Here is a 135,986-nt window from a genome sequence, read left to right on the forward strand (position 1 = left end):
GAAAGTCGCTCAGTCATGTCCAACTTTTTATGACTCCTTGGACTATACCATCCATGGAATTCTCCAGGCCAGAATATGGGAGTGGGTAGCCTTTCCCTTCTCCAGGGGATCTGCCCAACCCAGGGATCGAACCCAGGTCCCCCACACTGCAGGCATATTCTTTACCAACTGAGCCACAAGGGAAGCCTGATTTAGATGTTAATCTCATCCAAAACACTGCCATGTTGACACATAAAACTAATTGTCATATAATGGATTCACAGATATAGAGAACAACCTAGTGGTTATCAGTGGGGAGAGGAAAAGGGAAAGTACAATATAGGGAATTAAGAGGTACAGACTACTATATATAAAATAATCTACAAGGATATATTGTACAACACAGGAAATATAGCCAATATTTTTAAAAATACTTTATTTATTTTGGGCTGTGCTAGGTCTGCAGGTTACAGAGATCAGGGACTAGTCTCTAGTTACACTGCGCAGGCTTCTCATTCTGGTGGCTTCTCTTCTTGCGGAGCAAGGCTCTTGGGCACACGGGCTTCAGCAGTTGCAGCTCATGAGCTTTGTAGTTGCGGCTCCAGGGCTCCAGAGCACAGGCTCAGCAGTTGTGGCACACAGGCTTAGTTGCTCCACCGCATGTGGGATCTTCCCAGTTCAGGGATCAAACTCCTGTCCGAATTTGATCAAACTCGTGTCGAATCCGCATTGCTAGGCAGATTCTATACCACTGAGCCACCGGGAAGGCCCCCGAATATTTCATAATAACTATAAATGAAGTATAACCTTCAAAAACTGTGAATCACTACATTGTATACCTGTAACTTACATGATGTTGTACACCAACTGTAGTTCAATAATAAATAAAAAAGCTAACCATCACATTATCCTTTGTTCGTTTTTCTCCTGTGTTTCTCTTTTGCTCACTGAACTCTGGGAGTTTCATATATAATCTGGATATTATATGCATTGCACACATCTCCTCCCAATCTATCATTTGTCTTTTATCTTTGTTTTTGGTGTCTCTTGTGGTCAGAAGTCATGTTGTTATGTCATCTGAAATCGAGCAATCGATCTTTTCCTTTGTGGCTTCTCCCTCCCCCCACCACCCCACTTGCTTAAGAAGTCAGAAATATGTTCTTCCTGCTGTGGTCCCACCTCAAATGCCAGCACTGGCCTGGATTGAGGTACCACAGGGACAGGAGATTCCTGTGGTCAGACACAGTCCTGGATGTGACTCTGGCTAAGAAGTCCCTCCCGGTCAGCCCCAAGGTTGCTTTCAGAGGTGGTGGTCTGGATACAGGGTCAGACAGCGCCCCTTTCTCTCCCTCCTTCTGCTACTCTCAGCCTCTCTCTAATTCTGCCCATCACTCCTTCAGGATTTTCTTCATTCAGACTTCCAGTTCTGCCCTCATAGAAGAGTCACAGCTGCCCCAGGGCAGGGGCCTTTCCCCGCAAGATTTTTTTTAATTTAATGTATTGATTTATTTACCTTTGGCTGTGCTGAGTCTTTGTTACTTCTCAGATGTTTCTCTAGTTGTGGTGAGCCGGAGCTAGTCTTTAGTTGTCATCTGTAGGTTTCTCATTACAGTGGCTTCTCTTATTGCAGAGTATGGGCTCTAGAGCGCGCTGGCTTCAATAGTTCTGGCTCCCGGGCTCCAGGGCACAGGCTCAATAGCTGTGGTGCACGGTTGTAATTGCTCCGCACCATGAGGGATCTTCCTGGATCCAGGATCAAACCTGTGTCTCCTGCATTAGCAAGCAGATTCTTTACCACTGAGCCACCAGGGAAGCCCCACACCAAGATCTTGAGTGGTGCAATGAAACATCAGATGCTTAGTTAAATTTGAATTTCAGATTAAAGACACATTTTTTAAGCATAAGTATGTCCCATGCAATATTTGACACGTGTGTGTGTTAGCTGCTCAGTCGTGTTTGACTCTTTGCAAGACCATGGACTGTAGCTCACCAGGCTCCTCTACCCATGGGATTCTCCAGGCAAGGATACTGGAATGGGTTGCCATTCCCTTCTCCAGGGGATCTTCCTGACCCAGGGATCGAACCCAGGTCTCCCACATTACCAGCAGATTCTTTACCGTCTGCAGAGAAGGCAATGGCAACCCATTCTAGTACTCTTGCCTGGAAAATCCCATGGCCGGAGGAGCCTGGTAGGCTGCAGTCCATGGGGTAGCTAAGAGTCGGAAACGACTGAGCGACTTCATTTTCACTTTTCACTTTCGTGCATTGGAAAAGGAAATGGCAACCCACTCCAGTATTCTTGCCTGGAGAGTCCCAGGGATGGGGGAGCCTGGTGGGCTGCCGTCTACGGGGTCACACAGAGTCAGACACAACTGAAGCGACTTAGCAGCAGTAGCAGCTTTACTGTCTGAGCCATCAGGGAAGCCTTATTCAACACATACTTACACTTAAAAATTATTCCTTGGGAGTTCTCTGGGTTCAATCCCTGGTCAGGGAGCTGAGATCCCACAAGTTGTTGTGGGGTGTGGCTATAAAACATTTTATCCCTGTGTTTCTGAAATGCAGATTTGACTGGGCATCTTATATTTTTATTTGCTAAATCTGGCAGCCCTGAACAGTGAGGCCTGGGTGAGGGCATAGACATGGCCTCTGCCTCACACACACCTACTCCTTCCTTCCCCTTCCTGCCTGAGTCACCTTAGGGTGAGCAATTGTTGCCCAGTTCCTGCGGCGCCGGCCCTCATCATGGGGCACCTGACTGGTGTCTGTGGGGCTCAGCTCAGCCCTCCAGCCTAGCTGAGTAGGTGTGGGGGAGGGGAGGCAGGAACTGGCCAGCGCCCAGGCCCGAGTCCGTGGCGGGATATTTGGCAATAGAGGCACCAGATCTGGACTCCTGCCCGAGCAGAGGCCCTGAACTTGCCCAGTGCCAGTGGGCAGGGTGCTTCCCTTGTTGTTTTTTAGTCAATGACTATCTTTTAACAAAGTATAACATGCAAATAAATTATAGTCAAGTTATAACACAAAGCAGCACTCTTTTTTCTTTTTCGGCTGTGCTGCACACCTGCAGGATCTTAGTTCCCCAACCCAGGCTCCCTGCAGTGGAAGCTCAGAGTCCTAATCACTAGACCACCAGGGAAGGCACAAAACAGCATTGCTATCCTCTCTTTTCCCACACCAGACTTTCAAATCCTCTAACAGTTTCTTCTGTGACTTTCCCTTGTGTGCTTGTACGTGAGTTCTTAATTTTTCTTTGGTCTCAGTGTGTTCATCTGGGCAGTGAGTGAGCACTGCCCTGCCCTCTGTCAGTTAGGAGATTCAGAGTCTACACAGAGTGGTGGCTGCTCCACCTGGCCCTGGGGTGGGGTGGGGTGAGGGTAGGGCTACTCCTCTGTGCAGGCAGACTGATACTGGATGGTACCTTTAAATCCGGCTCTCGGGGCGCAGGATGCAGGATAGGGATACAGAGAGAGAGAAGGGAAGGAAGCAGGAAAGGAAGGCAGCTATGGCAAGTCAATTACTTGGCTTTACAGAGGCCCTGGATGGAGGGAGCTTCAGGGATCCTCTGGCCCAGAGTTCGCAGCCCGAGCACCTGTCAGACTCACCTGGGGAGCTTCAGCAGCAGCAGAGGGCTGAGGTGCAGGTCTGAGAGCCCCTCATCTCGCCAGACCCCCTTTCTATGCAATGAAGAACCAGCGAGGACATTCCCTTCTAATCCCATTTCCTCTTATAAGCTGCGTGACTTGGCTTAACCTCTCTGCCTCAGCGTCATGGTCTGTATATTGAGGACATCGACCACTTCCCTCCGGATGAGATATTGTCCGAGGAGTCCTCAGCCTGGGGCCTGAGCCATGAATGTGCTCAGTTCACGAAGCTGCCACTGTAACTGAGATACTTCCCCTTGGACCCTCTCAGGCATCCCCCCCCACCAACACACACACACCTTAGCGTGGGCAACTGCCCACCATCCCTCAGCCCACCTCACCCTCTCCTTCCATGTATCTTTCTTCCCAGAAATTCACCTGGATCCCCCACGTGCCTGGCTGCACCCCATGGCATCCTCTTGGTCCAGGGTCCAGGACCCTGTCCAGTAGGAGCTCTTTGCACCTTGTCCATTTCAGACTCCTGAGAAGGGCACCCTTCGGGCTGAAACCATCAGGATCCCTCAGCCAGACCAGGATGGAGAGAACAGAGGAACTATCAACCCCTCAGGGACGGGGTCCGGGCAGAGAGACACGGGGTAGGGTGAGCTGGGCTGACTTCTCCCACCAAGATGTGGAGTCAGCACCTAGCTTCTGAGGAGAGAAGGGCACCTTCCCAGGTAAAGTTTGTTTCTAACGTGCTGAGAGCAGGGGGTGACCTGGAGAAGAACTTCCTGGTTGAGGCAAGGACTGTCCCCCACGACTCTCCAGGAAGCCAGAGTGGAGTCTGGGAGAGGCAGGTGCCTGGTGCCAGAAGATGGGAATTAGCTTTTTCGGGAGACCTGGGCAGTGGCCTGGGATCAGGGCAGCAAGACCTCATCTTTGCCTGTTGATCTCAAGTTCCAGCCCAGCCTCTTGCCAGCTGGGTGACTTTGGCTTATTTCTTTGACCCCAAATGCCTTCATCTGTGAAATGCAGTAATCGTAATTCTGCCAGGGCTTCAGGAGAATGGAACATGCTCACAGACCTATGAAAATTGCCAAGCACACAGTCGTCCTTTATAAGCTGTCATCTCTTTCTCCACAACTCCTATGCTTGAGAGAATTCTGATTAAAACACATTTATTCAGGACTAAAATTCATTTTCCAAACAAAATGTACAAAATCACCGAATTCCCTGGTGGTCCAGTGGTTAGGACTCCATGCTTTTACTGCTGAGGGCCCAGGTTCGATCCCTGGTCAGGGAACTATTATCTCATCAGCTGCTCAGCATGACCCAAACAAGAAACAAAATTAATTAATTATAAAAATAAAAATAATAAAAATTACAAAATCAACAATGTAAAAATCTGACGCCACTCAAGCGAAAAAGAAAACATCCAGCCAAACCCAAGACAGAGGCCTAGGTTCCTCCAAACCCTTCTGAAGCTCCTTCAGGGTGACTGCCCTGCACCCACGTCTAGGGACACCCCGTCCCTCCCCTGGAAGGCTTGGGAAAGGCTTGGCAACAGTGGTGGTCTTGCCAGAGTTATGCCTCCCTGTGGGTACAAGGAGAAACTTTCCCCACCTGGTGCCTTTTTCTGAACTTGAGAATGCCCTGGGGGCAGCTGTGCCCCTGAGTGGTTGCTTCATTGCCTGTGGACTCCCAGACTTAGCGCCTGGCTGTTGTCAAGGGCAGCAGGTGGACAGGTTGGGTCACGGAAGTGAAAGGACAACTTGGGTTGTGGGCACTGCTGACTCATTGACAATTAGGGCTGGAATGTTCATGAACTTGGGTGGGGGGAGTGGAGGGAAGAATCAGGACCACGTTTTGCCTGGCTCATCTCTTTCACATCACTGAGTCCTTCTAACAACACTGCAGAATATTAGCTCCATCTCACGGATGTATGAGACACTAAGGGTCTTGTCCAGGGTCATCCAGCTACTGAGCGGTGGTGACAGTATCCGAGTTCAAGCTGATCAGACCTCAGAGCTTTTGTTGGCATCTCCAGGCTCTCCTGGATGCTGACGCCAGTTCACCACCCATGGTCCCCCACCCCACCCCGCCCCGCGACCTTCCAGCCCACCTGAGTTCTCTGTCCCTTCTCCAGGCAGTCCCCCCTAGAGGTCAGGAGACACCCACTCCCAGTCACTTGGACAAGTCACTTCACTCCTCTGAGATTGTTTCCTCATCTGTAAGATGGGTACACAGTAACCCCCACATGCTCTCTTACACAGTCACGAGAGATTCACACGGGATGACAGATGTAAAGAAACCTTGTAAAGTGGCGCATTAAATGGGAGGAGGAGTTCTTTTTAGGACATCAAAGAGGTTTCTCTTGTTACTCTCATGATCTGCCTCTGAAGCATAGGACCAGGGCTTCAGTAAGGAAAACTGCCTTCCCCAGAAAACTCAGAGAAGTCAGGTCAGCATCATGTCCAGGAGCCCAAGGAGGAACAGAGAGAGGAGGTAGGACAGGAGGAAACTCCCGCCTCCTCAACCCGGGTCACCCTTTCCGGGTCACAAACCTCCTTCACACGCCTCATCTGTCATCTTAAACCTCTCAGCAGTCCTGAAAGGGAAGTAGGGCCGAGAGAATTATTGTTTCCATTTCAAAAATGACGAAAATGAAGCCCAGAAAAGAGACAAATTTCCCCAACAAGTTAGCAGAGAAATCTGTTCTCAAATACACATCAAGGGACTTGATAATTCAATTTCTTATGTTAGGATGGTCACTGATATACTGGATTTCCTGTTTTTAAAAAGTAGTTCTGGCTGATGTTTATGGAGACTCACATTGTGCTAGATCCCGTACTAAGCTCTCCTTTAATCTTTAACACAGCCTTGTGAGGGAGGTACAATTATCAGTCCCATCTTACAATGAAAGGAGAAAGACTCAGAGAGGTTAAGCAACTTTCCTGGGGCTCTGCAGTTGGGAAGGGGTGAAGCCAGAAACTGGACCCAGGTCTGGTCTGGAGCCTGTGTTTGTGACCATCATAGTTGTTCTTTCAGAGTAAGTTACTATGACATCCCAGCCCTCATCCGAGCACTGCCCTTCACCCCAGCCTGCCCCTCCCTCTCTTGGCCTTCACCATGGGTTAATCTCCATCGATGTTCCCTGACTGCCCACTTCTCCCTTTTTCTAGGCCATCTCAGGGCCTTTCCATCACATGACGTGTTTCAGTGTCTTCACTAAATTGCAGATGTCCTCCCAGTCTGCAATTGTCTTATCTACTTGTTTATGTGTGTCTCCTGCATTAAAAGTATGAGCAGGGACCCCAAATGGCTTGTTCCCTGCTATATCCCAGAGCCTACAACAGTACGCTCAAACTTTTTTTTGGCTGCACTCTGAGGCATATGGGATCTTGGTTCCCCAATGAGGAATCAAACCAACACTCCCTGCCTTGGAAGTATGGAGTGTTAAACACTGGGAAGTCCCAAATATTTTTAAAGAGAGAAAAAGACCAACACTGAAAAAAATCAAAGAGAGAGAGGGGGAGAGAGGGAGAGATGGATACAGGTCAGGCCTTTGGTTTGGGCCCAGCTGGGACAGCACTTTCTCTGTTTGGGTCGCTGAGACATGGGCTCAGCCCTGCCATGGCCACCCTGTTCTGGAGGCTGACATATTCCCGGCAGACTTGGTCACAGCGAGAAGCAGAGCCTGCAGCTCCCAGGAGGCAACGCCACTACATGGGACCACCGGTGCTTGGTTAGCTCCTGGTCCTTTCTGAGGTTCTCAACAAAGTCAGATCCAAAGTCTTCTTCTGGTAATATAGTTTTAAATCTCCTGCAGTAAATTTTCAGAAACGAAATGTACAGATAGTATAATTTCCTATGCACATTAAAAAAAAAATCTGTATGAAATACAAACTGTAATAGAGAGGAAAAATAAAAGAAAGTAATTTAGAATAAAATAATATGTATTTTCTGTGCGTGAAAGCTCAGGCTTGACTCCATGTAAGAAGAGAAAGTTGCAGATGCCCATGAATCTCTGGTGATGGACAACCGGAAATGGAGACTGGGCTGGAGTATTGTGTCAGCTTCTCAGCTCACACCGGCCAGGTGGCCAACAGACCAGACATTCTGAATGGTCAGTGATCTTTGGTAAAGTTCTAAGGAAGACAAAGACATGTCTTCCTGAAGACTGCATAATCGTTTTATTTCTGGGAAATTCAATATATTATAAAATCATTTAAGAAGATGTGGGTGAGGTGGTGCTAATGGTAAAGAACCCGCCTGCCAATGAAGGTTAGATGTAAGACATGCCAGTTCGATCCTGGGGTCTGGAAGATCCCCGGGAGAAGGGAATGGAAATCCACTCCAGTATTCTTGCCTGGAGAATCCCATGGACAGAGGAGCCTGGTGGGCTACAGTTCATAGGGTCGCATGGAGTTCTACACGAATGAAGCGACTTAGCACTTCACGGCACAGGTGAAATAGAGCTGGCTTCCAGGTCAGATAATTACCAACAGATTTTTTTGAATCCAAAGAGGTGAAACCCGCGGATACAAAGGGCCAGCTGTATTCACTCTCCTAGGCCATTTTATATAAGGAACTCGAGCATCCCTGGATTTTGGTATCTGCAGGGGCTCCTGGGACCAGTCTTCCATGAACATCGAGGGAAGAATATATGCAGTTGTCCAGAAAGACAGAGGAAACCTGAGAGGCGTATGGGGATAAATTCTTGTTATGTCAGTCTGTCCTATACTTTACAGGACATTGAGCATCCCTGCCCTGTGCTCTATCAAAATGCCAGAGCCTCGGGAACTTGCGAAAACCATAGACGGCCTCTTAAATTCCCCAAACTTCCCCTAGGGGGCGGTAGAGCTCCGATCGAGAACAACTGCCCGCTTTTCAATTTAACACTTACCTTTGAGGTTGTTTTACACTCGGAGGTGGAGATCAGCATCCGTTTCAGGGTGGTGTTTGTTATACGGGGATATTGTCAAGCAGTCCCTTTCCACGGCTTTCTGCTGTTATACATAGAGCTACGGTCAAGGAGAGTTGCTGTGCACAGCAGCAAGCCAATCAACAGAGGAAGGCTCACAAGTGGCCTAGCTGAGTCCATGGGATTCTCCAGGCAGGAATACTGGAGTGGATTGCCATTCCCCCTTCCAGAGCATCTTTCCCATCTTCTAACCTGCATTGGCAGGCGGATTCTTTACCTTTAGCGCCAGGCTTGGGTATGTGGAATTCTGATAGTTATGGCTCAAAACTGCCCTCCTCCGAGGTAGATTAATCCACATTCCTCCAGCAGAGTACAGAGAGCCTGTCCTGAGTTCCCAGCAGGATGGGGGAAGGCAATTCTACAGAGTCTTAGCTAGGACTATTCCCCGCTAGAGGTCACCCCCTCAGACCACACCCAGGTCCCCCACATTCAAGCCTTGGGTGTCCAGAAATTCCCCAGCCCACCTTCTCAGGCCAGGGAGGTCTGGAGTGGGGGTCAAATAGAGGACTCTCCGCAGGCGGGCTGATTCTAGCTATAACATTTATTTCTTATTTTTTTTAACCTTCAAAAAATGAAAGACAGTTTTGTTGTATGTTTTTTGTTTTTTCTTATGCACAGTTCCACAAACGGGGATTGAACCCAAGCCCTCCACAGTGAAAGCGGAGTCCTAACCTCTGGACCTCCAGGGAATTCCCAACTTCGTGGCCTTCTGATTCTGTACAGGTGTGCTAAGTCCCTTCAGTCACGTCTGACTCTTTGCGGCCCTATGGACTGCAGCCCACCAGGCTCCTCTGTCCATGGGATTCTTCAGGCAAGAAAACTGGAATCGGCTGCCATTTCATTCTCCAGGGGATCTTCCCGACCCAGGATCGAACCCAGGTCTGATGTTTACCTGCATTAGCAGGTGGGTTCTTTACCACTAGCACTATATATATATATGTGTGTGTGTGTGTATATACATATACCATACACATGTATTTCAGAGGGAGAAATCCTTTTCTCCACCAGCTTTTAATTTTGAAATCTTTTAAAACTTCAGAAAAATTTTGAGAATGGTACAGTGAGCAGCACATACCCTTCCCTTTGATCCACGGTTGTTCACATTTTGCTACATTGGCCTTATTTCTTTCTTTTTGCTGAATCATTTGAGACTAAGTTGCAGATATTGCGGAACATTTCCTGAGAACAAAGACATGCTCCTACAAACCCGCTGTATGGTATCACACTCAAGAAATTTAATGTTGATAAAATAATATTGACCATACAGGCCTTCTTCAGTTTTCTCTAGTTGTCACAATAAAGTCCTCTCTAACTTCCCTGGGCTTCCCTGGTGGCTCAGTAGTAAAGAATCCTCCTGCCAATGTAGGAGACGTGGGTTCAATCCCTGGAGAAGGAAATGACAACACACTCCGGTATTCCTGCCTGGGAAATCCCAAGGACAGAGGAGCCTGGTGGGCTACAGTCCATGGGGTTGCAAAAGAGTCAGGCTTGACTAAACAATACACAATACAATACTAACTTCCCCACCTGACTTGGCATTTAGCTGGGGGCCTAGAACTCGGCAGAGGAGCCGGGCAGGCTACAGTCCATGGGGTCACAAGAGTCAGACACAACTTAGCAGTTAAGCCACCACTACCAGAGTTTGGATCTCTCTTCTCTGGTTCTGTGATCCGGTAGCCTGGGGACTGGCCTCCGGCAAGGCACTTCTAGGCGGCAACAGTTCTGGCTCTAAACTCAGAGGTGCTGGTAGAGTCCGTGGGAGGCAACTGAGCCCTACTTCAGGGCCCTAAATGTCTTCCTAGGCTCTAGGGGTGCAAGCTGGGGCTTGCCCTGGAAGAACTGAGCCTCACAATAAACTATCTTCTGTTTATATCCCTTCCCAGTGCCAGGCAAGGACTTGTCCATCAGTCCCTAAGATAACGCCTGGCGCTGGCACTGTTTTCTCCCCTTTTACAGTTGAAAGGAGTATCTGTTTTTTCCATCTGACAAGGAGGCTGGTGATGGCCACATGGGGCCACATTCTGCCTCTAGAAGGACCTTTGGGTGCCTGGTCCGTGTGAACCATGGCTGAGTCAGCCAGGACAGTGGCTGTCTCCTCCTCAAGACTCTAGGCTTGCTTCTCAGGGCAGGCCAGTCTGGCCAGGGCCCCACAGTTATGAGCATCTCAAGCTGTGGCTCCACCCTGCAGTTGCTCTGATTGCCCTTGGATGGCACCTCCATCAGCTCCAGTGGTAGATAACTTCTCCTGGCTGCCCATACTGCTGTCAGTGTGGTGACTTTCGGTGCCCAAGGTTTTCTCAGCCTCGAAGCATTTACTTGTAGGGTATGGCAGGGGCTGTGATCTGCTCAGCTCTGAGTGGGGCCACAGAACTATTTGTCAGCTCTTTACTTAGCTTTTTATGGACCTGTCTTTAGCTAAGAGTCTGTAAATCAGCAGGCAGGTGACCTCATCTTTATTTTCAGTTGAGGAAACTGAGGTGTAGTGACAAACCTCAAAGGCATCCTTTTGCAAGAAGAAACTCAGAAATGCAAGGAGTGCAAGCCCCTCCTTTTACTGAGGAAACTGAGGCTCAGAGATCACCAGGTTTGATTCCTGGTTGAGCTACGTTGCTCTGGGGAAGAAGGCATGCGAGGAGGCATCACTATCTGCGCCTGCATTTAGAGGCAGAAGTAGGATCAGAATCTTGGTTGCTCTAAACACCCTTTCCAGAACTTTCTGTGCCAAGGGGGAGGGAGCAATGAATAATAATAGTGCTTTTCCCAGGTGGCTCAGTGGCAAAGAATTTGCCTGCTAATGCAGGAGACACAGGTTTGATTCCTGTGTCAGGAAGATCCCCTGGAGAAGGACATCAAAACCCGCTCCAGTATTCTTGGCTGGGAAATCCCATGGACAGAGAAGCCTGGTAGGCTACAGTCCACGGGGTTGCAAAGAGTCATACAGGACTTAGCAACTAAACAACAACAGTAATAGTAAGAGTCACTGACTGCTTGCCAAGTGCCAGACAGGGCTCTATGCACTTTAGAGCTATTAACTCATTAAATACAAAATTCCTGGGATGTGGGGGTATTTTGATCCCTATCAGCTCATTTTATAAATGGGTGACACTAAGGCTTAAAGACCCCTAGATATTTAAATGCTAGATGTCCCACAGCTGTTGCAGGAGGCAGCTCAGACTGGAACCAGGTCCTGGCCTCCCAGAACTCTGATCTTGAGGCAGGTAAGTGGTGCGCGCCTGCACATGCTGTATCTTAGAGTTCTTGGGACCTAAGGCCTGCGTAAACCTTTGCGGGGAGCAGAAAGCCCTGGTCGAGAATAGGCTGGGGTGGGAGGTCCTCTGGACAGAGGAAGGTGGGGGGTTGAACTCTAGCTCTTGCATTCATGTGATTTTGATGCAACTTGACCTCTAGGGTCCTCATTTTCTCACCGTAAAATGGGAACAGTGCATGGGAGAAGTCTGGGTTCTACTCCACACCAGGAGTCATTACACACAAGGACTTCAGTTTACTCCTCTGTAAAATGGGAAGAGATATCTCTTGGCCGTTGGCTGTGAAACTGTTCGTAAGCCATGTCTTTAAGGCGGTAAAGGACCTTAATTGGGGCTGGGCTGTCTCCCTGACAGTTTATAAAATGATTTTGTGTCGTTTCAAAATTCACTTGGTATAAGAGGGGAATGTAAATGGCGCCTTCTCTCGGGGCCCTTTAGACCAGTAGCACTTCACCGGTCACTCCCCGGCCCCCACTTCGGGCTTCCTAGCCTCGGAGAGCCGCAAAGCCTTTTCTCAGGGAAAGCGCATGGTTGGCCCCATGGAATCCACGTGCTAACCCGGCGTGCACCGGCTGGCTGGGTTACTACCGGCCAGGAAGCAACCGTTCTAGGGGTGAGGGGCGGAGAAGCAAGTGACGTCAGAGTCACGGCCTACCCTTCTTAAAGTGGCAGGCTCATAGCCCGTGTTCGTTTTTCTGTTAGAACAAATAGTCAGTGAGCAAACGAAAAGTTTTAAAGGCAAGGCAGTTGGTGGGGTCTCGGCTAACGGGGCTGGCCCGGGAGAAAAATGAGTCTCCTGAGAAGCGGGATCGGAGACGTCGTTACAGGATTTACACCAACCTGTCACCCCGGGGAGGCAGTTTGAGGGGAGGAGTTTGGTATTTGTCCGAATTCCGGGTTCTTAACTTTGACCCTTACTTTCGTCTTCCGTAAAATGGGGAAGGCGAATAATAATCTATTTCTAAAACTGTTGAGACGTAGAAATAGCTTTTGTGAGAGTAACCAATACAGAAATGTCGGCCCCCTTTCCCCCTACTCGATCCTATCTCAGTGCAAAGAAATCCGAGGCCCGGAGCGGCGTTGTAACTTGCCCAGGGTCACAAGGAGGTGGGACGAAGCCCAGGTTAAAACCCAGATCTCCCAGGGGCTCCCGGGCCAGCCGTTCCTCGGGCCAGCCTGTCTGGCTTCAGTTGCTTACTTGTTAACTCCATCGCCTACACCCGCATGGTACCCCGCAGTTTGTCAAGTGGTTTTGGCGTTGCAATCTCGGTGGATTGTCTGTTAAACGGGGACGACCCTGTTTGATACGGTCGTCATGAAGTTGTAAAAACCTCAACAAAGAGCCGAGCCGGGTGGGTTGATGTTTGCCATCACTATCTGATCGCCCTCGCGGTCCTGGAAGAATTGCTTCAAATCTCTTCCGGCCCGCGAATGAAGAAAACGGACAGAGTGCGTTACCCATGCTCGTCTGGAAAGTTTGCGTGGGGTGGTGTTGGGGACAATAAGTTGTCAAGTACAGCGCTGCCGCCAGGTCGAGCGCGGCATGGAGACACGCGACTTTGGCGCGCGGGCGGGGCTGGGCATCCGCCGCGCGGGTTCGGGCTAGCGCGGGACAGGGAGGAGGCCGCGAATGGGCGGGCCGGCGTCACTCCGGGCAAACGGTCGGTCGGCCCGCGGGGGCGGGGCCTCACAGGGCCAACCGGGGGCGGGGCGAGCTCGGCCACTTTCCGAGTCGGCCTCGGTGCCGAGTGAGCGCGCGCGGAGCCCGCACTGGCGGCGGAGCCGCTATGGGCCCGCCCGGCCCCGGGCACCGCGCCGCTCGATCACCGGCCTAGAGCCAGGTGGGCGGGACTGGACCAAGGCTGAGGGCCAAGCGGGAGGCAGAGGTGGGAGTTGGGTCCCTAGGGGTCCGAGGGAGCCTGAGCCGGGCGGGCCTGGGCCGGGGGCCGGGAATCGCGGGCCGACCTAGTCGGCCCCACCGGGCGCTCCCTGCACGAGGAGTCGGAACAGAATGTCTCTGAGGGGTGAAGAGCGATCTTGTCGTCCTATCCCTACTTCAAGCACTTTCGACCTAGCCTACCCCGCACCCCACCGCCCCCCTGCTCCCCCGCTCGCGCGCGAGAGAGAATTTAAGGGAGAGAGAGCAGAGCAATTTGTCTTTACCTTTCGGACTCGGGGCCTGGCCCTTCGGGCCTCGAGAGGACGTGTGCGTGGGAGGTCTGGGCGTCCTCACCTTCAGTCCCAGGAAAGAGGATGGACCCTTCGCCGCCCTCAGATTTGTTACCTTTTCCTCACCGCCCGGCCTCACCTCTCCACGCTGTGTGCCTCGAGGCTCGCATGCAGCCATCTCGGGCCTGGGCGCTGGAGTCAGGGGCGTAGGGGTGCGGCTCAGGCGCTTTGATCGTTGGTCCCCAGGCCTGCCAGAGTACCTGCACTGAACTGGAGCACAGTGAGCCGGTGTGGCGAGGGAGAGGGAATGGCGGTGGGCCGTTATTGTCCATTAACTAATGGGTGACTCTCCCAGTTTCCTTGCTGACTACTCCCAGTGTGACCTTGGGCCGGTCAACTCATCTCTCTCTGAGCCTGTTCCCCCACCCCCACGCCCCCACCAAGGTGAAGCTGAGAATAACTGCTTTAGAAAGTGGTTGTGAGAAATGCATACTCAGTGAGTGAATGGGGTGAGAGTGGCCCGTAGTGTCCCCAGGCACCCCTGCCTCCTTTCTTCCCCTTCCTGACTCTGGTTTTTGCTCCAGTTGACACTTGCTTTTCAGAACTGAAGCTACAAGATGGCTGACCAGGACCCAGGGGGCATCAGCCCTCTCCAACAAATGGTGGCATCCGGCGCAGGGGCTGTGGTCACCTCTCTCTTCAGTAAGACCTGGGGAGGTGGGGTGGGAGCAGCTGGGGGCTGGGGCAGACCAGACGTTGACAAGTGACCTGGCTCTGGATGAGGGGTCAGGGAGGGGTCCTGAAGGAGCCTCCAGTCCTGCCCTCCTCCCCTAGTGACCCCCTTGGACGTGGTGAAGGTACGCTTGCAGTCTCAGCGCCCCTCAGTGGCCAGTGGTGAGTGCCTGACCTTGGAGCCAATGGGGGTGCAGGGATCCCCAGGGATGGGGTGTCTGGGAGTAGGTGGGGGACACTTCTGACTTGAGGTACCATCTTGTATTTTAGAACCGATGCCTTCCTCCAGACTCTGGAGCCTCTCCTACGCCAAATGTGAGTGCCCCACACCACGGGGAGCCTGTAAGGGTTCAAGGGAGGGAGTGTCCCGGTCTCTCAGGGCACATGGGGGCCCCACAGCCATGGACTGGCACACACTCCCAGATCTTATCAGCCAGCCCTCTGTCCTACACTAGAACGTCCACCCAGGGACCCCAGGGTCTGCTGACCCTCCAGGGATGGAGCTCACCACCTCCCTGTGACGTCCCAGGGCCCTGTCTTTCTGATGCCGCCACCCCTTCCCCAGTGCCCTCCTCTCTCGGATCCACAGGGAAGTGCCTCCTGTACTGCAATGGTGTCCTAGAGCCCCTCTACCTGTGCCCAAATGGTGCCCGCTGTGCCACCTGGTTTCAGGACCCCACTCGCTTCACTGGTACCATGGTGAGGAGCAGCTGTGCCCCTGGGTGGGTCTGTAGGTATTTGGAGGGATACAGATTGGTCGGGCAGCAGACCCAGAAAACAGTGGGTAGCCTAAAGCACATAGAGATGGCCAGTTCATTTTGGGAAGGGCTCCCCTGAGGGGGTAGGGCCTTCACAAGGTTTTGAAAGGTGATTAGGAGTCTCCTGTTCCATGCTCAGTCGTGTCCAACTCTTTGAGACCCCATCAACTGTAGCCCACCAGGCTCCTCTGCTCATGGAATATTCAAGGCACCAGGACTGGATTGGGTTGCTTTTTCCTGTTCCAGGTTATCTTCCCAACCCAGGGCTCGAACCCATGTCTCTTATGTCTTCTGCATAGGCAGGCATATTCTTACCATTAGCACTCTCTGGGAAGCCCAAATAGGAGTCTGTTTGGAGTCAAGTAGGGAGTTACATATGTGGAGGCCTGAGGGGCTCCTGGGTAGAAGCGAGGGCCCAGCCTGGGCCAGCCCTGCCACAAGCCTTGTTCATGTTCATCCTTCCTCCTTCTGGGCTGGTGTCTGTGTGACCAGGATGCTTTTGTGAAGATCGTGCGACATGAGGGTACCAGGACCCTGTGGAGCGGCCTCCCAGCCACCCTGTGAGCACCACAGTTTTGCGGCTTACCTCCCCCAAATCCCCCCACTCCAATCTCTTACTCCCAATATTGGCTGGCTGAGTGGGGCCAGGGAACCTTGGGAGGTTTGGGAGCTTTGGAGAGTCTTGGCTAACCTATACACACCCCCAGGGTGATGACTGTGCCAGCCACTGCCGTCTACTTCACCGCCTATGACCAACTCAAGGCCTTCCTGTGTGGTCGAGCCCTCACCTCTGACCTCTACGCTCCCATGGTGGCTGGCGCACTGGCCCGCCGTGAGCACAGCCCTGAGCCCGCCATCTCCCTTTGACCACCCCACGTGCCAGAGCCCAGTCCGGACACCCAACCTCTGTCAGCCTTGGGTGGGGGGCATGTTCAAGGCCCCCAGACTCTGGGAGGGCTGCCACTGGGACCTGTGAGCTGACCCATCCTCCTGTTCCCCGCAGTGGGCACCGTGACTGTGATCAGCCCCCTGGAGCTGGTGCGGACAAAGCTGCAGGCTCAGCACCTGTCATACCGGGAGCTGGGCACCTGTGTCCGAGCAGCTGTGGCTCAGGGTGGCTGGCGTTCACTCTGGCTGGGCTGGGGTCCCACTGCCCTTCGAGATGTGCCCTTCTCAGGTAGGCATCCGGAGTGCAGGGGTTGGGGTGAGAGGGCCCAGGAGGTCTACAGCTAAGTCCCAGTTTTGCTACTACTAACCTATAAGTCACGTAGCTTATCTGAGCCGTGAGTATCCATCTCACGTGTGAAGTGGGCCCCATGTTTCCATGAGACGCTTCCTGCCCAGGGCCTGTTAAATCCACTGGCACATGGCGTGCAGGCTTCATAATTGGGAGGGAGTAGTTGTGATGTAGGTCCGTGGGAGATGGGAGGTCTGGGCCTACCCCACTGTCCTCCCAGTCTCTAACGAGTGCACCCCCCTGCCCCCAAGCTCTGTACTGGTTCAACTATGAGCTGGTGAAGAGCTGGCTGAGCAGGCTCAGGCCAAAGGACCAGACCTCCGTGGGCATCAGCTTTGTCGCTGGCGGCATCTCAGGGATGGTGAGTCAATCATGCTGGGAGTGAGGCCATTGATGTGTCCTTGAGGTGACCAGAAGGTTGTTGAAGATGCTCTGGAAAAGAATCTTTGCATACCTCCAGGGGTACACTCACCCCCTTCCCCTAGTGATGTTCTAGCTAAGGCCAGCAGGCCCTGGTTGGATGCAAGGGATGGGGGTCCTGGGAATGGAGACAGGCCTGTCCCCACCCCACCAGGTGGCAGCCACCCTGACTCTACCCTTCGACGTGGTGAAGACTCAACGCCAGGTCGCGCTAGGAGCAGTGGAGGCTGTGAGAGGTGAGGAGCCCTGGCTAGTGCGGGGCAGGGCAGACGGGGTTGGTGGTGCCCAGCAGGGTCTTACTGGGCCGCACCTGGATTTGCAGTGATGCCCCCGCACGCCGACTCCACTTGGTTGCTGCTACGGAGGATCCTGGCCGAGTCAGGCACCAGGGGCCTTTTTGCAGGTGGGCGTCTTTGTGTGTGTGTCCAGACCCTGGTGAAGCTGGTGCTCCCTGGGACTCGATCTCTGACCCTAGCCTCCCCCTCCCACCGCAGGCTTCCTCCCGAGGATCATCAAGGCCGCCCCCTCCTGCGCCATCATGATCAGCACTTATGAGTTCGGCAAAAGCTTCTTCCAGAGGCTCAACAGGGAACAGCTTCTGAGCCCTTGAAAGGAGCGAGGGGATGAGGACCCCACCTCTTCCATGGACAGGGTGGGGCAGGAGGAGACTGAGCCAAGTGCCTTTTCCTTCAGCACTGAGGGGAGGGGCCTCATTTCTCTTTCCTCCCCACTCAGCCCCAGGGGTAGGGAAATGCCCCTCTGCACCTACCCAGAGCCCCCCCCCAACCCCCTGACTACTTTCTTCCTGCTGTTCCCCATTCCCCGGCCCCGAGAATCATCACTCTCTCCCCTCAAGTTCGAGACCAAATCTGCTCACTTCTCCCCTCATTTCCCTGTGGGTTTGCTGTAAGTGAGCCTGTCTCTAGGAGCCACAAAACCCTGGGCCTGGCGTAGTCTGCACCCACCCCTGTTAATTTGTTGAGTCTAAAGATGATAAACTTTTTTCCAGTGCTTGTGACTGCAGGAGGTGTCTGGAGTGGGTGGGAAAGCAGGGCTTGGTGAGCGATTTGCACAGAAGAGGCCTAGAAGGGACCTTGACGTTGGCTTTGGCTGCCCAGGTGGCATCCCTGTAGAGGAGCCCTCCTATGATGTTATGAGAGCCGGTGGGGGTGAGACCTCTACCCAAGGGCCCACTTAGGTGACAACCCAGGAAGGAAGGTGGCTTCAATGCCAGGCTTTGGCCTAATGGAAGAGTCTGGACCTGTAGGCTAAAGCTGAATTGCTTAGGGTAATGGATGGGAAATGGGGCCCTGCCAGGGCTTGCCTTCTCCATCTCTGCCCCACCCCCCACTCCCTGCCCAGGATGTCCAACATCTTCTCTGCCTGGGGTAGATGAGTTATCCAAGGGGCTCTTAACACATTTTGGTGTTTCCCTGGGCTGACCTATCTCAGACACTTCATACCAAAGCCACCTGCTCTCTGAATTATTCCAGTCAGTCTGTTCCCAAGTTTTAGCCGGTCCAGCATCACCTGGTTATGGGCCCAGCACTAACTCCACCACGTTCTGCCAACCTCAGGGCCGGGCCCCCTGTCCCAGCCCCTCCACAGACAAGGCTGCCCTCAGTCCTCTGGTTTTTATTTGCCTGGTACCCTCATAGTTGCCCCCTGCCCCCAGCCAGGGGGCTGAGGAAGGAGTGACTCCAGGGCATACACAGGGGCAGACAGAAGAGGCATAGGATGTGGGGCTGCTGAGGCTGGGCCGCCAGCCCCTGAGGAGGGTGGGGTGATGAGCGAAGGAGAGTCCGGCTGGGAGCTAATCAGGCATCGGGGTCACCGGAAGAAGCAGCTTCCTGAGGGCTCCCTGTGGCCTCGGTGCCCCTGCCTCTCGGCCCCAGCAGCCTCCCTCGGCAGCTCCGGCCTCTGTGGGTGAGAAGCTGAACTGGGCTAGAAGCAAAGGGTGTCTCCAGAGAGACTCCTGGCTGAGTGGGCAGCGTTCTCTGGAGGGTGGCCTGGGTTGGGGAGGCTCTGAGGAAGGGCGGCAGGTGGGGCTGGCGCTGCCCACGCCGCTCCTCAGCTGGGGCTCAGTGCCGGGCTGCCCTCGGGACTGTCGCTCACCAGGCACTCGTTGGATTTGAAGCTCGCCAGGGACTTGCAGCTGGGGATGGAGGCCAGGGAGCCGCAGAGGCCCAGCATGGAGGGCGTGGGGTCCTTCCCTGGGGAGAGAGGGCGGGTGAGGCCGTGTGAGTGGTGGGCGGTGCTCGGGTGCAGGCAGTGAAGGGACAGCCCTCGGGTCACCTGCCAGGAGACCCTCCTCATTCCTGGAGCACTGGCCTTTTGCAGTGAAACCCGGGAAGAGCACCTGCTGCTGTCATGCACAGAGCTGGGGACAGACACTGTATTGTAATCGTCAGTTTATGTCTCTGTCTCCCCCTGAGGGTTCATCCTCTCTTTGTCCGTTTATTAAACACGTGGTGAGCACTTGTTCGGTTCCAAGCGCGGGGGATACAGAGAGGGGACGAGACACGGTCCCTGCCCTCACGGAGCTCACAGTCTGGTGGAGAGACAGACACACGGACAATCACAGACACAGTGTGGCGGGGTTCCACGGTCCATAGCCTGCCTCATCTCAAAGAAGTTCTAGGGTCATCCAGTGCGGTGTGGATTTTAGAAAGAAAAGACAGGCAGTCCAGGCAGGCACCAGGGAAACTAGGGTGGGAAAGCCAGGTGAAGCCAGGGAGGGAGGGCAACACAAAATGCATGCGTTGAAGTCCTGGACATTCGCTTGAAGGGAGCCACTAATTTGGTTCTGAGCTTCCTGGCAGCCAAAGAGAAGGGGGAAACAACGATCAGGCAATTGGTTCATAGAGCGCAGGAAATAAGAGCAAAATAGTTAGGCAAAGAACTCCCGAAGGATCTGTGGGGCCTCTGTGGGGCCTTTGAGGATGTCATGGAGCCCTCACCATTTGCCAACACTGGTGACTGTTCTAATCAGCACCCCCATTTTACAGATGAGAAGGGCTCAGCAAGGTGGACTTAATGACCAAGCTCCCACGACCAGAGATGGCGTGGCTGGGATTTGTGCCAGCATCTGCCTGACACCCCAAACCAAGCTCTCAGTTGCTGTGCTAAGCTCCCAGGCAGGGTTGAGTGAATGAGGGAAGTGGCCAGGGCCTGACTACAAGCCCCAAGGCCTGGGCTCAGCCTTTCTGAAGTGGGTACTGGGTGCTGGATTGGGGGGGCTCACCGATGGGGCCCCAGGGCTCCTCGTCCCGCTTGCCCTCTCCCAGGCGCTGGGAGTCGGAGCTTAGACTGGCTTCAGCAGACAGGGGCTCCGTGCTCATGAAACTGTGTCTGTGGCAAAGCAGAGAGAGAGCCAGTGGGTGGACAGAGGTCCACAGCCCCTAGCGCCCCTCTTCCGTAGGAGAGGAGGGACCAGCACTGAGGCCAGGCTGAGTCTGGCTGGGGCTTACCTCCGGTAGAGCTTGGGGTTGTTGGCACCCTCGGCCCCACTGAGTGTGCCCAGTGATGGCCATTGGTTGACCAGGCGTGTGGTGAGGTCCTTGGAACCCTGGGCCAGGGGAGCGTGGTCACCAGGGATCAGACCTGTCCTGGGATGGGGAGGGGGGGTCAGGCCTGGCTGGAAGAGGGAGCAGAAGTGGGGAAGAGGGGCTCAGAGAGAGGTGGGGGGAGGGGCTAGGATTGAAACCTGGCTGGCAGAAACGGTAGGAATGTTGAGAGTCAGTGGGGCAGATCCTGGGTCAGTGGAGTGTACTGGGGGGTCACAGGGGTGATAGGAATTAGTGCACTTATGTTGGGGTTTAGCGGAATAATGAGATGTCGGGGGAGTCAGGGTGGTGGGCAGGTCAGTGCCGAGCAGTGCGGGGATCATGAAGAGTAATGGGGTGTCGAGTAATGGGGTGTCGGGATCATGCTGGGAGGCCTCAGGGTGATGAAAACGTTTAAAGAGGAACTGTTAGAAGGATGGGTAGAGGTGAGGTCAGGGGTTACTGTGGGTGATGATGCTCAGTGGGCCTACATTGCTGTTCAGATGTGTTGAACAGAGGGAATGATGCAATCATGTTGAAGGGCGTTGAATACTATTAATTAGAGATGCTTGTGAGTAATATTGGGGCTCCTGTAGTGCCGGAATCCCAGGAGTACTGTTGAGTGGCCATTCTAGCTGGTGTCGGGTAGCTGAGGGTGAAGTGGGGAGCCGGCTTGGGGCAGGGGGTGGGGCGGGTCTTACGTTGAGAATAAAGTTAGGTCGCCCGGGGAGGGGCATCTCAGAGTGGCGGTACCGGGCTCAGTGGTCTGATGTTGATGGTTGATATCAGGAAAGGTGATGTTAGAGTCAGCGGGGGCGATGTGGTCTGGGTGGCGGGGGACCGGGGTCAGGGCCGCGGCGGCGGCACTCACAGCTGCTCCTGCAGCTCCAGGATCACGCCTTCCAGCTCCCTCTTCTCCCGTTGGTTCTGCGCCGACGCCTCCTCCAGCTGCAGTTGCAGCCGCCTGTTCTCCGCCTCCAGGTCCTTCAGCTGCGACTCGCGCAGACGCACCAGCTCCTCCAGGTAGCCCTGCGGGGCGCCGGCTCAGCCCGGGCGGCGAGTTGAGGGGGTCCCCGCGGCCGCCCGCCCCGCCTTCTGCCGGGCTCGCCCCGCCCACGCCCCGCCCACGCCGCGCGCCGCGCACCTTCTGCGCGTAGACAATGCGAAACTTCTGTTCCATCTTGTGCCACTTGCTGTACCAGCTGTCCTCGTCGGTGACGAGCGGCAGGTACGGGTGCTCGGGCGAGTTGTCCTCGCTCGTGCTGCTCTCGGCGCTGTGCCGCTCCTCCTCGTCAGTCAAGTAGTCGTAGCTTGAGGGAGGGAGCAGTTACATAGCCAAGATTACACAGTTACACAGACAAGCCCCTTGGGCCGGGGGCGGCGGGGGGTGGGGGGCGGCATGCTGCCCAGACCGCTTGCCTCCCGCCCGCCATCCCCACCCCTGAGGGCGGTCGTCTGTCCGCACCCACCCACCTCCGCAACAATCGAGGTGCTCACCTCTGAGTGAACTTTAGGTAGGGCGTGTAGTCGATGACCACGGGGGTCTTCCCGTCCAGCACTTCGCCCTTTAGGCAGAAGCTGGGGGCAGAGCAGCCACAGGGTGGGGGGCAGGTATGAGAGGATGGGAGTGTGGACTTTCGCAGAGAAACAACCCCAATCCCACCATCACGGCGACCGCCACCGCCACCCAGACCCCACCTGAAGTCTATGGCGCTCAGTCCGATCAGCATCCCAGTGAGGACCGTGGCTTCCTCCCGCATCATGATGGCTCCCGAGTCGTAGAAGCGTCTGTGGGGAGGGGGGAGGTACCGGCAATGTAGTCTTCCCGGGGAGCCCCACACCTCAGGGCTTCTCCTGTTGGCTTATCACAAACCTTGCCTGGAGGAAGGAGGTATCTTTTCTCCTGCTCACCACTCACTGTGGATCTTGTCTCCCCCTCAGCCTGGGGCCCACTGGGGATAGCGCCTGTGTCTGCCACCTATCAAAACGCGTGTTCCCTGAGATACGACCTCCATCCCTCTGAACTACCCCTTCTCCACCAAGTACAGAGTCACCCAGATCCTTAAAATCAGGAAACAAGTCATAAACAGTGCTTGGCGTACAGTGAAGTTAGTCTCTCAGTCGTGTCCAACTCTTTGCAACCCCATGGACTGTAGCCCACCAGGCTCCTCTGTCCATGGGATTCTCCAGGCAAGAATGCTGGTGTGGGTTGCCATTCCCTTCTCCAGGGGATCTTCCCGACCCAGGGATAGAACCCAGGTTTCCTGCATTGTAGGCAGATTCTCTACCGTCTGAGCTACCAGGGAAGTATTTTGGCATAGAGTCGATTTTTAAAAATATATGTTAATGTGAATCCTAAAATGTGAGGACGCACCAGAGATACAGTGCCGCTAAAAACATCAGTTTGGGTGTGACCACGTGAGGGGGGTAGCGAGGCACATGTCCCCACTGTACTCATTTTCCCCTTTGGCACATCTTGCCTTGACCCTGCCTCCCAGACCCAATATCTATGCAGACCCACAGTGTATGGACCGAAACTCTGTCCCCTGGGACTCTGTAGTCCGTGGGTAGCAAGTACAGACTGCTGCTATCGTTTGCAGAGCAGGTAGAGCTGTGTGCTATAGGTCATGGAACGAGGCCAACAAGTAAAATCATATATAGTTGAGGCTTGTCCAGAGCTGTGTGCATGAGACCAGCTCTGGGGGTCATGGAGGATAATGAATTTGACTTGGAAGAGATGGTGGTGGTGCTAAAAGTGTATTCTGGGACAGGCTGGCCCAGCTGGGAAACTAGCAGTGCATGCTGGTAGTTGTAGTCCAGGTACTGAAGGTTGCTGCTAAGGATCAAGTGTGTTTAGGCAATGAATGCACACCCTGGGACTTGTGGTCCACACTGATTGAGGGAGGCTGACCTGGTGGTCCGAGTGTCCCGCAGGGCTGTGGTGATGTATTCTGACATGCGCTTCTCCATCAGTGCCACCCGGATCCATGCCCGGCCCTGGAAAGCACGTTCACTTTTACTGGCTGCCCCAGAGGGACCCATGTGTGTGCCCCTGGGTCTGGACCTCCTGTGGCCCTTCTCCCCAGTGCCTGTGGGCTGGGGCGAGGACCAAGGAGCACGCAGCCCCTCTGTATCCAGAGGAGGGAGCAGCTGCCCTGGCCCTGCCCACTGCAGGCCCCTCACCTTGGCCCGGGCAGTGCTGATGTTTTCCATGTTCTCGATGCTGCTCACACAGTTGTTGGGCACTTTGCTGCAGGCCAGGCGGATGTAGTCCCAAAAACCTCGCTGCCCGTCTGAGCTGAACCAGCTCACCGGACCTGCTGGGGCACAGGCTGAGCCAGGGCAGGGAGCGGGCTCAGCAAGACCAGGGAGTTTGGAGAGGGTCTATGTAATGGGGCATGCACGTGCATCGTGCCTACCCCAAACAGACGTACCCACACATGCATGTACACACAAGGCTCACTGCTGGGACTTGTGGGTACCCCTTGTGTTGTACCCCCCCTTCCCAGCTCTGTGCTTGAGCTTCTGTGCATGATCTACAATTGGGATCAGGGTCAATGATGGGGTTCAGACAGCCACGGAGTAGATCAGAAGGGGGTAGCTGGGAGCAATAGGGGACAGGAACCTGGACCCACCTTTGAAACGGTGGCTGAGGATCTGCTCTAAGATGGCTGCAAAATTCACAAACTCCTCGGATGAGTCATCGATGGGCTCCGTTGTGTACTTCTCCAGCAGGGTTTTCACAGAGAACCTGGGTGAGAGGGAGGGAGAAGGGGCAGTGGGGTGTCAGGTGAGAAGACAGGGTAATGGGGGTAAAAGGCAGGGTAAGAAGAGATCACCAGGAGCATGGATGTAGTAGGGAGGCAGAGGGAAAGAGGGTGGGGGACAAGTGAGGCTGTAGTGACCAGAGAGGGGCTGTGATGTGGGCGAGTAGGGTGGCAGATGGGAGATTGACAGAGTGGGTGATGGAGAGGTGACAGGCAGAGAAGGGAAGCTTCAGGAACAAGGTATGAGAGGGGAATGAAACAACAGGTAGAAGGATGAGGCACCTAGAGCCAGGGGGCCAGCCTAGAGCCTCTTCCTGATCACCCACCCTTTGGAGTTGCATTCTCTCTGTCAGAGAAGGGTGGGGGTTGGCTCGGAGGTGGGAGCTGCTTTGTGCCCCTGTCCTGAGCTGCCTTCTGCTATTGCTAGAACATTCTCCAGTCCCTTCTGGGGTGAGGGTGGGGTCACCTGTGCCAGAGCATGTGAGTTGCACCAAGCACATGGAGCGTGGGCATGCATGGGTGGCCAGGTGGACCCCCAGCACACGGATGCCCCCCTTCCCCCTTTTCCTTCCTAGCTCGGCTACCCACACACCAGCTGCCCAGAACCAGGCAGTGCAGAGCTGGGCCGGGGGAGGTGCAGGGTGCGGGTCTGACACACACAGTGGGTGGGAGGGGGTCTTGGCAGCAGATCTCTGGAAGGCGGCTTGAGGGCCTGGACACCTGGCCTCTCAGAGAGGAAGGAAGCCAAGGGAAGCCAATGGGGCTGAAAGATTGGAGCCCAGCAGCCCTCACCCTCCCTCCAATCCACTCAGAGCCTGGGCTCCCTCTGCAGTCCCTATGCCTGCAGTCTCCACCTGCCATCGCTGCAGCGGGGTGGGGCAGGGATGAGGACATGGTTCCCAGCATCCCATCATGGCCCCTCTGTGGGTGGTACATCAGGGGGGATGTATCCAGGGATATGGGGGCTGCTTGGAACCATCCTTCTTTCTCTAACCCATCCAGTCCTGTAATGTGCCCAGCGCTATACTCTGTATGTGTCATCGCATCTATCCTGACAGCCTTGGGAGGAAGGTCCTCTTAGTATCACCATCACCCCGATTTTACAGATAAGATAACTGAAGGTCTAAGAGATTGACTGATCTGCTCAAAGTCACACCGCTTGTGAGGCGTCAACAGGTATGTCTGATCCCAACGCCCTTGCTCTTTCTGGGGCCTCCTGGTGGATGTCAGGATCACTAAGGCCCCAAGCAGCCCCTGCCTCCTCCACACTCTGTCCTCCACTCCGTGCTCCAGCCTTCGAACACTGGCCTCCAAGGCTCTAGGTCAATGGCACAGCTAAGCCCACAGACTTCACTCCCTTCCCTTTGAGTTGGTCTGGCCTGAGATAAGAGTCAGGCCAGTGCTGGGGTTGTACCAGGGGAGGAAGCCTGGGTGGACTCAAATCCTGTGTCCTTGTGGTACCTTTGTGGCCTTGGACAAATCACTTAATTTCTCCAAGGCTCATCTTCCCCAAGTGCAAACAAGAATAATAGTACTTGTCTCATCAAATTTTGGCTCAAAATCCAGGAAAAGTCTGGGAGGTGAGTGAGCAAGCCATGGGGCAGTGGTGGTAAGGAACTGGGCCATTAATGGCATGGCCAGAAGGAGTCTGTGTTTTGGGCATTATCTGGACTTTATTATACAGCCCTGCTCCTGTGATATCTTCTGGTCATTTGGGTCAGACCTCAGTGGGGGCCTGCGGCTGGTTTCAGCATGGCAGCCATCTGCCATCTGTCCTCAGGGGTGCTGTGGAGCTGGTCATCGCCCCCGGGAGCCCCATGGTGTGTGCCCTGCTCAGAGGTGCAGTGGCTGCTGCAGGTTACCATGGAGACAGGGCAGCCAGGGCCCAGGGGAGCCCTCGGCCTGCTAAAGGGAACTGTTCCCGGAGCTGGAGGCGAACCACGTGACTGTGATGAGGCGGCAGGGGCCAGAAGGGTTTCTGAGCCTCTGTCATGCTCCCAATCCCCCTGCCAACTCTATCCCTCACATTCCGGCTCTAACCCCACTTCCAGTCCCCCAGAATGTCTGCTTCTGCAGCTGAGGCCCAGGGGCGTTCGTCCCTTCCCTATACTTTCAGCAGTCCCAGCTGCCCTGGCAGGCAGGAGAAAGAAGAAGAACCTAGGAGGTCAAGAGAGATGAGAGGGACAGGAAGGATGGCATCAGGATGGGCTGTTTTCGTGTGCCAGGTGCTGGACTAGGCTCCAACATGCATCATGTCATTACCATTCCTTGGTGTGGCAGTTACATCTATGATGGAGATAGTGAGACACCCAAGGCCCAGAGGGGTTAGGAGACCTCCCCAAGGTGGTACAGCTAATAACTGAAGAAGAGCCTGAACCTAGGACCGTCTGTGTTTTACACCACACTGACAGGGCCTGGGAGGTGAGCGTGGAGGCAGAGGCCTGCATTTGGGCTGGGCCACTGCCACACTCATTCCTTCTCTAATGTTCCAGGCATTTTTACAGAGGCCATGTGTGCACAGCACCATGCTAGGCACTGGGAATATAATGGTATGAGACAGGCGTAGTAGAGCTGGGTGTGCACCCAGGAACCTGGAAGAGTTGTAGGAGACAGACCCAGGGCATCAGGTGGGCACTGATTTCTGGGGGAAGGAGCAAGGCTGGTATGCAGGCAGGTGTGGCTGGCCAGGGAAGACAGCTGAGCCCTCAGAGGTGGTGTGGGGCAGAGGGGAGATTGCAGGTGGAGAAGACACCTGGCAGGGGGCTCCGAGGGGGAGAGATGAGTGCAGGTGGGGGCTGAGGACTGGTCATTCCTGGCTTCAGGGCAGGGAGAGTGAGCCACTGCAGGGCTGGGGAGTGGGAAGGTTCACTTTCTGGGCCCCAAGAAAGCGGGCAAGTCTTCCCAACACTGCGACAACCCCACCCTTGGGAACCAAGTGCTTGGCCCTCCCAATCTCCTCCCCTTGAACCCAGGAGAACCTAGCTTCTGCAGTCAGGCCCTCAGTCCTTCCCACCACGGGGGCAGTGCTGTGCCTTCACTGGATGGATTCCAGGACTTCACCTACATGCCCGGTTGACCCTGCCATGGGTTGCAACTGCCCAGAGATGGAGGAGGGCACCACCCCTGCTCCAGGATTTGACCATTGGGAAATCTCCCAGAAAAGCCGTACCCCAGAGAGGCCAGGTTAGCAGGGGTGGGAGTGAGGACATGCTTGGAGGGCGTTCATTCCCCTCTCCCATCAGTTCTCCTCTGCCCACCCAGCTCCCGCCCCCAGCAAGGGAGCCAGCCCTCCCCACCCCTCCCCCTCACAGACAATGTCACTTCCTGGTTCTCACAGGAAGCTGCAGTGCCAATTAAACACCCCTCACCCTCCAGGCCCCAGGCTGGGCACAGGCCTTGCCTGGCCTGGCCTGGAAGGGTAGGGACCAGACCTCCAGACCCTCTGCAAGCCTGGGGCTGAGGATAGCGGACGCGCGCTCCTCTTAACCCTCTGTTGCCTCCCCTTTCTTCGCGTCTGCTGTGCATCCTCGCATCCAGCTGGCCCCGTCGCCTCTCCTTGACCACCCCACCCCCGCCCGCCGGCGGTGCCCACCTGCACACGGTAATCAGGTTCCTGCGCTCCACGGCCACATTGCGGGAAGACGCTTTCTTGGAGGACAACCCCAGAGCCATGGTGGTCTGGACAAAGCTCGCTTCCATCCAGATGTGTGGCCACTGCTGCCGCCGCCAGCTGCCCCTCGCCCTGCCCGGCGCCCCGGCCCGCCCCCCCTCGCCGGATCACCGCTGGGCCCTCTGCCCGCCGGGGCACGTCGATCCCTCCACGGCCATCCTCCAGCCTCTGCGCGTGTTGCCCGGCCCCCTGGCTCCCTCCCCCGGCGGTGATTCCGAAGCAAAACAAGGCCGGGGAGGGAACTCTCCGAGGTGCTGAGCCGGGGCCCGTCACCCCCTCCCCTAGCCGCCCGCCCCCCTCGGCCGGTGACGTCAAAGCCCTCGAGCCCCGCCCCCCGGCAGGCCGGGGACCAATCCGCAGAGGGTGCAGGATTTGGGGGGGAGGGGAGAGGGCAGGGGCCTCTGGGAGCGCCTAGAGGGTCCCAGGGAGAGGCAGCGATTGGAAGGAAGAAAGGGGGCTTCTGGCTTGCCTTCCACCCCCAGGCTCAGAGCCCAGGACCCCACGTCTCGCGTCTCGGCGTCCCGAAGCCTCTACTCCCTTGTTTCTGACCTCTGATCTGTGGTGTCTATCTCAGATGTCTTCTCATTTCTCCTCGCCTTTATCCGGGCCCCTTCCGCCCACCCATAGTCTATCGGCATTCCCAGCGAGGCCAGGCCAAGTCTGCGTCCAGAGCGCGCAGGTGGCCCTACCCTGTCGACCGTGGAGACCAAGGAGCAGTCGGAAACTGCGTATCTGTCTGCCCCCGGGCTTGGTTAGTCTGCACCAGCCGGCGGAGTCCACCGCTCTAGTGTGGGGGATGGGAATCCAGAATAAGCCGTAGGAGCCCTGCGCCTGGGACCCCCGGGACAATGAGTGGAGAGTAGACTGGCAGCCAAGGGCCTGGGCTCTGTGGAGGTTCCCAGCAGTAGAGCTGATGCCCACAGTGGTGCCAAGTAACTGCTTCTGAGTCCTACCTCCTCACACTACCCCAGAGGCAGCTGGTTTGAGGATTGGCTGCCAGAATTGCTGCAGGGTGCCATCAACCCTCTCTTCAAGGCCAGAAAAGCTGGTTGCATCCATTTTCCGTGTTTGTGTTTTTTAAATTGAAGTATAGCTGATTTACAGTGCTGGTTGCATCTTTTAGGTGGTTGCATCTTTTAGGGAAGGTGGGGGAAACAGAGGGACAGTCTGGCTCCATACTACCCATTGCTCTCTCACATCACTGCTCCACATGCTCCATTCCTCTATTTAACCTGTTCTCTTTCAACCACTGAAATCCCTAGCTCCCACAGAAAGGCTTTCTGTGTTGATCACAAAAGCTTCACCCAGTTTCTCCATCTGGCCTCAGGAATGTCCTTTCTCCAACTCTGCCCACTTTCTGGGTTGACTCTGCTCGATAGTGGCTGGTCAGTTTCTCCACATTGATCCAGATGGGCACCCACATCTGAAAATGACCAGCAGGCAGGGACCCTCCATTAGCACAAACAGAGGAGGGAGAGATGCAAGACCTATAGAAATTCCCAATCTTGGTCTGACTCCCTGAGATCTGACTCCAGCACAGATCTGCTCACTCAACCTCAGCCTCAATTCTTGGCTTCCAGGGCCTCAGACTTAGTCTTTTCAGTCCTTCCTCTCTGCTTTTTCCCTCTTGCCTCACGTTCGTCTTCCTTCCTCCAGATTCATTGCCAGGGGCAATCATGATGTTTGTTCTTTTGTTTTTCAATTGCAAGATATATCAGATGCGTGGAAGAGCACCTAAATCACATATGTGTAGCTTAAAGAATATTTACAAAGCACACAGCTATGTCATAGCCTCAATGATCAAGAAATAGGACATTATCAGCCCCACAGGGCCTCTCATAATGCTTTTCCCAGATCTCATCTTCATCCATCCCTGTGAGAGATAACCACTATCCAGACTTTTGCAATGAGCATTTTCTTTCTTTTCTTTATAGTTTTACCACCTACACATCCATCAGTAAAAAAAATACAGTTCAATGTTGCCAGTGGTTAGGCTTTGAAGAAATGGAGTCATACTGTATGAATTCAGTTGTAATTTGCTTCTTTCAGTATCACATTAGGGAGATTCATTTCCCCAGTATACTATCCCAGTGTATATCTCTACTATAATTTATCTGTTTTACCATTGAGGGTCACTTTGTGCACCAGACAGGGCCAGGTCAGAAAAACAGAAACCATATGATGTATTTGAAATAGACGAGATTTGGTCACAGTGGAAGACTAAAAAAGCGAAAAGAGAATGAGAGCACAGACAACATGGAAGCAGTGGAACTCATAACTAGAGAAAGCAGCAGGGCTGAGAGAACACAGGGGAAGAGGTGGGAGCCCACAGGTAGGGCTCAGATTCAGCCAGAGCCACCAGTGGTGTGCCGCATGCCACCTACAAAAAGAGCCATCTAGAAAGCTGGTTCTCAGAATACAGAAAAAAGCTGAAGTTCTCAGAATACAGAAAAAAGCTGAAGGCTGGAGCCAACTTCCAATGACAGAGTGACCCTGAACAAAACCTCTCAAACAGGAAGAGGTCTCTTCCCTTCTCCTCCTGCCTTCCATCTCCCTCTAGTGCCTCCCATTAGAACCTAACAGGAAGTCAGTTAGTAATGAAGTCTGGGCAACAAATTTGCAGAGTTTTTCTCTCCCCTACCAGCATCAGTGAAAAGAGAGTCATGAAGAATGAATTTGGAGCAGAAAAGTGTTAGTGTTAGTCATTCGGTCATGTCCGACTCTTTGCAACCCCATGATTTGTAGCCTGCCAGGCTCCTCTGTCCATGAAATTCTCTAGGCAAGAATACTGGAATTGCCATTCCCTTCTCCAGGGGATCTTCCCAACCCAGGGATCCAACCCGGGTCTCCCACATTGCAGGCAGATTCTCTACTGTCTGAGCCACCAGGGAAAGCAAGAAGTAAATAACCCGCACAGAAAAAGCAGGGACCTTCTGCTCAGCATGTGCTTTTCTATACATGTTTTCTATACCTTTTTTTCTATACCTTTTCTATACATGTTTGAACAATAACAACTTCATGCCTTTGCCCATTAAGATGCAATTGTCCAAAAAAAAAAAAAAGATGTAATTGTCTTTGGCCGTTGGTACAAAGGTCTGTGCTCTAGCACCCTCCCCACAAAGTGGAGTTGCAAAGCCTCTGCAGTAACGATATCCATCTCTGGGTGATGATAACACCTTTCTGAGTTCAGCCACATTTTCTCCTTTGTTGTTGTTTAGTCGCTGTCATGTCTGACCCCTTTGAGACCCCATGGACTGTAGCCCACCAGGCTTCGATATCCACGGGATTTCCCAGGCAAGAATACTGGAGTGAGTTGCCAATTCCTTCTCTAAGGGACTCTTCCTGGCCAGGGATCAAACCCACATCTCCTGCATTGGCAGGTGGATTCTTTACCACTGAGCCCCAGGGAAACATTTTTCTCTAAAGAGAAATATTTTTCTCTAAAGGAACCTAAAGGCTAAATAATAAAGCTCACTACAAACAACAATCCTTTTATAAGATAATAAAGGAAAGGAAGGAAGGAAAAATTATATATATATGTATATATATATATATATATACACACACACACACAGAGTATATAATATCAAACAAGCAAGCAAGAAAATACCCATAACTTATACAGTCCTTATTTCTGTAACTGGTTAGAAGTTGATATTTATAATTTCCTGTTCCATTACTCATTTCATTTTCACTTTGCCCTTAGCCAGCACCTCAGTTAGCTGTTGTTTTTTAAACCATGTCAGGTGACCACTTCATTCGTGAAGAATCAAGATCCTCAGAATTGGATTGCTGTCAGTTGAGTGGAACCATTGTTGTGTCTAGTGAAAGGATTCCTCCCCTTGGTGTAGCAGATGTTATCAGCATCCCTCCCATACTCCCTAAGCACTGGAGTACAGTGGACAAACTTCCAGCTGCCAGAAACTGCAACGCTACCCAAGGGCTCTCTCTGGTCACTGAAGCTGTACTACTCAGATGCTAGGCAGGCAGAACATTCTGAGGAATTCTACTCCCATCTTCAGCAACCCTCAGGCAATAACTGATGGTGACTGGTGGATAAATACCTCAGTTCTCTCAGCCATCTGGTGGGATAGTCCTGAGACTTCATCATTACTGGCTTCCTGAGTCCCCAGCAGGACTAAGTTCCAGTCCACATGCTTAATTTCCTTGATAGTGCAGCCTTTATCATCCTCCTTCTCTTTTCTGTGTCACTTTCTCACTTACTTGGAGGTAGTTCCTCATGTGTGTGCATGCTAAGTCACTTCAGTCATGTCTGACTCTTTGCGACCCTCTGAACCGTAGCCCACCAGGCTCCTCTGTCCATGGGATTCTCTAGGCAAGAATACTGGAATGGATTACCATGCCCTCCTCCAGGGGATCTTCCCAACCCAGGGATATTACCTCTCCTGCATTGGGAGGTGGGTTCTTTACCACTAGCATCAGTTCTCAAATGTGGGAATTCCCTGGTAGTCTAGTGGTTAGGACTCTGCACTTCCACTGCAGGGAACTTGGATTCTATCCCTCATCGGGGAACTAAATTTTTTATATGCCTCATGGCATGGCCAAAACAAAACAAAACCAAAAAAAAAAACTCAAAAAATGTACATGCCTTCAAATCTTCAACTGAGGTTTTATTCCTAGGGGGACCTCCCTCCCCTGCCAAACCCAGTTGGTATCTAAAGTGATCCTAAGAAGCAGATCCCCTGCATGGGATTCTGGAATTGGATCACTCACCATCCAAACGACAACAAGAATTCCATGGCTGGGGTAAGTAGAGTGCTGATACCCAGAGCACCAGCACGATTACTAAAGCTCTCACCCTGGTGAATATAGGGACACACCACCTGTGCATATCTCTAGTAATTGTGATATGGGAGGGAGATGGGAATTAGAAGGATTGTGGAGTCAGTCAGTCATTGGTAAATGCCATCGAATTGCTAAAAGAAAAAAACATAACAGACCCACAATGGCTATTAACTCAGGATACAGTGTAAAACCCAGGAGTCTTCTAGGGCAGCACTCAAGGAAGTTCTCATCTGTAGCCAGTGTGGCTACACTGTGCTGAAAATCAATCCCACGTTGCTGTGAAAGAAGCAAGAGGGAGGGAAGGGGTGGGACACTGAGACCTGGTATGGAAACATCTGTTCTAGAATCCCCACATTATACTGAACCAATAGGGCCAGCAGACGTGGCCTCTCTCCCTTGATAGAAGAGAGCAGTGCCTCCTTGCCAGATAAGATGCAAAGTCCTCACAAGATGATACTTGTTTTCTTCAAGATCTGGCCCTGATCCCACTCCAGGATTCTAGAGACATGACCATGGGCAAGTCTCAACCTGGAACAAGTGGGGAAGTACTATCCTAGCTAAAGGGAGAAAGGGATTATTCACCAAAAAGTGCTGCAGGCTCTGGCTAAGGTAGCAGCAGAAATTGGGAGAACATGCTTGAGAACAGTTCTTGAGGGTGTTGGCCTAGGGTCAGGGAGTGGAATAAAAGGCTGGAGAGTGGAGAGTTTATATTGGTCTGGGATACTCTACCATGACTAAGCATTTAATATTTTAAAGCCCTAGCAAGGACATCTGAAGCCAGTTGCAATATGATACTTGGATAGAGCCTCAAAGTTTGGAGGAAGCCATCAGTTCAGTTCAGTTCAGTTGCTCAGTCATGTCTGACTCTTTGCGACCCCATGAGCTGTAGCACACCAGGCCTCCCTGTCCAACACCAACTCCTGGAGCCCACCCAAACTCATGTCCATTGAGTCGGTGATGCCATCCAACCATCTCATCATCTGTCGTCCCCTTCTCCTCCTGCCCTCAATCCTTCCCAGCATCAGGGTCTTTTCCAATGCGTCAGCTCTTTGCATCAGGTGGTCAAAGTATTGGAGTTTCAGCTTCAACATCAGTCCCTCCAATGAACACCCAGGACTGATCTCCTTTAGGATGAACTTGTTGGATCTCCTTGCAGTCCAGGGGACTCTCAAGAGTCTTCTCCAACACCACAGTTCAAAAGCATCAATTCTTCGGTGCTCAGCTATCTTCACAGTCCAACTCTCACATCCATACATGACTACTGGGAAAACCACAGCCTTGATTAGACGGACCTTTGTCAGCAAAGTAATGTCTCTGCTTTTTAATATGCTGTCTAGGTTGGTCATAACTTTCCTTCCAAGGAGTAAGCTTCTTTTAATTTCATGGCTGCAATCACCATCTGCAGTGATTTTGGAGCCCCCAAAAATAAAGTCTCTCACTGTTTCCACTGTTTCTCCGTCTATTTGCCATGAAGTGATGGGACCAGATGCCATGATCTTAGTTTTCTGAATGTTGAGCTTTAAGCCAACTTTTTCACTCTCCTCTTTCACTTTCATCAAGAGGCTCTTTAGTTCCTCTTCACTTTATGCCATAAGGGTGGTGTCATCTGCATATCTGAGGTTATTGCGTGGCACAGGAGGAAACCATGTGTTACAGCAAGTGAGGTGGAGATGCTAGCATTTCCTTGACAGAGTACTGGGGAAAGGTCAAAAGGTTCAGAAAGATGAGCTCACCAGAATGAAATTATTATCATCATATATATAAGACTAGAGAGCCCTCCAGCTTCCTGTGTTCCTCATGAGGACCCAAAGACACTCCCTTAAATAAAGTGAGGAGATATGTGCTTTATTGGGACTTTCCTAGCAGTCCAGTGGTTAAGAATCTGCCTGTCAATGCAGGGTACACTGGTTCTATCCCTGGTGCAAAAGATTCCACATGCAGTGGGGCAATTAAGCCCATGCGCCGCAACTACTGAGTCCTTGTGCTGCAACTGCTGAGGCCCAAGAGCCTAGAGCCTGTGCTCCAAAACAAGGAAAGCCACTGCAAGAAGTCCACACCCCACAACTAGACAGTAGCCCCTGCTCACCGCAACTAGAGAAAGCCCACACACAGCAATAAAGGGCCTGTGTGCCACATCAAAGACTCAGTGCAGTCAATAATAAAATTTAACCAAAAAAAAAAAGAAACGTGCCAGTTGTTGGAGAGACACTGGCATCATTTGCCCCTCAGTAGGGGCTATTCTCTGCAGGTCAAAGTTGATAGTAGTGGACATGGCTGTGGAACAGGGCTTCATAAAGTCAATGGGTATGACAGGAACCCAGAACAGAGGCCAGGTGATGGCACTTAGTCATCAGAGTCAAGGTGGATGTAATTATCATATGTGCAAAAAACCAAAATGGAAAACTGCAATCTACTGTGATCGCTAATGGTCTTCACACGGAAGACTATGGTCTTCCTAGGTAGGTGGACAGCCAATGAGGGTATTTCTAGATTTATACAACCAAAAACAAGTTGAGATGTCTATGGTGGTCCAGTGGGTAAGACTACTTGCTCCCAATGCGGGGGCCCTGGGTTTAGTCCCTGGTCAGGGAACTAAATTCTACATGCCGTAATTTAGAGTTTGCATGCGTTAACTCAAGATTCCACATGCCTCAACGAAGATTGCAGATCCCGTGTGCCTCAACTGAGACTTGGCACAGCCAAATAAATAATTTTTTAATATAAAAAGCAAGAATGTGTAAACAGAAGGCTGATGTCAGCCACTGTGAAGGAAAAAACACAATCCACCACCCAGTTTCCAGACCCTAGCCATTTTTCAGCTACAGAATCCATTAATCAAAGGGGAGGACCGTGCCCTTCAGGAAGAATCTTGGAATGCCACAACAAGCTTATATCCTAATAATTATCTCACTCCTCCAAAGCCATTTCTCAGAGCAACTGTACACTAGTGAAAGACTCAGCTCTTTCAAGGCTTTTGGGTACAGGATCTGAGCTGACAGATATTAGGGGGATCAAAATGCCATCATGGGCATGTATTAGAGTGGGGGCATCCAGAGGCCAAGTGATGAAAGGAGACCTGGCAAAGTCATTCCCACAGTGGGTCCAATAGGCCCACAGACTCACCTGGTGGTTAGTTTCCTGGTCCCTGAATGTGTAACTGAAATAGATGTACTTGGGAGAAAGCAGAACCCCCATATTGGTTTCCTGAAACAAGAACCATCAAAGTAGAAAAGACCAAGTAGGAAGTACCCCCTACCCCTGCCAAGATATTAAATCAGAAGCACTACCACATCCCAGGTGGAATGACAATGATTACAGTCAGTCACAAAGGATGCAGCTTAAGCTGGGACACCGGCCACAGTGAAAGATCCCGTATGATGCAATAAAATCTCGCTTGCAGCAACCCAATGCAACCAAATAAATAAATATTTATTTTTTAAAAAAGAAGTCTTTCTTATTTTGAGGTTATGATATTTTTTTCTTAAACTATCTTACAAGAGTTTTGTAGTGTTGTTTTACTTCAAAGTCTGTAATTTACTTGGAGTACATTTTGTGTATGGTGTGAGGTGGGGATCCAATTTCAGTTTGATCCAGCTCCATTCATGATTTTTTTTTAAAGTACTTTCCCCACTGCTTTTCTGTCTCTAATCAAGTATCTGTATATGTGTGGGTCTGTTTCTCAGCTCTGTGTTCTGCTTTAGTGGTCTTTTTGTCTATCCTTCCACCAAATTATAATGTCTTACTTATCAAAACTTTATAATAAGTCTTAAGGGATGGTAGGGCAAGTCCTGCAGTCTTATTTATTCTTCTTTAAGTGTGTCTTGATTTTTCTTGGCCACTTGTGTTTCCCTTGTGTTTTGGTGCAACAAAAACAAGCTTTACTGAAGTATGACTGACAAATTAAAAACTGGGGATTAAAAACTAAACTTAATAGGATATATATTGGAATTGTAATTATACTGAATCTGTAGCTTAATTTGTATAAAACTGACATCTGTATAATTCTGAGTCTTCCAATCATTGGATACAGTATATTTCTCTTTTTACTTAGTTCATCTTAAAAATTTATCAATAAAATTTTCTCATTTTCTTCAAAGAAGACTTCTACATACTTTGTTAGGTTTATTATAGGTTATTCATAAGTTTTATGCTATTTTGAAAGGTACTTTGTCAAAATTTCATTTTTGAATTCTTGCTTGTGTAGATGAACAGTTGATGGGGTTTTTTTTATCGTGCGAAAATATATATATAACACAAAAGTTGCCATTTTAACTATTTTTCAGTGTACAATTCAGTGGCATTAATTACACTCACAATGTTATGCAAACCATCGCTACTATCTATTTCCAAAATATTTCCATCACCCTTCATCAGGCTGCTACGAACATTTGGGTACAAGTATCTGTTTGAGTCCCTGTTTTCAACTCTTTTGAATTGCTGTGTCATATGGTAATTCTATGTTTAACTTTTTGAGGAGCAGCCAAACTGTTTCCACAGTGGCTGAAACATTTTGCATTCTCAGTAACATAGGAGGGTTCCAATTTCTCTACAGCCTCACCAATACTTACTATCTTTCATTTTTCGTAATAGGCCTCCTGGAAGGTGTGAAGTGGCATCTCATTGTGGTTCAGATTTCTGTTTTATTAATACCTAATGATGTTGAGGATCTTTTCATATTTATTGGCCACCTGTGTATCTTCTTTGGAGAAATATCTGTTCGTGTATCTTGACCATTTTTAAATTGGGTTGTTTGTGCAATTAACTTTTAAGCTGATTCTTTTAATTTATTAAGCATTTTTATAAATTGAAATAATTTATCTGTAACAATTTTTCTTGTTACATGATCAGATTTTTTGCAAATAATAGGTTTCTCTTTCTCACCAAATAACAAGCATTCTTGTCCAGTTTCTGACCTCAGAGGGAAAGATTTCAATCTTAGATATGATGTTTGCTATGGATCATCGAAAAAGCAAGAGTTCCAGAAAAACGTCTATTTCTGCTTTATTGACTATGCCAAAGCCTTTGACTGTGTGGATCACAATAAACTGGGGAAAATTCTGAAAGAGATGGGAATACCAGATCATCTTACCTGTCTCTTGAGAAACCTGTATGCAGGTCAGGAAGCAACAGTTAGAAATGAACATGGAAAAACAGACTGGTTCCAAATAGGAAAAGGAGTACGTCAAGGCTGTATATTGTCACCCTGCTTATTTAACTTATATGCAGAGTACATCATGAGAAACGCTGGGCTGGAAGAAACACAAGCTGGAATCAAGACTGCCGGGAGAAATATCAATAACCTCAGATATGCAGATGACACCACCCTCATGGCAGAAAGTGAAGAAGAACTAAAGAGCCTCTTGATGAAAGTGAAAGAGGAGAGTGAAAAAGTTGGCTTAAAGCTCAACATTCAGAAAACTAAGATCATGGCATCCGGTCCCATCAGTTCATGAGAAATAGATGGGGAAACAGTGGCTGATTTTATTTTTTGGGGATCCAAAATCACTGCAGATAGTGATTGAAGCCATGAAATTAAAAGAAGCTTACTCCTTGGAAGGAAGGTTATGACCAACCTAGATAGCATATTTAAAAGCAGAGACATTACTCTGCCAACAAAGGTCCGTCTAGTTAAGGCTATGGTTTTTCCAGTGGTCATGTATGGATGTGAGAGTTGGACGGTAAAGAAAGCTGAGCACCGAAGAATTGATGCTTTTGAACTGTGGTGTTGGAGAAGACTCATGAGAGTCCCTTGGACTGCAAGGAGATCCAACTAGTCCATCCTAAAGGAGATCAGTCCTGGGTGTTCATTGGAGGGACTGATGTTGAAGCTGAAACTCCAATACTTTGGTCACCTCATGTGAAGAGTTGACTCATTGGAAAAGACCCTAAAGCTGGGAAGGATTGGGGGCAGGAGGAGAAGGGGCGACAGAGGATGAGGTGGTTGGATGGCATCACTGACTCGATGGACATGGGTTTGGGTAAACTCCAGGGGTTGGTGATGGACAGGGAGGCCTGGCGTGCCGCGATTCAGGGGGTCTCAAAGAGTCAGACACGACTGAGCGACTGAACTAAACTGAACTGATAGGCTTTTTATAAATATCTCTAATCGAGTTATAGAAGTTCCCTTCTATTCTTAATTTGCTCAAAATGTTAATCATTAATGGGTGGCAATATTATCAAATACTTTCTCTGTTTCTGAGATGAATATATGGTTTTAATTCTTTATTCCTGTTCACGTGGTTCAGTTCAGTTCAGTCGCTCAGTCGTGTCCGGCTCCTTGCGACCCCATGAATCGCGGCACACCAGGCCTCCCTGTCCATCACCAACCCCTGGAGTTTATCCAAACCCACGTCCATCGAGTCGGTGATGCCATCCAACCATCTCATCCTCTGTCGTCCCCTTCTCCTCCTGCCCCCAATCCTTCCCAGCATTAGGGTCTTTTCCAATGAGTCAGCTCTTCTCATCAGGTGGCCAAAGTATTGGAGTTTCAGCTTCAACATCAGTCCCTCCAAAGAACACTCAGGACTGATCTCCTTTAGGATGGACTGGTTGGATCTCCTTGCAGTCCAAGGGGCTCTCAAGAGTCTTGTCCAACACCACAGTTCAAAAGCATCAATTCTTCATGTGGAGGATTAGATTAATTGATTTTTCTAATGTTACTAAACTCTATATCTGGGATAACCCATTTGGTCATGATGTATTACCTTTTTCTTTTATTAGCAGTTTGTTAATGTTTTATTCATTTAGGACTTTTGAATTTATGTTCATGAGTAAGACTGACTTGTTATTTTTCTTCCTTGTACCTTCCATGCCAGGCTTAGGTACTAAGAATATGTTAAATGATATGTTTTCTATAATCTGGAGTCATTTGTGACTGTTTGGAAGTATTTCCTTCTTGACTATATGATTGAATTCAGTGATGAAGTTCTCTGATCATGAAATTTGCTTTGTGGGAATATTTTTGACTGCTTATTCAATTTATTTTATGATTGTAAACTATGTAGGTATTCTATTCTTTTTCAATCCTAGAAGGTTTTTGTCAGTTAATTTCTCCATTATAAAATGAGCATTACTGAAGTATAATTTACATACAATAAGTGCACCTAGGTTAACTGGACCAGTCAATGAGTTCTGACCAACACATATACCCACTGTTAAGACAGGGAATATTTCCATCACTGGGAAAGTCTATTTAGTGCCTCTTCCTAGTCAACCCTCTGCCCAACCCCAATCCCAGGCAACTATTTATCTACTCCCTGTTGCTGTAGATTCGGCTTTTTTAGAATTTCATCTAAAAGGAATCATGGATTTGCTACGTTGTGTGTGGCTTATCATACTCAGCACAACATTTTGGAAATTCATTCATGTTGTTAATTCATTACTTGTGTGCTAAGTTGCTTCAGTCATGTCTGACTCTTTGCGACCCTATGGACATTAGCCCACCAGGCTCCTCTGTCCATGGGATTCTCCAGGCAAGAAAACTTGAGTGGGTTGCCATGCTCTCCTCCAGGAGATCTTCCCCACCCAGGGATCGAACCTGCGTCTCTTACATCTCCTGCATTGGTGGGTTCTTTACCACTAGCACCTAGCACTATGTAATATTCTATTATATAAATGTACTGCAATTTAGTTGTCCATTCACTTGTTGCTGGACTTTAGGATTTTTTCAATTCTTTTTACTAGTATAAGTTTCTAAAAATGGCATTGTATAAAGTATTGTGTAATGAGGTGTTTTCATTCCAGTTGGGTAAATACCTAGAAGTGGAATCACCGGGTCACGTGAGAAGTACATATTTACATTTGTAAGAAACTCCCAGACTTGCAAAGTAGTTGTACCATTTTACATACTCATCATCAATGTAGGGGAGGTCTAGTTATTTCACATACTCCCCAATATCCAATATTTTTACTCTCTTTTTAAAATTTATTTTATTGAAGTCTAGTTGATTTATAATGTTGTATTAATTACTGCTGTACAGCCAAGTGATTCAATTACACATATATATACATTTTTTCATTACGATTTATCGTAGGCAATTGAATACAGCTCCCTGTGCTATACAGTAGGACTTTGTTATTTATCCATTCTATTTATTATTCTTTTTAATTTTAGTCATTTCAGTAGCTCAGTGTGGTTCTTCTTTATTGAAGTGCAATTTACATACAGCAAAATGTTTTGATTTTAATCACTGTCATTTAATCATTTAATAAATACATGCACTCATGTATCCCACACACCAATTAGGACACAAAACATTTCCATCACTCCCAGGAAGTTCTTCTCTGCCTCTTCCCAGTCAATCCCCACCATCACCAGAAGCAACCACTGATTTGATTTCTAGGACCACAGACTTGTTTTCCTTATTCTAGAACTTTCTACAAATGGAATCACATAATAAATACTCTTTGGCACTGGCTTTTTCCCTTCAGTATAAACTTTTTGAGATTCATTAATGCTGTAGTATGTATAAGTAATTTGTTTATTTTTATTGATGAGAAATGTACCACAGTTTGTCCATTCAGTCCCTTATTGAAGACATTTGAGCTGTTTCCAGCTTTTTGGCTACTGTGAAAAAAACTTCCATGAACATTCTCATTAAAGTTTTTTGTAGACATATATTTTATTTCTCTTAGATAAATACCAAGAGCGTGTGAATGAATCACAAGATAAGTATATGATTGACGTGATTAACTTTTAAGAAACTGCCAAACTGTTTTTCAAAGTGATTTTTCCATTTGTACAATGTACACACGTGTAAGATTGTTCCATCTCCTTTCTGACACTTGGTGTTCTCAATCTTTTTTTTGGCCATGCCATGTGGCTTGTGAGATCTTAGTTCCCCAACAAATGATTGAACCTGGACCCACAACAGTAATTAGTCATCATTAGATGTTTTTTCATGAGCTTATTAGCCCATTGTGCATTTTCTTTTGCAAAGTGTCCAGGTCTTTCATTAACATTTTGATTGACCTATTTACCTCTTTTTATAATTGAATTGCAGGGGTTCTTTATGTATTCTAGACGCAAATCTTTTGTCAGATAAAAGTATTGCAAACATTTTCACCCAGACCATGATTTGCTGTAAGGACTGCTGCTGCTGCTGCTAAGTCGCTTCAATTGTATCCGACTCTGTGCGACCCCATAGACGGCAGTCCACCAGGCTCCTCCACCCATGGGATTTTCCAGGCAAGAGTACTGGAGTGGGTTGCCATTTCCTTCTCCAATGCATGAAAATGAAAAGTAAAAGTGAAGTTGCTCAGTCATGTTCGACTCTTCGAGACCCCATGGACTGCAGCCTACCAGGCTCCTCAGTCCATGGGATTTTCCAGGCAAGAATACTGGAGTGGGTTGCCATTGCCTTCTCCGGCTGTAAGGACTGAGGTGTTGCATTTTGTTGTTTTCCAAGATACTGAACTTTGTTCTAACAGGCTAGTCTCGAAATTATCCATGATCAACTTAATTCATTTGAAGTTTATTTTTAATGTGTTAGGGAAGATCTAAACTTGCTGTTGTTGTTTAGTTGCTAAGTCATGTCTGACTCTGAGATCCCATGGACTACAGCATGCCAGGCTTCTCTGTCCTCCTCTAGCTCCCAGAGTTTGCTCAAATTCATGCCCATTGAGTCAGTGATGCCACCCAACCATCTCGTCCTCTGCTGCCCTCTTCTCCTTTTGCCTTCAATTTTTCTCAGCATCAGAGTCTTTGCCAATTAGTCAGCTCTTCACATCAGGTGGCCAAAGTATTGGAGTTTCAGCTTCAGTATCAGTCCTTCCAATGAATATTCAGGGTTGATTTCCTTTAGGTTTGACTGGTTGGATCTCCTTGCAGTCCAAGGACTCTCAAGAGTCTTCTCCAGCACCACCATTCAAAAGCATCAATTCTTCGGCACTCAGCTTTCCTTATGGTCCAACTCTCACATCCATACATGACTACTAGTGAAACCATAGCTTTGACTACACAGACCTTTGTCAGAGAAGTGAGGTCTCTGCTTTTTAACATGATGCCTGGGTTTATCATAGCTTTCCTTCCAAGGATCAAGCATCTTTTAATTTCATGGCTGCAGTCACTGTCCACAGTGATTTTGGAGCCCAAGAAAATAAAATCTGTCACTGCTTCCACTTTTTCTCCTTCCATTTGCCATGAAGTGATGGGACCAAATGCCATGATCTTAGTTTTTAAAATGTTGAATTTCAAGCCAGCTTTTTCACTCTTCTCTTTGACCCTCATCAAGAGGCTCTTTAGTTCCTCTTCACTTTCTGCCTTTAGAGTGGTATCATCTGCATATCTGAGGTTGTTGATATTTCTCCCAGCAATCTTGATTTCAACTTGTGATTCATCCAGCCTGGCATTTCTCATGATGTACTCAGAATATGAGTTAAATAAACAGGGTGACAATATACAATCCAAACTTAATAAAGCTGAAATAGCTCTCATTAACTACTGAAGTGTTAACTTTCTGGGGTCTCTGCTGAATGGCCTGGATATTTTAAGGAATATTCTCCACTCTGGGTGATCAAAACTTGATTATATCCTAGCCTTCTGTAAGCTCTGGGAATCCTGTAGCTCACAGCATGTCAACTCTCTGAGATATGCAGTTTGACCCTCACATGAGTGGTTTAGTTAATTTAAAGTCTCTCTCAAGGATGCTCATGCGTGTCACTGGAGCTCTCTCTCTACACAGCTCCCTTTTCTTTAATATTCTACTTCGTAAATTCCAAGTGTTACAGCCTCCTTAAACTGTGATCTCTCATCCCAACCCAGAAAACCCACTGCTTTGGGACCCCTTCCTGACACTGGGACCCCTTCCTGACACTGGGACCCCTTCCTGACATTGGGACCCTTTTCTGACACTGTGGTTTAGAGAGTGCCTTCAGGCAGAACTTGAGGCAATCATTGGGCTCACTTTGCTTGTTCCCTTTCTTTTAGATATCACAGCCATGTACTGCCTATCATCCAATGTCTAAAAGAGTTGTTTCATATATTTTATATAGTTTTCTTGTTTAAGCAAGACAGCAGTTCAGTTCAGCTCAGTTCAATTGTGTCTGACTCTTTGTGACGCCATGGACTGCAGCACGCCAGGCCTCCCTGTCCATCATCAACTCCCAGAGTTTACCCAAACTCATGTCCATTGAGTCAGTGATGCCACCCAACCATCTCATCCTCTGTTGTCCCCTTCTCCTCCTGCCCTCAATCTTACCCAGCATCAGGATCTTTTCACATGAGTCAGCTCTTCGCATCAGGTGGCCAAAGTATTGGAGCTTCAGCTTCAACATCAGTCCTTCCAATGAACACCCAGGACTGATCTCCTTTAGGATGGACTGGTTGGATCTCCTTGCAGTCCAAGGGACTCTCAAGAGTCTTCTCCAGCACCACAGTTCAAAAGCACCAATTCTTCGGCGCTCAGCTTTCTTTACAGTCCAACTCTTACATCCATACATGACTACTGGAAAAACCATAGCCTTGACTAGATGGATCTTTGTTGGCAAAGTAATGTCTCTGCTTTTTAATATGCTGTCTAGGTTGATCATAACTTTCCTTCCAAGGAGTAAGCTTCTTTTAATTTCATGGCTGCAGTCACCATCTGCAATGATTTTGGAGCCCAAATAAATAAAGTCTGCCACTGTTTCCACTTGCAAGACAGCAAGTCCCTATAATTCCATCATGATGAGATATAATTCCCTTATTTCTTCTTGAGTTGGTTGTGATATCATAACTTTCTAGGACTTTGTCTGTTGAAATTTTTAAATTCTTTGGTATAAGATAAATGTATCTGTGATATTCCCTTATTTTGTAAAATGTCCTTAAATTTGGTAATAAAACTCTTTTCATTTTTGATATTTGCAGTATGTGATCTTTTTCTTTCATGATAAATCACACTAGAGATTTTTATGTTTTATTAATCTACTTAAAGAACTACCTTTGTCTTTATTGATTCCCTTTATTGATATTTCATTCTGTATTTTATATATTTTTACTATTATTTTTCTTCTTTCTACTTTTAAGGGACTCATTTTGTTTTTCTGCTGAGTTACACGTGCATGCTAAGTCACTTCCCTTGTGTACGACTCTGTGCATCTATATGGACTGCAGTCTGCCAGGCTCCTCTGTCCATGGAATTCTCCAGGCAAGAATACTGGAGTGGGTTGCCATGCCCTCCACCAGAGGATCTTCCCAACCCGGGGATCAAATGCGTGTCCCTTATGTCTAACCTGCAATGGCAGGTGGGTTTTTTACCCCTAGCGCCACTTGGAAGCGCCTGCTAAATTATAGAAATGGGTAATTTAGGGAATTCCTCAGTCCAGTCATTAGGACTCTGCATCCCCATTGTAGGGGACACAGGTTTGACCCTTTGTCAGGGAACTAAGATCCTGCAAAAAAAAAAGAAAAGAAAGCCCCAAGAAGTAGGCTGAGGATACAAGAAAGAATAAGTCTGGTTCCTCCCAAGGATTAATTCCAAATAAATATCTAAAGTAATTTTTAAAAAAGAAATGGGTAACTTAGATTGTCCATTATATACTTATTTTCTAATATATACAATTAAGGCTATAAATTTTTCTGTGAATATTGCTTTAGCCATATCCCACAATTTTTTTTCATTCATTTCAAAACATTTTACAATTTCCTTATGGTTTCTTCTTTAACCCATGAGAGCCAGTAGAACAAACAGGTGGATACATATAGATATATAAACATCTCTCTCTATATATATATATTGACAGACATATATATGTAAATATAGATAGATATTTGTATGTAAATATAGATATATTTGTGTATTTCTAGATATATTTATAGATAAATATTTACAGAGAAAGAGAGAAGACTGATTGATTGATTTACTGTTTTATTGCCAAGGAATTGACTTAGTCAATTGTGAGGGCTGGTTAGACAAGTCTGAAATCTGCAGGGCAGCCACTGACATTGTAGTTCACAGAATTTCTCCTTCCTCAAGGAACCCTTAGTTTTTTTCTTATGGGCTTTCAGCTGATTGGATGAGGACCATCCAGAATATCCTTAAAGTCAACAGATTGTAGGTATTAATCCCATACCTTCATAGCGATCTCTAGATTAGTGGTTTGACGGAATAGCTGAGTACTGTGGACTAACCAAGTTGACACATGGAATTAAGCATCATGCTGTTGTCTGCCTGATATTTCTCTCATGATTAGACTCAGTTATGAATTTTGAGGAGGAAGATCACAGAGTCCCATTTTCCTCCCATCATCTCCAGTGTACATAATATCAGCATAATTTATGATTGATGATGTTGACCCTGTTGCTGACTGAGCTAGTGTTTGTCAAGTTATTCCACAGTAATTTGCAGGGTTTTTTTTTTATTCAAAGAAATCACTATGTGCAGCCCACACTTAAAGCAGGGGGAGTCATGGGACTTTCCTGGTCCAGTGATTAAGAATATACCTTCCAGTGCAGGTTCAATCTCTGGTCAGGAAGCTAAGACTCCACACACCTCAGGGCCAAAAAACCAAATCAGAAGCAGTATCATATTAATAACAAATTCAATAAAAACTTTTTTAAATGGTTTAAAAGGGGGATGAGGGGAGTCAAGCTTCCCATCCTTGAGAGAGGAGTATCATCAATATATTGATACATTATTTGGAATTCTTCCACATGGGAAATTTGTCTCCTGCTCCACTTATTAATTTATGCAATTACTTAGTTATATCAATACGGACTCATGGATATTTGTTCTATTTTGTTGTTCAAATTATTCTAGCTTTGGCCACTGGAAACTGCATGGTATATGTATTTCCCATTTTCTTATCTTCACCTTTCAGCATGCACATTCAACAAACATTTATTGAGTACCTACTGTGTGCCACAGCCTGTGCTAATCATATAGAATCTACATGTAGTTTAGTATATAAGTGGAGAGAGTGAAGAGGAAGAATGAAACTCAAGGTTATACAGAGCTACAGGATTTGAACATTAGCATTTTTTAAAAATATTTTTTGGCCAAGCCACAGGGTATGTAGGATCTTAGTTTCCCACCCCAGGAGCTAAAGCCCAGAGTCTTAACCTCTGGACCACGAGGGAAGTTCCTGAACATTAGTGGGTTTTTTTTAACTTTTTATTTGATTTTGGAGTATAGTTGATTAACAATGTTGCGACAATGTCAAGTGTACAGAAAAGTGATTCCATTTTACATATACATGTATCTCTCTTTTTTAATTCTTTCCCCATTTAGGTTATTACATAATATTGAGCAGAGTTCTCTGTGCTGTACAGTAGGTCCTTGTTGGTTATCCATTTTAAACACAGCAGTGTGTACATGTCAACCCCCAATTCCCTAACTATCCCTTCTCTTCTCTCCTCGACCCCCAACTGTGAGTTCTGAACATTAGCAAGGAGTGACAGGCTCCAAGTTGGGTTTTAAAAAAAAAGGTCATTAGTTATAGACAAGTCAATGGGCAGTTCCTTGGTAATTGGCCAGATAAGGTGGAGGCTTTGCAGTCACTTCCAGGTTTCTGGCTTGAGCATTGGGTAGACTGGGTTGTCACTGGCTGAGCTAGGTCACCTTGGATGAGGGCCAAGTTGCAAGAGCATGCAGAGTGGAGCGAGAAGATAGCCCAAGAAAGATGAACTTGGGGGAGCATCAACATGGGGGGAGGTGATAGGAGGAAGATGAGTCCGCCAAGAAGATAGAGGAGAAACCATCCAACAGATAGGAGGGGAAGTGAGAGCAGATATCTCTAAGAAGGGAGACGCTGCACATGTCAAATGCTACGAAGAAATCCAGCTGGGGAGCTGGGCAGTGTTCATGAGACTTGACAGCTTGCAGGTTATTAGTGGAAAGGAGAGAGAGAGGAGAAGCTGAGCTGTCTTGGGCAGAGGAGGGAATGAGAGGTGAGAGAATGAGGGGAGTACTACGCATTTGAAGGCAAGGAGAGCAACAGAGCAACCTCTCTAGGGTCAAGAGAAGCTTGTCTGGTTATTTCCACGGATAGACTTGAGCTCCTTTAGGGCTATGGGTAAGGAATACGTTGGGGAGGGAGAGTGGGGAGGACAGAGGGAGGAAGTCCAGAGTGGCCTGTGCCTCAGGGTGGGAGTGGAGTGCTCCAGAGAAATTGAGCGTCCCATGGAACAGCCTGAGCCCCCTAGAGGATCGGTGGTGTCACTGCAGACAAGTTTACAGGCATTGTGGGAGTTCAGTTCAGTTGTTCAGTCGCTCAGTCGTGTCCGACTCTTTGCGACCCCATGAACCGCAGCACGCCAGGCCTCCCTGTCCATCACCAACTCCCGGAGTCCACCCAAACCCATGTCCATTGAGTCGGGGATGCCATCCAACCATCTCATCCTCTGTCGTCCCCTTCTCCTGCCCTCAATCTTTCCCAGCATCGGGGTCTTTTCAAATGATTCAGCTCTTCGCATCAGGTGGTCAAAGAATTGGAGTTTCAGCTTCAACATCAGTCCTTCCAATGAACATCCAGGACTGAACTCCTTTAGGATGGGTTCGTTGGATCTCCTTGCAGTCAAGGTTGTTTATTAGAATCTTTAAGAATCTTTATGGATGGAGAGAAATCCTCACTATTACCTGAACTTTGTTTTGCATCCAGTTTATTAACCTTCTGTATCTACTAAGTAATTGACATCACTTTAAACAATCAAAAAATAGAATTAATAAAATAACAAAGGAAATTCCCTGGTGGGCCAATGGTTAGGACTTGGCACTTTCACTGCTGTGGCTCTGGGTTCAGTCCCTGGTCAGGGAACTAAGATCCCACAAGGCACACAGTGTAGTCAAAAAAATAAATAAGCAAATAAAAACAAACAACCAACCTCTCTGATACTCACCCAAGCACAAATTAACACCTAGGAATTTGACAAATTAAATTTCTCCTAACATTTTAAACATGAATTACCAATACAATGATGATAAAAATTGGTAACACTGAATATTGTCTTTATTATGCCCGAAGCACTGTTTGACGTGCCTTACACATATTACTTCATTAATCCTCACAACAGCCCTTCAAGGAAGGTAGTTATGGTGGCTCAGATGGTAAAGAATCTGCCTGCCATGCAGGAGACCCGGGTTCGATCCCTGGGTCAGGAAGATCCCCTGGAGAAGGAAAAGGCTACTCACTTCAGTATTCTTGCCTGGAGAATTCCATAGACAGAGGAGCCTGGTGGACTACAGCCCACGGGGTTGCAAAGAGTCAGATACGACTGAGCGACTAACTCATTCTATTTTGCAGCTGAGGCGACTGAAGCCCAGAGAGGTGAAGTCACTTGCCCAAGATCACAGAGTTGGTAAGTGTTAGATTTGTACTCAGTCACTTGAGCTATCGAGATGTTACTATTAATACAATTACACTATAATGAAAACATGGCTGACTTCTCTGAACACATAAACGATTTGCAAAACATACACAAATATGATTATTTCCAAAAGTATTACGTCTGGTTATCAGGCAAATTGAGGGTTCTGTTTGGAATGGTCATTTTCTGATGATCTAAACTCTGTGTTTTGTGGGCTTGGGGGCTGCACCATGTGGCTTGCAGGATTTTAGTTCCCTGACCAGGAGTCGAACCCGGGTCCCTGAAGTAAAAGTGCAAAGTCCTAACCTAACCATTGGATTACCAGGGAAGTCCCTAAACTCTGTTTTTAAAGTACAAAATGAAGAGAGGGAACTTATAGCCAGCAGATAGAGGCATCTTATGTCCATGCTCATTTTTTTAACTTCATTTTCTGCCCCCTTGGGCACAAAGAGGGCCATTTCTCCTGCACTGGCCTGTCCAGTGCCATAAGCACATTTTGACCCACAGGGCATCCTGTCTGTGGTGCCTGGCTGTGTTTCACACCTGGCTTATTTCAAGTTAGCCTAATTATATCTCTCTTTCTGATGCTCACACTGTCCTTACCCAACAGGACTTCTCAGTACAGCCCCTTGATATCCTTCAAAGTTTTCTGGCTACCCCAGGACATGGAAGCCACTATCACCCTGGGAATCATATCTCCTTTGGTCAAAGAACTTAAGTGGGCTTGCCAATGCGTGAGACGCAAGAGACTCAGGTTCAATCTCTGGGCCGGGAAGATCTCCTGGAGAAGAAAACGGCAACCCACTCTAGTCGTCTTGCCTAGAAAATTCCACAGACAGAGGAGCCTGGCAGGCTACAGTCCATGGGGTCCCAAAGAGTCGGACACAACTGAGTGACTGAGCTCACACACAAAGACTGAAGAGTTTATTTGAGAGCCAAATCCAGGAGTCGGGCCAAGTTTGGTCTGAACAATATCCTCCAGCACCAGAGCCTGGGGTGTGAGAGGACGCCCTCTGATCATGCAAGGCTTGGGATCTGTGGGCAGATGAGGCAGAAGGATGAGGGTGCCCATGCATTGCACGTACTGGCAGGCCTTCTTAGCATCCACCCTCTAGGGCTTCCTATCTAAGATAAAGAGACGGCAGATCCCCCCCGCTGTGGACTCATTCCTTCACAGACACACCTGCTCTATTGCTTTGAGCACATTTGTTTACCTCTCTGCTAAACCACAAGAGGGAATCCCTGCTCCCTCCTGGGGTTTACTGGCCAAAATGAAGTGATTTTTTTACACAGGAGGCTCCCATGGGTTCTGGGCTGTTGTCATTCTCCGCAGAGTCCCTGGACTGCAGTCTTTACTCTCCCCCAGACTCTGAGGTTACCAGGCCTGTCCGCCTGGCTTTCTGTATCCCCAAGCACCTAGCAGGGTGCCTGACACGTTAATAGATGCAAAATAAATGCTCCGGACCTGCTTCTTGGATGAATAAGTGAACTAACTTCCTCATCTTCTCAAAGTTGAGGCTTAGAAAACCCCATCTTCTCCAGTTATCCAAAGGAAAACTGAAGCACAGGGACTTCCCTGGTGGTCCAGTGGCTAAAACTCTGTGCTCCCAGTCCACGGGGCCCAGGTTCAATCCCTAGTCAGGGAACTAGATCCCACATGCCACAGCTAAGTGTTCACATGCCACAGCAGAAGCTCCCATGTGCCACAAATAAGAGCAGGCACAGCCAGATAAATTAAATTAAATTAAAAACTAAGGTGCAGACTGGAAACCCTTCTCCCATCCTTCCCTCCCCTCAGGTATCAGAGCCAGTGTTGTTTTCCTCCCAGACAAGATGAGTTAATGTGGTTCCCCTCCCAAATCGCCCAGCTGACAAAGCTGGATCCTGAGATAGGGGCCCAGGCCTGTTCAGACACTGCTTTGTACTCCCCACCCTGCCCCACCCAGGACTCTTCAGCACCACTGGTCAGGCCCCACTTGAAATTAACCAATGGAAGTGTAGAGCTAAGGCTCTGGTTCCTGATTGGCTGCTCCAGGTCTATTCAGAAATAAACAAGGCGGGAGTTTGGGATAAACATATACACACTGCTGCTGCTGCTGCTGCTGCTGCTGCTAAGTTGCTTCAGTCGTGTCCGACTCTGTGCGACCCCATGGACGGCAGCTCACCAGGCTCCGCTGTCCCTAGGATTCTCCAGGCAAGAATACTGGAGTGGGTTGCCATTTCCTTCTCCAGTGCATGAAAGGGAAAAGTGAAAGTGAAGTCGCTCAGTCGTGTCCGACTCTTAGCGACCCCATGGACTGTAGCCTACCAGGCTCCTCCATCCATGGGATTTTCCAGGCAAGAGTACTGGAGTGGGGTGCCATTGCCTTCTGCGATATACACACTACTATATATAAAATAGATAATCAACAAGGACCTATTGTATAGCACAGGAAACTCAATATTCTCTAATAACCTACATGGGAAAAGGATCAGAAGAAGAATGGATACATGTATAGGTATAACTGGATCACTTTGCTGTACACTTGAAACTAACACAACATTGTAAATCAACTTGAATGTAAAATAAAAATTAAAAAGTGCTACTTTAAAAAAAATGAAACAAGAAGCAGTTTGCGCTTTGGGGCTCCCTGCCCTCGTCCAGGCTCTCAGAGGGACAGTTGAGTTATTAAGCTAGGTCTGCTGAAGCCTACTGGCTTCCCCTCAAGGAAGACCAGGGGCTCATGGGGAGAACAGAGGTTTCCCTCCCAAGGTCTCCCCAGAGTTCAGCCTTCCTGCTGGGAGTGGGGGGTGGGCAGCTCAAGGTCCCCTGATAGGAATAGTTCCCGAAGGAGGAGAAGCAAGGGCCAGGGTTTGGGGGACCCAGCCAGGCCTTTGGGCATCTACCCTCACCTGCCAGGAGCATCAGACCTCAGGGTCCAACATATGGAAGGACTGTGTTGCTGACTGGGGTTTTCTCTTAACCACCAAACCTACCATTTATCAGACTTTACTATGGGACTGCAGCTGTGCTAAGCTTTTCCTGGACAACATCTAATTCCACCTGCACAGCCTCTCCAGGAGACTGGATGTTATGGATGAAGAGTCCGAGACTTCAAAGACATCTGGAAACTTACTCAAGGTCACACAGCTAGTAAGAGGCCAGACCCAGCTGGTTGGACTCGAAAGCCATTGGTTTAACTACAACTCCTCCCACCACCGCCCCCCTGCCCACACACATACACACAGAGACACATACCCAGTGGGAGACACACCCATGAGCCCAGGCCCCCGGAGAAAGACTCTGCCATCAGCCATCAGGCAGAGGCCCTACACATCTGGCTCAGCAGATGGGAGAGGCCAAGAAGGGGTGGAGCTGTTCGCTGAGGGAGGGGCAGTCCCCCAAGTCAGGCTGGGCTCTTTTCTTAAGAAGCCATCTGACCCCTCCTCCAGCAGGGATGGAGAGAGAAGCTTCCACGGACTGGGGTGCAGGGGAGGCCCAGACTGACAGGGAGACCCACCTGTCCGGAGGAGGGGTGGGTCCACCGTGGATCCCAGAGAACATAAGTGAGAGACGGGCCAAGGGCAAGACAGGGAGGGTGGAAGCTGATACCTTCCCACCTTCTTCCTCTCCCTCAGGGTCCACCAACACCTGTCTTGTCACACAGACACTCACTAGTGAACACAGATATGGCAGGCACAAATCCCCCCACCCCCTCCCACCCCTTCCCACCCGGCAAGAGTGGCTGCTCCATAGTTCTATTTCATTCCATTTTACTTTTTTAAATACACCACCTGCCACCCTTAGTCCTGAGCTCCTACTGGGTGCAGGCCCGTCCTGAAAGCAGAGGGTGACAATCATGGGGACCCCACAGGGAGGGGAGGAGATCCCCGCAGGAGGACTGGCGGTCATCTGTGCTAGGTCAATCGAAGGGTAGCTGCCTGGACAGGAGAAGGGACTGAGCTCAATTTTAACCTTTAACCAGGTCAAGGGAGAGCATGGAGGCTAGGACCAGTTGGACAAGGCCTGGGATCAGGCGCAAGTTCAGACAGGAAGACCAGGCCGGGAGGTCAGAAGGAAGAATTTGGACTTTATCCTTAGACGCCAGGAGCGGCTGGCAGGGTAGACGTGCGTGGTCAGCGGGTCCCTGGAGCATGTGGGAAGGAAGAGAGGACCCTCTCTACAGGCTCTCTGCCCACACAGGGCTCCCCACGCCCAGATCCCTGCTCCCATGCACAGAGGCCCCAGGACGTGTTGTCTCCCCCGTAGAGGCCCCCACTCCCTGGACTCCAGTAGGTTCTTCCCCAGCCCTCAGGCTCTCTGCACCTCCCCACAGGTCCTTCGGGTATAGAGCGCACCACTCAGGCCTGTGTCTGGGGTCACCTGGGCCCCCAGTGGTGAGAATGGGGTGTTGAGCCTCTCCCAGTGGATCCAAGGAACCCTGGCCAGCCTGCCCTGCAGGCCTGGGTCAGTCTAGTGGGCGGCAGTTTCCAGTCTGTTGCAGCCCCGCCCCTGCCCTGCTCCTGGGCCCTGTCCGGTGTGGCCTTGAACTCTCACTGACCCAGAAGAGCCATTTCCTTGAGAGTTTTCCCTCCCTGTCCCCATCCCAAGCTGTGGACCCTGGCTATCTGTGAGCGAATGCTGCTCCAGGTGGCTGGCGATGAGCTGTGTGACCTCTGGTTACATGACCTCTCTGTGCCCTCCCTTTTCTTCCAGTTTTGTGAGGATTAACAGTTGCACAGCCTGTGAGTAAAGATAGCTTACCTTATGAAAGGTGCTCTTTATGCCCTGCAATCAAATATTGCTGTCTGGATGAGGAAGCAGAAGGTCAGGGGTTGCTACTAACGGGAAAAAGATGAGGTGGAGAGATTTCAGTGTCCCACCCTGGGCTGGGGCTTATTCTAAGACTAAACTCTTCCTTTTTTTTTTTTTTTAAGATTTATAAAAATGTAGACCTGATACTGGGAAAGACTGAAGGCAAAAGGAAAAGAGGGCAGCAGAGGATGAAATGGTTAGATAACATCATGGACTCAATGGACATGAATTTGAGAAAACTCCGGGAGATACTGAAGGACAGGAAAGCCTGGTGTGCTGCAGTCCATGAGGTCGCAAAGAGTCAGATACGGCTTAGTGACTGAAAACAACAACGATTTTTAAAGTCTTTTTTTTTAAGTCTTTATTGAATTTATTACAATATTGCTTCTGTTTCATGTTTTGGTTTTTTTTGGGGGGGTGGCTGTGAAGCATGGGATCTTAGCTCCCCAGCCAGGGATCAAACCCACACCCCCTGCACTGGAAGGCAAAGTTCTAACTGCTGGACTGCCAGGGAAGTCCCCAGCTCTTCCTCATTTCGAAGCCCTGTGGTCTCTGGGGATGTGTGAGCACCCTAGAGCTGCTATCTCCACTTGTGGTTTGTGCTTTCACCCCTGGGGCTAGATGGTGGGATTAGAGATGGATGAGATAGTCCTGGCAAGGGTGGGAAGATGCAGGCTCCTGCGGACCAGGTTGGAAAAAGGTAGTGACCTCAGGGGTCAGCACACAGGGGACAGAGATAATACGGTGAAATGTTCTACACTAGAGTATCACCTTTCAAGATGCGTCCTCCTTGGGAATTCCCTGGCCATCCAGTGGTTAAGACTGTGCTTTACATTGACGAGGGCCCAGGTTCCACCCCTGGTCCGGGAACTAAGATCCCACAGGCCAGGCAGCACAAGGGGCTGGGGGTGGGGAGGAATGCTTCCTCCTTGAAGCCTTGCCTGACTGCTTCATTCTCTTACTAGAGAGTTCTTGGAGCCTAAGAAGCTGCAGCTTAGCCTCAGTGAGCTGTGTTCCATTTCTGCATGTAGTAGGGAATGACCACGGAGTCTTTTTTAAAGAGCTTTCCCATATGTTAGCTCATTTAATCCTCCTAACAGCCCTGGGAGGGAAGAATGAAATGTGCTTAATTCAAGGAGGCATTTATTTCATGGATCCTATGTAACAGCCTCACCTAGTGAGTAGTAGAAAGGTTACAGAAACTTATCCCAACCATTTCTTGTGTTCATCCCATTGAGGCTGAAGGCAGTGTAAGTGAGAGTTTGAGACAGAATTTCTCAGGGAAATGACATTTACAGACTCCAGGTGTTTGTGTCCTGGCTTCTATCTAATTCAGGATGGAGCTGAAGAATCAGAAAAGCCAGCATGTGAGTGAAAGTTGAAAGAACACTGGAACCCCAGAAAGCAAGGTTCAAATCTTGGCCCCATTACCTACTGTGTGACGTTAGGTGGGTTACTTAATCTCTCTGAGCCTCATTTTCACCATCTGTAAAATGGGAATGAGAATGCATCCCTCATGTAATTACTGTGGGGAGCCTTTCAATCTTTCATTTAATAAAAATTCAGAGCCTACCCTATGCCAGGTACAGTGATGGACAAGCCTAGCAAAGAATTTGTCTTCAACAAGCCACTATGTATAAAATAAATAGGCTACAAGGATATATTATACTCCACAGGGGATATAGCTAACATTTTATAATAACTATAAAGGGCATATATTCTTTAAAAATTGTAAATTACTATGTTGTACACCTAAAACTAAATATTATTGTAAGTCAACTATTATTACAGTAAGTTTTTAATAAGTATAAAAATAAAAAGAACTTATCTTCATGGATTTCATGGTCTAGTGGAGAGAGATAACAATAAACTGAGCGGGAAATTATCAGCTGATAAGAAAAAGCAGGTGATGTGATCCTGGCTAAGATTACTGGGTGTCCTCTCATTTTCATTCTCTTTTTTTGGTTGCAAGATCTTGATCCCCATCCAGGGAATGAATTGGGCCCTCAGCAGTGAAAGAGTAGAGTCCTAACCACTGGATCCCCAGGCAATTCCACTCCTCATTTTCCTGTGTAACTCTGGACAGATGGCTGGCTCCCTTGAAGCTCAGTGTAGCCCTGAGGTTAAGTCCTAACTGAAGGAATGTAAGCAGAAGCCACCGCTGGGAAATATCCTTAAAGAAAGGGGCATGTCTTCCTACCGGCTGGAATGCAGAAGTGATGGCTGAAGCTCACACAGCCATATTGGACCAGGAGGAGGGAAACACCCACTGATAATGCCACAGATGGAAGATACCTGGGTAGGGCTCCTGACACTATGGGGGACCAGCCTAGACTTCCTGCACTGTGCAGTGCTTAGTCGCTCAGTCGTGGTCGACTCTCTGTGACCCTGTGGACTGTAGCCCACCAGTCTCCTCTGTCCATGGAATTCTCTGGGTGAGGACACTAGAGTGGATTGCCTTGCTCTCCTCCAGGGGATCTTCCCAACCCAGGGATCAAACCCAGGTCTCCCGCATTGCAAGTGGATTCTTTACCATCTGAGCCACCAGGGAAGCCCAAGAATATGGAAGTAGGTAGCCTATCCCTTCTCCAGGGGAACTTCTTGACGCAGGAATCGAACCAGGGTCTCTTGCATTATAGGCAGATTCTTTACCAGTTGAGCTACTGGAGAAGCCCCTAGATCTACATCCAGACTTTCACATCAAAGAGAAATAAACTCTGGTCTTGCTTAAGCCAATACGATTTGAGATTTTCTCTCATACATGGCCCACCCCGATTTTCCTTGACATGGGATAGAGTGGTTGGAGTTTTTTCTAAGTGGGTGATAAAAGATGTAGGGGTAACATTTGATTTGAGACCTGAATAGGCAGGGGGAGGTTGGGGAGAAGCATCCAGGCAGGATGGGGAGACTCAGGCAGGAATGATGCTGGTGCCCTGACAGAGCAGAAAGGCAGAGGGGAGAGGAGGGCAGGAATAGCCCGGAGCAGGGAATGGGTGTGGGGAATTCATGAAGGATTTTACCCAGGGAAGTGATGTCTTCTGATTTCTGTTTCTTAAAGGTCACTCTGAATGCCAGGTGGCCCCTGCATTTTAAGGGTCCAGAATGAATCCAGGAGGCCAGGTTCCAGGCTCCTGGGGTGATAGAGGAGCAGGACGGTGGACCTGGGGAGAAACAATAGAGATGGAGAGAAGAGGACGGGACCGTGGAGGTGGAGCCAATAGAATGAGCTGTGGCTGGATGCGGGGTGAGGGAAAGAGAAGAATCAAGGAAGTGCCTTGATTTGGGGCATGAGGAACCAAGTGAAGACTGGACAAGGCCCAGAATTTGTTTCTTTACTTATTTGTGTTTAGGGGTAAAGGTTAGAATTAAACAATACTGTGAACGCGTATCACCCATATGGTCTTTTTCAAATAGTAATTGTCTCATCCATGCTTTCAGCAGTGGGCTAAGGGACTGATTTTTGCACTGATTCCATTCAAAGTCAACACATATGAACTACCAACTTCGGGCAGAGCTGTGGGCAAGGTTTAATGGACTGAGTGATGGTCTCTGTCCTTAGGGCTTACAGTCTGTGGAGGAGAAAGACAGGGCCATGGATCACCCCAGTAGAGCCCAGGTGGGCTGTGACATAGGTGGGCTTGGGCTGAGCCATTTCAAGCTGCCAGGGGTGAGGAGTGTGGGAGGAGGGAGGCTTCACAGAATCGGGGATGCAAGAGCTGAGCCCTGAAGCTTCGGTTCAGCAGATATAGAAAGGAAAGGAGTCTCAGGTCAAGGGAACAGCATGTGTAAAGACCCAGAAGTCTAGGGAGTTCCCTCATGGCCTAGTGGTTAGGATTTCAAGCTTTCACTGCCATGGTCTGTGTTTAACCTCTGGTCATAGAACTGAGATCCTGCAAGCCAAGCCATGTGGCCAAAAAAAAAAGACCTAGAAACCTAGAGAACACAGAACCTTCAGAGAAGAGCAAGTGTCAAAACTCTGAGAGAGCTCACAGCCCCAACTTGAGGTCCCTTGAACAGATTCTATTCCCTGGGCTACCCCCCATGCCGTCTTCTACCCCATGATCTCTGGAGAGCCAGGTGGGCCTCACAGCTCTCCAAGGCCCCCCTTTGACTGCCCTCCTCCTCTGTTCTTGGAGAAACCCCACCCATCCTTCAAGGCCCTGCTGGAACCCTCCTCCCCCTCTTCCTTGAGCACTCAGCTCTCAGGAGATCCTGTTGACTCCCAGTTCATATCTCTGAGTGTCTTATATTTGCAAGATCTGATCTGGCTGCCCCCAGACAGACAGAAGCTTCCTTGCAGGATGCCCACCCCCGCCCCAAGCCAGCCCAAGGTGTGAGGGATGCAAGTCAAGGGGTACAGGATTCCAGGAGAGGAGGGCTGGACCAGCTCATCTCTGAACACACCTTTCCAGTTCCAGTCCAATTCCCCTGCTTCCCCATCCCCTCACCCCTTTCTGTGAGGATGACTGGTCCATTCACAACTACAAGGATTACTGCTCCACTTCCATTCACCCCCACACTGCTCTCATCCTCAACCCGTGCTGTACCTTATACCTCTGTTCCTCCCACCTGAGAAGGCTTGCTTCCTTTTCTCCTGATGGATTTTTCTTTAAAACTTTATTTTTTCAGATTATTTTATTATTCTGATTGTTATTTTATCCATTTTAATTTTTTTGGTTATGCCATGAGGCATGAGTGAACTTAGTTCCCTGACCAGGAATTGAACCCGTGCCACCTACAGTGGAAGAGCATAGTCTTAACCACTGGACCACCAGGGAAGTCCCATGGACTTTCCTAAGACTCAGCTCAGAGGACTCCCTGCAGACATCTTCACTTCCTAAATTACTCCTCCCTCGGGCCCCCCATTCTTTGTTCACACCCCTTGTTGTCGTCACACTCTGGTTATGTGCTACCACCTGCTGTCTCCATTGAACTCCTTGAGGATGGATGCTGCGTGGCCCTGGTCACCTGAGCCACAGGTGACCTTCAGTTTCCATGGCTCATTTTCCTCATTCATGACTCAGTCCCTTACCTGCATCCAGAGCAGATTATGTTCTCAAGCCCCTTTCCATCTGTCATCCCATTTGGTCCACACAATGGCCCAGAGTGAAAACCAACATGGGAGAGAGGAGGTGATCAGCTCAAGGTCACCTAACCGAGGGCAGAGCCACCTGACACAGCCGTTCACACTGAACCTAAATGTCCTCCTAGCCATGGGGCATGTGCCTTTAGGGCAAAATCCCAGTGGTCTAAGTCCCCAGTCCGAGAAGGCACAGGAAGTCACGTCTTCACTAGGCAATACCCATGAGTCCAGTTCATCTGGTCAGAACTTGTCCCCTCTGCCAGTCCCCTTCAACAGTCACCCCATGCTATCTGAACATCCACTCACCTTAGCTGCCACTGCTCATCATGGCTGCTTTGCTCTAGACTTGGGCCCAGACCCTCCCTTCCGTTCCCACAGGGGAACTGTCCAGCAAGGCTTTCTTTGAGGGGTTTCTGGGGAGAGCATCAAAGGATCACCCGCTGGGCAGTGAAGAGCAGGTGTGAGATTATGAGGTGGGTATGCCTTTAGTGGTCAGTGGCCCATCTAACACCTCACTGCTGAGGAGGCAGGTCACCTAACCACGATGACCCCAACCCCACCCCCTCACAGTCTCAGCCTCTGTTCCTTCAGGCCAAGAGAAAGAAAGCAGCCTTCCCTTCCTCGGTCCCCTGCCAAATCCTCACTTCTCACTGAGGACTGACCATGTACCAAGCTGACTGAAAATAAGAAGGATTCCTCCCCTCAGGAGAATGTCACAGCCAGTCCACAGGGCCTCCCTCGGGGACAACCTGTGCCAACCCATGGATCTGGACTGCGTGGTCTGGAATAACATCAGATGGGTCTGCAACCAAGTTACCAGGTGACTTCCACAGACCTGGCTGGGGATCCATCCTCGGTTCACCTCATTCCTGCCACATTTGACCTTGGCGCTGACTTCGATGAGCCCAAACTTTGACAAAGGCATCCATGGACCTTGGAGAGGGACCAAGTAAGTGCCTCCCTTCACACTGTAGGAAATGGTGGGGTTGGGATGGCAAAAGGGGCTGTAAGTGATGAAGATGAGGAGGTTGCAGGGTGTGACCCTGTGGGGCCAGTCTGATGTCCTCTCAAGATGTCCTGGAGCTCTGCTCAGTTCCCCAGGGTCCAGGCCTCTGACTATCTCCATCCGGCCCAGGGGCATGGCCAAGGGGAGGGGGGCCTCTCTCTTGTCTTATTTCCCCAGTGCCTGGCACTGGAACCTTCAGATGAATTGAACTGACCCGAGTCCACACTGGAATGAAATGAGCGAGAAGAGCCATCACTTCTTCCTGGAAAATCTTTAAAACAAGAGAAATGTGACATTGGGCAGATTTGGGGGAAACATCTACCAAATTCAATCAAAGTGACAAGAATGACCAAGAGCATGTGGTGTGGGGAGGAAGGACCAGAGGCCCATCTGCTCTGATGCTGCCTGGGTGACTGGTGGGCTGCAGGGGGCTGGTACCTGCAGAACAGCTGGGTAGATTCTCCTCCTAAGCCAGATATCCCCATGTCATCCCCCATCTCCTCACCTCCCACCTAGCTAGCTGCCGGTCCTTTCTGGCCCTGGAAGAGGTGCTCTCTTGCTGCCTCCTTCACTTGGCTGCCTCTTGGCTTCTGGGACAGGCAGAGGGCTAGGCACCTGGGCCCCCTGTGCTGTGCGGGGAAGGCAGGGCCTTCAGCTGGCAACCATTCGCTGCCATGCACCACAGGAAATGGCCCAGTCTGGACTAGGCCTTGGGACACATGCCACCAGCTGGGAGACTGGGCACCAATGTGGAGCACTGGGAGGCATCCCCAGGCCCCTTCACCAGGACCTCTCTGCTTCTACTGGCACCAAGGCCAAGGTTGGCAGGAGGGAGCCCAGGGCTTGACATCAAGCAGAACACCAGTGGACGGGCCCGGGTGGAGTCATCCACCCAGCTTCCTCATCTGTAAGAGGGAAAGAACAATAATAAACAGCGCCTTCCTCGAAGGGGCTTGCAGAGCTCAGAGAGATGATGTATGTGAAGCCTCAGGCACAGGAACCTGAACAGATCGGGTGTCCATTCGTTGGTTGTTCTTTCTTTCTTTTTTTTTCACTGAGCAGTGTGACATGTGGGATCAAACCCATGACCCCTGCCTTGGGAGTGCAGAGTCTTAACCACTGAATCACCAGGGAAGTCCCGTCATGGGTTATTCTTTTTACTGGGAAGCCACTTTACCTCTCTGTCAAATGGAGGGTGGGGGGGTTGCTGTAAGGATTAAGTGTGACCACCAGGTGAAGGCCCGCAGGGCAGTGCCTGGAGCAGATTCCTCGGCAAACAGGATTCCCTTTCTCCCTCTGCCAGGGTTGGGCACGTGCGGGCTCGTGGTGAGACCCAGGAAATGGCTGTGGAATTGCTGGGTATGCCACCTCTCTGACCTGGTCTCTGGGTTGCTATTGTTCGAATCCCAAGCAGGAAATCCCCAAGCTGGCAGTCGCGGAACCGGCACTCTCCCTTTACAGATGAGGTCACAGAAGCCCAGAGAGGGGCAAGCACTTGTCCCACGTCCCACAACCAGGCTGGTTCCAAGGGGGCTGGGACACGGTTTCCTCCCTCTCTGCAGTGTCCACAAAACCCCCTTTCTGTCTGCTTTCAAACCTCTGTTCATCCTTGCCAATCTGAACTCATCTTTCAGCCCAGGAACAGGTGACCAGCTCCAGCAACACCCCCACTCCCCAAGAGCAGAGACTGCCCTGCTAGGGGGTGAGGGGAGGGCCACGGCGGGGGCCGAGAATGCGGCTGCTCTGGCCTGGGGGCCTGGGCCGGGCTGCCGACAGAGGAGCCAGTGTGCCCAGACATTGGAGCTTTGTGAGCTCAGAGCACCGTGTGGGGACGTTGTTTTTGTTGACCTGAGATTGTTTCAGGTTGACAGAGGGGCAGCGTCTTAGCGTCCAGGTGCCAGTTCTTTAGAGCCAGTCGCAGTCTTGAGGAGAGGGTGGCTGGGTTGCCCTAGCCTGGGGCAAGAAGAGGAAGGGGCTGCTTGAGCTGGTTCCCCTAGGGGTGGAGGGGAAGGCTACAGAGGAAGAGTGAGTGAGCCCCCAAGGGAGGGCACCAGGACAGAGGGAGGCGAAAGCAAGCACCCGTGCAGCTTGGGGCCTGAGCAGAGGGGCCTGGCCAGAGTGAGGATGGACAGAGGCAGGACAGGCGCATCCAGAGGTTGGGACGGACCTGCTGGGAGGCTGGGCGCTCCAAGAACCCGGCCATCAAAGGCTAGTCCACGAAGGAAGACCCAGGAGAATCGTAGGGGCCAGGAGGGCCTTGGGAGGCCTCGAGGGCTGGCCAGTGGGGTTGGGTGGGGTGGGCCAGACTCACAGCTGTCCAGATGTAGGTGAGAGATAACTCTGTTTACCAGGCACCCAGCGGGAGCGGGGCAGGAGGGGTGGAAGGGGCTCCCAGGGCCTGTGGGGCGGGCAGATTAGGAGGCGGGGGCATGAGTCAGGGGTTTGGGAGCTGCCCCTGGGGCCCGGGAGCCGGGACCTATTGCCGGCTGGAGCAGGTGTGAGCTCATCTGGGCGCAGAGGCCACTGGCAGCTGCAGGAGCTCGCCGAGGGACCCCTGAGGCTTGTGAGCAGGTGAGCAGGGCAGGGAGGGGCTGGGGTGGTCCTGAGGCACCGGTCCTGAAGATTTCTGCAGGTGCCCAACCTGAATATGGGCCCAAGCGGGCATGGGCGCCGGCAGGTGTTAGGGGAAAAAGGGCTGGCACGTGGCAGCAGAGGTGTGTGAGTGTGTGTGTGGAGGGGCGAACCTGATTCCCCTCCAGGTGTGGGTCCTTGTCAGGCCCCTATTTACCAGCCCCTTGAATCACACAGGCTAGGGTCTCCCAGCTGCCCAGCCCCCTCTTTCCTCCATGTATGGGGATCCCCAAGCCACTCTGTCTCCTACTTAGGAGGAAAATTGTCAGCTGACGCTGTTCATTTTGAAACATTTCCAGGGACTCTAGCCAAGGAGACCTGGAGCTGTCCCCATCTTCGGGGGTGTTGGGAGGGAAAGGAGGAGTCCCCCATCACCTGAAGGTCTCCAAACACAGGTTAATTCCATGGGAACTGCAGGAAAATCAGAAGGGAATGAAGACAGCAAGTCTGCCTTTCATCTCTAGGAGCAGAGCTAATGATAGCAAACATTCAAAGAGAGCTCTTTATGTGCCAGGCACTACTCTTTTTTCATTTTAACTTTTTATTTTATATTGGGATATAGCTGATTAACAATATTGTGACAGTTTCAAGCGAACAGCAAAGGGACTCAGCTATACATATATGCATGTATCCATTCTCCTCCAGTTCCCTTCCCATCCAGGCTGGCCAGGCACTATTCTGAGTGCTCTATATGCATGAACTTTCTTAATGCTGCAATAGGTCTATGGGGTAGATGGCATTATGGTGGTGGTGGCTTAGTCTCTAGGTCATGTCCTACTCTTGCGATCCTATGGACTGTAGCCTGCCAGGCTCCTCTGTCCATGGGACTCTCCAGGCAAGAATACTGGAGTGGGTTGTCATTTCCTTCTCCAGAGGATCTTCCCGACCCAGGAATTGAACCCGGGTCTCCTGCATTGCAAGCAGATTCTCTACCAACTGAGCTATGAAGTAGCGTTATGATTATCCCCATTTTACAGATGAGAAAACTGAGGCACAGAGAGGTTGAGTTACTTGCCCAAGGTCACACAGTGAGAGGCAGGGCTGGGATTTGAACCCAAGCAGCCTGACTGCAGAACCCACACTCTTAGTCACTAATACTAAACCAGCTAATAGATATTTTATCTTCTGGGAGGGAACTCAGCACCATGGTTAGAGCGGTAGCTGGAGCAAGATAGGCCAGGGTTTAATGTTGCCTCTGCTGTCTACCTGCTAGGCAACCAGGGCAGGTAAGCCTCTCTGAACCTCATCTTTCTCATCTGTAAAGTGTGGCTAATGACACTACCCACTTCACAGTGTGGTTTGCGGATCATCAGAGATAAGACAGCGCAGCTATGTATGGTGTCAGGGTGATTACACAAAGGTGGTGTCCTGTGCTACCAGGGAGCCTTCCCCGTCATCTGGTCCCCCCCACCAGCCCAGTCTCTTCCAGCTGTGTTCCACCTCCTGGGCCCCAGATGCCCTGCTCCCCTTTATCTGCCTGGCCCTGGCTGGTGGGCTGGCCAAGTGTTTGGTGCACTTTCAGACACAAGTCAGCCATCGAGGTCCAGGCTCTTATCAGTGCCCACAGAGCAAGGCCTGCAGCTGGGCGGTGGCTGGGCCTGGGGCAGGCAGCAATCTGGGTCACGAGTGCACCCTCTAAGGCCCCAGAGGGGCTCAAGGCACCTACGTTCTCCCCTCTTCTCTCTCACTGATGTCTCAGGGCCCCAGCAGGAGGGCCTCCCATTGTACAGACAGGGTGACTGAGCCTTAGAGAGAGTCTGGGTGATGCCAGTCAGTGGCAGAGAGGCAGCCTGGATGTTTCTGGGTGCTCTGGCTCTGGAGGGACCCTCTCCCCTCTCAGATGGGAAACTCAGATCACAGTGCCTGCCCAAGGACGGCGGTGTTTAGCACCTCAGGGTCGACTAGGTGGAAGCGGCTAGAGATCTGAGGCCCAGGTGGTGACAAGGCCAGAGAAGGAAGAGAGAGGTTAAAGATGGGAGAAGAGGAAGGAGAAGGGGACAGGGAAGGACAGAAGAGGGAGAGAAAAAAGGTGCATGAGGACTTCCCTGATAATCCAGTGGCTAAGACTCCGTGCTCCCAATGCAGGGGGCCCTGGTTTGATCCCTGGTCAGGGAACTAGAATTCATATGCTGCAACTAAGACCCAGTGCAGCCAAATAAATAAATATTTTAAAAATAATAATAATAATAAAATATAATTAAAAAAAAAAAGTTTTCTCTGCAATACCAGAGACCTCGAATGCCAAGTTCCCTGCAGTAGGGACACCCCATCCTCAGACTTTAGAATTCCCTGCCATGGCCATCACTTGCCCTACAACCACCCCAAGGCAGGGACCCTTGCCTTCCTCAGTTTGGGTCAGGGGCTCGCTCATGCACCTTCTCCATCTCTAAGGACTGCAGGACTATCCATTCCTCAGAAACAGAGCTTTGTGTACAGCTCTTTCTGTATATACTCCCTGTCTTATTCCCTTTCACAGTGCCCAGCCTTCTCTGACATGGTCTTCTCTCTGCCTCTTGCCACCATTCCTAACACCTGGACTAGCCCTTCCCATCTCTCAGCCCTTCAAATCCCACCAGTGCTCTGGGGCAACCACCAGTGTCCCCTCCTTCAGGGACACTCTGGCCCCCACCCCATCAGCAAGTCCTACTCTCCCTCCTGCCACAAACATCCTTGGCAACCAGCACAGTCCGCTCACTGCTTGCGTTTGTTTGGGGCACGTGTTTTCTCCTGAACCTCTTCACCTGTCACGTGTTCCTGGCTGGTCTCCCCAGCCAGGGCTGTGAGCTTCCGGAGAGCTGAACAGTGTCTCGTTCATCTCAGCTTCCCAGGCTCTATGCCAGGCATGGAGGGGCACAGTTGTCAATCTGACTCAAATCCGTGTCGCTACAACACGCTGTGCAGCCTGCCGTGGGTGAAGGGGTGAAGGATGTCCCTCCACACCCAGTCTGGGCCACAGCAGGGCACCCCCGTGTTCTCTTGGGCTGGTCCTCACAGTCCTGGGGTGGGCGTCCTTCCTCTCCACTAGAGACACAACTGAGGAAATGGAGGTGCAGGTCTCCATGGCCTCCTGGCTGGGTCCTAGTCATCCTGTCTCCCCAGCCCCAGAGCCCCAAGCCTGCAAGGGGGAGCCATTCTTCCACTCTTTCCACGTGCTTTTTTTTTTTTAATTTTTATTATAGTTGCTTTACCACATTGCATTAATTTCTGATTTACAGCAAAGTGAATCGGTTATACATATACATATAGCCTCTCTCTTTTGAATTCCCTTCCCACTCAGGTCAACTCAGATCATCGAGTAGAGTCCGCTGTGCTACACAATAGGTTCTCAGTAGTTATCTATTTTATAAACAGTAATCAACACGTGTTTATTGAGCACCTACTACGTGGCAACCATTCTGCTAGGAGTGGTGGATCTGGTGGGGATTGAGACATGCAGGATCTCAGTGCTCATGTCGCTTCCCTTTTAGAGGCATCCTCAGACCATACATGGGCTTCCCTAGTGGCTTAGACAGTAAAGAATTCACCTGCAATGCAGGAGACCTGAGTCAGAAAGATCCCCTGGAGAAGGCACTGGCTACCCACCCCAGTCTTCTTCCCTAGAGAACTCTATGGACAGAGGAAACTGGTGGGCTACAGTCCATGGGATCGCAAAGAGAATGACACAACTAAATGACTAATACTCACTCAGACCATATATACACAAATGAATCAAGAAACCAGAAAATGACAGACTGGGTTAAGTGATTGTTAGGGTGGTTAGAAAAGGAATCTGAAGAGCTGGCATGTGAGCTGAGGAATGGGAAGGGCTGAAGTCGGGGGAGGGACATCCAGGACATGGACAAAGCACGTGCAAAGGCCCTGGGGCAGGAAAGGGCTTGGTAAGCAGGCCAGTGGAATAGGTGGTGAGAGAGCAAGAGAAATGGAGTTCAAGATGGAGTAGGGGAGAGAAGCAAGGCCACATCATCCAGGGCCTGTGAGCCACTCCTAAGGATATCGCAGCCCTATGCCCAGCAGGAAGCAGCCATTTCTGGGAGAAGACGGTGTTTTGTGGAGACTCTCAGCTAAGCTCCCTAAAAGAGGGACAGGTCATCTCCTGAAGTTAGCTGATTTCTGGGGAGGGGCAGAAAAGGAAGTTAGGTGAGGACTGGTGGATGGAGGAAGGAGTTTATTTGAAGAACAATCCCCATCCTCCCAAACACCCTTAGGTTGATGCCAGCCAAGTTTCATCTTCCCTGCACTGTACTGTCTGCGGCCCCTGCACACCTGCCCTCACTCCTGCAAACCCAGCTCCTCCCCTCAACCCCCCCACTTATACTTCTTTCCTCTGACCCCCCACCTTGTCTCCTAATACTCAGGATCCCACTTTGATCAAATGCAGCCCCCTGGGGGGGATGAAGGGGAGACCCCAGCTTGCCCTGTGCCTCACCCAGCCTGTACCTTCCCCCCAACCCACCACAGGAACTCCCAGCGTGGGTTATGCTGGGGGCTCAGATCACCACAGACAATTGAACAATCGGGACAGCACCATGGGGGATCCAGAGGTGAGTCTTTGGTGGTGTCTGGAGGGCTCCCACCTGGGGGTTCTGGGAACCCAGCCCTGGACTCCCACCTGCAGAGCCCCCCACAGCCCAGCCCTGATGGCAGCTTCTCACAGGACTATGAAGATAAACTGCCGGAGAGTCTAGAGCAAGAGGAATATGAAGACCATGATCCCATCACGATCACAGTGGAAGACGCAGAAGGTGGCACAATTCAGGAGGAGGAGGCAGAAGGTGAGCCCATCTCCCACTCTCCTGTTGGGATGAGCCGCTGAACCCCATCACTGACAGGTGGGGAGCTTGTCCTCGCTTTCCTCCCCCTTTCCACCAGCCCAGCCCCAGGGCCAGTTCTCCCACAATCCTGGCTGATTGAAGGATAAACAGAGTTTTGTTTGAAATGATCACAGGAGGTGACTGGGTGTGGTGTGGGGGCAGGACCAGTCACCCGTTACTGTGCCCCGTAGATTTGTGAGCGGGCAGTCGGCCCTGTCTGGAATGAGGACATGAGCCCCCATGCCATTTGTGCCCATCCAGCTTCCGGGCCAGGTGCTGGGCCTGTTCTGAGAATATTGTTCTGTTTGGAAGTCCAGAAGCCCTGAGAAATGGGGGGCTGCGGGGACCCTCAGGGCAGAGAGACATGAGGAAACCTTCCTGGGCTTGTCCAAGGTCTTGGTTGGGGAGCCCTGGGAGGGGACCTGTTTACTGTCAACTGGACTTAAGTGCTGGCAATTGATATAGGAGATAAGAGGCCCCTCTGGGAAATGAGGGCTGGAGGGTGTGGGGGCCAATATAAAGGCAGCCCCCACCCTGGCTCCCAGAGCTCCGCGTGGAGGTGGTGAGAAGCTGCTGGGCCAGTAAGATTGTTGAGGCAGGTGGGAAAAAAGAAGGGAATCTGGTCCCGGAAGGTAGCAGGAGAGGGAAGAGAACTGCTGTGTAGGACTCCCCAATCCCCTTGGAGATGACCCTCCTGTCAGCACAGGGGGATGAGGCCCAGGGGTCCTCCACAGGGCTCAGATGGCGAGTGACAGCGCCAGGCATGGGGCAGGGTCCCAGCCAGGGGCAACGAGAAGGAGAGGCGTCATCCTGTGTGGTCTCCACATCTCGTGGGGATGGGGCAGGAGGGTCATGAGGGGACTGTCTGAGGGCATCCCTAACTGGCTTTGGGGTTTTCAGCTCGGGTCACCCAGCCGACAGACACAGACTACCACACCACATCACGACACCCAGAAATCCACAAGGTGAGCACCCCAGCCTCCCCCAACCTTCTTTCCTGTGCTGCCCTTGGGACCCATCATTCTACCAGGGGAGAGGAGGAACGGAGGGAGAGCTACAGCTTTGGGATGGGGAGACTCCACAAACAGAGAAAGAACGGGCATCCTGGGAAATAGGAAGAAGAGGACATCTCCTGGTGATGGGGGGAGACCTGGGCCTCCTTGTACTCATGGGGAGCTCCCTGAACAGAGGTAAACTGACCGCTGGAGGTCTGAGCCCCCAGGTCCGCTGGCCCGGGCCAGGCTGTCAGGTGCCCCCTGGAGAAGCACAGAATTACATGCATGCTCTCCTCAACCCAGATTTCCCTTCCCAGGCCTCCCATGTCATTGCTGGGCACCAGACTGTGTAGCCAGTTAGGAAATTGGGTCTGCCCTCAGCTAGGCCCCTGAGAGTGGGCACCTGGCCTCATGGAAACCCAAGGGCATGCCAAGCCCACGCAGAAATCTTAGAGGCAAGAGACGGACCCAGTGACTCCTAAGGCTTTCCTCTCCTCTCCCGTGCCCACTCTAGCGCCCCTTTTGAGTATCTTCAAATGCCTCTGAAATGGGTGGAGGGGCCTGGTCAGGAAGTTGGGGAACAGAGGCAGAGGTGGGGGGCCCTCAAGCATCTCCCCACATGTCACATCTCACTCTACACCCTCAGGTTGTAGCCCCTGATGGTCCCCTCTTAGCTCAGGCTCGGTCCTGAGTGCCCCAGGACCCTGGGCCTCTGAGAGACACCCCTCAGGGCCTGGAGTGCCCACCGTGCCCTGGGCTTCCAGTCCCCCCACAGCCCTGCCCTGGGCCTGAGGGACTAATTCAAGCCTGTGGGGCCGCAGGTGTGCGTGGAACTGCGGGAACTGGTGATGGATGAAAAGAACCAAGAGATGCAATGGATGGAAACAGCACGCTGGGTGGGGCTGGAGGAGAACCTGGGCAGAGATGGGATCTGGGGCCGCCCCCACCTGCCTTACCTCAACTTCTGGAGCCTCCTGAAGCTGCAGAAAGCCTTCGCCAAGGGTGGGTGAACCCTCTGCAGCCCTGCATGTAAAGCCTGCTGAGGGGAGGGGGCGGGGGCACGGCCAGCCAACTCACCCCTCCACTGCTTGCAGGTACTGTCCTTCTGGATCTGCCAGCGAAATCCCTGGCCGAGGTGGCCAACCAACTGCTGGACAGGTTTATCTTCGAGGGGCAGATCCAGCCAGACGACCGAGACAATCTGCTCCGGGTCCTGCTGCTGAAACACAGGTGCCCCTGCCTGCTGGGCCCTGGACCCACGCCTACAGGGCCTACCTCCCCAGCCCACCTGCCCCAAGCTCTCCCCAGGAGCCCCTCCCCACCAGGCTGGGTCCCACTTTGCTTGCACCATGGCTCCTGCCTCCGACACCTCTCAGGCTGTGACCATGTCTCCATGCTCAGTTTTGGGGGCCACTGGTCCCCAGGAGGGCAGACTCTCAAAGTCTCTCCATCCATCCATTCTTCTGGCTCTACCTAGTCAGTCCAGACTGAGGCCACCCGCTTACAACCACAGTGTCCTTCGGAGGAGGCCAATTCTCCTTCCACCCCTAGGCCTCTCTAGTCTGGCCGCTGGTGAGTCCCAGTCTCCACTCTGCTAACAGCCCAGCCTGAGCAGCCTACTCAGCCCATGTCCACTGTGTGTCCTGCAGCCACGCCAGCGACATGGAGGCCCTGGGGGGTGTGAAGCCTGTGGTCGTGACACATTCTGGGGACGCTTCAGAGCCTCTGATCCCACAGCATCCGTCACTGGAGACAGAGCTCTTCTGTGAACAGGTGAGGCTGTGCTGAGGCTGTGTGAGGAGAGCTGGAAGGCTCCCAGCCTGAATGTGGTTCTAAATGAGAGTGGGCGGGAGAAAGGGGGTGGGACACTCGGGTGTCCAGGGTCCGCAGTGGCCGAGGACTCCCCTCACCACCTCCTTCCAACAGGGAGAGGGTGGCACGGGAAGGTACTCATCTGAAATTTTGAGAAAGAGTCCCCAGGACTGGGAGGCCACCCTGGTGCTAGTGGGTAAGTGGCCAGTGGGCTCCTTCCCTCATCCCTGCATACTCCCTGCTTCCGCCTCCTGCCCTGGCACTGCCCCTGCTTAAGCCTGGACCCCACCAGCACTGCTCGCGCCCTGCCCCCGCACCCCCCACCTCCCCCACAGGCCTCAGCACCTCACTTCGTCCATCCACCAGGCCGTGCCATCTTCCTGAAGCAGCTGGTGCTGGGCTTCGTGAGGCTAAAGGAGCCGATGGAGCCGGAGCCAAAGCCAGAGGGGTCGGAGGAGCCGGCAGTGCCTGTGCGCTTCCTCATTGTGTTGCTGGGACCCGAGGGCCCCAACATCGACTACACCCAGCTGGGCCGAGCTGCCGCCACCCTCATGTCGGAGAGGGTGAGGAGGGGCCGGCAAGGGCCGGGGGAGCCGGGGGCCCTGGGTGGCAGGGGAGGTCTGGCTTACTTTAACGTCACTAGTTCGGCCCGTTCAGTTGGATCTATCCTGTCTGCCCAGGGGGTTCCGGGCCCATGTTCTGGCCTAGCCTGCCTGATCAGGCCTGATTTAGTCTGGCCCACTCTGGCCTGGTTCTACCTGGTTAGGTCTGGCCTGGTCTGCTCTCGTTCCATCTGGTCTGCTACAGGCCACTTGGTTCACTTTAGTTCTTTCTGCTTTCCCCACTCAGGGCCCTGACTGCCCTTTCTCAGTAGAGGGTGGGTGGGTGGAGGGACAGGGCAGGAAAAGCAGATCCTAGCTGGCAGGAGCTGGGTGAAAGGATTCTGATCCCCAGAGGCCTTGGCTGTGGACTCCTGGGTCCTTTAATCCAGCAGGTCCTAGTGGCTCTGACCTTCTCTCCTGCCCCCAGGTGTTCTGGAATGAGGCATACCTGGCCCAGAGCAAGCAGACGCTGGTCCAATCCCTGGAGGGCTTCCTCGACTGCAGCCTGGTGCTGCCTCCCTTGGACGCCCCCTCTGAGAAGGCCCTGCTCAGTCTGGTGCCCGTGCAGCAAGAGCTGCTGAAAAGACGCTACCTGCCCAGCACTGCCAAGCCCGACCCCAGTTTCTTCAAGGACCTAGGTACCTGCCCTGCCCTGCCCAGCCCAAGTTTTTTTTGAGCCCCCAGACCCCCAGCACGGCCCTGTGAGCCCCTGGCTCCCCTCTCCCTGTCCTCATCCCTCCCAGCCTCCCAGATGACCCCATTCCCATCAGGCATCTCCTCCTCGATTCCCCTCTCCCCTCACCTCCCCCTTCAATCCTCTGTGACCATGGTCCTGCCCTCCACTGCAGATATAAAGAAAGGTCCAAGGGACACCCCAGAAGACCCTCTGCGGCGGACAGGCAGGCTCTTCGGGGGACTGGTGCGTGACATCCGGCGCCGCTACCCCCACTACCTGAGTGACATCACAGACGCCTTGAACCCCCAGGTCCTGTCCGCCATCATCTTCATCTACTTTGCCGCCCTGACCCCTGCCATCACCTTTGGCGGCCTCCTGGGTCAGTGCCTCCATGTGTCCCACCAACCCTCACCTCTGACCCTCTGGCCTACGTATCAGCCCCGATTTTGCCCCGATCTGACACTCTGGACCCCTATGTCAGCTCACCTGTGAAATGATCTATCAGCCTCTGGAAATGATCTTGACCTTGACCACACCTCCACCCATAGGAGACAAGACCAAGAACATGATGGGGGTGTCGGAACTGCTCCTCTCCACCGCGTTGCAGGGCATCCTCTTCTCCCTGGTGGGGGCTCAGCCCCTGCTTGTGTTGGGCTTCTCAGGACCCCTGCTTGTGTTTGAGGAAGCCTTCTACTCGGTAACTCTATTCTGGCCCCACTGTGATCCTGTAACTGGCCCCCGGCCCCACTTGCTTAATGAATGGTGCCTGGGCCCGTGTATCTGACCCCAGCTCCCTCTGACCACCCTACAGTTCTGCCAGACTAACGACCTGGAGTACATTGTGGGCCGTGTGTGGATTGGCTTCTGGCTCATCCTGCTGGTGGTGCTGGTGGTGGCCTTTGAGGGCAGCTTTCTGGTCCGCTTCATCTCCCGCTACACCCAGGAGATTTTCTCCTTCCTCATCTCCCTCATCTTCATCTATGAGACCTTCTCCAAGCTGGTCATGGTGAGGGCTGCAGGAGTGTTAGAGGCGTGCGCATCCGTGTGTGTGTGTCCGTGTGTGTGTGTGACTGTGCACAAGCTATGTGACTGTGGGAGTCATTGCGCTAGTGTCTGTTTGGCATTTATGTGGCCATGTTTTCACGGAATGTGACTGTGACCACATACATGTTGACACCAGCTGTCTGTGGGCTGGTATTCTCACCATGACTGTGCATGAGAGGGCCCTTCTGCCTGCAAAGGCCCATGTGTATAATCACATACAGTGACTAATGGGCTTCCCTGGTGTCTCAGATGCTAAAGAATTTGCCTGCAATGCAGGAGACCCAGGTTTGATTCCTGGGTTGGGAAGATCCCCGGAGAAGGGAATGGCAACCCACTCTAGTATTCTTACCTAGAGAATTCCATGGACAGAGGAGCCTGGTGAGTTACAGTCCATGGGGTCACAAAGAGTTGGTCATGACTTAGCACTTTCACTTTCATGTGTGTGAGACTGAATGTGAGAATAAGTAAGCATGGCATGGTAGCAGAGGTCCTAGAGGCTCTGAAGCCCCACCCCGCCACTCCCTCTCCTGCTGTTGCCCTTAAGAACCACAGGGCCTACAGAGCATGTGCCCTGCCTCCTCAGCTCTGTCACCTTGAACTACACCTACCTCTGGGTCTGCATTTTATATGGAGGAAGGGTGAATACTATACGTCTACCCCTGATTCTGCTGGTTGATGGGTATTTCTGTTTTCAAGCCTTTGGAGCCCAAGTCTTTTTAGAAACTTCCTTGGCACTTGTTTCCTGCCCTCCAGCCTTCTCATGGCTCCCAGGCCCTGCATGCAGGTACACACACAGACTTATTTCCTCCATGGTCTGCCCCACCCAAGCCTAGCTTGGTCCTCAGTCCTGAAAACCAAGCTGTGGAATCCCATTGCCTCTCTGTTTCCATGACAATTGAGGAATAAGATAGGTAGATGGATGATGACTTGGTGAATGGATGCTGAATAGAGAGATAAATGGTGAATACAGAGATGCATGGATGGATGATGGACAGATAAATGATGGTTGGAGGATGGATGGATGGGAAGGAACAGGATGCCTTGGTTTTCTGCTGCAGATCTTCAAGGAACACCCACTGCAGAAGAACTATAACCACAGTGTGACAACACCCGAACCTCAGGCCGCCCTGCCCAACACAGCCCTCTTCTCGCTTGTGCTCATGGCTGGCACCTTCTTCCTCGCCATGATGCTGCGCAAGTTCAAGAACAGCTCCTACTTCCCTGGCAGGGTCAGCACACCCTCCCCACCTCTCCTTGCCTTTACTGCCCCATCCAATTCCAAGGCACTCGCCTCAGCTTTCCCAGTGCCATCATTTCCCCTTCTTACCCTAGATTCCCATTTCTAATTCCAATCTCTGCTGGCCCCCTCATCACTTAGGATTTTACCCTTGAGACAATCCCTTTCTCAGCACATCTAGGCTGAGGACCCAAGTGGGAAGCCAAGGGGGTGGAGAAGCTGTGGGGCCGGGGTGCAGCTGGGCCAGGGGGACAAGAAAGGAGGCAGGTATGCAGAGGCGCAGGACAGGTCATTAGATGTTGAGAGACCCCCCGAGAAGAGTGGGCGCCTCCTGGTGAAGATGGGGCAGGAGTGGGGCAACGTGGAAGGTGGGAGGTGGGAAGCCACTGGGCACTGACCGCTGGCCCCTCCACCTGCCCTCAGCTGCGACGGATCATTGGGGACTTCGGGGTTCCTATCTCTATCCTGATCATGGTCATGGTGGATGCCCTCGTCCACGACACCTACACCCAGGTGACCCTCTCTCTCCCCACCCCGCCACCTTATTTCATTCCCCCAGGACTCCCCCTCTCCCAAACCACCTTCCCACACCTGAAGCCAGCTAGAACTACCCCTCCCCCATCCCTGCCTCCCCTGGGAGCCCCGTGTTCTTCCCACAGCCCCTCAGGACCCCTCTGGCTGCAGAAAGGGCCTGGGTCAGGTGGCTTCCTTTTACTCCTTAGTCCAGGGAGATAGGAAAGAATCTGCTTTGGAGCCCAGGCTGACCTGAGTATGAATCTCATTTTTGCCACCAAATAGCTGTGCGATGCAGAGCCAGCTACATAACTTCTCTATCCTGTTTCCTCATCCATAAAGTAGGAAATAAGAAAATGTATGTCAAGGGCCTAGTGCAGTTATGGAGTACAAAGTAGATGCTCAATATAAGTAAGTTCCCAAGTGCCCAGGACCCTGGCTCCTTCGGCCCCACCTTTCCCCATCCTCCTGCCCCCAAGTGTTCTCACCAGCATTCTCCTCCCACAGAAACTCAATGTACCTGAAGGCCTCTCTGTATCTAACCCCGCCGAGCGAGACTGGCTTATCCACCCACTAGGCATACGTGTTGAATTTCCCATCTGGATGATGTTTGCCTCTGCCCTGCCTGCCCTGCTGGTCTTTATCCTCATCTTCCTTGAGTCCCAGATCACCACGTAAGAGCCAGGGTGGGATGGGGCCTGGGAGGGTCCAAGGCAGAGAAAGGGACAAGCTCCAAGCAGCAAGGGACTAAGCGCTCAGAGGAATGATGGGCGGGCAGGGGCAGGTCCAGATTTTGTGGGACCTGACATGACATTATTTGAGGGGTGCTTTTTAAGAAAAAGAGTATAAAATGAAAACTGTAAAATTAGGTGCTAGATCTTGGAAAGGGCCTTTACCGGTGAGGTTCTCTGAAGTGTATGCTTCTTTAGTTTCTGAGTAGAACTGCTGATGGGTGTTCTAGGCGATGATGAAGACATTTCTGTTCTTAGAGTCTCTACTCTCAAGATGGGGTGGGGGTTGAGGGGCGGAGCATGGAACTCCAAGGGAGAAGGGCAAAGAAGGACAAACTAAAGTAGAGGGACCCAAGTCTGGGGAAGAAAAGAGGGGTGAAGGGGGGTTGGGGTGAAGGAGAGCCCTGCTTACTCCTGACCTTCCACACCCCCAGGCTGATCATCAGCAAACCGGAGCGCAAGATGGTCAAGGGCTCTGGCTTCCACCTGGACTTGCTGCTGATCATGGGCATGGGTGGGGTGGCCGCCATCTTTGGAATGCCCTGGCTCAGCGCCACCACTGTGCGCACTGTCACCCACGCCAATGCCCTCACTGTCATGAGCAAGGACAGCACTCCAGGGGCTGCATCCCAGATTCAGGAAGTCAAGGAACAGCGGATCAGTGGACTTCTGGTCGCTGTGCTCGTGGGTGAGTGAAGACTGGCCACATTCTCCAAACTTTCCACTACCCGCTGACTCTTCCCCTTAGTATCTAGTGTCCCTCCAGCCCTGGCCCTGCAGCCAGGTCTCCCCAAACACCCACTGCCCACATCTCCCCAGCATCAATTATTCACATGAGGGAATTCTGGAGGAAATACCCCAGGCACTGAGATGGGCATCTGTGCAGGGCACGTGGGGGGACCACTTGCTGGAACCTTCTCTAGACAAGTCTCTGTAGTCAGAGCTTCTCCAACAGTTCAGTGAACTGTGATTCCAGCCCTGACTGGCTGCTGACCAGGCATCCCATCTCATCTCTGGGCCTCAAGTTCCCTGTCTGCACCATGAGAGGGTTCATTAGATGTCCAAGGTCACCCCAGCTCAGCCCCTCTGTGACTGATACAAAAAGCAGGGCTCCTGCAGCAAGGGATGGGTGAGGTGAAGACAGAGGGTCAGGGATCTGAGTTCTGGAGCAGCCCAGAGTCCAACGGGGTCCGTGTGCGGGCAGCGCCACAGTCACTGTTGGAAAGGCCAGGGAAGCTTCCTGAAGGAGGCAAAGTCGATGTCAGCTGGAGGAGAGCTGGGATTTGGGTAGGTGGAGGGTGATGAAGGCATTCTGGACTGGGGTAAGAGGAAAGGTGGGCTTCTCTGACCTCTGTGACTCCCTTGATTAAAGGAGTAGTCTATGACATCAGGCAGGCAGGCAGGAGTTTTGACTCCCCGCTCTGCACTTACTAGCTGTGTAGCCTTAGGTAAGTTGCTTCACCTCTCTGCGTCTGTTTCCTCACCTGTAAAATGGGGATAACATCTATCAAGAGGATCCAGGGAGTTCCCTGGCCGTCCGGCGATTAGGACTTGGCACTCTCCTGGCTGTGGGCTCGGGCTCAAGTCCCTGGTAGAGGAACTGAGATCTCACAAGCCATGTGGCACGGCCAAAAAAAAAAAAGAGGATCCACAGAAGGAGTTCCATATAGTCCCTGTGATTCGTTCCTCAGCCCCTGCTGGTGCCGATCCTTGATCCTTGGGGACTAAGAGTGCGTGGTTCTCCCTGCAGGCCTGTCCATCCTCATGGGATCCATCCTCCGCCACATCCCCCTGGCGGTGCTCTTTGGCATCTTTCTCTACATGGGGGTCACATCCCTCAGCGGCATCCAGTTGTTTGACCGCATCTTGCTTTTGTTGAAGCCGCGCAAGTACTACCCAGATGTGCCCTACGCCATGAGGGTACGCAGCCGTCTCGGATGCCCAGTTTGGGGTGGAGTGGGGGCTCTGGGTGCCCGGGCCGGGCAGGCGATGACCCCAGCCTCTGCCCGCAGGTGAAAACCTGGCGCATGCACATGTTCACGATCACCCAGATTGTCTGCCTGGTGGTGCTGTGGGTAGTGAGGAGCATCAAACAAGTCTCGCTGGCCCTCCCCTTCGTCCTCATCCTCACAGTGCCCTTACGCCGCTACCTGCTACCACTCGTCTTCCGAGACATGGAGCTCAAGTTTGTGAGTCTCTGCTCCCACCCCCATCCCCCTCACCCATTTCCTCTGACCAGAGGGCACAACTCCAGGGCAGGGGGCAGAGAGGGGTCATCAGTGGTGCTGGGAGAATGTGGGGGGGAGGGGTCTGGGAAGTCTGGGAACTAGAGAAGGCAGAAGAGCGCCATGATCAAGGTCTGGGTATCTGGGCCTGCCTCCTCATCCCGGCCCTGCCACGTCCAGATGGGTGACCTGGAGCAACTGGCCTCGTTGCTCTGTACCTCAGGCATCCTCGCCTGGAAAGAGAGGAACAGTGACAGGGCTGGTGAGAGGGCTAAGAGGCTCGCAGGATGTGTTGCTTGTGGGTTGTCCTGACCACTGAGCGGCTAGCCTTTGGTCTTTCAAACCATCTGGACAGTCACTCCTCCAACAGAATGCTTCCACGACGTGACACAGGTCACTGCGGCACTGCCCACATGAAGGGCTCTCCTGCCTGCCTTCTGGAGGCCCTCCCCCACTAGGGGCCAGATTCCCGGGCGTTCCTCACCCTGAGGAAACTCCTCATCTAGACCATCCCTAGGGGATGAAAGGACAGGATGGGAGATTTGACCCAGGTTCAGAGAGAGACAGGATCTGCTGATTCCAGAAGTGCCTCCGGGCCGTGGGGAGGGCTTACGTGGCCCCTCAGCCGCTCACCCTCTGTCCTTCCTTCTTCTCACAGCTGGATGCTGACGATGTCAAACCGAACTTAGATGAGAATGGTCAGGATGAATATGATGAGGTGCTCATGCCTGTGTGAGGGGAGAGCCCAGGCCCCAGAGACCCCCCCCACCATTCCACTTCCCTGTTCTCCCAGGAAAAGCAGAAGTTCCTGGGTACCCCATGGACTCCCAGGTGCCCACTGGACAGCAGTCGAAGTCCTGGGGACTTGGGTGGGGGGAGGAAGAGGTGTCTAGGAAGCTTTGCATGAAGGGTAGACTGGCTTTTCTGGATGGAGATGACCAGTGGGGCCCAAAGTAGGAGATTCGCTGTGCAGCCCATCCTGGGCCACACTGCTACCTGAAGATCCCAGTCTGGAAGACTGAAATCTAAGTCCTACCTCCTCAAGGCACAGCAGGGGCAGTAACAAGGTGGGAGTTGGCGGGGGGGGGGGGGGGGGGGGGGTTTCAAATTCCTGCTTGCTATATGACCTTAGGCAAGTCCCTGGATCTCTCCAGCCTCTGCTTCCTTATCTGTAAAATGGGTATATTGATAATCCTACCCACATTACAGGATGGTTTCTGAGGACCAAAGATAAATGTGAAAAAAGGGCTCTGTAAAATCTGAACAGACTATTAGACAATAGTCATCATTCTTCAAGCCTGCCCAAGGTTACCCAGCTCTTGAGCCATGCAGCTGGAATTTGACCTCTGAGGCCAGAGTCTACTTCAGTCACCCACCTTTCCAGGCTTAGAGATGTGCCTGCTGGTCCCTCTCTTCCCCTTCTCTGCTCGTACTGGGACCCTCTTCCTCTGGGTGGAGGAGATATCCTGGTAACAGCAAGGTCAGGTGAGGACAAAGTCAGGGCTAGGACTCAGGACTCCTAAGTGCTTGCTCTCTCTCCCATGCTCTCATTCATTCACTCATTCATTCATTCCACAAACATGTACCAAAGGCCCTGGACCCTGTGGCCACAGAGGTGACTGAGACAAGACCTTGCCCTGGGGTTGGGAGTGGGGGGCAGTGTACAGTCTTCTTGATTTGGAGGGGGCTGGGGGGGAGGATGGGAAGATAGGGAGGAGATGGGAAGGGGGAGGGAGGGAGGTTTGTAATTTATACCTTGTATATTCTCAGAGCTTTCATTGTACTTCACTTACGCACATGCACACGCATACACGCATACCCTGATTAAAGACCCACTGTCCTCAACTCCACTTGAACCAAATCTTGGGGAGAATCCCAATTCAACCAACTGGGGTAGGAGACAGTGGTGGCTGCAGAATATGGGCAAAATCTATTTTTTTTTAACAAAAGAAAAATATAAAAAGAGTTGAAAAAACTGGAAGCGGTGAGAGATGGTTGAAACTGGGGATTGGGGTGTGACAGAAAAGAAAGGAGGCTGAGAGAGGACTCTTGGGTACCTCTTGAAGGCTGACAGCTGCTTCCCACCACTTCATTGTTCTATGCCTCAGGTTTCTCATCTGTAAAATGGGGACGATAATGGTACCTACTTCGTAGGATCATTATAAGGATTAAAGGACACAGTGCCTGTAAAGTGATTGCTTAGCACAGACCCCTAAGCAAAAGTTCGGCAGAGTTAGCCACTGGTCTTGTTATTCTGAATGGGATGTCCCTGTCCCCACCCTCTGCTCCTTGATCACTGCCAACTGAAAAAAGTCACTCTGCTAGCATCCTTCCCTTTGATGGTGGGAAATAGGTTTTACTAATAAATGCATATATGGTAGAGTGAATGAGGGCTGTGCTGGAATTCCCCTCCCAGAGTTGGGAGGGTCCCAGGGGTCTGGGCTGGATGAGGCGGACAAGGAATGTATGGTGTGGAGCTGGGGTAGGGCTGTGGCCCTGGGAGGGGGGTGGGAGGGACAAGGCGGGCCGGGCTGGGGGAGGGGAGTGGCACTAGAGTTGGGGGAGAGGCAGGGCTGCTGAGGAGGGCCAGCACCCAGTGAGGGAGTGGGAGAGCAAAGGAAGACAAGTTTATGCCCTGATAGCCCGCCTCTGCAAAATAAGCAAGACTCATGGAGGTGGGGAGAGAGGGGCTTTCCGGGGGCCTTGTCCCCTGCCCCTTGAACAGTGAACCCCACATGCCTTTGGGCCAGTTAGCCTCCTAGCTGGGACTCATCAGGCTGGACAGCACCTCTAAGGGAAATTGCCAGAGAGGGACTTCCCTGGTGGTCCAGTGGCTAAGACTCCTCGTTCCCAACACAGGGGGTCCAGGTTTGATCCCTGGTCAGAGAACTAGATCCCACATGTCACAACTGAGACCCAGAGCATCCAAATAAATAAAAAGAAAAAGAAAAGAAAAAAAATTGCCAAAGAGAAAATGCAATTTGCCATGGGTCACAGAAGAACAGCATCTCTTGACCACCTTCTCACCAGCCCCGCACTATGATCCCCTTGGAGGCTCTGTCCCCTCCCCTCCCCCAGCCACTTCCAGCAATTCCAGGGGGCTGCTGGGTCAGGGGTTACCCATGCCCGGAAAGGAAGATGCCAAGACATAATCCCTCCCCACCCCCACCCCCACCCCCACAGCCCTCCAACCTTCCCAAGAGAGGTCAGGGTTGGGCTGCCTGGCTTCCTTCCCCGGATCTATATTTACATGCTGCCTATCCCCAGCTGACCCCTCCCAGGCTGGCCAGGGCGGCTGCCAAAGGGCCAGAGAGCTGCCCTGACCCCAGGGATAGTGGTCACAGGCATTCCCCGCCAACACACAGCAGCTTCAGGTCCCACAGGCCTGCCCAGTCCCTGGGGCTTGCCAGAGACCCATCCCTACCCCCACAGCGGGAAGACCACGAAAATCAATCAGGATCCAACTTCCTGCCTGGCCTGAGACCTCACCTCCCCACCCCCTACATTTCCTGCCTTCTCTCCTCACAGATGCCCTGCCCCCATGCCTGCACTTCCTCTCAGGAAAACTACCTCAACGTGAATTAACTGCCATAATGAGGTCTACTGTGTGAACACAAACTAACCTAACCCTCACCCACTCCTGGTAAGGGAATAATGCCACAGAATCCAGAAGCTTTATACCCAAAAATATGCTTTGCAGGACAGTTGATGAAAGTAAAAAAACTAGAAAGAGCCCAAACACTCAGCAATAGGAGGGCTGTTAGTAAATTACAGGGAGTTACATCAATATAACGGACTACTAGGCAGACCCTAGCAATAATGGGCTTCCCTGGTGGCTCAGATGGTAAAGTGCCTGTCTGCAATGCAGGAGACCCGGGTTCAGTCCCTGGGTTGGGAAGATCCCCTGGAGAAGGAAATGGCAGCCCACTCCAGTACTCTTGCCTGGAAAATCCCATGGATGGAGGAGCCTGGAAGGCTACAGTCCATGGGGTTGCAAACAGTCGGACACAACTAAGTGACTTCACATTCATTCATTCAAAAATAATGATGATGATGAAGAATCGATTGGATCAGCTTGGTACAGTCAAGGGATCCTGAGCATCTGAGACCAAGCTGTTTGAAATTCCAGCTAAGAACCACATTCCTGGGCTCAGTTTTCTGCATCTGTAAAATGGAGACCAGGACACGGGCCTGACCTCACTCACAATGTTACTGAGAGGATGAATTGAGATCACACACCAGTGAGTCCTAGCTCAGTGCTGGCGCTCAGTAAGCAGAAGGGCATTCCTGTTTCTAAGGAAAGCATATGGTGATGTGGCCGTCATGGTGACAGCCAGGTGGAAAAGTAAGATGGGCACAGGAAGGAAGGGGAGAGGCTTAGACAGAAATAATTAAAATGCCATAGCGGTAGAGGTATAGGGGGTATCAATTTCTTTCTGGTTTTTTTTTTAATTATTTTGTTTTTGGCTGTGTTGGGTCTTTGTTGCTGTGTGCAGGCTTTCTCTAGTTGCAGGGAGTGGAGGAGCTATTCTCTAGTTGTGGTGCGAGGGCTTCTCATTGTACTGGCTTCTCTTGTTTCAGAGCATGGGCTGTAGGACTCAGGGACCGAGTTGCCCCAAGGCATGTGGGACCATCCCAGACTGGGGATCTAGCAGGCAGATTGTTAACCACAGGACCACCAGGGAAGTCCTCCTCCTTCTGTTGGACTTTAGGTGCAAAAGGTTAAGTCAATTATCCCCCTGAGGACAAATGGGATTTTCATTGCTCACTCTTGTTTTCTTTCTTCTGTCTTTCCTTCCCCTTTGTCTTCATTTTCTACTTTAAAAAAAGAAAAAAAGGAAACCATGGCAGGTTTTTTAAAAAAATTAATAAATTTGTTTATTTTTATGGCTGTGTTGGGTTTTAGTTGCAGCACAAAGAATCTTCATTGCAGCACGTGGACTCTCTACTTGTGTGTGCTCAGGCTTAGTTGCCTTGGTGCATGTGGGATCTTGGTTCCCTGACCAGGGATTAAAACTGCGCCTCCTGCACTGGAAGCATGGCGTCGTAACCACTGAACTGTCAAGGACTATATGAACGTAGTCTTGAAAATATGTATCAAAATTGATGCTATTTTGTTTTACTATGAAATTTTTAATACATACACAAAAATAGAGACAACAGTACAACAACTCCCCATATATTCATCTCTCAGACTCAAAACTTATCAAGATTTTACCTTAAAATCTTGCTTAAATCTCTGCCTGAAACACATTTGTTTCATCTTTTTCCCCTCTGCTGAACCACTAGAAAGTAAATTTCATACAGTGTGCCATTTTACCCCTGTATTTTTCAGCTATGCATCCCCCCAACATTGTACATTTTCTTGCCTAACTGCACCACCATCATCTCTATCCAATCCAGAACCAAATTTCTCAGAATGTCTGTTTTCAGTTGGGTTGGGGTGTGTGTGTGTGTGTGTGTGTGTGTGTGTTGGGCTGCACCCTACTGGGCTACAAATGCTGTGCTTGCTCAGCTTCAAGTCTAAAGAGAGTCTGGAGTCAGCAATAGGCACATCAGTGGTTTAATGGATGGGGGAGCTTACATGTCTGAAGCAAAGTCCTAGAGCAACACCCTACCATGTATAGCGGACAGTAGGCAGGACTTGGCTGCAGTCTTTGTTCCGGTGGGGAAGAGGAGATTGCCAGTTGTGGAGGGAATTGACATCTGGTTTGTCATTAGTTACCAGGGAAACCAGCAGAGAGGCATGCCCCTCACCACCCCTTTGATAAGCTATCACTAGCTGGGCCCTGGGGCAAGTACATAGGAAGGTCAATCCTGTGAGGAGGGTGCAAGTGAAGCAGGCACTGGTCGGGCAGGGGATGTACACTAGGCAAGAGAACAGCCATCTTGAGTGGCCTGACCATACAGCATGTGTGTCTCTATCCATTACTGTTGATGGGGTTCTCAAGGCAAGAACACTGAAGTGGTTTGCCATTCCCTTTTCCAGTGGACCATTCCCAGTGGTTTGCCGTTCCCTTCTCCAGTGGACCATTGCCATTCCCCTGACTCCAGTGGTGTCAGAACGTTTTCTCAGAACTCTCCACCATGACCCGTCCATCTTGGGTGGCCCTATATGGCATGGCTCATAGTTTTATTGAGTTAAACAAGGCTATGATGGACAGGGAAGCCTAGTGTGCTGCAGTCCATGGGGTTGCAAAGAGTCAGACACGACTGAGCGACTGAACTGAACTGATCTCTATGCATTACCAGCACTGTGTTCTAGGCCTTGTTCTGTTGGTCCTCCTTTCACCCAGCACTATGGTTTTAAGATCCAGTCAGGTTGCCCTGTGAACACTGAGGTGTTTTCATTGCTGTGGGGGCAACCCCCCACTTTGGCCTCTCCACTATCCCAGGGAGGGACATCTGACTGCACCCAACCCCCCTCCAACAAGCAGTGCTGCAGTGCATACCCTCAGCCCTGTTCACCTATGGATTCAGTGAGAATCTCTCTGGGTTGTATACGTAGAAGCTAGGAGTGGACTTGCTAGGTCATAAGCTGTAAATATATGTCTCCCTTTGGCTAAGTACAGACATATTTTTCTCCTCAGTGTCTGGCCCAGTGCACACTCCCACACACAGAGCAGAAGGTTCCTATATTCCCATATGATTGATGTTATCCAGCTGTCTGATTTTTCCTACCCTTACTGCGGTATTATCTCATTGCTGTTTTATTTGCATTTGTCTGGTCACTCACTAAAGAGTTTGAGCATCTCTGCACTTGATGATTAGTCTTTCACATTTCCTCTTACATAAACAGTCTTTTTATATCATTGTGTTATATTTCTATTGATGCCGTTTTGGAGGTTGATTTGCAGGAGATCTGAAACAGTCTATCTTTTGTTAGTTTTGGATCTTGCAAATATATTTTCCCATTTTGTCATCTCTCTCTTAACTTTGTCCACCTCATTGAACAGAAGTCTTTAATTTTGATGTAATTAAATATACACAAGAGGAAGAGTTTGGATTTGATTCAGTAGGCACTAGGGAGTCATGGCAGGTTCTAGAACTGGGGATGACACGATTAAAGTGATTTACTTGGGAGCTATGTACAGGAGGGGTTGCCTCCAAAGAGGTAAATTGGGAATCTTTCCATGTAGGTGAGTCAGTAGCAGAGGCAGGTGGATGCCATCCCAACCCTCATAGGACTTCTAGTCCACATAGGAGTCAGGGTTCAAGAGTGATCTGTATTCTCAGGGAGTGCTGGGAGCAGAGGAGAATGGGGTTTGGCAAGGCTACCTGGAAACATTTACTCTGACTCCTGAGGAAAAGGAAGAGCTGGGCCAGAGATGAGAGAGGGGAAATATCTTGAGAGAATAAAAGTCTGGACAATGGAAAACTTTGAGACATAATCTGAAGATAAAGTGGGTGAAATTTGCTCAACAAAGTCAAGTCACATGGTGGAAAGCCTGCTGGGCTGGCAGGTCACATGGTGACCTCAAAAAACTGTTTCTTTCCCAGGCACCTGGGCCCAAAGCCAGGTGACAGGAGGTGAGGAAGGAAGGGCTGATAAGCAAGAGAAGCAGGAGGTAGAAGCCACGGTCTGGGAGCTTGGCAGGATGGGACAGGCAGAGAGCTCCCTTTTTTCTGAGATGGACCAGAGAATGCTTTGCAGGCTGGGAGAACACATTTGCGGGCACTTTTATATTTTCAAATTTCAAAAATAATACATGTGTTACAGGAAGGGGGACCCCTTCCAGGTCCCGAAACTGGGCTGTTGTCTAACACTCGGAAATGAATTGTCCGAGGAGACACATGTGCTGACAAAGCAAGAGATTTTATTGGGAAAGGGCGCCCAGGTGGAGAGCAGTAGGGTAAGGGAACCCAGGAGAACAGCTCTGTCACATGGCTTGAAGTCTTGGGTTTTATGGTGATGGGACTAGTTTCCAGGTTGTCTTTAGCCAATCATTCTGACTCAGAGTCCTTACTGGTGGTGCACACCTTGTTTGGCCAAGATGGATGCCAGAGAGAAGGATTCTGGGAGGTGGTCGGACATGTGGTGTCTCCTTTTGACCTTTCCTGAACTCTTCCAGTTGGTGGAGGCTTATTAATTCTGTGTTCCTTATCAGGACCTCCTGTTGTAAAACAACTCATGCAGATGGTTACTGTGGTGCCTGGCCAGGGTGGGCAGTTTTAATCAGTGTGCTTCTCCTAACACATGCATATCATAAAACACTTAAAATTACAGAACTATTTAACATTGAGAATAAAAGCCTCCAATACCCTCCTCCAGTAACCATTGTTAATAATTTAGACTATTTTCCTCCAGATTATTTATACCGGAACATTAGTTTCGTTGTTGTTCTTCAGTAGCTAAGTTCTGTCTGACTTTTTGTGACCTCAGAGATTGTAGCATGCTAGGCTCCTCTGTCCTTCATTATCTCCTGCAGTTTGCTTAAATTCATGTCCATTGAGTCGGTGATGCTACCTAATCATCCCATCTTCTGTTGCTCCCCTCTCCTTTTGCCTTCAATCTTTCCCAGCATCAGGGTCTCTTCTAGTGAGTCAGCTCTTTGCAACAGGTAGCCAAAGTATTGGAGCTTCAGCTTCAGCAACAGACCTTCCAATAGATATTCTGGGCTGATTTCCTTTAGGATTGACTGGTTTGATCTCCTTGCAGTCCAAGGGACTCACAAGAGTCTTCTCCAACACCACAGTTCAAAGACATCAATTCTTCAGCACTCAGTCCTCTTTATGGTCCAGCTCCCACATCCATAACACGACTACTGGAAAAACCATAGCTTTGACTAGACAGACCTTTGTCAGCAAGTGATATCTCTGCTTTTTAATATGCTGTCTAGGTTTTTGATAGCTTTCCTTCCAAGGAGCAAGCATCTTTTAATCTCATGGCTGCAATCACGATCTGCAGTGATTTTGGAGCCCAAGAAAATAAAGTCTGTCACTGTTTCCATTGTTTCCCCATCTATTTGCCATGAGTGATGGGACCAGATGCCATCATTCGTTTTTGAATGTTGAGTTTGAAGCCAACTTTTTCACTTACCTCTTTCACCCTCATCAAGAGGCTCTTCAGATCCTCTTCACTTACTATCATTAGAGTGCTAGCATCTGCATATCTGAAGTTGTTGATATTTCTTCCAGCCATCTTGATTTCAGCTTGTGATTCATCCAGCCCAGCATTCTGCATGTTGTACTCTGCATATAAGTTAAATAAGTGGGTGACAATATACAGCCTTGTACTCCTGTCCCAATTTTGAACCAGGCTGTTGTTCCATGTCTGGTTCTAACTGTTGCTTCTTGACGTACATACAGGTTTACATGCTTTAAAAAAAATCATAGAGGCTGAAAGTGGAATGGTGGTTGCCAGAAGCTGGAGGGAGACGGAATGAGGAGTAATTGTGGAATGGGTATAGAGTTTGTTTCATAAAATTGTTAGGGGAAGCACACTGACTGAAATCGCCCACCCTGGTCAGGCACCATAGTAACCATTCGCATGAGTTGTTTTATGACAGGAGAGCCTGTTAAAGAATACTAATAAGCCACCACCAACCGGAAGAGTTCGAGAAAGGTCAAAAGGAGACACCGCGTGTCCGTCCACTTCCCAGAATCCCTCTTGCTAGCATCCATATTGGCTGAGCGATGCGTGCGCCACCAGGAAAAGACTCTGAATTAGAATGATTGGCCAAAGATCACCCGGAAACTAATCCCATCACCATAAAACCCAAGACTGTGAGCCTTGCGGCAGAGCTGTTCTCTTGGGTTCCCTTACCCTATTGCTCTCCACCTGGGCGCCCTTTCCCAATAAAATCTCTTGCTTAGTCAGCACATATGTCTCCTCGGACAATTCATTTCCGAGTGTTAGACAACAGCCCAGTTTTGGGCCCTGGAAGGGGTCGCCCTTCCTGCAACAAAATGAAGAGTTATAAAGATGAATGGTAGTGATAGTACCGCAATATTATGAATGTATTTAATATCACTAAAGTGCACACTTACAGATGATTAAGACAGTAAACTTTATGTTATACATATTGGGGAAAATAACGAATTAAATAGTGTAGCAAAGGAGAAAACAAAAGAACAACAAAAAGAAGTACAGGACTTCTGCTTTCTGGTCCAGCATATAAAAAGACTAGAAATCTTCATCCTGTCCTAAAAACAAGTAAAGAGAAGAGCAAATGAAAAACCAACAATTCTCTGATCTGCCAGAGAAGTAAGGTCACAAGGCAAACCACTGTGGACCCCCCACCCCCAAAATTGGAAGGACAGACAGGTAGATACAGAGAATTGCAATTTACCTGAGCAGAAACCTGCAATGGAACCAACGCCATAAGGATAACCTGGACTGTGATTGACAAATTGCTGGAAGTTTAGTGTAAACATGCCCAGGAGTTAAAACTCCAAGGGAACCCAGTTATAGTGGGACCCAAACTTTTGTGAGTTTTATATCCAAGGGCTCTACCAGGTCCTCACAGTGAACATCAGAGAAAAATCCTCTCATGCTTCTGACACCGGGAGGGGAAAGGAACTATTCTGAAATATCCTAGAGCATTCCTTTCTTTTTAACAAGGCTTGCCCTTAGGAGAAACTATTTTGCAAGAGCCTAACCTGCTTGGAGAGGGGGAGGCAGTTGTTTTGTGTTTTAAAAATACTTCTGTATTTGGGTACGCTGGATCTTAGTTGCAACATGAGAACTCTGAATTGTAGTATGTGGGATCTATTATAGTTCCCAGACCAGGGATGGGACCCTGGACCCCCTGCACTTGGAGCAGAGTCTTAGCCACTGGACCACCAGGGAAGTCTCCCTGCTGGGATTTTACCAGGGACTAATTTAAGAGAGAATAGAACAATTCCAGCCCCCTGTAGTCATCCTGCCCACCCATGGGGAGGAAAAACCTGAAAAGGACTGGTGAGGTTCACAATCTAATAGGACCGGCTCACCAAAAGAGGAGACCTAATCACAGACCTACAGAATGCTTTCCCACGTTCCCACCACGTTACTAAAGGTCTATTTACCATAATTCCTTTTACCCAGCACTTCATATCTGCCTTGCAGCATATAACTACAAGCACACTAAAAGATAAAAAACACAGTTTGATGAGGCAGAACAAACCAGAATCTGCTATGGCATGAATGTTAGAATTAACAGCTTAGGATTTTTTAAAATTATGATTAATATGCTGAGGATTTAATAGAAAAAGTAGGTGCCATGCAAGAAAGATGGATAATATAAGCAGAGAGATGGAGAGTCTAAAAAAGAATAAAAAAGAAATGCTGGAGATCAAAGACACTGTAACAGAACTATAGAATGCCTCTGATGGGCTCCTTAGTAGACTGGACAGGGCTGAGGAACAATCTCGGAGCTTGAGAATATGACAACAGAAATTTCCGAAATTGAAAAGCAAAGAGAATGATGAGTAAAACAGAGAGAGAGAGAAAGAACAGGATATCCAAGAATTGAGTTTAACTACAAAAGCTGCAATATACACATAGAATACCAGAAGGAGAAGAAATAGAGAAAGAAACAATATTTGAAGTGATAATGATTAAGAATTCAGACTTCCTCGGTGGTCCAGTGGTTAAGAATCTGCCTTGCAATACAAGGGGCCACAGGTTTAAGGATTTGTTCCCATCCACCAAGGGGTCTGCCTCTTGAGAAACCTGTATGCAGGTCAGGAAGCAACAGTTAGAACTGGACATCGAACAACAGACTGATTCCAAATAGGGAAAGGAGTACATCAAGGCTGTATATTGTCACCCTGCTTATTTAACTTATATGCAGAGTACAAAATGAGAAATGCTGGGCTGGAAGAAGCACAAGCTGGAATCAAGATTGCCGGGAGAAGTATCAATAACCTCAGATATGCAGATGACACCACCCTTATGGCAGAAAGTGAAGAAGAACTAAAGAGCCTCTTGATGAAAGTGAAAGAGGAGAGTGAAAAAGTTGGCTTAAAGCTCAACATTCAGAAAACTAATGATGGGTATCCAGTCCCATCACTTCATGGCAAATAGATGGGGAAACAGTGGAAACAGTGGCTGACTTCATTTTTTTTGGCTCCAAAATCACTGCAGATGGTGATTGCCGCCATGAAATTAAAAGAAGCTTACTCCTTGGAAGGAAAGCTATGACCCACCCAGACAGCATATTAAAAGGCAGAGACATTACTTTATCAACAAAGGTCCATCTAGTCAAGGCTATGGTTTTTCTAGTAGTCATATATGGATGTGAAAGTTGGACCATAAAGAAAGATGAACACCGAAGAATTGATGCTTTTGAACTGTGGTGTTGGAGAAGACTCTTGAGAGTCCCTTGGACTGCAAGGAGATCCAACTAGTCCATTCTAAAGGAGATCAGTCCTGGGTGTTCATTGGAAGGACTGATGTTGAAGCTGAAGCTCCAATACTTTGGCCACCTGATGCAAAGAGCTGACTCATTTGAAAAGATCCTGATGCTGGGAAAGATTGAGGGCAGGAGGAGAAGGGGACGACAGAGGATGAGATGGTTGGATGGCATCACCGACTCAATGGATATGAGTTTGAGTAAACTCCAGGAGTTGGTGATAGACAGGGAAGCCTGATGTGCTGCAGTTCATGAGGTCGCAAAGAGTCGGACACGACTGAGCGACTGAACTGAACTGAACCAAGGGGCAACTAAATCGTGTGCTCTGGAGCTCAACGAAAGATCCCGTATGACAAAGATCCTGCATGCCGCAACTAAGACCCAGTGCAACTGCAGCAAGATAGTAAATACATACAGATATACATGTGTATGTACAGACTGAGAATTTCCCAAAATTAATGTCAGGCGACAAGTCTCAGATCCAGGAAACCCAGAGAACATCAAGCAAGATGTTGATGTTGCCAAAAAACAAACCCAACAGAACACACACACACATACATACACACAAAAGAACCCTGCAATAGGAACAGGTATATCCTATTCAAACTTCAGAAAATTAAAGCTAAAGAAAAAAATCTTGAAAGAAGCCAGAGGGGAAAAATCTCCTGATCTATAGAGGAACAAAGATAAGTGTTACATTTGATTTCTCAGAAGCCACGCAAGCAAGAAGAGAGGAAGTGTTTAAAGTGTTGAGAGGGAAAAAACACCAACTTAGAATTCTGTATTCTGCAAAATTACCCTTTAAAAGTGAATAAGAGGGCTTCCTTGGTGGCTCAGTGGTAAAGAATCCACCTGCCAATGCAGGAGACACGGGTTCAATCTCTGATCCAAAAAATTCCATGCGCCATGGAGCAACTAAGCCTGTGCACCACAACTATTGAGCCTGTGCTCCAAAACCCCAGGGAACCGCAACTACTGAGCCTACGCGCCCTAGAGTCTGTGCTCTGCAACAAAAGAAGCCACTGCAATGAGAAGCCTGCCCACTGCAACCAGAGAGTAGCCCCAACTTGCCACAACTACAGAAAAGCCTGAGCAGCAATGAAGACCCAGCACAGCCAAAATAAATAAATAAATAAAATTATTTTTTAAAAGTGAACAAGAAATAAAGATTTTTTTCAGACAAACAAAAATGGGGGGAATTTGTTGTTAGTAGACCTATCTTGTAAGAAGCGTTAAAAGAAGTTCAGCAGAGAAAAGGAAAATGGTAGCTCAAAAATTCAGATCTATATAAAGAAAGGAAGAGTACTGGAGAAGAAATAAGTGAATGTAAAAGGAAAACATTTATTCTTCTTAGTTTTTTTTTTTTTAATTATTTTTCTCATTCTTAAATAACCTAACATAACAGTTTGTTCAAAATAATAATAGAAACAGTGTATTTGACTATGTATGCTTGTGTGTGTGTGTGTTAGTTGCTAAGTTGTGTCTGACTCTTTGTGATTCCATGGACAATGGACAGTAGCCCACCAGGCTTCTCTGGCCGTGCAATTCTCTAGGCAAGAATACTGGTGTGGGTTGCCATTCTCTCCTTCAAGGGATCTTCCCGACCTGGAGATTGAACCCAGGTCGTATGCTTATGTACCTATATATGTATGCCTATGTATCAGTGAAATGAATGACAACTATCATAGGAGGGATAGGAGGAGGGAGGGAGGAATTAGGAATATTTTGTTATTATAAAGTATTTGTACAACCCATGAAGTGGTATAGTGGTTTTGAAAGTTGTAAATATATACTGCAAAGTGTAGGGCAACCAACTAAAAAACATAGGGGCAGAAAAGCATAATGATATGCCAAGAAAGGAGAGAAAATGAATTCATATAAAATACTTAAAACCACAAAAGGCAGAAAATGTGTGGAAGAAACAAAGGAACAGAGAACAAAGGTAACAAATAGAAGACAGTAACAAATATGAGTGCAACTATGTCAATAATCACCTTAAACATGTATGGTCCAAATACACCAATTAAAAGACAAAGATGGTCAGAGAGGGTAAAAAAACAAGACCCAATTATATATTATCTACAAGAATCTCACTTTAAATATTATAAGTACACATATAGATTCACAGCAAAGGGATGAGAAAGATATACCATGCTAACACTAATCAACGGAAAAGTGGAGGGAGTTCCTTGGTGGTCTAGTGGTTAGGATTCAGTGCTTTCACTTCTGTTGCCCAGGTTCAATCCTGGTTGGGGAACTAAGATCCCACATGCTGCAAAGCATAGCCAAAAAAAAAAGTGAGGATAGATATATTAATTTCAGACAAAGCCAACTTCAGAGCATGCAAAGTTACCAGGGATAAAAAGGGCATTACTAATTAATAAAAAGGTCACTACCCCAAGAAGATGTACCAATTCTTAAAAACAAAAACAAAAACTTATTTGGCTGTATCAGGTCTTTGTTGCCAAGTTGCCCCATGGCATATGGGATCTTAGTTCCCCAACCAGGGACTGAACCTGCGTCCCCTGCATTGCAAGGTAGATTCTTAACCACTGGACCACCAGGGAAGTACCCATCTTTCACTTGTATGGGCCTAGCAACAAACTGTCAAAATACGTGTGGCAAAAACTGATAGATCTGCAAGGAGAAATAGATGACTCCATTGTAACAGTTGGAGACTCTAAACACTTCTCTATCAGAAATGGACAGATCCAGCAGGCAGAAAATCAGTAAGGACATGGTTGAACTCAACCACACTACAAACAAACTATATATGATTGACATCTATAGACTACTTATCCAACAACACATTGGTCTCAAACTCACACATGGAACAATCACCAAGGTATACCATATTCGGGACCATAAAGCACATTTTAATAAGTTCAGAGGATTAGAAATCATACAATGTCTACCCTCAGACCACAATGGAATGAAACTCGAAATCAACAACAGAAAGATAGTTGGAAAATTCCCAAATACTTGGAGACAGAGCAGTATATTTCTAATAACACATGGGACAAAGGAGAAATTTCAAGAGAAATTTTAAAATATTTTGAAATAAATGAAAACAAAAACAACTTACCCAAATTTGTAGGATTTAGCAAAACCATTGCTCAAATTTATATCAACAAATGCAGATAGTATTAGAAAGAAGAAAGATCTAAAATCAATAATCTAAATTTCCACTTTAGGAAACAAGAACAAAAAGAGCAAACTAAATCCAAATTCAACAAAAGAAAAGAAAAAAAAAAAAATCAGAGCCGAAATCAATGAGGTTGAAAATAGGAAGTCAACAGAGAAAACCAACAAAACTGAAAACTGGTTCTTTGAAAAGATCCATAAAATTGATAAACTTCTAGCCAGGGTAGCTAAGGAAAAAAAGAGGAGAAGACACAAATTACTAATATCAGGACTTGTCTGGTGGTACAGTGGATAGGAGTCTGTCTGCCAATCCAGGGGACACAGAAGCTTCGATCTCTGGTCTGGGAAGATTCCACATGCCACAGAGAAACTAAAGCCCGTGGGCCACAAATACTGAGCCCACGTGCTGCAACTATGGAAACCCGGGCACCTAGAGCCTGTGCTTCGAAACAAGAGAAGCCACCAAAATGAGAAACCCATGTACCGCAACGAAGAGTAGCCCACACTCACCACAACCAGAGAATGCCCACATGCAGCAATGAAGACTCCACCAAAAATAAATAATTTTTTGGATAATCCAAGAATCTCATAAATAGCTTTATGCCCACAAATTTGATAACCTAGATGAAACAGACCAATTCCTTAAAAGATACAATCTGCCAAAATTCACACAAGAAGAAATCTGAATAGGTCTTTTGTCTATTAACGAAATTGAATCAATAGTTAGTAACCTTCCAAAACAACAAGGATCCAGATGGGTTCATTATTGATTTGTACCAAATGTTTAAAAAAGAAATTATAACAGTTCTCTAGTCTGGGCTGCCGTCTATGGGGTCGCACAGAGTTGGACACGACTGAAGCAACTTAGCAGCAGCAGCAGCAGTCTCTTCGAGAAGATAGAAGTAGAGGGAATACAGTCAGCTCTCTGTATCCCCAGGTTCCACACCTACAGATTCAATTAACCGTGAATTGAAAATAATCCAAAAAATAATTTCCCAGAAATCTCCAAAAATCAAAATTTGAATTTACTGTGTGCCAGCAACTATTTCTATAGCATTTACAATGCATTTTCAACCATTTCCATAGCATCTACATTGTATTAGGTATTATAAGCAATCTACAGGTGATTTCAAGTATGTTGTTATTTAGTCACTAAGTCATGTCCCACTCTTTTGTGACCCCATGGACTGTAGCCTGCCAGGCTCCTCTGTCCATGGGATTTCCCAAGCAAGAATACTGGAGTGGGTTGCTGTTTCCTTCTCCAGGGCATCTTCCCAACCCAGGGATTGAACTCACGTCTCCTGCATTGGCAGGTGAATTCTTTATCACCAAGCCATCAGGAAGCCCAATTTAAAGTAGATGGGAGGGTATATTCATACATAGGTTTTATACAAAAATACTCCATTTTATATAAGGGTCTCGGGCATCTGTGGATTTTTATATCTGGGGGGGTCTTGGAACCAATCCCCTGTGGATACCAAGGGACAACTGTACTTCCTAACTCAGTCTATGAGATCCTAATACCAAAACCAAAGACATTACAAGAAAGAAAAAAAAACCCTACAGATCAATATCTCTCACGAACATAGATGCAAAAATTCTCAACAAAATGTTAGCTAATCAAATTCAACAATGTATAGGGCTTCTCTGGTGGTTGAGTGGTAAAGAATCTGTCTGCCAATGCAGGGGACACAGGTTCGATCCCTGCTCCAGGAAGATCCCACCACATGCTGCAGAGCAACTAAGCCTATGCACCACAACCATGGAGCCTGTCTGTGCTCTAGAGTTTGGGAGCCACAGCTACTGAGCCCATGTGCCTCAACGACTGAATCTCAAGCGCCCTAGAGCCCGTGCTCCACAACAAGAGAAGCCACCACGACGGGGAGTCTGCGCACTGCAACTAGAGAGTAGCCTTCCACTTGCCGCAACTAGAGAAAAGCCTGTGTGGCAACAAAGACCCAGCACAGCCAAAAAATAAAAGAATTCAGCAATGTATAAAAAGAACTATACACCACAACCAAGTAGGATTTATTGGAGATATGCAAGGATGGTTCAACATTTGAAAATCAATTAATGTAATTCATCACATTAATGAGCAAAAATCACACAATAACATCAATAGAGGCTGAAAAAGCATTTGACAAAATTCAATACCCATTCATCATAAAAACTCTCAGCCTACTAGGAGTAGAGTATGCACCTCAATTTGATAAAGAACATCAACAAAAAATGGACAGCTAACATACTTAATGGTGAGTATCTTAAAGCTTTCCCATTTAGATTAGGAACAAGGTAGGTATGTCCTTTCTCACTACTGCCTTTCAACATCATACTAGAAATCCTAAATAAGGAGAAGAGAAAAAGAAAAGGAAAAGAAAGATTAGGAAGTAAGAAACACAGATTAGGAGGAAGGAAATAAAACTATCTCTGTTTGTAGATGACACAATCATCTATGTAAACAATCTGAAAGAGCCAACCAAAAAACACTCCTGGAATTAATAAATGATTATAGAAAGGTTGCAGGATACAAGGTTAATATACAGAAGTCAATTGCTTTCCTATATACCAGTAAGGAACAAGAGGAATTGTAAGTAAAAATCAGTGTTATTTACATTAGCACTCAAAAAGAATGAAACACATTAAGTATTCAGTATAAATCTAACAAAATATGTATAAGAACTATATGAGGAAAACTGCAAAACTCTGATGAAAGATATCAAAGAAGAACTAAAAAAATGGAGAAATATCCATGTTCGTGAATAGGAAAACTTAATATTGTCAAGATATCAGTTCTTGCTATTTTGATCTATAGATTCAAAGCAATCCAAACCAAAATCCCATCAAGTTATTTTGTGGATATGCGTGTGTGTGTGTGTGCTGTGCTGCTCTGAGTCGTGTTAGACCCTTTGCGACCCCATGGACTATAGCCTGCTAGGGTCCTCTGTCCACAGAATTTTCCAGGCAAGAATACTGGAATGGGTTGCCATTTCCTACTCCAGGATATCTTCCCGACCCAGGGATCGAACCCATGTCTCTTGCGTCTCCTGCATTGGCAGGCAGATCTTTACCACTGCACCACCTGGGCCAACAAACTATTCTAAAGTTTATATGGAGAGACAAAAGACCCAGAATAACCAATACAATATTGAAGGAGAAGAATAAAGTTCAAGGACAGATAGTACTCCAGTTCAAGATATATATAAAGTTACAGTAATCAAGACAGTGTGGTATGGTTGAAAGAATAGACAAATAGATCAATGGAATGTAATAGAGAGGCCAGAAATAGATCCACATATATATAATCAACTGATTTTAGACAAAGGAGCAAGGCAATACAAAGTGGCAAAGACTGTCTTTTCAACAAATGGTGTGTGGAATTCCCTGGTGGTCCAGTGGCGGTTAGGCTGGGTGCTTTCACTGCTGTGGGCAGGCGTTCAATCCCTGATCCGGGGACTAAGATCCCACAAGCCGCATGGCAAACCTCTCCCGCAAAAATATGGCACTGAAACAACTGGACATAAACATGCAAAAGCTTCAAAAATCAATCTAGATATGGATCTTATATCCTTTACAAAAAAAACTAACCCCAAATGGATCACAGACCTAAATCTAAATCACAAAACCATAAAACTGTACATCTTCTATGTGTAGAAGATAACACAGGAAAAAAACCTAGGTGACCCTTGGGTATACTGGTGTTTTTTTAGGTATTGTACAACACCAAGGGCATGAAAAGACATCATTAATAAACTGGAATTTATTAAAATAATAAACTTCTGTTCTGAGAAAGACAAGGTCAGAATGAGAAGACAAGCCACAAACTGGAAGAAAATACTTGTAAAAGACACATCTGATAAAGAACTGTTAGCCAAAATATATAAAGAACTCTTAAAACCCAACAATGAGAAAACAAACAGGGACTTCTCTGGCAGTTCAATCTCTGGTCAGGGAACTAAGGTCCCGCATGCCATGTGGCACGGTCAAAAAAAAAAAAATGAAAGGAAAACAACCTGATTTAAAAAATGGGCAAAAGATCTGAACAGACATCGCACCAAAAAAAGATATTCAGAGGGCAACTAGGCATATGAGAAGATACCCAACATCATGTCATTAAGGAATTGCAAATTAAAACAATGAGATTGAAACAAAGAACACACTTCTTCAAATGATCAAAATCCAAAAATACTGACATTATTTGGCAATATCTAATAATGTCCAATATATTTATACCTTATGATAAAGGAAATCTAGTCTTAGAAATCTACAGGAAAAATGAATTCATATATCTACCAAAAGATATGCACAAGAACGTTTGAAAGTTTTACTCATAGTAGTCAAAAACTGGAAATAACCTGTATGCCCATGAAAATTAGAAAGAATAAGTTGTGGTATATTTATATAATGGAATGGGCTTCCCAGGTGGCGCTAGGGGTAAAGAATCCATCTGCAAATACAGGTGACATAAGAGACAAGGGTTGGTCGGGGAGATCCCCTGGAGGAAGGCATGGCAACCCACTCCAGTATTCTTGCCTGGAGAATCCCATGGACAGAGGAGCTTGGTGGACCACAGCCCATGGGGTCACAAAGAATCCCACACAACAGAAGTGACTTAGCACACGCACATATGCGTACAATCCAATTTTCTGTTGACGGAGGGGGCTGTGTTCCCTCCCTGTTGTTTGACCCAAGGTCAAACTATGGTGGAGGTAATGAAGATAATGGCGACCTCCTTCAAAAGGTCCCAGGCCTGCACTGCCACATCCAGTGCCTCCGACCTTGTAGCAGGCCACCATCGACCCACGCCTCCGCCGGAGACTCCCGGACACTCACGGGCAAATCTGGGTCAGCCTCTTGTGGAGTCATTGCTCCTTTCTCTTGGGTCCTGGAGCGCACAAGTTTCTGTTTGTGCCCTCCCAACAGTCTGTTTCCTCAGTCCTGTGTAAGTTCTGGCAGCTCTATGGTGGGGTTAATGACCTCCCCCAAGAGGGCTTATGTCATACCCAGGTCTGCTGCACCCAGAGCCCCTGCCCTTGTGGTAGGCCACTGCTGACCCATACCTTCACAGGAGACACTCAAACACAGTTCTGGCTCAGTCTCTGTGGGGTCTCCGGGTCCTGGTACACGCACAAGGTTTGTTTAAGCCCCCTGAGCATCTCTGGCCGGTAAGGGGTCTGATTCCAAACGTGATTTTGCCCCTCCTACCATCTTGCTGGGGCTTCTCCTTTGCCCTTGGATGTGGGGTATCTTTTTTTGGTGGGATCCAACATTCTCCAGTTGACTGTTGTCCACCAGCGAGTTGTAGTTTTGGAGTTCTCGCAGGAGAAGATGAGCACACGTTCTCCTACTCCTCCATCTTATGCCACAAATGTACCTCGTTATCAGGAGTCACCTTCTCCTCACTCATCTTTCCCTCACTGCGACCCGATCTGGAGACAGAGGAGCAACAGCAGGCAGAGGAACAGCAGCAGCACTGAGGGGCAGGAAGCAGTGGCGGGGGCGGTGTGGGGGGGTGGTCACAGGGGCAGCGTCTCAGGGGCCTCACCATGGTAGATGCCTCACCCGGAATGGTTCCCCCCACAGCTGGAAACCCGGCTGAAACAAAATTCTCCAAGCCAGGCTTCAATAGTATGTGAACCGTGAACTTCCAGATGTTCAAGCTGGATTTAGAAAAGGCAGAGGAACCAGAGATCAAATTGCCAACATCCATCGGATCATCGAAAAAGCAAGAGAGTTCCAGAAAAACATCTACTTCTGCTTTATTGACTATGCCAAAGCCTTTGACTGTGTGGATCACAACAAACCGTGGAAAATTCTGAAAGAGATGGGAATACCAGCACACCTGACCTGCCTCTTGAGAAATCTGTATGCAGGTCAAGAAGCAACAGTTAGAACTGGACATCGAACAACAGACTGATTCCAAATCAGGAAAGGAGTACATCAAGGCTGTATATTGTCACCCTGCTTATTTAACTTATATGCAGAGTACAAAATGAGAAATGCCGGATTAGATGAAGCACAAGCTGGAATCAAGATTGCTGGGAGAAATATCAGTAACCTCAGATATGCAGATGACACCACCCTTATGGCAGAAAGAGAAGAACTAAAAAGCCTCTTGATGAAAATGAAAGAGGAGAGTGAAAAAGTTGGCTTAAAACTCAACATTCAGAAAACAAAGATGATGGCATCTGGTCCTATCACTTCATTGCAAATAGGTGGGGAGATGATGGAAACAGTGACAGACTTTATTTTGGGGGGCTCCAAAATCACTGCAAATGGTGAGTGCAGCCAGGAAATTAAAAGATGCTTGCTCCTTGGAAGAAAAGTTATGACCCACCTAGACAGCTTACTAAAAGGCAGAGACATTACTTTGCCAACAAAGGTCCATCTAGTCAAAGCTATGGTTTTTCCAGTAGTCATGTACAGATGTGAGAGTTGGACTATAAAGAAAACTGAGCGCCAAAGAATTGATGCTTTTGAACTGTGGTGTTGGAGAAGACTCATGAGAGTCCCTTGGACTGCAAGGAGATCCAACCTAAAGGAAATAAGTCCTGAATATTCGTTGGAAGGACTGATGCTGAAGCTGAAACTCCAATACTTTGGCCACCTAATGCAAAGAACTGACTCACTGGAAAAGACCCTGATATTGGGAAAGATTGAAGGCGGGAGGAGAAGGAGACGACAAAGGATGAGATAGTTGGATAGCATCACCGACTTGATGGACATGAGTTTGAGTAAGCTCCGGGAGTTGGTGATGGACAGGGAAGCCAGGCGCGCTGCAGTCCATGGGGTCACAAAGAGTTGGACACGACTGAGCGACTGAACTGACTGATGCATACAATGGAATACTACAGTATGGCAATGAAAAGGCATCAATCACTACTATGTGCAACATCATAAATTAATCTCAAACATAATGGTGAGTGAAAGAGGCCAGATGTAAAAATATATACACTGAATGACTCCATGTATATGAACTCCAAAAACAGACTAAACTTAGGCAATAGCTCAGAATATTAGTGACATTGGGAGGGAAATACTGACTTTGAGTGAGCTTGCTCAATGCTAGAAATATTCAATATCTTGATCTGGGTGGTAGTTACATTATATATATGTGTGTATGTATGTATAGATATGTATATGTGTGTATGTATGTGTATATATATATATATACGTTACATGTATACTATGTATACATGCGTAAAAACGCATCAAGTTGTATTCTTTAAGATGTGTGCAGTTTACTATCTGAAAGTTATACCTCAATTAAAAAAGAAAAAAATAAAAGAGGGACAGTAGCTTCCTCACACCCAAACAAGAAGCAGCAGCTTTATGTCACTGTCTTAAAAAACAACAACAAAAGAAAACAGAACATTTCCAAATACACATTATGATACATAACTTTGAAAACAGTATGTTCGTCTGTATACCATCTAAAATTACTCCATGTACACTAGGAATTGAAGTGCCACACTTTGGTTAATGCATTCCAGGCACAGCAGGGATTTTATATGAACTAGTGCTGGGATACTGGCAACCCAGGGAAAGCCTGGGGCCAAGTGGAGAATGTGTAGCTAGGATTATGCCTTGTCACCAGCCTGGCTGGGGTTGTGGAATGCTGAGGCTCTGCTTGGAGGCCCAGGGTAGAAAACTGGGAGCAAGGGGGGAACAAACTGGGAGAGGGGGCGTAGGTAGGTTCCCTTATGTTCTGGCCCATAGCCCAAGTCTAGACTCCTGACCTCACCAGAGACACAGTAGATGTAAAACAAGCCAGTCAGTTTCCAAGTGGGAAGAGTGCCAGCCATGATTTTTGCTGCCCAAGGAACGAAAAATCAATAATAATCATTTTTATGATTCTTGTTCACCCTGTTTTATTCCAAAGCACTTTACCGAAAGGCTCCTTGGCCCAGCCAAGAAGTTCGGGGCCAGGAGCCAGGACACCTGAACACTAGAGCTGTGTGTGGAAGACTTGGAACTTTCTTGGGATCTAAGTTTCTCCCATTGTAAATGCTGCAAGTGACATTGTGGAGTATTTTACAGTTTTATATACACCATCTTACTCAACCCTCCAACCCCTGGCGAGAAAAGCAGAGAACACAGGACTGCTATTCTAATTTTATAGGCAAGAAAACTGGGATCAGATGAAGTTAAGAGATTTAATCAAACTCACACTGTTCATGTGGGAAAGCCCAGAGGCTGGGAACCTGGGACTTCTGACTCCAAACCCTTTGCTGTTTCGAAGTCAAAACAAGAAAGTCATTCCCTGCAGGTTCTAGTTGGAGAAGGAAATGGCAACCCACTCCAGTATTCTTGCCTGGAGAATCCTGTGGACGGAGGACCCTGGTGGGCTGCCGTCTATGGGGTCACACAGAGTCGGACACAACTGAAGCGACTCAGCAGCGGCAGCAGCAGGTTCTAAGTACAGTGTGACATGGCTTGGTCCTTTACAAAATGCCCTCTGTAGGTTCCAAGGGCAGAACTGACTTTGTGGGGAAGGGGAGGGGGGAGTCAAAAATAATACCAACTGATGAATCAAAAGTAAAGAGAGGGCCTGCGATGAGGGGCCCTGAAGCTTAAGCTTCATTAGCATCAAGGTAAATCGGCCCCTCCTACCCACTAAAAAATCCAGACACACCAGATCTTGACAAGATTTTCCTCCCGGTTTGTGAAACGTGGCAGATGTGGGCTGTGGAAGTCCTGGGAAAGGACTCTCAGTTCTCCCAGGAGACAAGAGGAATTACAGCAGCTGCGAAGCCGTGGTGTGAGGATGGAGAAGGCTGCGTGACAGGGGAAGAGTCCAAAGGGGCCGGCGGCCCAGCTGGCAGTGCCGCTATGGTAGACTGGCATCCTGGGAGCCGGGGGCGATGGCGCCGCCCCGGAGCGACGGCCCAAACCGTAGGCTCGCCTGATGGAAGCAGGCATTCTTCAGACTGTCTTGTGGCTTCCTGCGTCCAGATAAACCTTCCTCGGTGGAGGAGAGGCAGAGACAGACAACCGCAGCCGACGGCAGCGGGAGGGTAGACGGTGGTCGCGCCTAGGCCTTTCGATCTCCGGCCCGCAGGATGGTGGAGAGCGGAGGCCTACGGGGAGGCTGACCCGCTGCGGCTCTGGCGGCGAGGCCGGGGTGCCAGGCTCCCCTCGCGGCTCCCCGCCGCCGCCGCCGCCGCCGGGGGGAGGAGGGGCAGGGGGGGCAGCGCTCGCGGCCTGCTTTCCCAGGGCTGGCCAAGCCTTTTTGACAAGCTGATAGCGTGCCGGGGATTGGCTGGCCCGGGCGTGACGCCGGTTAACAACAAAGGTGGAGTTGGAAGAAATTAGATTAAAGGAGGGGGGGGGGAATTAAAGGGGGAGCAGGCTGGGGACTGGAGGCAGATACCGAAGGGGAGATGCGCGAAGCGCGGTCTCGCGCTCCGCTTCGCCCCGGAATCCCCTTCGCCTAAACCCACCGGGATTTTTGCTCTCAACCCAGACTCCCGCGGCCCAGCTACCGAAGCCGGGGTGGGACGGACGGTTGCTGCTTCTTGAGAAATGCCCCCAACTCTCACCCTGACAACCCCTTGCTATGGCCTAGGGGGAGAACTCTTTGCTCGGACTCCTCGGATCCTAAACTCGGAGGAGGTGAGGGGCATTGAGAATAGCGAGAGGTTCGCTCTAAAACCCGGAAGGCCCTCGCAGGGCACCGAGAACGGACGAGGCGGGGCACTCGCCCGGTTTTCCAATGTGTTGCAAACCTAAGAGCTTTTCTTGCTGGCTTTTTTTTTTTTTTGGTAACACCCTTCCCCCCCTTTTTCTCTCCCCCCCATCCTGCTTTGGCTCCAGGGTTGCAAAAGCAAAGAGCAATAAAAAAAAAAAAAAAGAAAGAAACCCGCGCATACACTCAGACACACACCAGTGGCGACAGGGGAGAGTTGGAAAGACGCAGGAGAGAAGCAGGAGGCAGCGGGGAGGGAGCAATGGGAGCGGGAAGCCGGCAGGTTCCCTCGCAAATCCCCCTCCGGCCCCACGTCGCCTCGCCGGCCCCGGCAGGGGAGCGAGGAGCCGGGCGAGCAGATGGAGGAGTGGAGCTCGCTCTAGGCAGCAGGCTTGGCCGGAGAATGGAGGAGCCGCCAAGCGATCGGCTGATTGGAAGAGAAACGCAGAGCGATGGAGGCGGGGGTAGGAGGACGATTTCTCTGCGGGGACTGGCGGCGGCGTATACGCCCGGGTCGGGCGCTGCAGAGCTTGGCTAGCTTTCAACCCGCGCTCGCCGGCTCCAGCCCCGCGCGCCCCCACCCCCAGCCCTCCCGGCGGCTCCGCAGGTGAGTGCGAGCTAGGGGCAAAAAGACTCGAAAGTCTCAACACGCCCGCCCTGCCAAAGGGAGGGGAAAAAAAAAGAAAAGCATTTTTCCTTTTCTTTTTTTTATTTTCGTGCAGCCCCCAGCGCGGTGGGAGGGAAGGGGTGAGGCTGAGTCGCCCGGAGGAGGCGGAGGGGCCAGGCGAGGCCGGGGTGGCCCGGGAGGCGGCGGCGCCGAGGCGGCTCTGACGGGCGAGCGCTCGGAGCGGCGCTGCGCTGCGCCGAGGCGGGCGGGCGGGCGGGCGGAGCGGGGCGGGCGGAGCGCGGCGCGTGGGGCTCGCCATTAGCCGTCGCTCCGCTTCGCCATCTCGGGCTTTGTCTGGCGGCTTGCTGCCCCGGCGTCGGCTGCGGCGTAGCTGCGGCTCAGCTCTTCGGCCCGCCGCACCCGTAAGGTGCCCTTGGCCCGTGCTCCCATTCACACGCTCGGTAAGTGAGCCCCGGCGCCGCGGATTTCGGGGGAGAGGGGTTGCAGCGAGTGGCGGCGGCGCCGATCTCCATGCGCCCGGGCAGGCCTGGGGAGCCATGCCGGGCTGGATTGAACCAGCTCCCAGAGAGGCTCCTCCGCCGGGTCCCGTCGCTCTCTCGCCGTTTGCGGGAATTAAAGAGCAAGGGAGATTTTTTTGTTTGTTTTAATTTGCAAAGAGGACATTTTTTAGGGTTTTGTCTTTTTTTTTTTTTTAAAGTTTTGTGTGTGTGCTGCTTAGCAGCGAGAAAGGCTCCGAAGCCTGGCACGGCGATTGGCTTGCGTGCGCCCCAAGCCGGTGGCTACGCTCCGGGGATAAGGGTGGGCGCGAACCGCCCGCTCCAGGAGGCGAGCGAGTGAGCGGGTGAGGGCTGGAGTGGAAGCCCGAATCTGAGCTGGGGGAGAGAGCTCTGGAGCCGGGCTGCAGACACCCCCGGAGCCTCTCCAGCTGCCGGGGGGCCCTCCGGGCACCCTCTCTGCGGTCGCGCCTCGCGCCCTCCCTCCCGCGCCGGCCGAGCCTGCTAGTTCCCCCGCGGGTCTGGCGAGGTCGCTCTCGACGCCCGCCCGCCTCGGCTCCGAGCCCCGCCGCCATCCGGGCGGCTGCGTGTCTCCCTGCGCCGACCCCCCCCCCCCGCTCCGGCGGCGGCGGCAGCCCGCCGCCGCCGCCGCCACCACCACCACTACCTCCCTCCCCTCCTTCCTTCCCTCCGCCTCGGCCGCCCGGGTCCCCCCAGCTCCCGCCCCTCCTCCCAGCTGCCCCCCGCGGAGCCCGCCCGGGCAGGCTGTGGGAGGGAGCGGAGCCGGCGAGGCGGGCGGGCTGGCGCTCGCTCCCCGGGGGTCGGTGTGCGCTCTACGGGGAAGGACGCGCTCGCTGCCCCGCTTCTCCCGCCCCCCCTCCCGCTCCTCCTCCTCCCTTCTCCCTCCTCCTCCCCGCTCCGGCGGCGGAGGCTGCGGCGGCGGCGGGGGGTGTGCGAGCTGAGGCCGGGGCCGGCGGGCGGGCGGCGGGCGGGCTGCCTGCAGGCGGAGGGCGCTGTGCTTTGTGCTTTTCGCCGCGAGGAGCAGCAGGCAGCAGCCACAGCCGCAGCCGCCGCCGCCACAGCAGCAGCCGCCGCCCCAACGCCGCCGCCGCCGCGCCCGGAGGAGGAGCCGCTGCCGCCGCGGGAGGGAGCTGCGGCTGTGCCCGGCCGAGCGGGGGAGGGCGCCGCCGCTCAGAGCCGGGGAGGGAGCCGCCGGAGCGGGAAGCCCGGAGGCCGCGCTGCGCCGGGTAACCGAGGCGGCTGAGGACGCGCGCCGGGTCGGGGCCGGGGCCAGGCGGCGGGGAGCGAGGCGTGGGTGCGGTGGACGCCCGGAGGAGACCCGGAGCGACCTCCAGGCAGAAAACTGGGCGAGAGAGGACCAGGGCAAATGGAGAGGCCGCCGAGAGCCGGGGGAGGGGAGGGCAGGAAGCGAGGCCCAAGCCGAGCCCCGGCCGCGGGCGGAGGAGCCCGCGCTTCTCCGAGCCGGCAGGCGCAGTTCTCGCCGGCCGCCGGAGGGGGCGGCGGGGCCGGTGAGCGCTGCTCCCCCGCCTCCCGGCTGCCGTCCTCCCGCCCTCTCCTTGGCTCGGCTCCCCGGAGGCCCGGGCGGGGGCGCCGGCGGGGCTGGGCCGCAGGCTCGGGGGAGGAGGCGGCGGTTCCCGCCGTGGTCGCGCCTCTGTGCCGGGCTCCTCCGTGCGCGTCGGGGTGGCTGGGCGGTGGCGGCGTCTCTGGCCGGGGTGGGTGGCTCGGGGGCGGGGGGCAGGCCAGGCCGCTTCTCTCCGGCTGCTTGCCCGCCCAGGCGGGCGGGGACGGCGTCGGGAGCCCGAGGGGGAGGGCGGCGGGAATCCGGATCCGGTCCCCGGGGGCGGTGCGGCCGCTGCGCTCCGGGGCTGGCGGCGGCTGCGCTGCGTCCGGGTCCCCGCCGGGTTGCGGAGGCGGGGGGAACCGGCCGGGGGGAGCGGGAGGAGGAGACTGCGGCGCGTGCCCGCTTCCGCGGCCGCGCGCGCCCTTTACCCGCCCTTCCTCCTCCCCCGCCCTCCAGCCTGGGGCCTCCCCGGGGCGGGGCGCACATAAGAGGAGGAGTTTGTTTTTTTTTTTTTTTTTGGCCGGGGTGGGGGAAGGAGGGCGGAGGGCGGGCGCTCGCTGCGCGCTGGAGCGCGGAGCAGTGTCTCGCGTGGGCAGCGGAGGGCGCACGCCCAGGAGCGGGGCTGTAGAGGCTGTAGGGGCTGTAGGGGCTGGGGGTGGGGTTAGGAGGTAGAGGAGTACACTCTCACCCCCACCAACTTATCAAGTCTTCTGGAGTCTTGGCTGGGTCTCTCTGAGAGTGTGGGGTTATGTCGCCCTCCCCTTTCGGGGAGGGAGTGATAGACAGTCCCCCACCTCTCAGCCCGCCTGAGTGGGGACTGGTGTCTCTTCTAAAGGGTGAGGTGGCTTTGAGCCCGGCTTGCCTGGCCAGCACGACCGAGGAGGTGGCTGGACGGCTGGAGAATGAACGGAGAAGCCGACTGCCCCACAGACCTGGAAATGGCCGCCCCTAAAGGCCAAGGTAGGAGCCCCACCCTCAGCCCTCTTTAACTTAAACCCTCCATTCTCACGTAGGTCTGCAGGCCCACTCCCCTTCTGAAGGTTTTCTCCCATCTGGATTCTCTGAACTGAAATGGGAGGAAGCCGCTTGAGTGTCAAACACCCCTCACAGTGGGTGTTTGGCTAAACCCAAATTATTTGGCTTTGAACCTACAAACTGTATTTTTCACACTCCATTTCCCCCCCAGGTTAGAGAGGGAGGAGTAGGCCTGTTCAAGTCTTCCTTCTGGGGTTCCCAGGCACCCCGAGTGTGTCCTCAGCAGTGTCCTGGAATGGGAGGAGAGACGAGGGATGTGGGAGGAAGGGGGAGATGAGAGGGATTGGTGGTTGTTTTTTTTTTTTAATTGTTATTAAGAGGCCAGTTTTTGGTGAGGCAGATTGGAGAGAAAGGGTGTTTTGATGGCTGGAAATCTCAAACATACTTAACTATACTCTACCCCATCCAGTAGGGATCCAGTTGTAGGGTGGCGGGGGCGGGGGTGGGTGGGTAGGATGAATCTGAGCATATGGCAATGCCTTTGGGGCACTGAGAGGAGAGAGGATTATGGGTTCATGTGACCCTCCTGCAAAAACCCTGACCCAGGTGACCAGATGTAAATGCAAGTCAAGAGCCCTCTTGACTCCTAGCTGTGGATAGCTATCATCCCAGCTCACCTTCCCGGGTAGCCCCCTCCAGAGAGTCCTCAATGGAGCTGCCTTTCAGTGGCTGGAAATAGCTGGTCCAGACTCCTTTTTTATTTTGCTTGCATGGGGAGCTGGGCTAAGAAGACCACTCAGAATTCTAGGAGGTGGGGGGGTCCCTCCCTGGAGCAGGGCCCACCCTTTGCCCACCTGCCGGCTTTGCCTCATAGCTGCCGTGTATGGCTCTACCATTGTTTTACTTGCCCCAAAGTCTCCTTTGGTCGTTTTTGAGAGAGAGGGTAGGACGGTGGAATACTCACATCTCTAATGTTAGTCTCCAGCTATGCTGGAGCAAAACACTGGCGTGGGTACTCCTTACGGCCCACACCCCTTCCTCAGTCTGCACATTTAGGGTAGCCATCTAGAAATGGGACTGAATTTAGCTTCACATTTAGGTGTGTGGCCTCCTTGTTTCCCTTTCTTCTGCAGTAAGCTAGCAGTTCTCCAACAGGGTCCCAAATCACTGTGGCTTCCTTCCCCTCCCCCCTTCCCTACGATAACTTGTAACCCATGGCAGGCAGGCACGTTAGAAATGATAATAGCTTTGAAGTAAGCCAGACTTGAGTCCAAGTCTGGTTTTCTAGGTGTGATGTTGTCTGGACTGGAGTCCCTGCTCTAATCTGTATGGCCACAGCTTTTCCTTACGGCCAGGCCATGTGTTGTCTGTGCCTTCAGATGGGAGATAACCATCTGAAGGCTCTGAGATGCTCTGGGAAGGAAGGATTGAGTGCTTAAGGACTGGGAAACAGATGGGGGCTGGCATGAGCCAGGCATGATGGCCTTTCTTTTACCCTTCCCCAGACCGCTGGTCCCAGGAAGACATGCTGACTTTGCTGGAATGCATGAAGAACAACATTCCATCCAATGACAGCTCCAAGTTCAAAACCACCGAGTCACACATGGACTGGGAAAAAGTAGCATTTAAAGACTTTTCTGGAGACATGTGCAAGCTGAAATGGGTGGAGATTTCTAACGAGGTAATGGATTCCCCCTCCCTCCCCGACACATTCGAACACACATCTCCATATACCCTTGCTTCAACCTTCTTGGTGGGGGAGATGAAACAGAAGTCTATAAACAGGAAGGAAAGAGACCAGGCGAGGTGCTCGTGTGGTCGCCCTTGTGCATTTCGGGAGTTGGCACGGTTGACAGCACTGGCCAAGACTTCTCAGTTCTGCTACTTTCTAAGCTATGTGGCCTTGAATACTTACCGTCTTAGAGCATCTGTCACCTGAACTGTTCTGGGAATTGAATGAGGTGCTGACGTGGACAACCATCTCGAGGTCAGGTGGTCGCCTTGTTGCTGTCCTACGATGTGTACCAACTGCCCGGACCTCTGCAGTAAACACGGGCCAGTGCCTGGGTGTCAGCACAGCCTGAGTTGTGTCGCTCTTGGCCCCAGCCCTTCTCCTTTGATAACTTCAGTCTAGTGGAAAGTAGAGAAGGCCTGTTGGAAAACGAGGCTACGCTCCTGGGTGGCATTCCCCTCTTCAGCGCTTCCCCTTACCCTCACCTCCTTTCTTCCTCCAGGTGAGAAAGTTCCGTACATTGACAGAATTGATCCTTGATGCTCAGGAACATGTTAAAAATCCTTACAAAGGCAAAAAACTCAAGGTGAGTTTTCAGGTGGAGAAGCACGAGAGTTCAGAGAAGCAAGGCCCAAAGAACAGTGTCTCACCTAGACCATGTCCTTGTCCCTCCTTCCAGAAACACCCGGACTTCCCAAAGAAGCCTCTGACCCCTTATTTTCGCTTCTTCATGGAGAAGCGGGCCAAGTATGCTAAACTCCACCCGGAGATGAGTAACCTGGACCTGACCAAGATTCTGTCCAAGAAATACAAGGAACTGCCGGAGAAGAAGAAGGTGGGGGGCGGGAGGCTAAGGTGCGGAGGGAAGAGGTGGGGAGAAGCTGGTATGGTGTAGGTTATCTGTCCGGGGGGAGGGGGCAGCAAGGGTTTAGACCGAGGGACCTGGTGTCAGGGGCGTGGGTGGGTCAGCAGAGTAGAGTAGGGCCTCGGGGAGCCCACCTGATCATCACCTCACGGGCCCACACACCCTCAGGTGTGGGCACTGCTACAGATGTAACCATGACCAAAACAGACACCCGTAACATTCTTTCACACACATGTCCTCACTGTAAGGCCTGCACAGCTGTTCACTTCTGATGTTTTCCCACATGGTCTCATTTGATGCTCATAGAGGTAACTCCAGGAGACTGAGTGGTCCGGATTTTGCAGTCAGAGGAACTGGGGTGCAGGAGGGCGTCGTGTCCCAGGACCATGGCTTAGCGTGCAGGCTCCCTGCCTAGCCCTCTTCTCTAGGCAGGTAACGGGCGCGTCCCCAGGTTACATGGACTTCCTCCCCCTTACACACATTGTCCTTTGTGGCCCTGTGCTGTCCCAGATTGGCAAGCCCATGGGCAGAGGCTGCCCCAGCCTCCCAGGCAGGGGTGGACATGGTCAGCACAGTGAGGTCGTGTGGTCCCTGGGAGAAACAGGCAGCACAGCATCGGAGGAGCCTGCAGGTAGGACAAGAGTGAGAGGCGGTGGGCAGAGAGAGACGCACAGAGGAGACACTGCGCGGTGAGATGGAGCCAGGGCGAGATGGTAGCAAGGGGCAGCAGAAGAGACAAGAAGGCACACTTGCTGGAGAGGAGACGGTTGTAGGCAGCCGGCTCTCAGGAGGGCAGCAGCCCTGGGAGTAGCCCTTGTCCCAATCTGCACACCCTGGCTTCGGGCTCACATGGCCTGGTCCTGTACCCAAAAAAAGGAGCTCGCTTGACTGGGTTGATCCAGCAGTCTGCAGCTGCTGCCTGAACCAAGCCGGAGTACGAATTGCTGGAGCTATTCTTGACCCCTCCAATGGGGCCGTTGCAGAGCTGACTGTAGACACAACACCCAGATGTTCCCACAGGGTGAGAGGGAGAGGCAGGGGGTCTCAGGACCAGGGCGGAACAGAGGAAACTCTGAGGTACAGTGGACAGGGTGCCGGCCTAGGGGACACAGTGGGCCTGTTCCCCTGACTGCCACTGCATCACCATGTGTGTACCCTTCGGTAAGTCATTTCCATCCTCTGGGCCTGGTCTTGATCTGAGGTGTGGAGGGTGAGCCTGATCTGGGTGGTGCCTTCTGGCTCTGAAAGCTGCTGTTTCTGTGAGAGGAGAGCTGAGACTGGGGCGAAGGAGGCAGGGCTCTGCTCTTGGTTTTTTTGTGGAAACCTCAGAGGGAAGCAGAGCTGCCTCGCTTCTCGCACCTGATGAGAGGCAGAGGTTGGGCTCAAGCAGCATGTGTCCCTGGCCGCCTCCAGCGCTATTCTGGTTGTGAATCTGGGAAGAAGAGGGAGAAAGGAAAGAGCGACTTTGAGCTGGGGCCAGGAGGGGAAGTAGACAAGGAAGGGAAAAAGACAGGCTGGAAAAGAAGTCCAAGAGGGAGGGGTGCGGGGAGGCAGGAAGGATGCAGGGATGGAGATAGGATGGTGGGAAGGGAGGACCAGGGTGAGAGAAGGAAGGGAAGCCAGGCTGTAGAGGAGAAGGACTAGGCTCGGGGAGGGAGGGCGCAGGGAGCCAAGAACCTGGAAGAAGGGATTGGAGGCAGGGAAAGTGGTCATGACTGAGGGTTGTGGCAGGCATGGTGTCAGGGTTGCCAAGGACAACCAGGGACCCAAAGGTAGCAGATGGGGGAGAAAAAAATCCAGATTCAGGAGACAAGAATTCACTCTGGGCTGCGGTCAGTTAAGTCTCCTCAGTGCCTTAGAAATGGGACTCAGCCTGCCCCTGGCCCTGTGGGCCACCTGAGGGCCCATTAGTATTAGCTGCCAAAGACAGAGAAGGAGCAAGCGACAGACAAGGCCTACACCCTCCCCTGACTCCCTCACTGGGGGTTTCCTTGGTGTTGGGGAAAGGCAGAGGGGGAGTATCTCGAGGAATCCCAGCGCTGTCACTGCTTGCCGTGTGTTCACTCCCCCTCCACCCCCATCCTGGGACTCTCCCTTTCTTAAAGGGAGGGGATGGGATGTGTTCTGGGAGACCCCTGTAGCTCCTAGTGTCTGGGCTACAGAGCCCCCCCCCAACCCACTGGAAGGCAGGCCACCATCTCCCACCACCCCCTCCCACTCATGACATTCTCCATACACATCACCGACAGGGAGGCAAAATAGCTAGCAAGGAGGACTTGGTGGGGTTTGTGGCTCAGCTCTTGGGTCATGGATGACCCCATCGCCTCCTCCCCCCAGATGAAATATATTCAGGACTTCCAGAGGGAGAAACAGGAGTTCGAGCGAAACCTCGCCCGATTCAGGTAAGGCAGTGGAGCCCAGAGGAGGCCACAGGGTGCTGGGTGTGGCAGGAGAAGGGGATCAGAGCCTGGCGCTCACCGCCCATGAGGCATGGAAGATGGATGGGTCACCTGTCGACCGTAGTGGTTCAGGCTCAGGGGCAGGGACTGGCAGCTAACCGCTGGTCCACTAGGCCCCAGCTGATGGGCTGTGGAGCCTTAGCGAGTGGGGCAGCTAGCCGGGGTCTGCCCTGGCAGGACCCCACCACCGCCACCACCACCACTGATTGTCGCTCCCTGCGCCCTGGCTAGGGAGGATCACCCAGACCTAATCCAGAATGCCAAGAAGTCGGACATCCCTGAGAAGCCCAAAACCCCCCAGCAGCTGTGGTACACTCACGAGAAGAAGGTGTATCTCAAAGTGCGGCCAGATGTGAGTGTCCGGCCAAGGGGTGGGGGGGAGGGCGCACGGTGGTGGCAAGGGGGGAGCCGCGCCAGGTCGGCCGGGCACGGTGCAGGGGAGCAGGAGAGGAGGCCCCTCCCCAGGGGTGGGCTGCATGGACAGGGCCTGGGCCAGCTGGCGTGTGAGTGCGTGTGTGTGCGTGTGTGAGCCTGTCCCCTCGCACCCAGGCGGGACCCTCCGTCTCTCTGCCTTCCCCTCCTGGCCTGTGGGGGACACTCTCGTGACCTCCTGTGGCCTGAGGGGGCGGGGGCCTCTGTGTCCCCCCTCCCCTCCCCCTCCCCCCTCCCCCTGGCTGCCTGTGTGTGTCTGACGGCTTTTGGTTTGCAGGCCACTACGAAGGAGGTGAAGGACTCCCTGGGGAAGCAGTGGTCTCAGCTCTCGGACAAAAAGAGGCTGAAATGGATTCATAAGGCCCTGGAGCAGCGGAAGGAGTACGAGGTTAGGCTTCCGCTGCGCTCCTCCCCATCCGGCTCTTCACGAGCCTCTGCCCTCTGACTCTGCGGCCTCCGCACTCTGCGGGAGGCAGTCACTGCCCCTCCCGTCACTGAGGGAGGGGCCTTCTGGGCCCCTCACCTCTGCCCCTACCTTCCCCGTCCCACCCACCCCCCCATGAGATCTCAGGCTAGGGCAGGGCAGGGCACCACGTCTCGTGTGACAGCAGATGCACGGCCACCCCCCAGCTTGGCTCCCTGCCTCCCTTCCCCAGCGGCTCTCCCCCACCCCCCCGGCCCCGGCTAACCCCAAACCCCGTTGCCCTCCATCCCCCCCCACCTCACTCTGCAGGAAATTATGCGTGACTATATCCAGAAGCACCCCGAGCTCAACATCAGTGAGGAGGGCATCACCAAGTCCACCCTCACCAAGGCCGAACGCCAGCTCAAGGACAAGTTTGATGGGCGACCCACCAAGCCACCTCCGTGAGCGCTGCCCTGGGGTTGGGCTGGGGGGTGAGCTGGCAGGCAGCTAGGGAGCCAGGCTGATGAAGGACCTCGGCCCAGGCTCTGGAAGTAAGGAGGCCACTGCCCTGGGCCTCCCCAGTCACTCACAGGCATGCTCTTCCCTTGCTGCCGGTTGTGACAGGAACAGCTACTCGCTGTACTGTGCAGAGCTGATGGCCAACATGAAGGACGTGCCCAGCACAGAGCGCATGGTGCTATGCAGCCAGCAGTGGAAGCTGCTCTCCCAGAAGGAGAAGGACGCCTATCACAAGAAGTGCGACCAGGTGCGCCAGGGCAGGAGCCAGCCCTGGAGTGGCAGGACTCCCGGAGAACCTTGGGGTTTTGAAGCATGAAGTCTGACCCTGGGCCCTCGCTTTACACGTGGTGGTGTGCTCGGTTTAGTGTCTGTGCTGATTAAGGCAGGGTCTTGGGCCTTGTGCTTACCAGCTGTGGAGGGAGACTGGGCCCTGGCTGGGCTCTGGACGGTTTGCTGAGAGGCTACTGTTTATCCCTGGAGCATAGGAGGTCTCCAGCAAGGCTGCCCCTTGACTGACCATGATTCCCCTTCCTTTCCCAGAAAAAGAAGGATTATGAGGTAGACCTGCTCCGTTTTCTAGAGGTGAGTGTTCCTTCAGGGAGGGCAGTGGGCAGTGAGAGTCCAGGGAGTGGTTGGTGAGCAAGGCCCCTAGGACAACACAAACACAGCCTGGGGACTACACATTCAACCCCGTGCTGCCCCCCTTTTTTCTGCAACCAGAGCCTGCCTGAAGAGGAGCAGCAGCGGGTCCTAGGGGAAGAGAAGATGTTGAACATCAACAAGAAGCAAGCCACCAGCCCAGCCTCCAAGAAGCCCTCCCAGGAAGCGGGGAAGGTGGGCAGGGGGCATGACCAAGCAGCAGGTGGGGTGGAGGGGAAGAGGCGGGGCTCCCCATGAGCATCCCGTGGACCCCAGCCCTCTTTGCACATCTACAAGGGCGGCTCGGAGAAGCCCAAGAGGCCCGTGTCAGCCATGTTCATCTTCTCGGAAGAGAAGCGGCGGCAGCTGCAGGAGGAGCGGCCCGAGCTCTCAGAGAGCGAGCTGACCCGCCTGCTGGCCCGCATGTGGAATGACCTGTCGGAGAAGAAAAAGGTCAGGCTTGCCAGACCTGAAGGGGCTGCCAGGCAGAGTCTGGGACGCCTCTCCCCCCAGGGGCTAGGTGCACTTCCTCACCCTGCCCCGGGTGTGTGTGTGAGGTGTGAGCCACACAGCGGCCTGAGCGCAGATGGTGGGGCTGGGAACCCAGCGAGCCGGAAGGCGGGAAGCTGTCAGCTGTGGGCTGTGGGCTCCCTGGGGAGCAGGGCCGCTGGGCGGCTTGAGCCCCTGGCTGGAGACATCTGCACCAGCCCACGCCTCCGCTCGCCCCACCCCACCCCACCCCACCCCACCCTTGCCTTTGGTGGTGGTGGGGAGAACCTTCCATTGCAGGACGGGCCGTGCGCGCCCCCTGGGGGTGGCCGGAAGGCTGACGCCTCTGCTGTCCCTCCGCAGGCCAAGTACAAGGCCCGGGAGGCGGCGCTGAAGGCCCAGTCGGAGAGGAAGCCAGGCAAGTTGCCGGAGTCGCCCAAGAGAGCAGAGGAGATCTGGCAACAGAGTGTCATCGGCGACTACCTGGCCCGTTTCAAGGTAGCAGGCAGTGGGAAAGGGGCCTTTTTCCTTTTCTTTCTTTCTGGATAAGTAGTTGCTTTATCATTAATCTCTTCGGAAAGGGGTTCTGCCACTGCCCACACAGTGGGCAGCCCCAGGTGACCCCTCCCACTTCTGACACCCTTCTCTGTCCCCAGAATGACCGGGAGAAGGCCTTGAAAGCCATGGAGATGACTTGGAACAACATGGAAAAGAAGGAGAAACTGATGTGGATTAAGAAGGCAGCTGAAGACCAAAAGCGATACGAGGTGGGAAAGGGGCTTCTGGTTAGCTCGGTGGGGCAGGATGGAGCTGGGGCCACCTCCTCCCACTTAAAACTCAGGAGCATCCTCTCGGGTGGGCGGCTTTCCTTACTGCATGGGACTTGGAGCCAGAAGTCCCGGCTTGGGTTGTGTGACCCTGAGTAAGTCTCTTAACTTCCTTCTCTGAGCCTCAGTCATGCATCAGTAAAATGAGGGTGAGGATACCAATCATGTGAGTGCAATTATGAAAGCACTTTCAGACAGGAGGACCTACCCGACGAAGGCGTGAGTTGTTAGGAAGTTGCTCCCTAGCTGTGCCTCAGTTTCTCCTCCTTCCTAGCACTTAAAAGGAGAGTCAGCTAGGGACTGCTGGTATGGGGCAGGAGAGAAGATAAGTGACCTTTCTGGGTGTCCTCATAGAGAGAGCTGAGTGAGAGGCGGGCACCCCCGGCTGCTGCAAACTCTTCCAAGAAGATGAAATTCCAGGGAGAACCCAAGAAACCTCCCATGTGAGTCTGGGGGCTAGAGTCCATCCTCGGGGGTGGGGAGGGTCAGGGTGGTGGGGCTGCTTGGTTGATGTCCTGACCTCCCTGTGACACCCACACCTCCCAGGAACGGTTATCAGAAGTTCTCCCAGGAGCTGCTGTCCAACGGGCAACTGAACCACCTGCCACTGAAGGAGCGCATGGTGGAGATTGGCAGCCGCTGGCACCGCATCTCCCAGAGCCAGAAGGAGCACTACAAGAAGCAGGCCGAGGAACAGCAGAAACAGTACAAAGTGAACCTGGACCTCTGGATCAAGGTGAGAGGGCAGGGGACACTAGGAAGCATCATGCTGGCTGGTCTGCATTCATGATTTCATTCAGCGTCCCAGCAGTCCTTCAGGGTAATGGTTACTATCAGAGATAAGGAAACTGAGGCTCAGAGAGGTGAAGTAACTTAACCCCAGGTCACACAGCCAGGGAATAGGAAGATCTAAATCAGACTGCCTTTTCCTCCCTCCAGCTGGGATCAGGGGATGTCTCCAAGACTCTGGCTCAGCCCCTAGCCTCTGAGCTCCCCTTCTGTGCCTTGCCTGAGCAGTCAGATCTGTAAAGTGGGGAGAGTCACCGATGTCCTCCCCAGCCACCCAGGTGGGTTGGCCAAGGACCCAGGGGGAATAGTAGGGTTTAAGGGTTCCAGACATTTGGTGAGCCCCAGATTGCCTTGGCAGTGGCTCTGGGCTTGGCTTCAGGGGAGAAGTGATTAAGCCACGCTATGGCAGTCATCCGGGGGTGCTTCTCTGAGTTGAGGAAGGCCCTGACTCTGGACCCTCTATTTGGGTAGAGCACAGGACAGACATGAAAGCAAATAATCTTAGGACGGGGTAGCTTAGAAAAGGCTTTGGAACATCTTAAGCAGAAATACTGAGCTGTGTTCTCAGGTCCTTAGGGTTCTCTGCAGAGACCCAAGGAGACTGGGACGGGCACAAGTGGCATGATGGTCAGAGCTGAGCCCACTGCCTGGTGCTTGACCAGTGTGCTCAGTCAGCAGTAGTTTGGGTCATGTTCCTGCCCTCACCTCCTCCTCTGTCTCCCCCAGAGTCTGTCTCCCCAGGAACGTGCAGCATATAAAGAATACATCTCTAATGTGAGTCCGGGAGCAGGGTGCTGTTGGGATAAGGAGGGAACTTGTGGTGGGGGTGGGGACTAAGGGGTTGCTCCCTGGTGGCTCAGATGGTAAAGAATCTGCCTGCAGTGCTCCACCTGCAATTCGGGAGATCTGGGTTTGATCCCTGGATTGGGAAGATCCCCTGGAGAAGGCAATGGCTACCCACTCCATTATTCTGGACTGGAGAATCCCATGGACAGAGGAGCCCGAGTCCATGCGGTCACAAAGAGTGGGACACGACTTTCACTTTCTTGGGGGAGCAGTACAGAACTCCTGGCTACTCCCTTTGCCCATGTCCTCATCCCCTCCTACAGAAACGTAAGAACATGACCAAGCTGCGAGGCCCGAACCCCAAGTCCAGCCGGACTGCCCTGCAGTCTAAGTCGGTAAGGAGCCCTCCCAGAAGGGGGGGCTGGCATGAGGGGGTTCGAGGTGCCTGGAGTGGCATGGCAGGGACCACTGATGTGCTTCCATCCCTCCCAGGAGTCTGAGGATGACGATGAAGAGGATGAGGATGAAGACGACGAGGATGATGAGGAGGAAGACGATGAGAATGGGGACTCCTCTGAGGATGGCGGGGACTCCTCCGAGTCCAGCAGCGAGGATGAGAGCGAGGATGGGGATGAGGTGGGGTGGATGGGGCATGGTTGGGGGGGGGGCTGGCAGGACGGCCCCCTGGTGACTGCACTCTCCTTGTCTCCCAGAACGAGGAGGATGATGAGGACGAGGACGACGACGAGGATGATGATGAGGATGAGGACAACGAATCTGAGGGCAGCAGCTCCAGCTCCTCCTCCTCGGGGGACTCCTCGGACTCTGACTCCAACTGAGGCTCAGCCCCACCTGGGGCTCCCCTCCCCGACTGATCACCTTTGTTTCTCCCCCATGTTCTGTCCCCTGCCCCTTGGCCTCCCCCACTTTCTTTCTTTCTTTTTTTTTTAAAAACAAAACAAAACACGGTGGGGGGTAGGCCCTGGAGGCGCCCAGGCCAGAACTCTGCGGCCTCAGAGACATCAGCCCTGGGGGGCCCTCCAGGGAGCTTACCCATCAGACTGAGCCACCACCGGACTGGCCCAGCCCACCCCCTCTTCTGCACTTGCGGTTTCCGGCATGGACAATGGACCTGGGAGTGGGACGGGGGTCCCAAAGAGTTCAGTGAGGCCCCCTACACCTGCAGCCCGACCCAAAGGAGGGTGGAAGCTTGAGGAAGACCCCTTTCTTTCCAGAGGGGCTTGCAGCCTGGACCCCTACATTGGAACTGGAGGCAGGGAACATGGGAGAGGAGGGCGGGCGCCTATGAAGAAATAGGCCTTGCCCAATGGCCCTCTTCTTCCCTGCCCCCTGCGGGAAGGAGCTGCCTGGACCCACTCACGGGGGCGGGGGGGAGGGGGCAGAAGTGTTTTTTATATATGTGTATATATTTTTTTTTTAAGCTCTGAGCTGTCAACGAGACGTTTCCTACCGATCTCGGCTGCCGTCTCTGTTGTCATTTCTGGGAGAGGGAGGGTTTAGAGGGTAGGTTTGGGGCTTTTTTAAAACGGTCTTGACGTGTATGGAAAAGTGTGCGTGTGCGTGCGTGCATGTGTGTATGCGTGTGGCCTGTACATAGCATGGGTGCACCTGTGGATGTGTGCAAAGGCACGTGTATTTGTGCGTGTAAGAGAAGGTAAAAGGGTTGTGAGGGCTGTGGAGACACTGACCCTGGTGGGGATAGGTTGGGGTGGCCCTTTTCTCCGTATCTTCTGCTTTGCCTGATCTCTGATTCAGTTCGGGTGTACTGAAGCCACTCTGGTGCTTCCTCTGCTGGTTTCCCTCAGCCAGGGCCATTGGCGCTACTGCTAGTCTCCAGTATCCATCAGGACAGTGGGGAGGGGGACAGACCAGGTGAACCTTAAATATTTGATTTGGCGGGAAAGGCCTCTCCAGCACATCTGAGGGGTCACCCAGCCACCATCGGCTCTGAACCTGGGCTTCAAGAGATGTGTTGGAAGCTCTTAACTTATATACCCCTCCTGCCTCCCCCCCATATCCTCCAGCTACCCCACCCCCATTTCCTTTGATTTCTCAGGTCAGCTCCCTTCCCCACCCCATCTCCCCAAACCCACAGCTGAGAGAGAGGTCTGCAAAAGCTGCTTTGACAGCTGTCCTAACCCTTCCCAGCCATCCCCCAGATTTTGGAACCCCTATTCCTAGACTCTCAAAAAGCCAAGCCACCTAGTCTCTCTGGGTTTAATTTTTGTTGTTGCTTTTGGTCAAATTTTTTTTAAACAATCATGTCAGTGACCTATTTAATTGGGGGTTTGTGCTTTTCCACTCTCCCCCTCTGAATGAAAGGCAAGAGGAAGAACTCTTGTCTAGGAGGTGTGGTGGGAAAGGTGGGTCCTGCTCACAGAGGAAGGCAGATAGATAAATCTGCCTTGCCTCAGATGTGGTGCTGGGGGTGGGAGGACCTAGGGGACACTCCCTACTCCCCACTCCCCTTTCTTTGTCCTGCTCCTGGAATTAGGTACAGGGGTTCATAGGTTCTATTTCTTCCCAAGAGCGCCTGCAGAGAGCCCCATTTCCCTGTTCGTGTGCCCCTGCGCTGTTGTGTTTTAGTGGAATGTGTTTTTCATTTAAAAACAACTTTGAATGGGGCACTTTTTTTCCTGTTTTAAAAATTGAAAAATTCTTACAGTACAAACAGGGCTGTGGGGGTGGGGTTGTGGGTGCTGTAAGAGGTCACTCTGAGTGCATTTTGGCACTGGGATGGGATGACTGGGGTGGGAGGACCCCTGCTCTTCCCCCCCACCCCGTTTTTTTCTAATATTTAAGAAGTGTTTTTGTAGGTTTCAACAACAACCACAACTTGAATTTGTATCATGGGAGGTGGGAGGGAATGGCTTAGAGGTGTCTGCCTAAGCTTAAGGCCAACTGTGGAAGTTTTGTTTTCCCTTTTTTTGTACAATAAAGTAAAAAAACAAAGATTTGACTGCTGTCTGATCACTGGACTCAGTGAATTGGGAGTGGTGGCAGAGGTGACCCAACAGGCTCAGTGTAGTAAGACCCTTGAAGGCAACTTACTTGCCTCTTTCTTTCAGAGCTCCTCTTACCATCTTCCTCATTCCTGAAGGCTCCATAGCAACCTACTTTCACATTGTTGTGCTACTGTTCTTGCACTTTCTCAATTCAGTTTGTTAACTTAGGTGGTCAGACCACTAAGGACTGAGAAATTTGGAAAACAAATTTTTTCCCAGCATGCACTGCCTTGAAAAATGGAGATGATGAACCTCCATTTTAGGTTCAGGGGTTCACCCTGGTCATGCATGGGCTTATCATTGGGAGTTAGGGTAACCTTGAGCCCTCAGCCTCACCAGGGTGAGGAAAGACTTTCCTAAATGACCCAGACCTCTGATGGGAAGTGGGCTGGGCCAAGATGACTCACTCTCTGAGGTTAAGGAAGACAGCCTTCCCTCCACAGGCACTGGCTGGGTTCCCAGAACCACCAAGGGCTAAAGACCCAGGCCCACTGAAGACCTCTCCATTCACCCCACACCCCTCTCTCACTCTGAAAAGCTCCTTGCCCCTCATGGTCTTCTATTTCCTCACCTTCCATTCACTATTTCCCTGAGGGGACTATGTTCATCATTACACCCAGTGGACAATTCTGTGTCTCTTGACTTCTTGGTCTACTCTGCTGGCATTGGCTCCGCCTCCTCATTCTATCATAGGTATTCACGTCACTCTATGAACTTCCAGTTATCACCCATAGTAACCATTCCAAAAAGTGGCCTCTACAGAGATGTCTCTTGGAAGCTGCAGACCAGTACAGACTTCAGTGTATCCTCTGGGATATCTTGCAGGGCAGATATCCTCTGGGATATCTTACAGGTACCTCAAGACCCCAGATGAGCACTAAACATCTGCTCATTCAATCTAGAAACCAAGAGTATCAGCCTTAACTCTTCTCCCTATTTCATCTCTCAGTGAAGGGAGGTGAAATTTGCTCACCGAGACCTGTTGGTTCCACTTCTTGTATCTATCAAATCTGTCAACCTGTTTACATCCCCAACCTATTCAAGGCCATCACCATTGCTCATCCTCTGCAAAAACCTAAAACTTATCTTCCTGCTTGCACTCTTGCCCCCTACAGTCGCACACAGCAACCAGAGCTATCATTTAAAAACAAATCTGGTAACTTCTGCACTTACAACCTGCCTTGTCTTACCATGACCCTACAAGGCCTGGCCTCTATTTTCCCTTTCCTTTCTCTCACTCCACTCTCCCTAATCACTCACAAGGATCCAACCAAGGGATATATCTTTCGCTCCTCAAACATACCTACCACAGGACCTTTGCACTTGTTCTCTCTGCCCAAAATGCCATTCCCCCAACACTACAGATAGCTTTTTTTCATCCTTCAGACTTAGGCTCAAATGTCACCTCACAAGCCTTGCCTGACCAACCTCTCTAGAGAGGCCTTATCCTACATCCCCTTGTTTCTGTATTCATTTACCTGTTCATTGTCTATCTCCCCAGACCAAAAACATGTTCAGATTGAGATATGTTGGAGTTACGGTGGGATTAGCTGGTAGAGACAACTTATGTGTTCATTCATTATAGTAATCCCAGCACCTATCCCAGGTGCTGCTGCTGCTGCTAAGTCGCTTCAGTCGTGTCCGACTCTGTGTGACCCCATAGACGGCAGCCCACCAGGCTCTCCCGTCCCTGGGATTCTCTAGGCAAGAACACTGGAGTGGGTTGCCATTTCCTTCTCTAGTGCATTAAAGTGAAAGTGAAGTTGCTCAGTCATGTCCGACTCTTAGCGACCCCATGGACTGTAGCCTTCCAGGCTTCTCCGTCCATGGGATTTTCCAGGCAAGAGTACTGGAGTGGGTGCCATTGCCTTCTCCATTCCCAGGTGACTCAGTGGTTAAAAAAAAAACAAAAAAAAAAACCACCTGCCAATACAAGAGATGCAGCAGATACAGGTTTGATCCTTGGGTCAGGATGATCCCCTGGAGGAGGAAATGGCAACCCACTCCAGTATTCTTGCCTGGACAGAGGACCACGGCGGGCTACAGTCTGTGGGGTCACAAAGAGTGGGACACGACTGAGCGACTGAGCATACATAGCATACATTTGACAATCAAGAAATATTCATTAAGGGACTTTCCTAGAGGTCTAGTGGTTAAGACTTCCAACACAGGGGGCCTGGTTCAATCCTTGATCAGCGAACTAGATCCCACATGCTGCAACAAAGATTTCAAATGCTGCAACTAAAAGGTCCCACATGCCACAACTAAGACCTAGTGTAGGCAAATAAATCAAAATACTTAAAAAAAAAAAAAGATCCCGCATGCTGTGCAACACAGCCAAGGGAATAAGAATGGCCCATAATAATGTCATATATATATAATATTATATATTATACATAGCCTCTCTCTGCCCAACTCCAACTGCACAAACCATCGCAGACTCAAACACACCACACTCTCTTCTCAGGCCTCTACACATTCTGCCTATATACATAACTGTTCCCTAGAATGCTCCTCTTAACCTCTCTTTCTAGTTAATTCAAGGCTCCACTTGAAAGATCACTTCCCCCAGGGAGCCTGCCCTGACATCCTGACCAAAAGATTTCTACCCATTTGTTTCTTTGGCTGCCTGAATGCCTCCACATTCAACCTTCTTTTCCACATCAGGCTTTGCTGGGCGGTAAGCTCCACTAAGACAAGGTCTGTGTGTCTCTCTGGCTCACTGCTGTAACCCCAAGGCCTCACCCAGAGCCTGGACCAGTGTAGTGCTTACTGTTTATTGACTGGTGCTAACTGTGGAGGCCGGGCACGTGCCCAAAGAGGTCACCACCACAGAGCCGCTCAGGCCAAGTGCCAAAGGAAGAGTACAATCCAGTTTTAAAGGAGTTTGTTGTGAGGGTGGCCTGGGTGGAGAAGTGAGGAAGGATTTAGGTAAACAGGGAGGAGACAGGAAGGCTTCCTGGGCATATGTAAATTCCTTACGGCAGGGTATACTGGACACATTCTGAGACCAAGAAGCAGATCAGCATTGTCGGAGTGGAGGATTTCTGATTCACACTAAGACACTTGAAGTACTGGCCTCCTACTTGACTCTATGCTATGCTATGCTATGCTAAGTCGCTTCAGTCGTGTCCGACTCTGTGCGACCCCATAGACGGCAGTTCACCAGGCTCCGCCATCCCTAGGATTCTCCAGGCAAGAATACTGGAGTGGGTTGCCATTTCTTTCTCCAGTGCCTGAAAGGGAAAAGTGAAAGTGAAGTCGCTCAGTCGTGTCCGACTCTTAGCGACCCCATGGACTGTAGCCTACCAGGCTCCTCTGTCCATGGGATTTTCCAGGCAAGAGTACTTGACTCTAGACTCATTCAAACACCTTCTGAGAGTCTCCACCAGCTAATCCCACAGTATAACTCCCAAAGAATCTCAAACTGAACTCATCATTCTCCTGTATCCTCACATCGCCTTTCCAGAGTTCCCCATCTTGGTTAACAATGTCTTCAGGCTGTCTCTCTCCTTCACCCCACACATCTCAAGCTATGACAAAAACCTACTACTTTTAAGCTATTCAGACTCCCCACTCCAGAACATCTGCTTAAGTCTGGTCAAGTCTGGTCAAACAGTTCCCCTTGAGGACTACTGACAGCCTGTAGGGTTAAATCCCATTAACTTCTCAGCATACCCTTAGTCCTGTGTGGTCTGTTCTGCTTACTTCATGCGACTTCCTCACCAATTCCTATGTTTCAGCCAGTGCAAGAAAACTTTTCTGAGAAACTCTTTTACATCATTTGATTCCTCCTCCTAGCCACCTCTGTCCGCTATGGTTAGTTTTTTTTTTTTGGCCATGCCACACAGTGTATTTGATCTCAGTTCCCCAACCAGGGAGGGATCAAACCTGTGGCCCCTGCAGTGGAAGCACAGTCTTAACCACTGGTTGGCCAGGAAAGTCCCTCACTCTCTTATTTTTATCACACTGTTGGGCAATTACTTTCCTACAGGTTTGTCTACCCCACAAATGGTGAACTTCTTGAGGAAGTGTGTCTTATCTTTGCGTTAACACAAAAAAACAGCTAAGATTCACCGAACACTTACATTGAACTAAGTTTTTCATGTACTGACTTGTCAACTCCCACAACCTAATGAGATAAGTACTGTCATCATACTCAGTGACAAGAGAGGAAACCGAGGCAACAGAGAGCTCATTTGCTCAAGTTCATTTGTCAAGTCCACAGATTTGAATTCAGACGATTCCTGGGCTTAACCACTTAGGACTAGGGCCTCAATAAATGCCTGCCAAAGATTAAAGAGTCAATGATGGTCCCAAAGTATATGATTTAACGCTTTCTTCGTTTAAACTCATCTTCTGCGGGAAGAGGGCTGTCATACACCCGTTCCAGGACTCCAGACATAGAGTAACCAAGACGGCAGAGCCAGTCTAGGCATCTGCTGCGGCTGGGAAAGGTCCTTTGCTCCAGAAGAGGGACTGTGAGAGCGCGCGAATGTGGGTCCACACAGGGGAGAAGAACTGGGTCGGAGGAAGGGTCTGGCCATTGCCTGCCAGGCTGCGGAGAGGAGAGGTGGGGGGTCCAGCGTGGGTTCCGGAAGCAGGAAAGGCGAGCAGGTGTGGGATCTAAATTAGGATGAGGGCGGGGAGGGCGCTCCGCTCAGAATGGCACAGCTCAGCCTCCGCCCTCAGCTGAGGACCCTCATCTAGGGCGTCTGTTGGTTCTGAGGCCCGGAGTGGGCTGAAACCAGCCCAGAAACACGGGAAACCGAGGCTCGGATGAGGGCCCTCGGTTTTCTGCCCTGAGGTGATAACTGCGTCCCACTTCAACTCTGGCTTCTTCACATAAGTAAACTCCGGGTGGTGGCGCTGGGGGGAAAAGAGCCGGGAGCCCGGAGGGAAGGGCGGGGGAGCCTGGGCCGGAAGGCGTCCCAGGCGCGGCTGGAAGCCGGCGCTCTCTTTCGACGCCACCCGCTGCCCCCGCCCCGGAGCCGGCCGGGACGGCACAACGTCTCCGCCCCCAGCGCACCGCGCACCTCACCTTGAACGCCGCTCCACCCACCGAAATCCTATTGGGCCGGTCGGGCCGAGGAGAGACGGCGATTGGCCGAGGTGGCTCCTGGAGGCCCCGCCCATCTCTCCGCCCCCGTCCCCGTCCGCCGGTACTTTGGACGGCGGCGTGGCGCCCCTCCTCCCCGCCCGGTCCCCGCCCCCTGGAGCAAATGCTGCCGAGCTGCGGCCGCCGGGCAGATGCACGCGCTCGGGCCCTTCTAGCAGGCGCGAGCAGTCGCTGGGCGCGCGAAAGCGAAAGAAGGAAGAGGAAGGGAGGGCGGGGGCGGGGTGTTGAGGAGGGGCGGGAGGAGGAAGAGGAGGAGGTTGGAGCGCGCTCGCGCTTGGCCTCGCGCCCGCGCGAAGGGAGGGGGACAGGGGCGCGCGCGCGCACGCTCGCGTTCTCGCTCGCTCCATCCATCCATCCTCCGGTCGCGGCACGCGCGCGCGCTCCGGGCTCGCGCCGCACCCCCCGCCCGGGAGAGGCGGGCTGGAGTGGGGGGCGGGGGGAGGGGCGCGCGGACGGCGCGCGGACTGCGCGCGGGCGGGGTGAGGTGAGGAGGAGGAGGCGGCGACGGGACGAGAAGGGAGGGGAAGGGGCCATGGCCGCCCGGTGAGGCGGCGAGGCGGGGGGGCGGCCCGACCCCCCGGCCCCGGGCCCCGGGCCCTGGGCCCCGGGGAGAGGCGAGGACGGACCGACGGACATGGGGCTCCGGAGCAGCCGCCGCCGCCGCCGCCGCCGGAGGACGCGGCCCTGAGAGGCCGCCGGGCCCCGGCGCGGCCCCCCGGGCGGGGTGAGTACGGGACGGAGACGGGGACGGGGGAGGGGCCTGCGGGGGGCGGGGGGCGGGGCCCGAGGCGGGGCTTGGGCCCCCTCCCCCCAGGTCTGGGTCAGCGCCCCTTCCCCTCCCCCCGGGCCGACGCGGAAACGCCCGGCTTCCCCCGGCTTCCCGGCCCGGTCGGGGCCCCCAGCTCTCCCCCTGTCTGGGTCCCCCCTGGGCGGGGCAGGGCCGGCCGGGGAGGGGGCGCGGGGCCTTTGTTAGGGAGCCAGGCCCCAGCCCCCGGGACAATAGAGACACCCTCCCGGACTCCTCTCCCCGGCCGGCCGGGGCTGTCGGCGGGCGGGGAAGAAGAGGGGCCGGGACGTGTCCCACTCTGCCCACTCTCTAGGGGTCGGTCTGTCCCGGACCGGCGCCGGCCTCCGGCGGCTCGGCTTTCCTCCCCCCAGTCGGTATGATGCAGCAGCAGTGCCGCAGGGACGGGGGAAGAGCCGAGGCCCGGCCTCCTACCCTCCTCAGTGCCCCCGGCTCATTTGTCAGTCCCCACCCCACTCTAGGCCGGCAGCTCCTTAAACTCGTACCCACCGTTCAGAGGGGCCCCGGACTGTGTGCTCTGTTTCTGAATCCTTTGGTGGGGATTCCTGGACTTTGGGGCTCTTGGAGAGACTTCCGGGCTGGTCCTGAGGGAGGGAGGGTGGTTATCTCAAAGAAGAACAGGTAAGGGGAGTGCCCACTCCTGGCATGCCATCCCACCGGATTCTACCTCCTCTTTCTTGCTCATGGTGGCTAGGATGCCCTTTTAGCTCTAGGTTTCTGCGGACTCTGCTCCCCGTCTGTAGTGGCAGGCTTATTTCAAGGGAAGACAGAGTGGGGTGAAGGTTGTAGGGTCCTAGGGCCATTCCTACTTCTGGTAGCAGTACCCCCCCAAGTGGACATCCTGGCTGAAAGCAGAGGTGACTCTGAGGAGAGCCTGAACGGGGGGAGAGTGTATTTAGGAGTCTGTGCAGTTCTTTGCCACACCCTGTGGGTTTGCTTTGAGGCCTTAGAGTTTCTTCTCCTCCCCCTGCTGCATTGCACCATGGGTATGGAAGAGGGGTTTGAGTTTTGGGAACCTGGGGTGAGCTGCTGCCTCCTGTAGACCCAGACTCTGATTGGCAGTAAGAGTCCAGGGCCTGAGTTCAGGCCTGGGAAGGACTAGGCCGCCCTTGGGTTTCAGGCCCTGCAGGACCATCCAGACTTAGCCGAGGCCTTAGGGAGAGGTAGATCCTGATGCCACCATTAACCTCTGGGCAGTGAGGTGTGGAGGGGAGGTGGGAGTCATCGGAGGTGCCTTGGACTCACACCAACATCCCCCCCCCATGTGTGCAGCCGTGTTGCCGCCCGCTGTGCTATGAGCAGTCAGAGCACCGTCTCCACAAGAGTTCACAAATGAAAATGGAGGAAATGTCTTTGTCTGGCCTGGATAACAGCAAACTAGAGGTGAGGGCTCCCCCACGTGTGCCTCCAGTTCTTTCTCTTGATGTCTCTCCTTCGCTATATCTGGCATCCACACCAGAGAGGAATTTGGGTAGTCAGCCTTGTTCCTTAAAGGGAAGAGCCAGCTAAGAAGGCCCAAGGATCCGGAAGAAGAAAGAACTCAAAGTCAAGATGGGGAAAAAAGGCAAAGGAAGCTTCATTTTTGGCCGGGGCAAATTGGCAGGAGATTTGGTTGGTGAGAGTTGCCCTCAGTCCATGGGACTGTGACTCTCGTGACCCTGGACATTCTCCCCTGGGCCCAGGCCATCGCTCAGGAGATATATGCGGACCTGGTCGAGGATTCTTGTTTGGGATTCTGCTTTGAGGTACACCGGGCTGTCAAGTGTGGCTACTTCTTCCTGGATGACACGGACCCTGAGAGCATGAAGGATTTTGGTGAGCGTCAGGGTTGAAGGAGAGCAGCCTAGCTCTGCCCTGGGAGTCCTTGGAGGGTCCTCCTCCAGCAACCACACCAGAGGTAGAACCTGGAGCCCCTGGGAGCTTAGGCAGGGGCTCTGAAGAGGCCACAGGGCCGTGGGTGGGAACGAGAGGCAAGGGTACCTTGCCTGCCCTGATCGCTACGTCTCTCCTGTCCCCAGAGATCGTGGACCAGCCGGGGTTGGACATCTTTGGACAGGTTTTCAACCAGTGGAAGAGCAAGGAGTGTGTTTGCCCCAATTGCAACCGTAGCATTGCTGCCTCCCGTTTTGCTCCCCACCTGGAGAAGTGCCTAGGAATGGGTCGGAACAGCAGCCGAATTGCCAACCGCCGGTGAGGGCTTCTCCCCCTGCTAGAACCAGAGTGCCCATCTTTTGCAGCCTGTCCCATGGTGGAGTTCCCCTCCCCCTCAAGGGACATTTGGAGGGCATAGAGGTTGGGTCGTGCCTGGCCCCAGACGCTCCCCTCTACGTGTGAAGTCAGGGGCAGAGAGAGATGGCAACCTTGACCCTTCCTCTTCCCTCCCCTCGGCAGGATTGCCAACAGCAACAATATGAACAAGTCAGAGAGCGACCAAGAGGATAATGATGACATCAATGACAACGACTGGTCCTATGGCTCAGAGAAGAAAGGTGTTTGGGCATCTGGGGAATTGGGAGGGCCATCGGGGTGAGGCAGGCAGGCAGGAATTGGGTGTGTAACAGTCACAAGTTGTTATCCTGAATGAGGGAGGAGAGTGTAGCTTTGTAACTTTTCTTTAGGTGCCCTTAGATTGGGAACTTAAAAGTGACCCTGCCCTTTACCCTTTTGTCCTACACAGCCAAGAAGAGAAAATCAGACAAGGTGAGAGCTGGGGCAAGCATGAGGGAGATTTGGGCCAAGGACAGATACCCTCCCCTTTGGGCAGGGAGTCCTCGGGTGTCTTGACTCAAGTCTGAGGTCACTGGGTACCTCTCTGGGTTCAGGGCTGAGGGTGTCTGGTGGGCAGGAGGGCAGCAGAGGCCTGGGGGGGGAAGGTGGGAGGAGGGAGTGTGGGTGAAGGGCCTCTTACTGGTGGGGAAGAGTAGGAATTTGAGGATGTTTCTTTGTCAAATCTTTTTTCCTTCCCTGGGTTCTCGGCTCCCCCTTATCGTTACCCTTTCCCCAAAGCTATGGTATCTCCCATTCCAGAACCCCAATTCCCCTCGAAGATCCAAGTCTTTAAAACACAAAAATGGTAAGTGGGGCTGGAACAACGGGAGTGATTCTAACTGTCTTCTGGGACTTGTTGCTGGAGGGTGGAGGTGGAGGGGTAGGGGTATCGAGGGAGGGCCTGTGATCCTTCTATCACCCCCACTTCCTCTCTGGTTATTTTCAGGGTTCTCTGTCTGTACCTCTGCATCAAACACCCTTCCCCTTCTTTTTTCTTCTTCAGGGGAACTTAGCAATTCGGATCCTTTTAAGGTGAGTGGGGGCTACTCCTCATAGGTTCCCTCTCAATATTTGCCTCGTTGTGAGTCGGGTGGACTTGGACAAGTGGGGATCAGAACGCTAACTAGATGGGGTGTTTAGATCTTGGGTATTCATGTTCTTTGTGGGTCCTAATTCCTTACCCTGGTGCAGCTGGGGTGGAAGAACTGTTGGAAAACTGCAGGCAATGTTAAGGCCTTGTGACTGAGGGAGGGGCTAGAAGGACCGATTCCACACCCCCACCCTCCCTTCTTTGGTCGTCTCTCCTCTAACCTCTATCTCTGGTTCTCACCCAGTATAACAACTCAACTGGGATCAGCTACGAGACCCTGGGGCCGGAGGAGCTGCGCAGCCTGCTCACCACGGTGAGGGATCAGAGAAGGGGGGAAGCCCTTGGGAGCGGGCAGAGCCACAGGCAGTGGTCGAGGCCATGGAAGAGGCTGGTTACACAGCAGTGAGGGCATCTAGGTCTCTTTCTTGAATTAGGTTTCCTGGCTAGTGTGGTCTGGGACCGTCTGCGATGGACACCCTGGGCCATTTCTGAGTGCACAGTCTAGCATTTGTACAGAAGAGAGTGTCTAGTGGCTATAGAATAGGCTTCCCCCGTCCCTCCTTTCAGCTTATATTCCTCTTCCAGCAATGTGGGGTGATTTCTGAACACACCAAGAAGATGTGCACAAGGTGAGCTCAGAACCTAGGAAGGGGGTCAGGGGGCCCTCCGGCGCCCTCACCCTGGGCACGGGTCGGGAGTACCTTGGACTTGAGCAACGGGACTCCCACCCTCCCCCTCCCCTCCTCTAGGCCTTAGGCCACAATCTGGGGCCTCTTCGTTCATCCCTTCCCTGTCGGTCCATCCCTCCCGCCTCTGCTGAGGGGAGGGGCTTCGCCTGGGTTCCTCAGACCCTCCCTGCCTTGTCAGGATCTGATCATTCTCTCCCCACCAGGTCCCTACGCTGCCCCCAGCATACAGATGAGCAGCGGCGAGGCGTGCGGATTTATTTCCTTGGACCCTCAGCGTGAGTGACCCTCCAGGAAGGGCAGTGGGTTGGGGAAGATGAGGGTGATGGCTAGCATCCCTGAAGCCCTTCTCTGACTTCTTCCTCCCCAGTGTTCTTCCAGAGGTCGAGAGTTCCCTGGATAACGACAGCTTCGACATGACTGACAGCCAGGCCCTGATCAGCCGGCTTCAGTGGGACGGCTCCTCTGATCTCTCACCCTCTGATTCAGGCTCCTCCAAGACGAGTGAGAGTCAGGCGTGGGGTCTAGGTAGGTGAGACAGCCGGGCCCCAGGGGCTCTCTGCCTTGCGTTCCCCTGCCACAACCCTCCCCTCAATCCTCTTGCCTCTTTCCTCTTCAGGTACCAACAGTTCCGAGTCACGGAAAACCAAGAAAAAGAAATCCCATCTGAGCCTGGTAGGGACTGCCTCTGGCCTGGGCTCCAACAAGAAGAAAAAGCCAAAGCCACCGGCGCCCCCAACGCCCAGCATCTACGATGACATCAACTGACTTGGGTACAAGGGGATAGCCTTTGGCTGAGCAGAGCCGTCTCTCCCGACCCCCACCCAGGCGGCACAGCCTGGCAAATGGACGGCTGCTGGGGGTTTGGGCTTGGGAAGCTTGGTGGGCCAGGCAGGCAGAGGATCCGATTATGCACCCCTGGGGGGTGTCAGGGTCTTCTGTGATGGAGCACAAGCCCTCAGCGTGCAGGACTCAGACCTGGACATATTATGCCTTGGACATAAGTTTGGTGGGGAGGCGGTTTTCCTATTTATTCTGTGAGTTACTGGATGTCCAGCTAGGCCAGGGGCCTGACCTGGGCACTGTGCCAGGGCACTGCCGCCTCCCCCCCATCCCAGGAACTGGACTAAGCCCTGCCGAGGAGCATCGTGGCTACCCGGGAGGCCGTGGGTTGGAAGCTGAGCCTGGAGAGGGCCTCCCCCAGCTGCCCTCAGCAATGTGAATGGGTCCGGTGCTTGGAGCTGAGGGGCAGGGCTGGGCGTGTCCTATCTGTGTGCAGAATCCTATCAAATGCCCCCATCCCAGGGGGAGGCAGGCATGGCGAGCGGCATGTCTGCTGAGGTAGGCGTCCCGAACTAGCGCCGCCTTCCCTGCCCCTCAGAGGGGCAGCCCTTTCCCCTCAGTCCCCGGGGGCCTCCTTGGCAGCAGGAGCTGTCCTTTTGTTGTTGGGTGCCAGGAAAGGGCCTCCAGCCTCTACAGCTTCAAGGAACGGGCACGGGGAGGGTAGGAAGAGGGAGCTGTGTATCAGGATGACTCCCCCCCTACCTCTCCTCCCTGACCCAGGGCTGGCGAGGAGTGGGGCCCCAAGGTGAGGTGCTGCTTTATTTGAAATGTTTTCTTACCTCATTCCCTGCCCCAGGAAGGGGCCCAGCCTCACCCTCCTGGGGTGGCCCCATGTTCCTCCTGCCTACCCTGCCCTCCCGGGGCAGCCCAAGTTCCCAACTGCTGCTTGCCACCCCCCCCTTTCACTTTGACCAGCTCCAGTTCCTCTCTCGATGCTCCTGCCTCCAAAGCCTGCCCTGTCTCCCCTTCCTTTTGCCGCTTTTAAGTTATTTATTCTGTACTTGTGGTTTGGGGCTCTGAGGAAAATCCTGATCTTTTACCTCTCCCCCCTTGCTAGGAGTGGGGCGGGAAGAGAGGGTGGTCTCTGTGTTCTGGGCTGTCAGCAGAGGGGGCGGGGTGCCATGCCTGGGCAGTGCCCCCCTGCGGGACTGTCATGCCAGTGTGCCCACCTGCCTGGTCTACATCCTGAAGAGATGTATCATTCAACTTCCACGCGGGCACCATCGCTCCCAGGAACCGAGCTGGAGGACTTCAGTCTGGGCTGGGAGCAGAACTGACGGCCCCAGGGATGGAGCTGACCCTGAACCATGTTCTCTGGCACTCGCTGGACGTGACCCCTGCCCCCCTCCCAGGAGGAGCCATCCCACATTTGGGTAGTTAGTACCCAGGACTGGTCGGACTGATCTGGGTTAGGGACCCTAGAGGGTTAAGGGAACAACAGAGATGGGGCTGCAGTACCCTGTCTGGAACCCCAATCTCCCCCTGGGGTGGCTCTGATTGTGGCTGACACCTGGTTACAAATTGATTTTTAACCCAAGAATTACGCTTATTTTTTAAAAAGCCAAACAGATTTTGGCAGGAGTTAGAATAAAGCGTGGGGCCTGGGCTCCTCTGTTCTTGCCCCTCCACAGCCTTCTCCCTCCACGGGGAGGCCAGAGGGCAAGGAGGATCTCAGCCAGCCTCCAGCCCGCTTCCAGATGAAGATCTGGGAGCGGGCTGGAGGTGAAGGGAAGAAGGCCACAGGCCACTCTCTCTTCTGAGAGGCAGTTGCAGCTCAGGCCCTAATACACCCTTTCCCCTCTGGCCTCTCCGTTTCCCCCTTCTGGTTGGAGGAGGGAGAAGTGGGAAGTAGTTTGGGAACTGGTTTGTCCACATCCACTTCCCCATTGTTCCTTGGCCCGCCCTCAGGGCAGAGCCCCCTGCCCAGGCTGGGTAAGAGATGGGCTTGGTCCAGCAGGGACCCTGAGGGAGCAAACCCCCTTCCTTCTGGGGAGAGTGTGCCCCCCTACCATGTAGTTGAACAGGGGCTAGGAGCTCTCCATTCCCTTCCCTCTAACAGCAGGCTGTGTGGGTTTCAATTCCCATCCTTCCCACCCCGGCTAGGTGTCGTCCACCCTGTATCCTATCATGTGTCTGAGTGTGTGGGGGGGTTCTGTACTAATTTCCATGGCCGGTGGCTTTTCCTTCCATGCATCACTCCCCCCCGCATGCCCAGGGGCCACCCGCCTGGCATTACCGCATGCTGGGGTCATTGGGGGAGGGGGGTGGGGCTCACGCTGTCCTGTGGTCTTGAGATTTTTATTTTTGCATATGTAATCCATCCTGTACAGGTAGCTAACTTTGTAAACGCTGTGTATTCCCCCTGCCCCCATGGCTGCTGGTGTAAATAAACTGCATCTCCCGTTGGTAGCCCGGCCTGCCCACCCTCATTCCCATGTTGTTGGGGGCAGAGCAACCAGCGTTCTCTTCATGTCACAGGAGACTCCACAGCCACAGAATGGAACTTTATTCAGTCACAGATACTGACCCTCCATCCAACAGCCCCAGAGGCAAGGGCCTGGGGCCCAGTGCTCCCTACCCAGAGCTGTCCTTGGGGCTGGGCAGGGTAGGACACTGGCTGGCAGCCAGAACTGCCTCTTGCTTACAGCCTTAGGCCTAGGGTAGCAGCAGCTGTGGCCTGGCCCCTCCCGGTGCTGGGGGCTTGGCTTTGTGCCCCAGTCCCCTTCATGACTGAGCTCTATAAAGGACTATTTAAAAAAAAAAAAATCAATGTAAGCAAAGTGCTTTGAAAAAAAGGGAGAACACTGAAAACTGTCCAGAACACAGAGAACACCCTATTCCTGCTAAGGGGTGGGGGGAGAAGGTAGAGGCAGCCAGGTGCCCACAGGGAAAGCTGACACAAACTTCACTCTTGCCTGTGTGACTTTAGGCTCAGAAGGATGTTCCACTAGGAAACCCAGAGAGACTCCAGGTTCCCTACAGAAATGCTGGGGCCATGCTGAGCTGCCCTGGCAAGCAGCCCTGGGGGCAGAGGAACAAACATGCAGGGTAATGGGAAGAGCTAGGGCCACGGCTGGGAGGGAATCCTCAGAGCCCAGGCTCCCTGTTGAGCTGGGCTACCAGCTCAGTTCTGAACTTCAGGACCTTCCTTACAAGTGAAGGAAGATGACATTCTCGTTTCTACCTGAGTTGTGCTTGCACAGAGGGAATGTCTGAGCCCTCATGGACATGAGGGGAATGCCCGTGCCTGCCTCCTGTTCCCTATGGAAGAGGATCCACCACATCCTTTCCACCCCTCCCTCCCAGGCCCTTGGGCCCAGCTCTGGCCAGGAATGGGGGGAGGCCATAAAAGAGGAAAACCATGCCTTTCATTTTCTCCCTGTGGTCCTTATCGTCCATACATCCCAAATACTAGGAAGCTGAAGAAGACAGTGACCCCCACCAGGGAGACTGTGGCAGGTGCTGTGAAGAACTGGCGGTAATTGATACGAAAGTACCAGACCACACCCAGCAGCACCACAAACACAGGCACCATGAGGCTGCCCACACTGACGCCGAGGCTGGGTGGCTCAGTGGCTGAGGAGGGGGCCAGGGAGCTCGAGGGGCCTGCAACAGCTGACCCAGGGGGTGAGCGGTGACAGTGAATCACACAGTTGTCGGTAATGTTCAGGGAACGCAGTGTGCGGGCTGGGTCCTGCAGCAGGCGGCCCTGGTAGATCAGTTTCATCTGGCTCTCCTGTCCAGGGAAGTATTTACTGTAAGGGTGAGAGACAGAAGGAAAGACAGAGGGCGAGGAATGAGAAGGCCAAAAGGCAAGGCACTGGGGGGGGGGGTGGGAAAATTGCAGGGTGGGTTTCTAAGGAAGGATTCCCCTGCCTGCCCCAAAGGGGTTGCATGTGACACTTCCCAGCCCACGTACCTCTTCAGAGCACCCACAGTATCCTCTGGCCTGGCCACAGCCAGCTCCTCCGTGTCATTGAGGAATTTGAGCCGCACGCTGATGAGGCTGGGGCTGGGAGGCAAGCAGGTGCTATCCTCCAATCTCACAGGTGCCTCCAGACTGCTGCTTCCTGGGCCTGCTTGTCTTTTGGGCAGGCCTTGGATGTCAAGCAGATGCTCAAGGCTGGGCTCAACACCACCCCCAGCTCCAGGTTCCCCTGTGGGGTCTCCCCCACCTTCGCCAGCCTCTTCAGCCTTCTCATCATTACCCTCTGATGGATGGGGGAGTTCAGTTGGCTCTGGGGTGCCTTGGCCCGCTACCAGATGGTCCACATGCCCCAGGTGAAGGACGGTTGTGTCGCCAGCTGACACAATAGTGCCCAGGAGCGGGTTGCTACCGCTGTCTGCTACGTAGGTAGAGAGCCAAGCTAGGACCAAGGCTAGAATCAGCACCACCACACCTGCCACCACAGTCACCTCATTACCCACACCCTCAATAAGGGTGACATCAGAGAGCTCCATGGCCTGGCTGCTGACTGGGTCCACACTGCAGGAACAAAGGGGGACAGTATCAGCAGGGCATGAGAGATTGCAACCAGGTTTCTTGTTTGTTTAGGTTCTAACTGACGCGGCCCTGAAAGAAAATGCAGTTCAGTATCCTAAAGAGACACAAACCTAACTCTGGACCCCCAATCTATAGCTAAGGACTTAATCTTTGCCTCTATTGTGAAATGCTGGCTTTCAGGTTCCACGCCCTTCCTCTCTCATATTCCAACCCCCCAGGAAGCATGGATCATGGATCGTCAGGAAAACGTTATAGCTTTGTTGCTGCTGCTGCTACTGTCTGTCTACCAAAAAAGCCTGGAATATTTTATTTGGGAGTTCCTTTGGAGGCACAGCAGACCCACTCTTGCCAGATTGTGTCATTTGAACCCACTCTCATTCAGTCATGGATCTAAGTCCAGATGTCAAGAGCCAAAGAAAATCAACTTATCAAGAGCAAAGTCAGACCACCCCAAAGGGACACCTCTGTAGGGACCATCAGCAGATACTGTGTGTGTCTCCTCTGAAATTCTTCTGGCAGCAAAGCAGGACAGATACCAGAAACACCACCCTCCTAGGTCACTGTAGGCTCACAACTACAAAACCACTACATGCATGGAACCGATTTAGAAAAGATTCCAAAATGGCTCCCACAGCCCATATCGCAATCTCCCTTCTTGTAATGTGTTCTTCCTCGATAGTTTCTTAGAAAGGTAGGAAGGATCTCTGTTTGCTCCTTGGAGCACCTCTTTCCCTTGGTGAATGTGCTGCTTTCACAGCTGTCCTTGTGCAAATCCAGTCTGATGATTATCATAACCTGATTGTTCTCACAGCGACTTACCCACCTGCCCATCTCTCCACTAAACTCCTGAAAGATCACATGTATTTCTCTATGTACCACAGTGCCCAGCATAATCCCGTAGAAGTTGCTCAAAAAATACTTGTGAAACATACCAACATGTGAATTAGTTTTTCACCTCCTAATTTGGTACGTGGGCCCTGGAGTCAGGAAAACAGAAACCCCAAAACTATAACCCTAGTCTTGCCTCTTATTAGCTCTATAACCTCGATTTTCTTAGAGCCTCAGCTTTCTCATCAGTAAAATGGGGTTAAAAATAGTACCTACCTCATACGGTTGTTTTGAAGATGACGGGAAATCATCGAAGCAAAATACTTAGAACAATGCCTGGCACACTGCACTTGTTTAGTAAACAAAGAGTACCAATTATTTATCACTCCCACAACTAACCCCTGATGGTAAGAAGGTTGTCATTAACCCTGATTTACAGAAAAGGAAACTGCCGCGAACAGAAGCAAAAACGACTGGCACAGGCACAGGGAACTTTCGAGGAGAGGGACCGGGAAGGATCCCAGGTTCCCCTCCTCAGAGGCCTTTGCTCTCTCCTCAACCTGTGAGCGACCCTGATGGCACGGTGAGGAGGGGTCTCCGATCCTGCCTTTCCTGACGCGAAGGCTCCGCGTTCGGACGGTCGTATTCCCGCGGCGCTGGAGAGCGGTCCG

The 135,986-nt window shown here is 51.6% G+C and overlaps 8 protein-coding genes and 4 long non-coding RNA genes across 86 annotated transcripts in view; 7 read left to right on the forward strand and 5 right to left on the reverse strand.

Annotated features, from left to right (window-relative positions):
• Positions 1-5,908: 5,908 nt before the first annotated feature.
• Positions 5,909-13,350, reverse strand: LOC145541257 (uncharacterized). Its single transcript, XR_014078901.1, has 3 exons — positions 13,009-13,350; positions 8,467-8,566; positions 5,909-7,383 (listed from the first exon to the last, which is right to left on the reverse strand). It is a non-coding gene; the product is annotated as an uncharacterized LOC145541257 (long non-coding RNA).
• On the forward strand, positions 12,511-18,137 carry SLC25A39 (solute carrier family 25 member 39). Of its 21 annotated transcripts, none has more exons than XM_081577188.1 (12): positions 12,511-12,548; positions 14,582-14,681; positions 14,814-14,873; positions 14,982-15,026; positions 15,241-15,410; positions 15,962-16,029; positions 16,177-16,301; positions 16,473-16,646; positions 16,958-17,067; positions 17,281-17,362; positions 17,449-17,529; positions 17,621-18,137. In XM_081577188.1, the coding sequence occupies exons 2-12, from the start codon at positions 14,597-14,599 to the stop codon at positions 17,734-17,736; spliced, it is 1,116 nt and encodes a 371-aa protein (XP_081433314.1). In that variant the 5' UTR covers positions 12,511-12,548; positions 14,582-14,596; the 3' UTR covers positions 17,737-18,137. The 21 variants fall into 21 exon arrangements, with proteins under 21 accessions (XP_081433314.1, XP_081433319.1, XP_081433324.1 ...); XM_081577193.1 differs by having other exon boundaries at positions 15,277-15,410; XM_081577198.1 differs by having other exon boundaries at positions 15,301-15,410.
• A 609-nt stretch (positions 18,138-18,746) lies between these two features.
• Positions 18,747-28,167, reverse strand: RUNDC3A (RUN domain containing 3A). 4 transcript variants are annotated; one of them, XM_081577184.1, is made up of 11 exons: positions 28,031-28,167; positions 24,307-24,422; positions 23,855-24,003; positions 23,583-23,668; positions 22,370-22,459; positions 22,169-22,249; positions 21,816-21,981; positions 21,543-21,700; positions 20,597-20,734; positions 20,371-20,477; positions 18,747-19,339 (listed from the first exon to the last, which is right to left on the reverse strand). In XM_081577184.1, exons 1-11 carry the CDS (start codon positions 28,135-28,137, stop codon positions 19,197-19,199), a joined length of 1,341 nt encoding a protein of 446 aa, XP_081433310.1. In that variant the 5' UTR covers positions 28,138-28,167; the 3' UTR covers positions 18,747-19,196. The 4 variants fall into 4 exon arrangements, with proteins under 4 accessions (XP_081433310.1, XP_081433307.1, XP_081433309.1 ...); XM_081577181.1 differs by having other exon boundaries at positions 23,855-23,988; positions 28,031-28,165; XM_081577183.1 differs by lacking the exon at positions 18,747-19,339 and adding an exon at positions 19,568-19,941 and having other exon boundaries at positions 23,855-23,988; positions 28,031-28,165.
• Positions 22,210-22,776, forward strand: LOC145541255 (uncharacterized). Its single transcript, XR_014078900.1, has 2 exons — positions 22,210-22,405; positions 22,613-22,776. It is a non-coding gene; the product is annotated as an uncharacterized LOC145541255 (long non-coding RNA).
• LOC145541258 (uncharacterized) lies at positions 25,437-29,214 on the forward strand. Its single transcript, XR_014078902.1, has 2 exons — positions 25,437-25,614; positions 27,976-29,214. It is a non-coding gene; the product is annotated as an uncharacterized LOC145541258 (long non-coding RNA).
• A 17,921-nt stretch (positions 29,215-47,135) lies between these two features.
• LOC145541259 (uncharacterized) lies at positions 47,136-54,384 on the forward strand. Its single transcript, XR_014078903.1, has 3 exons — positions 47,136-49,187; positions 52,183-52,329; positions 54,114-54,384. It is a non-coding gene; the product is annotated as an uncharacterized LOC145541259 (long non-coding RNA).
• A 14,966-nt stretch (positions 54,385-69,350) lies between these two features.
• On the forward strand, positions 69,351-79,552 carry SLC4A1 (solute carrier family 4 member 1 (Diego blood group)). Its single transcript, XM_081577207.1, has 16 exons — positions 69,351-69,519; positions 69,612-69,747; positions 70,167-70,290; positions 70,444-70,525; positions 70,696-70,892; positions 71,359-71,569; positions 71,780-71,986; positions 72,156-72,304; positions 72,419-72,613; positions 73,710-73,880; positions 74,312-74,401; positions 74,909-75,075; positions 75,567-75,820; positions 76,883-77,052; positions 77,145-77,321; positions 78,016-79,552. Exons 1-16 carry the CDS (start codon positions 69,366-69,368, stop codon positions 78,091-78,093), a joined length of 2,562 nt encoding a protein of 853 aa, XP_081433333.1. The 5' UTR covers positions 69,351-69,365; the 3' UTR covers positions 78,094-79,552.
• LOC145541261 (uncharacterized) lies at positions 75,275-86,999 on the reverse strand. The gene is made up of 5 exons (XM_081577209.1): positions 86,905-86,999; positions 86,398-86,549; positions 79,415-79,474; positions 78,734-78,823; positions 75,275-76,616 (listed from the first exon to the last, which is right to left on the reverse strand). Exons 2-5 carry the CDS (start codon positions 86,539-86,541, stop codon positions 76,563-76,565), a joined length of 348 nt encoding a protein of 115 aa, XP_081433335.1. The 5' UTR covers positions 86,542-86,549; positions 86,905-86,999; the 3' UTR covers positions 75,275-76,562.
• A 15,204-nt stretch (positions 87,000-102,203) lies between these two features.
• UBTF (upstream binding transcription factor) lies at positions 102,204-117,620 on the forward strand. 25 transcript variants are annotated; one of them, XM_081577212.1, is made up of 22 exons: positions 102,204-102,451; positions 102,653-103,131; positions 106,064-106,188; positions 107,709-107,884; positions 108,438-108,521; positions 108,615-108,770; positions 111,138-111,202; positions 111,491-111,611; positions 111,969-112,079; positions 112,425-112,558; positions 112,722-112,863; positions 113,157-113,198; positions 113,337-113,450; positions 113,532-113,708; positions 114,108-114,242; positions 114,401-114,511; positions 114,926-115,014; positions 115,118-115,307; positions 116,087-116,134; positions 116,470-116,541; positions 116,639-116,782; positions 116,860-117,620. In XM_081577212.1, the coding sequence occupies exons 3-22, from the start codon at positions 106,131-106,133 to the stop codon at positions 116,983-116,985; spliced, it is 2,295 nt and encodes a 764-aa protein (XP_081433338.1). In that variant the 5' UTR covers positions 102,204-102,451; positions 102,653-103,131; positions 106,064-106,130; the 3' UTR covers positions 116,986-117,620. The 25 variants fall into 25 exon arrangements, with proteins under 25 accessions (XP_081433338.1, XP_081433342.1, XP_081433352.1 ...); XM_081577216.1 differs by having other exon boundaries at positions 113,553-113,708; XM_081577226.1 differs by lacking the exon at positions 111,969-112,079 and having other exon boundaries at positions 113,553-113,708.
• Positions 117,621-123,256: 5,636 nt separating this feature from the next.
• On the reverse strand, positions 123,257-125,781 carry LOC145543282 (uncharacterized). The gene is made up of 4 exons (XM_081584327.1): positions 125,764-125,781; positions 125,586-125,680; positions 124,214-125,216; positions 123,257-123,798 (listed from the first exon to the last, which is right to left on the reverse strand). Exons 1-4 carry the CDS (start codon positions 125,779-125,781, stop codon positions 123,604-123,606), a joined length of 1,311 nt encoding a protein of 436 aa, XP_081440453.1. The 3' UTR covers positions 123,257-123,603.
• Positions 124,758-132,392, forward strand: ATXN7L3 (ataxin 7 like 3). 14 transcript variants are annotated; one of them, XR_014078906.1, is made up of 14 exons: positions 125,141-125,953; positions 126,369-126,479; positions 126,779-126,911; positions 127,115-127,286; positions 127,488-127,585; positions 127,774-127,796; positions 128,124-128,169; positions 128,368-128,396; positions 128,699-128,767; positions 129,040-129,083; positions 129,347-129,418; positions 129,511-129,668; positions 129,760-131,642; positions 131,696-132,392. XR_014078906.1 is itself a non-coding variant. In XM_081577237.1 (13 exons), exons 2-13 carry the CDS (start codon positions 126,429-126,431, stop codon positions 129,906-129,908), a joined length of 1,122 nt encoding a protein of 373 aa, XP_081433363.1. In that variant the 5' UTR covers positions 124,758-125,015; positions 126,369-126,428; the 3' UTR covers positions 129,909-132,392. The 14 variants fall into 14 exon arrangements, 13 of the variants coding, with proteins under 13 accessions (XP_081433363.1, XP_081433369.1, XP_081433366.1 ...); XM_081577237.1 differs by lacking the exon at positions 125,141-125,953 and adding an exon at positions 124,758-125,015 and having other exon boundaries at positions 128,103-128,169; positions 128,311-128,396; positions 129,760-132,392; XM_081577243.1 differs by lacking the exon at positions 125,141-125,953 and adding an exon at positions 124,758-125,015 and having other exon boundaries at positions 128,103-128,169; positions 129,760-132,392.
• An 80-nt stretch (positions 132,393-132,472) lies between these two features.
• TMUB2 (transmembrane and ubiquitin like domain containing 2) overlaps positions 132,473-135,986 on the reverse strand; it is a 3,867-nt gene continuing 353 nt past the window's right edge. For 2 of the 15 annotated variants that reach the window (XM_081577262.1, XM_081577263.1), the window contains exons 2-4: positions 134,192-134,469; positions 133,903-134,080; positions 132,473-133,738 (exon numbers count right to left, since the gene is read on the reverse strand). In XM_081577262.1, coding sequence (XP_081433388.1) covers positions 133,372-133,738; positions 133,903-134,080; positions 134,192-134,444 — 798 coding nt within the window. In that variant the 5' untranslated portion in view covers positions 134,445-134,469 and the 3' untranslated portion in view covers positions 132,473-133,371. Of the gene's footprint in view, positions 133,739-133,902; positions 134,470-135,591 lie in introns of all 15 variants that reach the window. The other 13 variants (XM_081577258.1, XM_081577259.1, XM_081577256.1 and 10 more) reach the window with 11 other exon arrangements.

The sequence above is a fragment of the Giraffa tippelskirchi genome, chromosome 3, assembly GCF_054371585.1.
Source record: "Giraffa tippelskirchi isolate mGirTip1 chromosome 3, T2T-mGirTip1v1.2.pri, whole genome shotgun sequence".
In the NCBI taxonomy this organism is placed as follows: domain Eukaryota; kingdom Metazoa; phylum Chordata; class Mammalia; order Artiodactyla; family Giraffidae; genus Giraffa; species Giraffa tippelskirchi.

What these genes read in the sequence shown, in the direction of transcription:
- SLC4A1 (XM_081577207.1), top strand. Translation starts at nt 69,366, where the DNA reads ATGGATGAAAAGAACCAAGAGATGCAATGGATGGAAACAGCACGCTGG. An exon ending in CCTTCTCCAAGCTGGTCATG is followed by an intron (nt 72,614 to 73,709) that starts GTGAGGGCTGCA and finishes TTTCTGCTGCAG; the next exon opens with ATCTTCAAGGAACACCCACT. An exon ending in ATGTGCCCTACGCCATGAGG is followed by an intron (nt 77,053 to 77,144) that starts GTACGCAGCCGT and finishes CTCTGCCCGCAG; the next exon opens with GTGAAAACCTGGCGCATGCA.
- LOC145541261 (XM_081577209.1), bottom strand. Translation starts at nt 86,541, where the DNA reads ATGCAGAATGCTGGGCTGGATGAATCACAAGCTGAAATCAAGATGGCT. An exon ending in CAGCTGTCAGCCTTCAAGAG is followed by an intron (nt 78,824 to 79,414) that starts GTACCCAAGAGT and finishes TGCTGTTACCAG; the next exon opens with GATATCTCCTCCACCCAGAG. An exon ending in ACATCTCTAAGCCTGGAAAG is followed by an intron (nt 76,617 to 78,733) that starts GTGGGTGACTGA and finishes CCCATTTTACAG; the next exon opens with GTGAGGAAACAGACGCAGAG.
- LOC145543282 (XM_081584327.1), bottom strand. An exon ending in GTCCGGGGCCCCTCTGAACG is followed by an intron (nt 125,217 to 125,585) that starts GTGGGTACGAGT and finishes TGCCCCGCCCAG; the next exon opens with GGGGGACCCAGACAGGGGGA. An exon ending in TGGGTGGAGCGGCGTTCAAG is followed by an intron (nt 123,799 to 124,213) that starts GTGAGGTGCGCG and finishes ATCCTAATTTAG; the next exon opens with ATCCCACACCTGCTCGCCTT.
- UBTF (XM_081577212.1), top strand. Translation starts at nt 106,131, where the DNA reads ATGAACGGAGAAGCCGACTGCCCCACAGACCTGGAAATGGCCGCCCCT. An exon ending in AGCAGCGGAAGGAGTACGAG is followed by an intron (nt 112,080 to 112,424) that starts GTTAGGCTTCCG and finishes CTCACTCTGCAG; the next exon opens with GAAATTATGCGTGACTATAT. An exon ending in AGAGCGAGGATGGGGATGAG is followed by an intron (nt 116,783 to 116,859) that starts GTGGGGTGGATG and finishes CTTGTCTCCCAG; the next exon opens with AACGAGGAGGATGATGAGGA.
- ATXN7L3 (XM_081577237.1), top strand. Translation starts at nt 126,429, where the DNA reads ATGAAAATGGAGGAAATGTCTTTGTCTGGCCTGGATAACAGCAAACTA. An exon ending in GCAATTCGGATCCTTTTAAG is followed by an intron (nt 128,397 to 128,698) that starts GTGAGTGGGGGC and finishes GTTCTCACCCAG; the next exon opens with TATAACAACTCAACTGGGAT. An exon ending in TATTTCCTTGGACCCTCAGC is followed by an intron (nt 129,419 to 129,510) that starts GTGAGTGACCCT and finishes CTTCCTCCCCAG; the next exon opens with TGTTCTTCCAGAGGTCGAGA.
- RUNDC3A (XM_081577184.1), bottom strand. Translation starts at nt 28,137, where the DNA reads ATGGAAGCGAGCTTTGTCCAGACCACCATGGCTCTGGGGTTGTCCTCC. An exon ending in CCTCAGCCACCGTTTCAAAG is followed by an intron (nt 24,004 to 24,306) that starts GTGGGTCCAGGT and finishes GCCCTGGCTCAG; the next exon opens with CCTGTGCCCCAGCAGGTCCG. An exon ending in CGGGACACTCGGACCACCAG is followed by an intron (nt 22,460 to 23,582) that starts GTCAGCCTCCCT and finishes CCCTCCCCACAG; the next exon opens with ACGCTTCTACGACTCGGGAG.
- SLC25A39 (XM_081577188.1), top strand. Translation starts at nt 14,597, where the DNA reads ATGGCTGACCAGGACCCAGGGGGCATCAGCCCTCTCCAACAAATGGTG. An exon ending in TGTGGTCACCTCTCTCTTCA is followed by an intron (nt 14,682 to 14,813) that starts GTAAGACCTGGG and finishes CTCCTCCCCTAG; the next exon opens with TGACCCCCTTGGACGTGGTG. An exon ending in CACCAGGGGCCTTTTTGCAG is followed by an intron (nt 17,530 to 17,620) that starts GTGGGCGTCTTT and finishes CTCCCACCGCAG; the next exon opens with GCTTCCTCCCGAGGATCATC.